Raw genomic sequence first — 144179 nt, 5'->3', positions numbered from 1 at the left:
AGTTTAAACCCTCCCGAAGAGTACTAGAAAACCTCCCTCCCAGGATATTGGTGCCCCTCTGGTTCAGATGCAACCCGTCATGCTTGAATAGGTCCCACCTTCCCCAGAATGCGCTCCAATTATCCAAATACCTGAAGCCCTCCCTCCTACACCATTCCTGCAGCCACGTGTTCAACTGCACTCTCTCCCTATTCCTAGCCTCGCTATCACGTGGCACCGGCAACAAACCAGAGATGACAACTCTGTCTATCCTGGCTTTTAACTTCCAGCCTAACTCCGTAAACTTGTTTATTACCTCCACACCCCTTTTCCTACCTATGTCGTTGGTACCAATGTGCACCACTACTTCTGGCTGCTCCCCCTCCCCTTAAGGATCCTGAAGACACGATCCGAGGCATCCCTGACCCTGGCACCCGGGAGGCAACATACCTTCCGGGAGTCTCGCTCGCGACCACAGAATCTCCTATCTATTCCCCTAACCATTGAATCTCCTACAACTATTGCTTTTCTATTCTCCCCCCTTCCCTTCTGAGCCCCAGAGCCAGACTCAGTGCCAGAGACCTGGCCGCTAGGGCCTTCCCCCGGTAGGTCATCCCCCCCAACAGCATCCAAAACGGTATACTTGTTTTGAAGGGGAACGGCCACGAGGGATCCCTGCACTGTCTGCCTGTTTGTTTTTTTCCCCCTGACTGTAACCCAGCTATTCTTGTCATGTACCTTGGGTGTGGTTACCTCCCTGTAACTCTTCTCAATCACCCCCTCTGCCTCCTGGATGATGCGATGATTTGAGGAGCTGAAGTTGGGTGCACTTCCCGCCAGTATAGTCAGCGGGGACACCGGTGGTATCCCTCACCACCCACATCCTACAGGAGGAGCATGCAACTGGCCTAGCCTCCATCCCCTCTTACCTGACAGAATATAGCTGCCCTGTGGACTAAATAGATCTCCGCCCTCCGACTCTGCTCCCAGTCAGCTACACTTTCTGTAAACTCCTGGCTCTCTTCTCACTCTTTGTGGAAATGTCGGAAACAAAATGAAAGGAGCACCTTACTCCCTCCTCACCTAACTCCCTCGGTCACCAAACTCTCACTATAGCACTCAAATGCCCCAAATTCAGCACTCCCTTGGTCACCAAACTCTCACTATAGCACTCAAATGCCCCAAATTCAGCACTCCCTTGGTCACCAAACTCTCACTATAGCACTCAAATGCCCCAAATTCAGCACTCCCTCGGTCACCAAACTCTCACTATAGCACTCAAATGCACCAAATTCAGCACTCCCTCGGTCACCAAACTCTTACTATAGCACTCAAAATGCACCAAATTCAGCACTCAGTGCAAACAAAGTCTGCACTGTAGGGGATCACTTTTATACTGTGAATCTAGCCTCTGAAAACTGGCCTAATCCAATTAACTAATTAACAAGCTCCAGCTGCAAGTGCCTACAAGTAGAAGCTTGTTTAAAGCTAATTGAAAATTCACCTTCTTCTAAACCAAACAGCAACTTTTAAGTTAATTAACTAAATAAAAGAAAGACTAAACTTTAGATAAAAATGAAGCCTTATACTCCCTCGGTCACCAAACTCTTACTATAGCACTCAAAATGCACCAAATTCAGCACTCAGTGCAAAAAAAAAAACCCAAAAAACCCACGCACTCACCTGGTAATGTTGATGAGCACACTGGGCTAAATCACTGGCTTTTAAAGCAGACCAAGGCAGGCCAGCAGCACGGTTCAATTCCCGTACCAGCCTCCCCGAACAGGCGCCGGAGTGTGGCGACTAGGGGCTTTTCACAGTAACTTCATTGAAGCCTACTCGTGACAATAAGCGATTTTCATTTCATTTCCTAACCCTGGTCGGCCAGCTCCTTCTGTTATCCAGGGAGTAGGTGCCTGACAAATGAAACCACAGGCTCAAGTCACCTCCGTCACGACGTGTGATAAACAGGCTCGTTACATTGTTAACAGGAGTGAAAACGGATTTGCACCTTGGGTCTTTTTATTTAACTATAAAAAATTGATATTGGTTTGGTGAGGAGAATGTGTGATTGCTGTGAAATCACTGCCCATACTTTGTGCATCTCTTTCATTAGATCTTTGTCTGCCTGTGTCATACACACACATAATAGAAAGATTATCGATGCCTCTGCACCGTCATTAAATGATTGTTTTAGGATACGCTTCGGGAAATGTTAAGAGAATGCCCTTTGTGTGTCAAGGGAATGTTCGGTCAACCTTTATCTCTCTCTCTCTATCCATCTTCCACTGTCATCCACTCTCTCTCCCTGTCATTTTTTTGGCTTTCCTCCCCTCCAAGCTCACTCCTTCCCAATCTCGCTCTCGATCCCAGACTGGGAATTTAATGACCCGAATGTTTTGGCTGCTGCAGGCACTGAAATTCCTGAACGGTCCTTCCAGGAATCCGAGCAGAATTAGAATTGGGTGGAAGTTCACGCTGCTGCTGATTGTGTTTGTACAGGAACTCCGGGAATACTCACTCACTATCTCTCTCTCTCTCTCTCCTCCCCTCCCACCCTCAAACCCCCCTGCAGTAAGTGTGGCACCCTCCCTCCCGAGAGCTGTCTCTTCAGTTTGATCTGTAGTGTGGGTTCCTTTATGGGTAAGTGACGTATCATCGCTGCATTACAACTGAAGCTGGCTGGGTGACTGTCACTCACTCAATGCATTCCGCATGTGAAAACAATGTGATATTATCTTTCTGTTTTGGTGAATGAAACGTTCGGGCGAGCTCCAGACTGCGTTGCCCGGAGCTCGGTTGTTGTGGTTGTTTATGTTCTGGTGTTCCTCCTCGATATCCGGCAGCAGCACGTTGCCCATCGTTTGTTTACAGTAACAAAAATAAGATCATCTCTTTTTTTTTTCCCCCTGAATCTTTTTCCCACAGCCCAGACAAGCTCTAGTGACTTGTGCTAAAAAAAGCAGCAACACAAGCTGAGATTTGAACTCGCTAAAACCCCACTCACTTGCAAATGTTACAACCTAGCACACTGCACATGTCTGGATAATGGTTGTATTGTAGTATTGTTGAGATTTACAGTGGAGAAAGAGGCCATTCAGCCCAGCGTGTGCGTGCTGGCCATCGAGAAGCCAGCTGGTCACGTTCCAACTCTTGGCCCGTAGCCTTGTGGATTATGGCGTTTCACGTGCATATCCAAGTATGTTTTAAATGTTAGGAGGGCAGCACGGTAGCACAGTGGTTAGCACCGTGGCTTCACAGCGCCAGGGTCCCAGGTTCAATTCCCAGCTTAGGTCACTGTCTGTGCGGAGTCTGCACGTTCTCCCTGTGTCTGCGTGGGTTTCCTCCGGGTGCTCCGGTTTCCTCCCACAAATCCCAAAAGACGTGCTTGTTAGGTGAATTGGACATTCTGAATTCTCCCTCTGTGTACCCGAACAGGTGCCGGAATGTGGCGACTAGGGGCTTTTCACAGTAACTTCATTGCAGTGTTAATGTAAGCCTACTTGTGACAATAAAGAGTATTCAAAAAAAGATAGCGTGTCGCAGTAGATTAGCATCCCTGCCTCTGCGGCAGAAGCTCTGGGTTTGATTCTCACCCCAGGACTTGTCGGTGAAGGAAGGTGCTTTCGAAACAAGATCAACAGTTTGAGTGTCAACCCGCAAATTCCTTCCCAACACAACAGTGGCTGGCGGTAACAGTGGGAGAGACTCCGAGTCAACCACGCTTATGTGTCGTGGGGGGGTCATTGAAACTTCTCTATTCCTGCAAGGGGGGGTCATTGAAACTTCTCTATTCCCGCAAGGTGGGGGGGGGGCTTCATTGAATCTTCTCTATTCCCGCTCATGCAATGTGCACAGGATGGGGTAGGAAAGGATGCAAGGGATCAGAGCTTTGATGAGAGGAAGGTCCATGGAAGTGAATAAACTATTTAACTGGGACAATGGATGGAGTTTTCCGTTCTGGCAACAAAGTTTGGTTGTTGTTGCGAAAGTCGGCTAGATTCCCACTGGGTGTGAACATGTGTGATCTTCCACTTTTCAGCACATTAATTATGGATCCCCGAGGAGTTTGGAAAATCTCATGGCGGGAGCGGGCAGGAGGTTACCCATCCTACCATGCGCCATATGTCAAGGGCACCCAGACACACATTTGCCCCTTGCAGGCCAGGAACTCCGCATTACATCTCTGGAGTCCTTGCGGGCGCAGTTCCTATTGGGGAAGCTGGCCGATGTCAGCGAGCATATCCCGGGACATCCGAGGGCACCTCCCGCATTGCCTTTTGCTCGTCTACAGATAAGAGCACCCACTGGCTATGGTCAGGCCATTGCCCACTGTTGCAGTGAGCCATGTTCGCCAGCCTTTTGACCTTCTGGAGGCCCTGCTGCCTCTTGTTGCTCAGGTCCTTGCTCCTTCTGCCCCTGTGCCTATCGGTGCTGACAGCCATGGCCAAGGCAGGGTTTCCTGCAGCCTGAATCATCAATGCCTCGTGGATGTGTGAATGAATTGAAGTTAAATATTTAATGAGCATGTCCGTTACAGATTTCCCTCCATCACAAAACCAAGTGCTCAGCCCTGCACCTGGCGTCCATCTAGACATGGCATCCCAACCCCACCCCTTCCAGGTAAAGTACATCCTGGAAGACTAGAGCTGGGTGTTCCACCCATTCATACAGAAATGCGTCAGGAGACATTGGGCGGGATTCTCCGTTGCCGACGGTGAAATCGTAATCGGCGATCGGGCGGAGAATCGGGTGGTTTGCGAGTCTCCTCCCCACCAAACCAGCATAACAGTGCCGGGCGCAGTCGCAATGCCGTCGGCGCCTGATCGGCCGGCCCACTCACGATGCTCCACCCCCGATGGCCTGAGTTCCCGACGACGCGGGACACGTGTGCTCACACAGATCGTGAACCCGGTGTGGCGGCTGCGGACTGTGTCCAGCGCCGTCACATTCGCCGGGGACTCGTGCTGCTGACCGGGGGGGCTCCTGGGGGGACTGGTGGGGGGGAGACCGGGGGGGGTGGGTTGTGGGGTCGTGGATAGTGGGTGAGGGGTTCGCGCCTATCACGATCCACCTCCTCATACCTTCCCTCCCCTACCATCCCTTTTCCCACCAGGACCATTGCTCTTCCCGTTATCCAAGCCACCGGTCTTTTCCCGTTCCGTGGCCCATCCAATGAGCCCTTCGCCTACCAGACTCTCGCCCTGAACCTGCCACCTTACCACATCGGACTCCCCCGTGCTACTGCGACTGTTCCTTCTGTCCTTGGAACCCCACCCTGCCCCCTCCCCAGAAGCCCACCGCTCCCTCCCCGGAAAAATCCTCCTCCCCCCCCCACTTCCCCCGTATGCCTGCCTCCCCTTTCCAGCCATGGCACAGGTTGTGATACAAGCCCCCGAAATCTCGCAGCGGCGCTCTCAAAGGTAGGCGATAGCTGCATCGATGCACCTCGAGATTAAGCGAGGCTGGCCTGTTGCGCGAAATGTGCACGCAGCCGGGAAACAGACCGTTGCAATAGTCCGCTGGAGGGGACACTTTGTTTGGAAGGGGAACGTGATCCGGTGAGTTGCCCTCTTTATGAGCATTCCTGAGATGCAAATGACTGAAAATATGGATCCCGACACGGATTAGCCATCCCAAGTCGGGAGAACAAGGTTCCAAACGACGTAGCCCACCGGCGGCAAACAGACCGTTGTCATCACGCCAAACGCTGAGCCCCTACCCGCCACGATTCCCGGCACTGGCGGGAGTGGAACGTTCCGTCCAATGGGCATAGCGACGGGACACGCAATTGGAAAATTCACAAGGATTGTTTTCTAAAAATGGCAGGTGTCGATCTGCAGACGCAAATCTCGTTTCCTGCCCCCCACCCCCACCTTAGCTCAACGGATTACCCTCTACACAAGGTCACCATGTCCAGAGCAGGCCGCTGCGCTATGTCAGTTATCTTTCTCAGATTGCCACAGGAGAACCACTTGTGCGTTGCACTGTGGAGCCCGAGGTCAGGGCGAGATAGCGAAACACAAGCAGCATTTATGTCTCAGCTTAATTTTGAGCGTACTCTGAGCTGATTAAGCGCAATGCGCAATCAAAACAGCGGGTGACTTCGACTGAATCCAGTTATCAGGAGGATGAAAATCTTCCAGGCCAGTTTGGAAATGTTTCCACACCAGCCTTTACCTCTCCTTGAGGCAAAATCCCATTTGAGGTGGGGGAATGATTATTGTGCCTTCAGCTTCAAGAAAAATCCAAACAAAGGCCTGTGGCCTGTGAAAGTTATTGCGGCCATGCGTTCAGCCTTGTTACCTCCTGGTGGGCTGACATCACTGGCAAGGCCAACATTTATTGCCCATTCTCCATTGCCTTTGAGAGGTTGGTGGTGAGCTGCCTTCTTTAATATAACCGAGAGGCTTGTTCGGCCATTTTCAGGGGGCTGTTAAGAGTCAACCACATTGCTGTGGGCCTGGACTCACATGTAGGCCAGACCGGGTAAGGACGGCAGATTTCCTTCCCTAAAGGGGTATTAGTGAACCAGATGGTTTTTTTTACAATACTCTGGTAGTTTCTTGGCCGCCATCGCTGAGATTAGCTTCTTCTTCTCGATGTCTTTAGTTCATTGAATTTTCCAACTCCTCAGTTGCGGTGGTGGGGTTTGAACTTGTGACCCTGGGCGGTGAGGTGGGCACCAAAGCTCTATGACACCATACCCATTGGCCAACATGTCACTGTGGCTCTTGGGGATAGGAGTTCCATCTGCCCAACAGAGCTCCCTGTCATGGGCAATAACTGATCATTTACTGGGGAAACCAAAATCGTTGTGGGCGTGTGGCCTTGGTCACAAGCTCCGTTCCCCAACCACTCATTCCATCCCTCTGTCTGAACCAGACTGTGCCCAACTGTGTTCAATTCGATGTGGGCCTAGCTTCCGACCACCTATCCTTCCCATCACCAAGAGCACTTGGTTGAAGCCTTCATTCATGCACGGCAGCACAGTGGTTAGCACCGTTGCTTCACAGCGCCAGGGTCCCAGGTTCGATTCCCGGCTTGGGTCCCTGTCTGTGCGGAGTCGGCACGTTCTCCCCGTGTCTGCGCGGGTTTCCTCCGGGTGCTCCGGTTTCCTCCCACAGTCCAAAGATGTGCAGGTTAGGTGGAATGGCCATGCTAAATTGCCCCCTTAGTGTTCAAAATGGCTAGGTGGGCTTACTGGATTACGGGGATAGGTTGGAGATGTGGGCTTAAGTCGGGTGCTCTTTCCAAGGGCCGGTGCAGACTTGATGGGCTGAATGGCCTCCTTCTGCACTGTGGATTCTGTGTTCTATGCTTCTGTTACCTCCATTCTCCATTATTCCTGTGCTCCCCCGGTCAACCTCTCGCTTCCCATAAATCTGAGCTCATCTAGAACCTGTTGTCCATGTCCTAACTCGTACTAACTCCCATTCATACACAGTGTTCCCTTAAAGCTCTTTGGCTATGTGTGGCCAAGCCAAATCATTTAAAAAGAGGCCGTGCACTTAATCATTTGCGCACTCCAAAAAAAATTAGTGGGAGCCTTGCCTCCCCATGGGCTTGCTCCCCCACATTGGCTTGTGGCCCATCAATGTCTTGATTTGTAAAATCCCATCATCCTCCTGTTCAAACCCCATCATGACCTCGACTCTTTTGATCTCTCCGAGAACTCTGCGTTCCCCTAACTCAACCCTCATGTGAAAACCCCACCACTTTTATCTCAACATTGGTGGCCACGTGATCTTCCGGTCCCGCCAAGGGCAAACACCGTAGATTGCGGCGGGATCGCCCAATCCCGTCAGTGGTCAATGGTGAGCCAACATGCCTCGGGGAGAGGTGGGGGAGGGGGATGCAGCATCTGGCCTATCTCTTTGAGGGAGCCTATGATCAAGAGCCCTCAAATCTCCCTCAGTGGCTCAAGTGTTAGTTTATGTCTGGCTACCATCCTACCAAGTGTTCTGCTCGGTTAAAGGTGCTATATAAATGCAAGCTGTGGCTGGCAAATGTTTTTCATTCATTGAAGTGTTAAAGATGGTGTGAGGGGGGGGCTGTTTTGCATCTGTCAGGATTGGGCAGTAAATGATAGCTCATTTGGCATCATTCGCACAAGGGAAGAATTCAACAAAATATCAGGTGAGGTAAATTGATCATTATTAAATGTTTGACATCAGGGAAACAATATTCTGTACAGAGTTCTGCGCCTGTGGAAACTTGTCCGCCTTTTCTGCTACGTTCCCTGTCCTTTGATGTTATATTCTGGAATGTTACTGAGGCTGGGATCGAGGAGGCTGGAACTGCTGAAGAGAGTTGTGCTTACCCTGTGACTGGAACTGCGCACGGCACCAGAATGGCAACATTTGACCCAGCGTGGGACCGAGGGGGTCTCATTATAATCAGAGAGGTAGATTTTCCAGTTCCCACCCCCCCCACCCCCACCCACGGGCATCATCGATTGATAGGCCCATTTACCTCGAGTGGGAATTCCCAGTCTCTGGGTGGGAGGGTCTGGAATTCCCCTGGCCAAAATCAATGGGAGTCGGGGCAAACATTCCCCCTCAGCTGGCGCCACGCCAAGCAAACAAGGAAGATAGACTGGGACTATACTCATTGGAATTTGGAAGAATGAGGGGGGATCTTATAGAAACATATCAAATTATAAAGGGAATAGATAAGGTAGAAGCAGGGAGGTTGTTTCTACTGGTGGGTGAATCTAGAACTAGGGGGCATAGCCTCAAAATAAGGGGGAACAGATTTAGGACTGACTTGAGGAGGAACCTCTTCACCCAAAGGGTTGTTGTGAGTCTGTAGAATTCCCTGCCCCCTAACATAATGATGTATGTGAAAGTCTTCCAGTGTGGGCCTGTCACACTTCAAAATGGCGGATGTACACCTAGCCTCGCTATAGGGCAAGAGTTGAGGATTGGCCTTAAAAGGGCACAGCAAATCAACCGCAGTTCTCTACTAGCAGCCAACCATAGTAACCGTAGATCAAGTGTACAATATCATGGAGACAAGTTCATTGTATGAAATAAGAACCAACGTCAGGGTAGGCTTGTTGCTTTTTAACCTGTGGACACTACATAAATAATAATAATCCTTATTGGTGTCACAAGTAGGCTTACATTAACACTGCAATGAAGTTACTGTGAAAAGCCCCTCGTCGCCACATTCCGGCGCCTGTTCGGGTACACTGAGGGAGAATTCAGAATGTCCAATTTGCCTAACAAGCACGTCTTTCAGGACTTGTGGGAGGAAACCGGAGCACCCGGGGGGAACGTGCAGACTCCGCACAGACAGTGACCCAAGCCCAGGGTAGGCAGATGAATAAGCCAGGCGTGGGTAAATCAAGGTGACATCTGGTATTATTATTATGCTTGAAAGATTGCTTGTTCACCCTGTGTCCTGTTATCCAAGATACTTTTTAACAGGATGTCATTCAGCGATCATTTGCGAACAACATGAAATCAGACGTGAGAAAATAGTCTGAAGTTTGGCAAAGTTTGGCAACCTCTGGCCCGTTACGAGGGGGTGATTTCAAACTGATGGGAGCGTGGGATTACAGAATGTCCCATGCTCGAGTCGAATTATTCCCCACAGATAGTTAACTAAACCTGACTTATGCCTGTTCTTGTGCATTTTATCAGATCTGACTTCAGAACAGCATTTCATTGTTCTCAGATTAATGCCAGGGTTTATGTAATCTTTGGCTGCTGGACTTATAAAACTGTGGACAGTGCCAATGAAACGTGAGAAAGAGGCAAAGAAATATAGCGTGGAGTGTATTTAACCCCTTGGTGCAACATTGCACTAATCATTTAATCATCTTTGTAACATTGCACACATCATTTGTCATCGATTTAATTCTTTCGGCCACGAGTTGGTTAGTCAGTAATATGACCTGCTGATGAGATGCTAGAACACTCTGTCCTCAATGCCACTCACCCACAGAGCAGGGGGGCAGTGGGGTTCTATCCAATATCTATCCTTCCACCAATATCTTCCAGTCTATAATCTCACGCTCCCGTCAGTTTGAAATCACCCCCTCGTAACGGGCCAGAGATTGCCAAACGTCAGACTTCTTTCGCACGCCCCATCTTCATGTTGTCCACAAACGATCGCTGAATGACATCCTGTTATGAAATATCTTGGATAACAGAACACAGGGTGAACAAGGAATCTTTCAAGCATAATACTAATACCAGATGTCACCCTGATTTACCCAGGCCTGGAGTATTCATCTGCCTGCCCTCAGCTGCGGGTTCAAAGGCCCTGGCGCCATATTTAAACACCAGTCCAGCACACCCTCATCGCTCTCTCCTGCCTGCCTGGCTTGACCAGGCCATGCGAGATGTCAGCAACCCAAGGACAGAAGGCGAGCGGTCTCGAGAAGAAGGCAGTGCCATGTTTAACCACCAGGGCCCTCGTGGCCTTCATTCAGACTGTCCGGGCCCCACCCGACATGTCCTCTATCCCAGGGCTGCTCAAAGAAGCACACCTTACTCACCCCTCCTGCCTGCGAGACCATTTCCGAGGAGGCCAACACAGTTGCCACCCGCCCACAAGACGTCATCCAGTGCTGGAAGAGGCTGAATGATCTCACCCGCTCTGCCAGGGTAAGTGCTCTCTCAACTCCCCCACCCGCTGCCTACATTAACTTCCTACATTGCAACCGCCTTTGTTGGCGGCTGTCCCGCGGCTCGAGGATGATGTTTACTTGGGGGCCTGGGTTTCTGCCATGGGTCTTCAGCAGGCTCAGTCTTAACCCACAAATATTTGGGCACATGGAACAAAATGTCAATTCTCCATCGCCATTGGCCTTACAGACGGATTAGGGGCAGGAGTTGGGCATTCGGCCCCTCGAGCCTGCATCTCCATTCACTAAGATCACGGCTAATCTGATTGTGGCCTCGAGATGAGACAAGACGAGGCAAGTGCACCCTGGTTTTGTGAAGGGTAGGTCATGCCTCACAAACCTTATTGAGTTCTTTGAGAAGGTGACTGAACAGGTAGATGAGGGTAGAGCAGTTGATGTGGTGTATATGGATTTCAGCAAAGCGTTTGATAAGGTTCCCCACGGTAGGCTATTGCAGAAAATACGGAGGCTGGGGATTGAGGGTGATTTAGAGATGTGGATCAGAAATTGGCTAGCTGAAAGAAGACAGCGGGTGGTGGTTGATGGGAAATGTTCAGAATGGAGTACAGTCACAAGTGGAGTACCACAAGGATCTGTTCTGGGGCCGTTGCTGTTTGTCATTTTTATCAATGACCTAGAGGAAGGGGCAGAAGGGTGGGTGAGTAAATTTGCAGACGATACTAAAGTCGGTGGTGTTGTCGATAGTGTGGAAGGCTGTAGCAGGTTACAGAGGGATATAGATAAGCTGCAGAGCTGGGCTGAGAGGTGGCAAATGGAGTTTAATGTAGAGAAGTGTGAGGTGATTCACTTTGGAAGGAATAACAGGAATGCGGAATATTTGGCTAATGGTAAAGTTCTTGAAAGTGTGGATGAGCAGAGGGATCTAGGTGTCCATGTACATAGATCCCTGAAAGTTGCCACCCAGGTTGATAGGGTTGTGAAGAAGGCCTATGGAGTGTTGGCCTTTATTGGTAGAGGGATTGAGTTCCGGAGTCGGGAGGTCATGTTGCAGCTGTACAGAACTCTGGTTCGGCCGCATTTGGAGTATTGCGTACAGTTCTGGTCACCGCATTATAGGAAGGACGTGGAGGCTTTGGAGCGGGTGCAGAGGAGATTTACCAGGATGTTGCCTGGTATGGAGGGAAAATCTTATGAGGAAAGGCTGATGGACTTGAGGTTGTTTTCGTTGGAGAGAAGAAGGTTAAGAGGAGACTTAATAGAGGCATACAAAATGATCAGGGGGTTAGATGGGGTGGACAGTGAGAGCCTTCTCCCGCGGATGGAAATGGCTGGCATGAGGGGACATAGCTTTAAACTGAGGGGTAATAGATATAGGACAGAGGTCAGAGGTAGGTTCTTTACGCAAATAGTAGTGAGGCCGTGGAATGCCCTACCTGCTACAGTAGTGAACTCGCCAACATTGAGGGCATTTAAAAGTTTATTGGATAAACATATGGATGATAATGGCATAGTGTAGGTTAGATGGCTTTTGTTTCGGTGCAACATCGTGGGCCGAAGGGCCTGTACTGCGCTGTATTCTATGTTCTATGTTCTATGGTAGAATCCTTCAGCTGACTTAGTTTAATGGAGGGGCCTTGGAGCGTCGTCATTGTCCACACGATCTTGACAGGTCGGTGACCAGATTTTGGTTCTGTGTCAGACCACTGATGCACGATCAATGACCACTAAAGCGAGGTTGTAGTCCAACTGAAGGCTTTAATAAGCTAGATGTTTCCCCCAGCAGCTCAGGTACAGAATGAAGGCTGCAGGGGCGGCTTGGGCTCTTATACCCCGCCTAGCAGGGCGGAGCTACCATACATCTTAACCAATAGAAAGCATACAGTTTCCACCAATGGTGCTCCAGCCTATCAAGTACCGTAATACCTCTACTACCACATTCACCCCCTGTTAAAAAAGAGTCCGGCAGGGGTGGTGGCCTGATACTACAAACATGGCAACGTGGTAGAATTAGTTATGGAGGTACCGTAATACCTCCGTACCGGGTTTTGTAACTATTTACAAGTCTGATAGCTATTTACAATTGATGATTTAAATTTACAGTTTACAATTTACAATGAAGCAATCAGTCGATCGGGGGCCCTGGTCGTCCTCTGTGATCGTCGGAGCTTCGGTGGTGACTCCGGTGGAGGCTCGGGCGTCTGTGACTCCGGGAGCGTGGTTTCGATCTCCATGGCAGCTTTGGCACCCCTAGACGGCGTTGGTGGGGAAAATGGATGACCGGGGAAGGGCGCGCCGGGGTGCGTCGGTGGGTGGGGGGCCTGGACGGGTCGGCGGAAGGACCGATCCTCCTGTAAGGTGCCGTGGTGGAGGGGAGGGTGGGACTGGTGGCTGGGGTGTGCGTGGGGCTCCGGTGGGCGCCAGGTCTCGTAGGGAGTCCGTAGCTTGTCGGCCATCGCGGTACGCCACGTAGGCATACTGGGGGTTAGCATGGAGCAGATGGACCCTCTCGACCAACGGGTCCGACTTGTGCGCCCACACGTGTTTTCGGAGCAGGATGGGTCCGGGAGCTGCCAGCCAGGTCGGGAGCGAGGTCCCAGAGGAGGACTTCCTGGGGAAGACAAGCAGACGTTTGTGAGGTGTCTGATTGGTGGTTGTACAAAGCAGTGACCGGATGGAGTGGCGGGCATCCGGGAGGACTTCCTGCCAGCGGGAGACCGGGAGATTCCTGGACCGTAGGGCCAGTAGGACGGTCTTCCAGACCGTTCCATTCTCCCTCTCTACCTGTCCGTTACCCCGGGGGTTGTAACTGGTTGTCCTGCTCGAGGCGATGCCCTTGCTGAGCAGGAATTGACGCAGTTTGTCGCTCATAAAGGAGGACCCCCTAACACTATGTATGTAAGCGGGGAACCCGAACAGTGCAAAGATGCTATGGAGGGCCTTGATGACGGTGGTTGCGGTCATGTCGATTTCGGCGGGAGAACAGCTGGTGAGTCAGTTTCAGCACGAGCAGTGCGGAAGTGGCTGCTGGGAGGTAAGTCTGTCCTTTAAAAGCACTTGTCTTTGCAGGGGCAGGCCAGTCGATTTCGGCGGGAGAACAGCTGGTGAGTCAGTTTCAGCGGGAGCAGTGCGGAAGTGGCTGCTGGGAGGTAAGTCTGTCCTTTAAAAGCACTTGTCTTTGCAGGGGCAGGCCAGTCGATTTCGGCGGGAGAACAGCTGGTGAGTCAGTTTCAGCGGGAGCAGTGCGGAAGTGGCTGCTGGGAGGTAAGTCTGTCCTTTAAAAGCACTTGTCTTTGCAGGGGCAGGCCAGTCGATTTCGGCGGGAGAACAGCTGGTGAGTCAGTTTCAGCGGGAGCAGTGCGGAAGTGGCTGCTGGGAGGTAAGTCTGTCCTTTAAAAGCACTTGTCTTTGCAGGGGCAGGCCAGTCGATTTCGGCGGGAGAACAGCTGGTGAGTCAGTTTCAGCGGGAGCAGTGCGGAAGTGGCTGCTGGGAGGTAAGTCTGTCCTTTAAAAGCACTTGTCTTTGCAGGGGCAGGCCAGTCGATTTCGGCGGGAGTGGAGCTGGCTGGTTAGTCAATTTCAGCAGGAGCTGAGAATTTTTTTTTTTTTTTTTAAATTCGTGTTTTAGACGGGAACAGGAAGTCGACCCGCGGACGTCTGGGAAGACCCTCACCAATAAATTCTGGTGGAGAGGAAACCCGAGACACTACACGTGTAGTGTCTCCCACCCGCCCTCCTCCTCTAACCTAATAATAAAACCCATTGGTCTGAGGTAAGTACCATATTTTATTATATTATATTATTATTTTTTATAAAAAAATTTAATTTAGTTGTTAGCCAGATCTTGGTAGAAAGTTAGAGGAATGGCAGGGAAGGGAGTGCAATGTTCCTCCTGCAGGATGTTTGAGGTGAGGGATGCAGTTAGTGTCCCTGCTGATTTTACCTGCAGGAAGTGCTGCCATCTCCAGCTCCTCCAAGACTGAGTTAGGGAACTGGAGCTGGAGTTGGAAGAACTTCGGATCATTCGGGAGGCAGAAGGGGTCATAGATAGCAGCTTCAGGGAATTAGTTGCACCAAAGATTGGAGATAGGTGGGTAACTGTAAGAGGGACTGGGAAAAAGCAGTCAGTGCAGGGATCCCCTGCGGTCGTTCCCCTGAGAAACAAGTATACCGCTTTGGATACTTGTGGGGGGGACGACTTACCAGGGGTAAGCCATGGGGTATGGGCCTCTGGCACGGAGTCTGTCCCTGTTGCTCAGAAGGGAAGGGGGAGAGGAGCAGAGCATTAGTAATTGGGAACTCTATAGTCAGGGGCACAGATAGGAGATTTTGTGGGAGCGTGAGAGACTCACGTTTGGTATGTTGCCTCCCAGGTGCAAGGGTACGTGATGTCTCAGATCGTGTTTTCCGGGTCCTTAGGGGGGAGGGGGAGCAGCCCCAATACGTGGTCCACATTGGCACTAACGACATAGGTAGGAAAGGGGACAAGGATGTCAGACAGGCTTTCAGGGAGCTAGGATGGAAGCTCAGAACTAGAACAAACAGAGTTGTTATCTCTGGGTTGTTGCCCGTGCCACGTGATAGTGAGATGAGGAATAGGGAGAGAGAGCATTTAAACACGTGGCTACAGGGATGGTGCAGGCGGGAGGGATTCAGATTTCTGGATAACTGGGGCTCTTTCTGGGGAAGGTGGGACCTCTACAGACAGGATGGTCTACATCTGAACCTGAGGGGCACAAATATCCTGGGGGGGAGATTTGTTAGTGCTCTTTGGGGGGGTTTAAACTAATGCAGCAGGGGCATGGGAACCTGGATTGTAGTTTTAGGGTAAGGGAGAATGAGAGTATAGAGGTCAGGAGCACAGATTTGACGTCGCAGGAGGGGGCCAGTGTTCAGGTAGGTGGTTTGAAGTGTGTCTACTTCAATGCCAGGAGTATACGAAACAAGGTAGGGGAACTGGCAGAATGGGTTGGTACCTGGGACTTCGATGTTGTGGCCATTTCGGAGACATGGATAGAGCAGGGACAGGAATGGATGTTGCAGGTTCCGGGGTTTAGGTGTTTTAGTAAGCTCAGAGAAGGAGGCAAAAGAGGGGGAGGTGTGGCGCTGCTAGTCAAGAGCAGTATTACGGTGGCAGAGAGGATGCTAGATGGGGACTCTTCTTCCGAGGTAGTATGGGCTGAAGTTAGAAACAGGAAAGGAGAGGTCACCCTGTTGGGAGTTTTTTATAGGCCTCCTAATAGTTCTAGGGATGTAGAGGAAAGGATGGCGAAGATGATTCTGGATAAGAGCGCAAGTAACAGGGTAGTTATTATGGGAGACTTTAACTTTCCAAATATTGACTGGAAAAGATATAGTTCGAGTACAATAGATGGGTCGTTTTTTGTACAGTGTGTGCAGGAGGGTTTCCTGAAACAATATGTTGACAGGCCAACAAGAGGTGAGGCCACGTTGGATTTGGTTTTGGGTAATGAACCAGGCCAGGTGTTGGATTTGGAGGTAGGAGAGCACTTTGGGGACAGTGACAACAATTCGGTGACGTTTACGTTAATGATGGAAAGGGATAAGTATACACCGCAGGGCAAGAGTTATAGCTGGGGGAAGGGCAATTATGATGCCATTAGACGTGACTTGGGGGGGATAAGGTGGAGAAGTAGGCTGCAAGTGTTGGGCACACTGGATAAGTGGGGCTTGTTCAAGGATCAGCTACTGCGTGTTCTTGATAAGTATGTACCGGTCAGGCAGGGAGGAAGGCGTTGAGCGAGGGAACCGTGGTTTACCAAGGAAGTGGAATCTATTGTTAAGAGGAAGAAGGAGGCCTATGTGAAGATGAGGTGTGAAGTTTCAGTTGGCGCGCTTGATAGTTACAAGGTAGCGAGGAAGGATCTAAAGAGAGAGCTAAGACGAGCAAGGAGGGGACATGAGAAGTATTTGGCAGGAAGGATCAAGGAAAACCCAAAAGCTTTCTATAGGTATGTCAGGAATAAGCGAATGACTAGGGAAAGAGTAGGACCAGTCAAGGACAGGGATGGGAAATTGTGTGTGGAGTCTGAAGAGATAGGCGAGATACTAAATGAATATTTTTTGTCAGTATTCACTCAGGAAAAAGATAATGTTGTGGAGGAGAATGCTGAGCCCCAGGCTAATAGAATAGATGGCATTGAGATACGTAGGGAAGAGGTGTTGGCAATTCTGGACAGGCTGAAAATAGATAAGTCCCCGGGACCTGATGGGATTTATCCTAGGATTCTCTGGGAGGCCAGGGAAGAAATTGCTGGACCTTTGGCTTTGATTTTTATGTCATCATTGGCTACAGGAATAGTGCCAGAGGACTGGAGGACAGCAAATGTGGTCCCTTTGTTCAAAAAGGGGAGCAGAGACAACCCCGGCAACTATAGAACGGTGAGCCTCACGTCTGTAGTGGGTAAAGTCTTGGAGGGGATTATAAGAGACAAGATTTATAATCATCTAGATAGGAATAATATGATCAGGGATAGTCAGCATGGCTTTGTGAAGGGTAGGTCATGCCTCACAAACCTTATTGAGTTCTTTGAGAAGGTGACTGAACAGGTAGATGAGGGTAGAGCAGTTGATGTGGTGTATATGGATTTCAGCAAAGCGTTTGATAAGGTTCCCCACGGTAGGCTATTGCAGAAAATACGGAGGCTGGGGATTGAGGGTGATTTAGAGATGTGGATCAGAAATTGGCTAGCTGAAAGAAGACAGAGGGTGGTGGTTGATGGGAAATGTTCAGAATGGAGTACAGTCACAAGTGGAGTACCACAAGGATCTGTTCTGGGGCCGTTGCTGTTTGTCATTTTTATCAATGACCTAGAGGAAGGGGCAGAAGGGTGGGTGAGTAAATTTGCAGACGACACTAAAGTCGGTGGTGTTGTCGATAGTGTGGAAGGATGTAGCAGGTTACAGAGGGATATAGATAAGCTGCAGAGCTGGGCTGAGAGGTGGCAAATGGAGTTTAATGTGAGGTGATTCACTTTGGAAGGAATAACAGGAATGCGGAATATTTGGCTAATGGTAAAGTTCTTGAAAGTGTGGATGAGCAGAGGGATCTAGGTGTCCATGTACATAGATCCCTGAAAGTTGCCACCCAGGTTGATAGGGTTGCAAAGAAGGCCTATGGAGTGTTGGCCTTTATTGGTAGAGGGATTGAGTTCCGGAGTCGGGAGGTCATGTTGCAGCTGTATAGAACTCTGGTACCGCCCCCCTGGGTGACACCCTCCCTGCCAATCCGAAAAAGTGCATGTTCACCGTTCCATCTGCGTTCTGTTCCTGAACCAACCCTGTACCCACGTTGCCATTGGCTTTTTAGCCAATTAGCCATATTTGGCTAATGGTAAAGTTCTTGGAAGTGTGGATGAGCAGAGGGATCTAGGTGTCCATGTACATAGATCCCTGAAAGTTGCCACCCAGGTTGATAGGGTTGTGAAGAAGGCCTATGGAGTGTTGGCCTTTATTGGTCGAGGGATTGAGTTCCGGAGTCGGGAGGTCATGTTGCAGCTGTACAGAACTCTGGTACGGCCGCATTTGGAGCATTGCGTACAGTTCTGGTCACCGCATTATAGGAAGGACGTGGAGGCTTTGGAGCGGGTGCAGAGGAGATTTACCAGGATGTTGCCTGGTATGGAGGGAAAATCTTATGAGGAAAGGCTGATGGACTTGAGGTTGTTTTCGTTGGAGAGAAGAAGGTTAAGAGGAGACTTAATAGAGGCATACTAAATGATCAGGGGTTGGATAGGGTGGACAGTGAGAGCCTTCTCCCGCGGATGGAAATGGCTGGCACGAGGGGACATAGCTTTAAACTGAGGGGTAATAGATATAGGACAGAGGTCAGAGGTAGGTTCTTTACGCAAATAGTAGTGAGGCCGTGGAATGCCCTACCTGCTACAGTAGTGAACTCGCCAACATTGAGGGCATTTAAAAGTTTATTGGATAAACATATGGATGATAATGGCATAGTGTAGGTTAGATGGCTTTTGTTTCGGTGCAACATCGTGGGCCGAAGGGCCTGTACTGCGCTGTATTGTTCTATGTTCTATGTTCTATGTCGGGGCAGGGTTTGGCGAATGGGAACCGGGAGTAATCGTCAATCACGTTCAGGAAGTATGTGTGCTGTCGGTGGAGGGGAGGGGGCCTTTGAAGTCCATGCTGAGGTGTTCAAAGGGACGGGAAACGTTTATCAGGTGCGCTTTCTCTGGCCTGTAGAAGTGCGGTTTGCACTCCGTGCAGATTTGGCAGTCCCTGGTGGCTGTCCTGACCTCCTCGATGGAGTAGGACAGGTTGCGGGTCTTGACAAAATGGAAAAAGCAAGTGACCCCTGGGTGGCAGAGGTCCTCGTGGAGGGCTCGGATGCGGTCCACTTGTGCGGTGGCACATGTGCCGCGGGACAGGGCGTCAGGAGGCTCATTTATCTTCCCGGGACGATACAAGATCTCGTAGTTGTAGATGGAGAGTTCAATCCTCCACCGCAAGATCTTGTTGCTTTTTATCTTGCCCCGCTGTGCATTATCGAACATGATGGCAACCGACCATTGATCCGTGAAGAGAGTGAATCTCCTGCCGGCCAGGTAATGCCTCCAATGTCGTACGGCTTCTACTATGGCCTGGGCCTCCTTTTCGACTGAGGAGTGGCGGATTTCGGAAGCATGGAGGGTGCGTGAGAAGAAGGCCACGGGTCTGCCCGCTTGGTTGAGGGAGGCCGCCTGAGCTACGTCAGACGCGTCGCTCTCGACCTGGAAGGGGGGGGACTCGTCGATGGCGTGCATCGTGGCCTTTGCAATGTCTGCTTTGATGCGGCTGAAGGCCTGGCGGGCCTCCATCGACAGGGGAAAAGCTGTGGATTGGATCAGGGGACGGGCCTTGTCCGCATAGTTGGGGACCCACTGTGGGTAGTAACTGAAAAACCCTAGGCAGCGCTTCAGGGCCTTGGAGCAGTGAGGGAAGGGGAACTCCATAAGGGGGCGCATGCGTTCAGGGTCGGGGCCTATAACTCCATTTCGCACTACGTAGCCGAGGATGGCTAGGCGGTTGGTGCTAAACACTCATTTATCCTTGTTGTATGTAAGGTTAAGGATTTTTGCGGTCTGGAGGAATTTTCGGAGGTTGGTGTCGTGGTCCTGCTGGTCGTGGCCGCAGATGGTGACATTATCGAGATACGGGAATGTGGCCCGTCAACCATTCGGTCCATCTCGCGCTGGACGACCGAGACCCTGTTGGTGACACCGAAGGGAACCCTTAAGAAGTGATAGAGCTGCCCATCTGCCTCGAAGGCAGTGTATTTGCGGTCACTAGTGCGGATGGGGAGCTGGTGGTAGGCGGACTTAACGTCCACCGTGGAGAAGACCTTGTAATGCGCGATCCTGTTTACCAGGTCGGATATGTGGGGGAGAGGGTACGCGTCCAACTGCGTAAACCTGTTGATGGTCTGACTAGTCGATGACCATCCTATGCTTCTCCCCGGTCTTTACCACCACTACGTGAGCTCTCCAGGAGCTGTTACTGGCTTCAGTGACTCCTTCCCTCAGTAGCCTTTGGACCTCTGACCTATAAAGGTCCGGTCCTGGGCACTGTAGCATCTGCTCCTGTTGGCGACGGGTTTGCAATCCGGGGTGAGGTTCGCAAACAGGGAAGGCGGGTCGACCCTGAGGGTCGCGAGGCTGCAGACAGTGAGCGGGGGTATAGGGCTGCCGAATTTGAAGGTTAGACTTTGGAGGTTACACTGGAAGTCTAAACCTAGGAGTGTGGCCGCGCAGAGGTGGGGAAGGACGTAGAGACGGAAATTTTTGAACTCCCTTCCCTGGACTGTGAGATTTGCGACACAAAACCCCTTTATCTCCACTGTGTGAGAACCGGAGGCCAGGGAGATTTTTTGATTAACGGGGTGGATGAGGAGAGAACAGCGCATTACCGTGTCGCGGTGTATGAAGCTCTCCGTGTTCCCAGAGTCAATTAGGCAGGACGTCTCGTGCCCGTTGATAAATACAGTCGTTGTAGCAGTTGAGAGTGTTCAAGGCCGGGACTGATCCAGAGTCACCGAGGCTAATCGCAGCAGTTGAGTGTTCTCTTCAGGCAGTGTGTGGTCAGCCGAGCTGGGGTCCTGGGGGTTCATCCAAGATGGCGGCTCCCATCGGTCGCACATGGCTGGGGGTGCACAAAATGGCGCCGCCCATCCCTCTAACGTGGCGTCCACGTGACAAGATGGCGGCGCCCGGGGTCCGCACGTGGCCCTGGAATAGGACGATGGCGGCGATTTGGGTACGCTAAATTTCTTTTTTAAGAAATTATTATTAGTACCAACATATGAACAAGGAGCAGCCATTTAATAAGGTCATGGCTGAACTGATTGGAACCCCAAATCTGGGCCCCGCCTCCCCCGCTACCCTAACGCGCCACACCCGTTTCCCAAGAATCTATCTCCCTCTGCCGTAAAAATATTCAATGACTCTACTCTCACCGTCTTTTCAGGAAGAGAGTTCCAAATTAAACATGCTGACCACAGCATCCGCCTCAGCCTCGACCAGAGTTCCACCTTCACTGATCTGTCCACAGGTTCTGCTCACTTGGGTGAGGTTTGAGAGGGTGCAGGCCCACTGAGGCCTCTGTCTCTGTAAGAGTGGAGAATAAGGTGACACGGGAGAGGGGAGGGTGGGCAGTTTGGGGGGCAGTGTCAGTACACCCCAGGCACAAGAGTGCCCAATTTTCTAGTCGTCAATTGTATCTCTTGGAAGGTCATGATTTGCGTAAATGGAGGCCCTGACCTCCATGCTCGATCCTTTGACTTCTTCCCACTGAGTCAAGTTTCACATTAGGTATAGAATTTCCAAATACCCTCCTCCTTTCATTCTCAGTAAAGATACTGAGAAAGAATTGCTCGTCCGACAGCAGGCACAATCATACAGAGTGAACGTTGGTGATGGGAGGGGAGAGCCAAGTCAAGTCAATGACGCTGGTCGCTCAGGAGAAATGAACAGACGCAGCACACCTTGCTTTTCTGTCTCATATTCCATCTCTCCACTCCCTACAACCTTGCCCCCCCCCCCCCCCCCCCCCCACACACACACACACACACACACTCCCCCAATACACACACACACACACACACAGTCTGTCATTGGAGGAACTGAAAGAGAGAAAAGTATATTCAAAAATAAATCATCACGTATCATGGGTAATACGATGGATGATGGGGAAGCACAGCAGGCTTGTTCCCGTTGTACGGGTAGAATCATAGAATCCCTACAGTGCAGAAGGAGGCCATTCAGCCCATCGAGTCTGCACCGGCCCTTGGAAAGAGCACCCGATTTAAGCCCATGCCTCCACCCTATCCCCGTAACCCAGTAACCCCACCTAACCTTTTTGGACACTGAGGGACAATGTAGCGTGGCCAATCCATCTAACCCGCACATCTTTGGACTGTGGGAGGAAACCGGAGCACCCGGAGGAAACCCACGCAGACACGGGGAGAACGTGCAAACTCCGCATAGACAGTGATCCAGCGGGGAATCGAACCCGGGTCCCTGGCGCTGTGAGGCAGCGGTGATAACCACTGTGCCGTCGTGCCGCCCTTAGGCAGCTGGGAGGTTTTTTCATTCAGGTTTCCTCATCTTGATGAGGATTGGATACAATTCTCACCAGATGTATTGTCAGTTCTCCTCACTGCCTCCTCACGATTGCCCGTTCATTGGTGTCTCTTTAACGAGCTCTTCTCCAGCTCCTTTTACCATTGCCGTCGCCTCCAGTCCGGGTTCTGTGTACATTGTTGTCAAAATAACTCGAGGATCCGCTCCTCCTTTCGTCTTACATGGACCAGCATTTGTTGCCCATCCCTAGTTACCTTCGACTGAGTGCTTTTTCAAGAGGGGCAGTTAAGAGCCAACCACATTGCTGTGGGTCTGGAGTCACATGTAGGCCAGACCGGGTAAGGACGGCAGATTTCCTTCCCCAAAGGAGCCAGGTGTTTTTTTTTTTTACGGACAATGGTCATCGTTAAACTTTTAATTCCAGAGTTTAATTGAATTTGAATTTCATTGCGGGATTTGAACCGGGGTCCCCAGAACATGATGTTGGGTCGTTGCATTAACAAATCAGTAACAATACCACAACACCACCTCTCCTGATGTCTATCAGGTTTCTACTCCCTAGGGCATTCTCCTTGTTTGTCTTTCTTTCCAAGATGTTCTAAGCATTTTCCTGTAGGCCCAGGTTTGGAAGGATTTTAGTCTTTTGGTCGCCTATCGTCCAGCCTTCCCAGTGTCTGAGAAGTGTTGACCAAACATTTAATGTGGACAAACATAATACTACGGGCTTAGGAATGAGGAACGGGCAGAGGAAATGGGGGCTGAATGGAAAAATATTGACCAAGGCAATCGGGGAAAAGATTAAGCAGTCTCAGTGAATTGGCCTCTCAAGACATCAAGTTATTGCCTGCTGTCCCAAAGCTAATAAGCTGTAGATTGCAGAGAAGGAGGAATGGAGAGAAGGTCAATTGAGGTAATCTTGCCGTAAAATGTACCAACCCTCAGTATAGGAAACGGCTAATACCATTGACTAAAAAACTATTGGGTTGTCATAGAAACCCATCTGGTTCATTGATGCCCTTTAGGGAAGGAAATCTGCCGTCCTTATCCGGTCTGGCCTACATGTGACTTCAGACCCACAGTAGTTGACTCTCAACTGCCCTCAGAAATGGCCGAGCAATTTGTATTCGAGGCAGCAGACGACTCACCACCACCATCTCAAGGACAAGTAGGGATTGACAAAAAAAATGCTCGGCCTTACCAGCCCAAATCCCGTGAATTAATTAAATAAAAGAAGAATTTAATTAATCTGGAAAAGTGCAGAGAAGAAAAAAAACCACAATGAAAAAGTTCTTGAAGGGTAATCACTGTTGTTATACTACAATGTAAATATATAGGAATGACAAGGAGTGGGGGACAATGCATAGAAAGTGATGGAGATAGGTTGGGATTCTGAATCGGAGTGGAGGGAGGAAGAATTTGGTCGGGATTGTAGAGTTTAGCTATTTTCAGGTGTGAATTGGACAGATGGGCACACATTTCGATACAGCTATCATTGCCACACGATAGGAAGGATGTGATTGCACTAGAGAGAGTGCAGAAGGGAGATTCACCAGGATGTTGCCTGGGGCTGGAGCTTTCCAGCCATGAAGAGGAGCTGGTTAGGCTGGGGTTGTTTTCCTTGGAGCAGAGAAGGCTGAGAGGGAACTTCATCAAGGTGCACAAAGTTATGAGGGAGATAGATAATCATAGAATTTACAGTGCAGAAGGAGGCCATTCGGCCCATCGACTCTGCACTGGCTCTTGGAAAGAGCACCCTACCCAAGCCCACACCTCCACCCTGTCCCCATAACCCAGTAACTCCACCCAACACTAAGGGTAATTTTGCACACTAAGGGCAATTGATCATGGCCAATCCACCTAACCTGCACATCTTTGCACTGTGGGAGGAAACCGGAGCACCCGGAGGAAACCCACGCACACACGGGGAGAACGTGCAGACTCCGCACAGACAGTGACCCAAGGCGGGAATCGAACCTGGGACCCTGGAGCTGTGAAGCAATTGTGCTAACCACTATGCTACCGTGCTGCCCTAAGGTGGATAGGAAGGAACTTTTCCCCCTTAGGAGAGGGGTCAGTAACTGGGGGGGGGGGGGGGGGGGGGGGGGGTACAGATTCAAGGTCAGAGGGAGGAAGCTAAGAGGGAAGTCGAGGAGAAATCTTTTTACCCAGAGGGTGGTGGAAGTCTGGAACTCGCTGCCTGTAAGAGTGGCTCAGTTAGAAACTCTCATAACATTTAAGAAGTATTTAGATATTCGGGGCGGCATGTGGCGCAGTGGTTAGCACTGGGACTGCGGCGCTGAGGACCGGGGTTCGAATCCCGGCCCTGTGTCACTGTCCGTGTGAAGTTTGCACATTCTCTCTGTGTCTGCGTGGGTCTCACCCCCACAAACCCAAAGATGTGAAGGGTAGGTGGATTGGCCACGCTAAATTGCCCCTTAATTGGGAAAAAAATAAATAATTGGGTACTCTAAATTTTTATTTGTTTTTTAATGAAAAAAAAGAAAAAAACAAAGAAATGTTTAGATATTCACTTGCGCTGCCATAACCTCCATGGATATGGGCCATGTGCTGGAAAATGGGATTCGTGTCGTCAGGTCTTTGTTGACCAGCATGGACACAATGGGCCGAATGGCCTGCTGTGCTGTAAATGTCTGAATTGAGGACGCAATACCTGTGCTTCCAGCCTTAATCCAAGCTTTTCAGTCTCTTGGCAACACAATTTTGGCGATTGATGAGGTTCAGATTTCTTTCCATTGTCGGCATTCTTTCCTATCCTGAAGACTTTCATTCACATAGCACCTTTAGACTATAAGACAATGAGACATGGGAGCAGAATTAGGCCATTCGGCCCATCAAGTTGAACATAGAACATACAGTGCTGAAGGAGGCCATTCAACCCTTCAAGTCTACACCGACCCACTTAAGCCCTCACTTCCACGTTATCCCCATAACCCAATAACCCCTCCTAACCTTTTTGGTCACTAAGGGCAATTTATCATGGCCAATCCACCTAATCTGCACGTCTTTGGACTGTGGGAGGAAACCGACGCACCCGGAGGAAACCCACGCAGACACGGGGAGAACGTGCAGACTCTGCACAGACAGTGACCCAGCGGGGAATCGAACCTGGGACCCTGGCGCTGTGAAGCCACAGTGCTATCCACTTGTGCTACCGTGCTGCCCCAAGGTCAGGGGGAGTTGAGGGGGAATTTGAGGAAAAACCTTTTCACCCAGAGGGTGGTGGGAGTCTGGGACTCGCTGCCGGAAAGGGTGGTAGAGGTGGGAACCCTCACAACATTTCAGAAGCATTTCGATGAGCATTTGAAATGCCGTAGCATACAAGGCTACAGAGTAAGTGCTGGAAAAGGGGATGAGATTAGATGGGTGCTTGTAGGCTGGTGCAGACAGTATGGGCCTAAAGGCCGGATTCTCCGATTCTACGGCTATGTCCGCAGGATCCGTCTGGTCCTAGGACCAGAAAGTCGGTGCCGCCCCCGCACCGATCCTCCGCCCAGTGAGGGGCTAGCAGCCGCGCAGCACCCGGCTTTACCTGCAGATACGGCCGCAGGATGGCCGGGTCCATGGCTGCGCTGGTGCACGCCGGTGGCCTGTGGCAGCCGCGCCGTACATCCTGGTTCCGGCCATAGGCGGACCCGGCCTGCCAAAAACTGCCTCCCTATAACCACCCTCGCCACCCCCGGACCACCCCCCACCATTCCCCCCAGCCCCCGCCGAAGGCCCTCCTGCCAACGGAACGGCTCCCCCTCAACTGCGGCGGCGCTGGACATGGTCCGCAGCCGCCACACGAGGTCCCCGAACGTTGTGAGGACACATGCTTCACGACATCGGGGTCTCAGCCCATCGGGGGCGGAGTATCGGGGGAGGGCCGTCCCGATGGCGTCGGCCTACTCCCCGACTGTGCCGTTTATGAGGGGACGGAGTTTCGCAAAAACGGCACCGCCCCAATTCCGGCGTAAAAACTGATTCTCCGGCCGATCGGCGGATACGATTTCGGCGTCGGCAATCGGAGACTTCAGCCCAAGATCTCTACTCCCGACAAAAGTAGGAAGGTTTTGTTGAAATCGGGGAAGATGTTGATAATCTACTTGCAGTGAAGTACACAATTTGTGAATCTGCTGATCTGTGTGGAAATTGTTGCTATGGGTCATTGACTGAGTGTCTCCATCTCACATTAAGAGAACCGAGATCATTAGGAGTCAGCATGTTTTTATAAGCAATAGGCCACAGCTCAGTAACCAGCCAGGTTTCTCCGAGGGGGTAACTGGAATCATAGAATAGAATTTCATAGAGTTTACAGTGCAGAAGGAGGCTGACATAATATACACCAGTATATCATGGTGCAGGCACACACACACACACTGATGGACATGCAGTGGGACCAATCAGCATACACAACACCGCAGCCAATCACCAATGAGAGCACACGCACTATAAAGACAGGGGACAGGAGAGTTCCCGCTCATTCTAGTAGCAGCCAGCTCGGAGCACAGAGCTCACAGCCTGCAACACAGACATTCACCATGTGCTGAGTGCATCACCTGGTTAGGACTAGGCAAGGGTCAACAGTTAAAGCTGGTATTGCATTTACCCACAGTTCAAGTATGTTAATATAGTTAACCTTATAATAAAATAGAGTTGCACCAATTCAAGTGTTGGTGACCTGTTTGTGATCCAGAACACCCAACACATCAGAGGCCATTTGGCCCATCGAGTCTGCATCGGCCCTTGGAAAGAGCACCCCACCCAAGTCCACACCTCCACACTATCCACACAACCCCAGCTAACCTTTTTTGGACACTAGGGGCAATTTAGCTTGGTCAATCCACCTAACCTGCACATCTTTGGACTGTGGGAGGAAACCGGAGGGCCCGGAGGAAACCCACGCAGACACGGGGAGAACGTGCAGACTCCGCACAGACAGTGACTCAAGCCAAGAATCGAACCTGGGACCCTGGCGCTGTGAAGCAACTGTGCTGCCGTACTGTCCTACCTGTTTAGTCTACATGACTGTCAGCATACAAATTTTGCAGGGGGCGGGGGGGGGGCTTGTGATGCAGTGGGTTAGCATCCCAGCCTCTGAGCCAGTAGATCCGGGTTCAGGTCCCACCCCATGACTTGACGGGCGAGGAATGTTCCTTCGCAACGCTGTCAAACACGTTGCTCGGAATTCTACGCGATGTGTCCGCCCTGCCCCACTACCGCTGCTCGCGAGGACGGAGAATTTGCCACGCCGTTCGCTGGCGGGGGGTTCTCTACTCCATGGGAATTCCCATTGAAGCCACCCCAGACCGCCGGGAAACCCGTTTGGGGGGGCTGGAGGGAGTAGAGAATCCCATCACCAGCGAACGGCTGGAGAATCCGCCCGTTTCCCATTTTGTATGTCAACCTGCAGAACCCTTCCCAACACGACAACGGCTGACAGAACGAGCTAGAGGCTGCCGCCGTGCACACACGCAGACTCGGAACGGGCGTGCGGGGGCCCGTACCCGCAAAGCTGCGAGTAGCTCCTTGGGTCCCTGCCAGCCCCCTGCAGGTTGGTGAAGTGGTCTTTATTTTGTTTCGGGAAGTCTGGAGTGAAACGCCGCCGTTCTTAAGCCTGTGTGGGGACATAGCCCCATTTTTGAAGAATCCAGCCCAAGGAATTGCCAGGAGCATAGTCGCTCCAGATCGTGGGTGACAATCACCCTCTGAGAAAGTGCTTGCGAATGTGAGGTGATATTTTTTGAGGGGGGGGGGCCTTGTGCTTTCTGCCTGATTATGAAGGTGTAATTATGGGCTATCAGGGAGGCAAAGACCAAAACATCGGCCTCTCTCCCACTTGCACTCCCGGATCCTCCGATATGCCAAATATTGTCACCTCCGGACTCAGCGTTACCTCTACCCCCAAAATCCTTCACATCGCGTCCGCAAATCCCGCCCAAAACCTCCTCCACTTCGAATCTCCTGCAGCGGGACACACACTTTCTTCAGTAGCTCCCCATATATATCCACAATCTTGCATTCCCATATTTCCTCCTCGGACCGGAGTTTCTCCTGCAGCATCGGAGGCGGCAGCATCGGGAATGTTAGCACCTCCTTCCTCATGAAGTCCGTAACCTGCAGATACCTGAACCCATTCCCCTCCGACATCTGGTACGCGCACCCCCCCCCCCCCCCTCAGCTCCTCCAAGTTTGCAAACCCCCCCCTCCAACAAACAAATCCCTAAAATATTCTATCCCCACCTGCCGCCACCCTCGGAAAAATGGATAAAAATCTAAGCTCTTGTAATCTCCGCCCATTCCAGGTATTAGTCTGGCAAGCGTTCCCTGAACTGTTTCCGACACATTTACATCTTTCCTTAAATAAGGAGGCCAATGCTGTCTGCAATACTCAGGATGTGGTCTCACAAGTAACCTTGCTTCATGTGATGCACTGGGGTTAGCTCCCTGCCTCTGAGCCGGAAGCTCCAGCTTTGAGTCCCACCCCAGGACATGACGGCCGAGGAAGGTGCGTTCACAACATGGACAAACAGGGCGAGTGCGCCAACCTGTAAATCCTTCCAAACGCGCCAATGGCTGGCGGTAAGAGTGGGAGAGACTCCTGGTCAACCACGCTCGATGTGGAGCGGCCCCCCTTCAAGCTATAAGCCCCCGGTGACCTGTTCTGGAAATGTCTAGCTCTGGAAACAGACGAAAGTCTGTCTTAGTGCGACCACTAGGTATGGAAGAGAATTGGAATCATAGAATTTACAGTGCAGAAGGAGGCCATTCGGCTCCAGTCTGCACCGGCCCTTGGAAAATGCCTGAGCCCGCACCTCCACCCTACCCCTGTAACCCAGTAACCCCCACCTAAACGTTTTGGCCACTGAGGGCAATTTAGCACGGCCAATCCACCTAACCTGCACATCTTTGGACTGGGGGAGGAAACCGGAGGAATCCCACGCACACACTGGGAGAACGTGCAAACTCCACACAGTGACCCAAGCCAGGAACCGAACCTGGGACCTGGAGCTGTGAAGCAACTGTGCTAACCACTGTGCGGCAGTCCCATTGGAGTGGGATAATGTCCCTACGTTTCCCATTGCAAACACCTGTAAAGGGGAGGGGGGGGGGGGGGGAGCATGGGTGAGGGTTAAAGGGATCTCCACACGTTCCTCATGATCCTTGTCTTTGGAATGTGGGATGTTACGGATAAATGGGCTGACGATATGCCGTGTCCTTCTGTTTCAGTGATGCTGGTGGGTCTGCTACGGTACGCACAGGTCTTGGAGAGACACCAGAACTGCTTACTGAACACGGCAGCACTGGTCACATGTTGGATCTGCGCGGCTGGCCTCGTCGTCGTGGGAAACTTTCAGGTAAAAGATAAACAAAGATTCCAAGTTTAGAAATGACACTGCTGACCCCCTTTGATACCATTCGGCCCCCCATTATGCTAAACAGGCGCCCAAAAAAATGCATGACAACAATGACTACACTTGCCGTAGAAAACAACAAGCACTCGCATTTGTGTGGCGCCTTTTGCATCCTCGTCGTGTCCCAAGGTGCTTCGTAACTGATTAACTATTTTTCAAAGGGGTGTCACTGTTACAATGCTACTGATGTGGGGCAGCCAGGTTGTGCTCAGCAGGAGCAATGAGGGAAATGATTAGTTGGTCTGTTTTTAAATGTAGGTTGAGGGGTGAATGTTGGCCAGGCACGAGGGGAGGACTCGCCCAGTTACCTTTTGAAATTCTGCCATGGCAGGTTTATGCCCTTTGAGATGGGGCCCTCATTCTGATGTTTCATCTGAAAAATAGCATCTGGAATTCTCCTTTTAGGAGACTATGGGCGCGATTCTCCGAAATGGAGACTAAGTGTTCGCGTCATCGTGAACGTCGCATTTCACGACGGCGTGAAATGGGCGCGGGGGACTACCGATTCTGTCCCCCACAGGGGGCCAGCACAGCGCTGGAGCGGTTCACAAATGGGCGCCGCGATCATGGCGTGGGGGTTCAGGGGCTGGCTGTGCAACAAAGTAGGCCCGGGGGAGGGGAGAGGCCGGCCCGCCAATCGGTGGGCCCCGATCGCGGGCCAGACCCCATCGGAGGACCCCCCCCGGGGACAGAGCCCACCCCCACAGACCGGCCCCCGACCCTTTGCGCAGAGGCCCCGCCGGCAGCGACCAGGGGTGAACGGCGCTGGTGGGGCTCTGCTTTTTCCGCTTGGCCCATCCGAGCCGGAGAATCGGCGGCCCCGCCGCGGACAGTGGTCCGCGACCGGCGCTGTGCCAAACCCGCCGGCGCAAATGGCGCTGATTCTCCGCACCTCGGGCGTTCGCCGATCGGGCGGAGAATCCCTTTTGACGCCGAAATCGGGGGCGGGGGCGGGGCCTGTTTTCGGTGGTTCCGTCCCCTCCAAAACAGCAGCATCGGCGAGTATGCCGCATGCCGTTGGGAGGGCCACAGGACGATGTTCCGCCCCCGATCGGGTGGGTTCCCAACGGCGAGGGCCACATGTGTTCTCAATTTTCGTCAACCTTGCTTGGCGGCTGTGGACTGTGCCTTGTGCCGCCACAGTCAGGGGTGGGGGGAATCATTCCGCTGGCCACAGGGGCTGGGGGGACTGGGGAGGGGGGTGGGGGTGGTCTGGGGGGGTGATGAGGGGGGGTTACAATGGGGCACTATCTGGCACGTGGCCGGCGCAATATTGTACAGCACGGCCGCTGCAGGTCTCCACCGTAGGCATGCGCGGCTATGGACCTGCCAATTTCCCGGCCATTTCTGTCGGGAACGTCGGGGGGTTTACGTGGCGTGGCTGCTAGCCCCCCCCCCACAGGGCGGAGCATTGGAGCGGGGGTGGTGGCGACTTTTTCATTGTAAAACTTGACACTTGCTCCGGACATAGCCTCAAAAGCGGAGAATCCAACCCTTTGAAAAATCGGCGGCGGCCCCCGCACTGATGCTCCGCCCAGTGGCGGGCTAGCCCACAATGCAATTCAGATCACCCCACTGGATTTTCTGGGTCACTCTCCCCCCCCACCCCCACCCCCCGCAGTACGAGGGTGACCCAAAATCACCACCCCTCCGTGACCCCCCACTCGAGACCTCCATGGGAGAGACCCCCACCAGAGATCCCCATTTACAGAGACCCCAATTACAGAGACCTTCACCAGCGATCCCCCATGAGAGAGACCCCTGCGTGGAAGCTAGAGAATAATTCAGACAGAGGAAGTGAAAAAAAGTCACTGATTTAACACTCACCTGGGCAATACACCTGCTGGCTCAGATACAGGAAGCAGCACCTGTCAATTCCTGGAAAGAGAAACCAGTCATCTGGGTTCAAATCCCCTCAGATCTTTGATCTGCAAGCCTTTCATTCATATTTCTGTGAAATTGATTTCACTAGGCTGTGGTTGACACCTTCCACACACACCCAGCTGTCTGTATTGTTTCATTCATCTCCCTTCATGTTTGAGTGTCTTTGAAGGATCTTGCAGTGCAACTAACCAGATAACTCCTTTAAGTGCTCTAACTTCCTCTTTTTCTCTGTAGAAAGCACTTAACTGTCTTTGATGTGGTCCAGGAGCTATCAGTCATAGCTAGACGCTTATGAACGCTGTGATTTGTTTCACAGCTGGGCCAAGCTAGGGACGTAAAAGTCCAGGAAGGGGTCACTCTTATGGAGGGCTTCCAGGCAGGAGTCTCTAATTGGAGTGTCTCTGGTGGTGGTGATTTGGGGAGGTCTTTGGTGTGGGGTCTCTGTAATTGGGGGTCTCTGGTGGGGAGGGGATGGTCAGGGGGGTCTGATAGAGGTGGGGTGGGCAGAATTTGCATTGTGGGAGGCGGAGGATGGCCCTCTGATGGACTTTGCGGGCAGCTCCCTTGAAGAGTTACCCCTCTTGGCCCACCATGAGGTCCAAGGCGCCTGGGCCACGTTTGTAAATACCGGCACCAATACTCACCCACGGGATTCCCGGCCCAGAGGACTGGAGAATCACGCGGGCCTGGAGAAAATGGTGCCTGGCTTAATGACCCATTTGCATCCGATCGCTAGCGTGGGGTGCGAACCTCGATCCTGCGGGGGACAGGAGCCTTGGAACAGGATTAGCGCCGACCGGCGCAGGACTCTCCACCCCATTGCGAAATGCCCTTCCAGCCTTGCGAAACGGACAATCCAGCCCAGCATATAGACAGTTCAGCACTCCCGCAGTATGCTTGCAGGAGAGTCAACCTGGGCTACTTGTACTCCAGTCTCGAACACACCAACCCTCTGACTTTGGCAAGCCCACAGTGGAGAGATCAACAATTGAAGTTTAATGCGGACAGGAACAAAAAAAGAAACTGCAACAAAGAAAGGGAAAGGTAAACGAGACACGCGTTCTATAAATGGTGTGGTAGAGCTCAGATGGAAAAGTACCAACAGCCTGAACAGATTGAGCATTAAACGTGGCTAGTCAGTGTGGAATAGCAGCCAACAAAGTCAGCTGGCGATGGAACTACACAAAATAGTGGGACCCAGGACGCAAAATATAATGCTCAAACTGCACAGCTCTCTGCACCTTCAACAGTACACCCGGTTCCGGTCACGGAGATGCAAGGGAGGTATTCAACCACCGGAGGCAGTGCAGAGGAGCACCATAAGGCTGATCCCTCCCCCTCCTGCTCCCCCAGTGTCAGAGTATTGGCGTCAGGAAGGTAGATCACTGGCGGGGTGGGTGGGGGGATAATCACAGAGTGTGTTTGTGCTAGTGCGATAGGCTTTTTCTCGGACTGAGCACTGCTGTGGCTCTTGCGGCCCATCAGCCATGGGGCCGGTTGCAGTGGGCCCGGGGCAGGCTCCAACCCCGTTGCTGCCTTAAATGGTCATTGGGGTCCCACTTGCGTCCAAAGAGCCCGGTTTCCATATTAAAAGTGATGAATCCTGACTCAGGCAGGAGCTTCGGGCACCTGGCACTAGGCCCCTTTAAAAGTGGCACCAGTGGTAACGGGGTGAGAGGTCGTTACCGTCTACTTAGGTGAAGGGAATCAACCCCCAAAATCAAAGACTGATCGATGTGCAGCCTTCTAGTCAGGGTAGTTCATTTATAAACCTTTGGACATTCAAAGACTCCCTACAATGCAGAAGGAGGCCATTCGGCCCATCGTGTCGGCACCGACCCTCGGAAAGAGCACCCCTCCCAGACCCGTGACCCCGCCCCATCCCCGCAACCCCACCCAACCTGCACATCTTTGAACACCAAGGGGCAATTTTAGCATGGCCATTTAAATGGAAACATTTAAACAAAATAACTGCACCCTACAGCGGGGAATATAGTCGGAACCATCTGGAGGAATGCACTAAGATGGGCCAAATGGGTCTGGATGCAGAGGGTTATGGAGCCAATGGAGTTGAGATACAGATCAGCCACGATCTGACTGAATGGCGGGACGGGCTAGAGGGGCTGAATGGTCTTCCTCCCCCCCCCCCCCCACCTCTCTCTCTCTCCACCCCCCCCACCCCCCCCCCATTCCTGTATCTCTGTGAATGGCCTCCCTCATCTGTGATTCTGTAAAATGAGTTAAACCTGTCTGGCGAGCAGTTGGAGAATCAACATCAGCATGCGCGCAGTGTTTATGTCACCTCTCTGGGCCAGATGGACGAGGTCCAGCTGTAATTCACAGCTTCACTTGCAGTGGATCAACAACCGGTCTCTGAACACCTTATTTAAACAACCTTTACTGACTGGCCAGCACTAAATCAGCTTGGTGCTGCCGGCGACGGGGCGGGGGGATGGGGAGGCGAGGTTGGGGGATGGTATCCAGCACTACCACTGACAGTCATGTTAAAGGGCCTGTCTTCCCTCCTTGGACCTGATTTTGGTTCCTCATTCGCCAGCCTGATGCAGCTACTCTGCACGTCTGGCCTGAGCGGCCCACTCAGCCATCACCGCTTATCGTCCATGCAGCATCAGGAATTTCGACAGGAAGCTCCATTTGAACTTCCCGCCCCCCCCCCCCCCCCCCCCGGAAACAACAGACATTCAAAGAAAGCTTCTACGGACGAATGTGTGTGCCTCTGCGTCGGTTCCATGTTGGCAGCCAGTTTGCCCGTAGCAGGAGAGAGTATGCAATTGGGAAAGAGAGGTCCATTCTGCCCCACGGTGGTTAGCACTGCTGCCTCACCGCTCCGGGTCCGATTCCGGCCTCGGGTGACTGTCTGTGCGGAGTCTGCATCTTCTCCCCGTGTCTGCGTGGGTTTCCTCCGGGTGCTCCAAAGATGTGCAGGTTAGGTGGATTGGCCACGCTAAATTGCCGCTTAGTTAGGTGGGATTACGGGGATAGGGTGGAGGTATGGGCCCAAGTAGGAAGCTTTTCCAAGGGCCGGTGTAGACTCAATGGGCTGAATGGCCTCCTTCTGCACTGTAAATTCTATGATTCTTCATGGTCTGTACACCAAATTTATCTGTCACATACCTAACCTAATGGGTTTAACACCACGCTGCCGATCATCGATCCTGCCTGGGTTAATTCCCGTATTAACGGGAATGGCAGTCTGTGCCTGGACACCTCAGTCCTTGGTGGGGGGGGGGGGGGGGGGGTGGAACGACAGCACAGATTGAGGCCATACATACATAGATACATGGAAGATAGGAGGAGGCCTTTTGGCCCTTCGAGCCTGCTCCGCCATTCATCACGATCATGGCAGATCATCCAACTCAATAGCCTAATCCTGCTTTCTCCCATAGCCTTTAATCCCATTCGCCCCAAGTGCTATATCTAGCCACCTCTTGAATACATTCAAAGTTTTAGCATCAACTACTTCCACATGAATTCCACAGGCTCTTTGTGTGAAGAAATGTCTCCTTATCTCTGTCTGAAATGGTTTACCCTGAATCCTCAGACTGTGACCCCTGGTTCTGGACACATTTATCATTGGTAACATCTCCCCTGCATCTACCCTGCCTAGTCCTGTTAGAATTTTATACGTCTCTATGAGATCCCCCCTCATTCTTCTGAACTCCAGCGAGAACAATCCCAACCTAGTCAATCTCTCCTCATGTGACAGTCCCGCCATCCCTGTGGGATTGCTGCTACTATAGTAAGAGATTTGACCCGGTCCTACACACTCATGTCTCTGTTTCATCCAGCCCGTATTTACAGCACTGCCTAGAATCCTTCTCGAAATTGGCTTTGGATGGCCTCGCAATCATTTCTTCGAACTTTCACTGTTGTCAGCTTCAGGCTAGTTTTGGGAAATGAGTTCTGTAGAAATGTCTGGAGACAATGCCCCCCCACAGATGCTGAAATATGGGCTGTTTCTAATCTAACTGCACATTTAAAGACACTGTCCCCCTCCCCATCCCTTTGGCTTCCAATTTCAAAGCGTTGTTAAACTACAGAAACTTGGCTCATATGTCACCATTGATGCTCTGCCCTCAAGTCAGGTAATTAACTTTCAATGAAAAGTTAGTCAAAATGGTGTCAGCGTTAATTTTGCATTTAATGAAGCGAAGGTAATATTAATTGAAAGAAAACTGTGGGTCAGAAAGGTATTTCGCTGTGAATTAGGATCCAGAGGAATTGAGTCAGCGCCCTTTGGGAGAGCGAGTCGGGACTTGTTGTTTTCCGGTGTGAGTTCTCAGCTTGTTGGAAACATCCCGATGGGCTCCCTGACGTTTGAACGCGCCTCGCTACTTTCCACCAACGCCTTGGGTGGGATTTTCAAGTTCCGTTCCCTCCTTGTGGGTAGGACTGGAAATGTTTCCCCACCCTCTCCCCCCAGTATCACTGGCTGGGATAACATTTATAGGCCCATCCCTAATTGCCCCCTGCCCCATTACTGGGCCATTTAAGAGTCAACCACATTACTTTGGCAAAAACCGAAAATTCTGGACAATCTCAGTAGGTCTGACAGAATCTGTGGAGCGAGAAGGAAGCTAATGTTTCGAGCGTGGATGACTCTTTGTCAGAATTGTGGCTCTGGGGTCACATGTGGGCCAGGTAAGCACGGCAGATTTCCTTCTCTAAGGGGCTTTTGCGAACCAGATGTGTTTTTATGACAACTGACTTCATGGTCATCGTTAGACTTCTAATTCCAGATGCGGGATTCTCCGTTCCCGTTTTCTGGTGCGTCGCGCCCCCGCCGGCAGCGGGATTCTCTGTCCATTGCGGGCACCCGACGCTGTTGGGAAATCCGCGGGTGTGAGTGGGCTGCCGGCGTAATGGAGAATCTCGCCGGCGGAGAATCCAGTCCCAGGTTTTTATTGAATTTAAGTTCCACCATCTGCTGGATTCGAACCCGGGTCTCCAGAGCATTATCCCTGGATCTTTGGAATTTCTAATCCAGTGACAATACCACTACGCCACTGATGCACCATCAATGGCGACAAACGAGAGTCGGAAGAGTAAACTGTGGCTTTAATCAGCTAAAAAACACCTGCTGGCAGCCTGTCCCAGAATGAGGGCAGGGCTGGAGGTTAGCTACCTTCATACTTGTGCCCGAGGGGCAGAGCCAGCAGGGACAAACCCAGACATGTAACAAACAGTAAGAACAGTATGTACAATATAATACAGTGGTTCACCACATTCACCCCCTGTTAAAAAAGAGTCCGGCCGGGGTGATGTGGACGAGTTGAATTAGAGATCGAGTCTGTCTGACCTTCCGCCGTGATCGGCTCAGTCCCGGCTGTGGTGAGGACACTGGTGTCGGATGAAGTGTTGAGGCCTGCGTATCCAGGAGCGTGTCGTCTTCCGGATAAGTAGCAACTGAGGAAGTCGGTGTGGAGTCTTGAGTAGCAACGGAGGGAGATAGTGTCGAGTCGGGGGTAGTGGTGATGGTCGCTGGGGAACCTGTGGGTGCCAAGTCCCGAAGGGAGACTGTGTCCTCCCGCCCGTCATGGTGTGCCACATAGGCATATTGGGGGTTAGCATGGAAGAGAAGGACCCCTTCGACCAGGGGATCCGACTTGTGACTCCTCGCATGCTTCCGGAGGAGGACGGGTCCTGGAACCATCAGCCAGGACGGGAGCAAGACCCCTGAGGTGGACTTCCTGGGGAAGACAAACATCCTCTCATGTGGGGTCACATTGGTGGTGGTACACAGGAGCGACCGGACGGAGTGGAGCGCATCGGGAAGGATCTCCTGCCAGCAGGAGACAGGGAGACTTCTAGACCGTAGGGCAAGAAGGACGGTCTTCCAGACCGTTGCGTTCTCCCTCTCCACCTGTCCATTTCCCTGGGGGTTGTAGCTGGTCATCCTGCTTGAGGCGATGCCCTTGCTAAGCAGGAACTGACGCAGCTCATCACTCATGAAGGAGGAACCCCGATCGCTATGGATGTAAGTCGGGAGACCGAACAAGGTGAAGAGGCCGTGCAGGGCCTTGGTGACTGCGGCAGAGGTCATGTCAGGGCACGGGAAGGCGAAAGGGAAATGTGAGTACTCGTCAACAATGTTGAGAAAGTACACATTACGGTCAATGGAGGGAGGGGCCCTTTGAAGTCGATGCTGAGGCGCTCAAAGGGGCGAGAGGCCTTTACCAGGTGTGCTCTAGCCGGCCGATAAAGTGCGGTTTGCACACCGCGCAGACCTGGCAGTCCCTGGTCACAGTCCTGATCTCATCGATGGAGTAAGGCAGGTTGCGGGCCTTGATAAAATGGAAAAAATGGGTGACCCCCGGGTGACAGAGGTCATTGTGGAGGACCCAAAGTCAATCTACTTGTGCGCTAGTACATGTACCATGGGATAGGGCATCTTGGGGGCTCATTGAGCTTCCCAGGTCGATACAAGATATCATAATTACAGGTGGAGAGTTCGATCCTCCACCTTAAGATCTTGTCATTCTTGATCTTGCCCCGCTGCATATTGTTAAACATTAAGGCAACCGACTGTTGGTCAGTGAGGAGAGTGAATCGCCTGCCGGCCAGGTAATGCATCCAATGCCGCGCAGCTTCCACAATGGCTTGTGTGATGAACGGTTACTGTAACACTGTACCCTTGTCATCATGTAAGGTGATGTCCCCTTTAAGGCCGGGCTTGGAACCCTGGGGAACTCCGCCTCCGGCTCCGCCCCATCTGGGAGCCGTATATAAGGGGCCGCATTGTGTGCAGTGCAGCAGTTAGCACACGTCTCGGCACTAGTCTAGTTCTTAGTTTATTAAATTGTGGTACCCTCAATAACGACGCTTAGAGTGCAAACAGTAAAGAAGGCTTTAATAAACTAAGAACTAGACTAGTGCCGAGACGTGTGCTAACTGCGGCAGACTTTAGAGAAGGGGCCCTTCTTTCCGCACCCGTTGCAGATCGCGCTCCTTGCTGGGCAGCGTTGTCTGGGGTGCTTACCCTGGCCACAGAAGTAACATTTCGGGCCTCCGGAGTTGGCGGGTCGATGCGCGGCACAGGCTTGTGGTGCCCCTGGGTCGGGTGATGGCGGCGCCCACTAGGTCCACGAGGGTGCCGCGTGGTCGGAGGTGTAGGCATCCATGTTATGAAAAGCCACTTCCAACGAGTCCGAGAGTTGTACTGAGTCTTGGAGGTCGAGTGTACCCCCTTCTAGTAGGCGCTGGCGGATGTAATTAGATTTTATACCTGCGACATAGGTGTCCCGGATCAGCAATTCGGTGTGCTTGACAGCCGATACCACCTTACAACTGCAGTTCAGGCCAAGTACCCGCAAGGAGCGCAGAAATTCAGCTTGCGATTCTCCGGGGCACTGTCGCCTCATGGCAAGGAGATGCCTAGCATACACCTCGTTGACTTCCTTAACATACTGCCCCTTCAACAGCGTTATCGCATCCTCGAACGAGGTAGCGTCTCTGATAAGAAGGAAAACTTGCGGGCTCACCCGGGAGTTAAGGACTTGCAGCTTGTGGGTCTCAGCGACGGCGGCGGCGGAGGAATCAATGTAAGATTTGAAGCAGCTTAGCCAGTGTTCAAACGTGGCAGTGGTGTCGGCTACTTGGGGGTCCAGCTCCAGGCGATCAGGCTTGAGTGATGGATCCATCTTAAAATTTTAGCTGATTAAATTGATGTACCATCAATGACGACAGACGAGAGTCGGAAGAGTAAACTCTGGCTTTAATCGGCTAAAAGACACCTGCTGGCAGCCGGTCCCAGAATGAGGGCAGGGCTGGAGGTTAGCTACATTTATACTTGCGCCCGAGGGGCGGAGCCAGCAGGGACAAACCCAGACATGTAACAAACAGTAAGTACCATAAGTAAGAACAGTATGTACAATATAATACAGTGGTTCACCACAGCCACCGCCTAGTCTTCACATGAAATAAAGCTCCAGGGCAAGATCTTCAGATGGGTTTATATTTTAACCCACCACTATAGACTGGCACGTTTTCTAATATGACTTTTCAAAAATGGATCATTTGGCTCAATAGGTCCATGCCAGTGTTACTGCTTCACATAAGCATCCCTCACTCCATCACATATAGAATCATACAGTCAAACAGTACAGAAGAGCCCCTTCAGCCCGTCGAGTCTGCATTGATAAAACTACATTAATTCTACATTTCCTAGCACTTGGCCCATCGCCTTGATGTTTGGACACCCAAATACTTTTTAAAGGTTGTGTGGTTTCCCGCCTCTACCACTCTCCCAGGCAGGGCCTTCCAGACCCCCACCACCCTCTGGGTGAAAAATACTTTCCTCAAATCCCCTCGAGACCTCCTGCCCCTCACCTTGAAATCACGCCTCCTCATTATTGACCCTTCAACTAAGGGAACATTCCTATCCACCCTGACCATCCCCCTCATAATCTTATACACCTCAATCAGGTCACCTCTCAGTCTTCTGTTCTTCAAAAGAAACAACCCCAGCCTATCCAGCCTCCCTTCATAGCTGAAGCTCCCCATCCCAGGCAACATCCTGGTGAATCTCCTCTGCACCTTCTCCAATGCAATCACCCTTCCTATGGAGAGGCGACCTGAACTGCATGCTGAACTGAAAATACATCTTTCACACAAACATGTGGTGTGGGTCTGGAATGCACTGTCTGGCAGTGTGGTGGAGGCAGGTGCAATCGAGGCATTCTAGAGGGCATTAGATGATTATTTGAACAGTAGCAATATGCAGGGGTACGGGGGAAAGGCAGATGAATGGCACTAAGTCGCGATGCTCGTTTGGAGAGCTGGTGCAGACCCGATGGGCCGAATGGCCTCCTCTGCATCATAACTCTGTGATTCCGTGAAATTTCTCCTGAATTCCTGATTGGAATTATTGGTGGCCATCTTGTGCTTTACGATCCCAGGTTTAGATTGGAATGAGGTATTCCACATCTCTCGGTCTTTGAGCGAATCGTGAGGGTGAAATAAGGAGCGGTGCTTGGGAGGGGCTTGTGTCAGATTGGGTGCACACCTTTCCTTTTTCTGAGCTCCTGTTTTAACATCAGGATGTCCCGATTAAAACAGGGAAGTCGAGAGGTGAAGACTGCAGTGCCCACCGCTGATTTCTGTCTTAGATTAAGAAAATCTGGAATGCGTAAAACCAATTCTTCATCAGGTCAAGTACAACGGCTCCGGTTCCCCAACCCCACGGTTCTCAGCCGTGCGCCGTCGCTGGCGGCTGGATTCGATTTTCCCGCCGCTTCCCAATGGGATTTCCCACAGAAACCACCTTGCGCGCCGGGAAACCCGTGGGCGGGGGGGGGGGGTTTCTGCCGGTGCGAAATCACACCAACGAGAGAATTCTGACCATCAATGTGTGCGGCCCGAGACCCTTCACAGATCTGCAAACATGCGCCAATGGAGATGTGGAGTGTGGACCTCATCATCCTACCCGGCAATGACCTAGTGAGCCGGTCAGTGTGGGCCATTGGCTTGGGCCCCACTCTGTCCCTGTGAGTGCACGCCTCACATATCTCAATCCAGAGAGTTTAGGCCCAAGAGGGTAAAGGTCAAAACTGAGTGAATTCCCTTTTCAAAGGGATATTCAGAGTTTAGCCGGCTGAAACCAGATTTGCACAGAGGTAAACATCCCTTGGCCTACTCACCCCGGGACCATCCTCAACGCCTCATTTTCTTACCTTCTTTCCGCACCCCTCCCCATCAGTAACACACGTTAGTATGTTCTTACAGATGGCACTGCGAGTCCAGACTGCTTTTTGTAATCTGGAGCAGCAGGGGGTAAAATGCCATCCCCCAATGATGGGTCTACCACTCAGCTCCTTTAATGAACAAGACTGGCCAGCACTGAAGCCTCCTAACACCACCCAGTTCAGGTATATAACTAACAAAAACATAAAATGAGACTTCAGCGGTGGGGAGGACAAGATGAAGAGAAGATTGGTTTGGAGAATGGGGAACCCTTTTAAAAACCTGGGGCGGAATCCTCCGTTTTGCCGGCAGCGCACTCAGGCCCGCGGATTTCCCGACGGCGTTGGGGGGATTCCATTGGCCAGCTGCCAGGACGGAGAATCCCGCTGCCGGCAGGAGTGCGCCAGACCAGAAAACGGAGAATCCTGACCCTGGTCTTGATTTTACTCTAACCCCTATGGTTGGTATAATGAAGCTGCTCAATTTTAATGTTAAGGTGATTTTTAGGCTGTGGGCCTAAATGACTCGGCCTCAGTGTAATGTCTCACCTGAAAGACGGCACCTCCATCAGTACAGCACTCTCTCAGTATGACACCAAATTGAGTACAAATAGTTGATAGCGGAGTTACTAGCCTGTTAAACTCTTGGCTGGGGTTCAGCCAGGAGCATGTATTCTCAAACTCGGAGGTATTTAGAAGAATGTACAGTGCTTTGAGAAGCTGTGGATCGCACTATACAAACGTGCAATCTTTTTCTCATAAGGCCGCACTCCCTTTAATAGACGCTTGACGCCTTTAACAAAAACGTAACATTTTTGCAACCGACAATTTATTTTCATTGCAGCAATTCTGCAAACATCCGTGCATTCTGTGGACAACCCTCGGCTCTTTTTAAGTCTCAGCGATTTGACCGTATAGAGAATCCTTTCAAGAACCCGAGCTGCAAGGCTGAATAGACATCAACTACAAAGGTGGCTGAAGGGCAGCAGTCAATGCTGAAAGGGTAGATTGTGATTACATCTGCTGGAGGGTGTTGGCACGCTCCACCTGGAGCATCGCCAAGTTGTCAGCCCTTGGAGAGTGGGCCAACACTCTCCACAGGCTGTTTGCAAGTATCTCCTGTCTCATTGCAATGCTGCAACCGCCTAAGCTTCGATTATGACTCTTTGATTTGGCCCAGCACATTGGATGGTCCAGCCTGTGGTAAAGTTGGCTCCACAATGTCCCGCTTCATTCTGCCCATCAATAGGACATCAGCAAAGCAACAGGTGTCACCACTGGGCCAGCCGACAAAGGGAGGTTTGCAGTGAATTCGACCCGATTCGCTGCCTGGTCCGATCCGTGCCAGGAAATGGTTCCAACATTTCGAGTGATCCCGCCTGAGTAAGACTTGCCGGACAATGCTGGAATTGTGCACTTCAGCATCGCCAGGCCACAAAAAAATAACTTTCCCCTCAGCCACATTCCACATTTGCAGTGATCTTGGTCTGACGATTTGGAATTGGCCCGATTAATGAGCAGCAGCTCCATTTCTTGGCTACACAGGTTACATCAACCCCACAAATACCCAGAGTATAGACCTACACTCCAACCCATACCTACCCAAGGTATAGATTTATGCTCCACCCTATATATTTATACTATATACCATGGGCGTGATTCTTCGTCCCACCGCACCCGTTTTTCGGTGCGACGCTCCCCCGCCGGCAGCGGGATTTTCCGCCTGGTAGCGGCCAATGGGGTTTCCCATTGTGGGCACCCCCCAGCCGTCGGGCGTGAGTGCGCTGCCGGTGAAACGGTGGATCCCTCCGACGGAGAATCCAGCTGCGTACCTATCCATATTCTGCATCTATACATTACCTCATACCTATCCATGTAGTTTACCACCACCTTCCCAAGGGCAGTTAGGGGTAAATGCTGGCTGAACCACCAACACCCACACACCTGAATGAATTCAAAAAGATATTTTGGACCTTACAAATAACCTCAAATCTATGCAGATTTTCGATCTACAACCTACATATATCTGTCCAGGATTTAGAGCCATTCTCTGTTCCACATCTATTTGGGCAGAAGTCTGATTTCTGCCACGTACTGTTTATTACTATTGGATAAGCATGGGGGCAGCACGGGGGCGCAATGGTTAGCACTACTGTCTCACAGCGCCAAGGACCCGGTTCGATCCCGGCCCCGGGTCACTGTCCGTGTGCAGTTTGCACACACTCCCCGTGTCTGCGTGGGTTTCACCCTCACAACCCAAAGATGTGCAGGGTAGGTGAATTGGTCACGCTAAATTGTCCCTTAATTGGAAAAAATGAATTGGGGACTCTAAATTGAAAACAAACTGTTGGATAAGCATTGCAATGAGGTATGGTCCACACAAGCTGACCCAGCTTGGAGTTTAACCGCAGGTTACGATGCTGACTGAGCCCATCATGAACACAGTGGGAAGTTTGGAATTTGGTCCACATGTCAACCTTTGCCGTTGGTGTCAAAATATTTATTGTGGGCAGAAATGGGAAATGTTGTTCTTTAGCCTTGGAAGCTAAGAATATACAAAGAGGATAATTAAAAGCACTTTAGCTGCTGAAACACCGGCTCCTGAGGAGGCAGTGGGTGGGATTTTCCATTCCCCTAACTGCGTTGTTCCTGCGCGGCGCACCGTTCGCTGGCGGCGGGATTCTCTCATCCCGCGGATTGTCAATGGGATTTCCATTGAAGCCATCCCACATCACCGGGGAAACCCGCGGGCGGGCGTGCGCTGCCGGCGGGAACAGAGAATCTTAACGGCCGGAGAATTCCGGCCAGTCTATCCATTGAATGTTCTGTAGACAATTGTTCACTGTGGGATAATGTATACTCTACCAAATCCATAGAATCCCTACAGTGCAGAAGGAGGCCATTCAGCCCTTCGGGTCTGCACCGACCCTCCGAAAGAGCACGCGACTTAGGCCCACCCGTCCACCCTCCCCTTGTTGTCCCGTGCATTGATCATGGCCAATCTACCTAACCTGCACCTCTTTAGACTGGGGGAGGAAACTGGAGCACCCGGAGGAAACGCATGCAGGCACGGAGAATAAGTGCAAACTCCACAAAGACAGTCATCCAAGGCCGGAATCAAATCTGTGAGTCCCGTGAGGCAGCAGTGCCAAAATGCATAGCCTCACACTTATCCATATAAAACTCCATCTGCCAAACCTTGGCCCAATCTCCTAGCCTATCTATATCTGTCTGTAAGATCTGTATCTCCTCTTCACTGCCTGCTTTACCACCTATTTTAGCATCAGCTACAAAATTTGCTATGTTACATTCACTCCCTGTTTGCAGATCAGATCATTTGTATAGAGTGTAAACAGTTGAGGTCCACGGACTGACCCCTGCGGCACCCCGCTAGTTACAGTTCACCAGCCAGAGAAGGGACCCATTTATCCCGACCCTCTGTTTTCTGTCGGTCAGCCAATCCTCAATCCAATCTAGTACTCTACCCCAATACCCTGCGATCTCACCTTCTGGATCAGTCTTTTATGCGGCTGTGGTAAACCACTGTTGCACCTATAATTGGGTGATGTATGGTAGGATCTGTACTCCAGGTACGACGGTAGTCCCTGCCTGCTGGCTCCACCCAGTAGGCGGAGTATAAATATGTGTGTCCTCCGTGTGGCAGCCATTTCACCAGCTGCTGTGGGAGGCCACACATCTTAGAGCAATAAAGCCTCAGTTGTAGCCAACTCTCGTCTTTGTGCAAGTGATCGTGCATCAGCGGCACCTTGTGAAACGCCTTCCGGAAGTCTAGATATACCACATCCACAGGTTCCCCATTATCCACCTTGCTGGTTACATTCTCAAAGAACTCGAAGCATGTTTGTCAAGCATGACTTACCCTTCATAAAGCCATGCTGACAATGGTGAATGGAGCTTTGTCTTTCCAAATATTCAGTCATCTCCTCCTTTATGATTGATTGCAGCAACTTCCCCACCACAGAGGTCAAGCTAACCGGTCTCTCGTTTCCTACTATAGGAATTAAACATTTTGCTTGTCTCCCATCAACCCCCCCACCGCCCCCGGCCGCCTCCGTGCTGTCGCAGGGCACCGCTATGGAACGTCATGGCAACCGTACTTGATGAAGAGATTCAGGAAAAGCAAGAGGACAGAGTTCTTTTTATTCTTTCACGGTATATGGGCGTGGTTGGCTGGGTCAGCATTTATTGCCCTTCAGAAGGTGGTGGTGAGCTGCCTTCTTGAACCGCTGCAGTTCCTGTGATGTCGGTACACCCACCGTGCTGTTAGGGAGGGAGTACCAGGATTTTGACCCAGTGACAGTGAAGGAACGGCCGATATATTTCCAAGTCAGAGTGGTGAGTGGCTCAGAAGGGAACTTCCAGGTGGCGGTGTTCCCCAAATCTCGGCCAACAGAGGAAGCCCCTGGGCAAAGGCCACGGGAGGCACGTTTCCCGTTGGCTTGAACTTGGGATTCTTTACGGTGTGAGCGTTTGGAAATGAAGCCAGAGCCAAATTGCTCAGAGTCAAATGGTAACGGTCAAAGGTTATGGGTGAAAATAAGACAAGGGGCAAGGAGAGATCAGGACATAGGAGATGGAAGAAAAGAAGGATTCTGAGGTAGACTCACATCCGAGGGATGAAAAAGATGTTTTTGTTGTTAAAGTTCTGGGTGATGTATTTCTATTATCGTCGAAAATTCCAACAAAGCATTCCATTGAATGGTTATGTGGTAAACACTGTGACAAGCGAGAACAGAATCTCTTTGTTTATTTAAGTCATGTTAAGTCATGTTACAATATTCACAATAAAAGGGGAATTCCACAGATGGCTTTTTCAAACTAGAGACTTCAAACCCTTTAGTTTTGGGTCAGTCATAGATGTAATTTCATAGAATTTACAGTGCAGAAGGAGGCCGTTCGGCCCATCGAGTCTGCACCGGCTCTTGGAAAGAGCACCCTACCCAAGGTCCACACCTCCACCCGATCCCCCATAACCCAGCAACCCCACCCAACACTAAGGGCAATTTTTGACACTAAGGGCAATTTATCATGGCCAATCCACCTAACCTGCACATCTTTGGACTGTGGGAGGAAACCGGAGCACCCGGAGGAAACCCACGCAGGCACGGGGAGGATGTGCAGACTCCACACAGACAGTAACCCAAGCCGGAATCGAACCTGGGACACTGGAGCTGTGAAGCAATTGTGCTATCCACAATGCTACAGTGCTGCCCCTTTTCATTTCTCTCTCTCCAAATCTAAGGGCGGAATCGCCCCAGATCCGAGGTGGTGAGTTTGGAGATGGTGGGGATTGGGATGAAAATAGTGGGAAGGGTCCATCGGGAGCTCCCTCAAGGAGGGGGCCGGCAGCAGGGAAGGCTTGACTCCAATTGTGCCCTTGTAGGGGTTTCCTCTCTGCTCCAGAGGGCCTGGCTGAATCTTTAATTCATATTTACGCCTCAATGCCCAGGGACCCGCGGGGTCTCCTAACTCACTCAGCAGCGGCCATCTCTCCCAGCGGGGCCGCCTGATGATTGGACTGGCACCATCAGCAGACCCCACCCCTTGCCCTTAATTGGACAGCGAGTGAGGAGGGGGCCAATTAGTAGTCCAGCTTTAGAGAAATAGCTCCTCCCCGGGTCTGGCACATGTGATCTGGACCCCCATTTGATCCCAATGGCAGTGTCCCACTTTCACGTTCCCACTCTTGTCAACATCTCCTATCCTCACGCTAAGATCTTCTGTAACCCTGCAGTTGTACCCAGTTGGCCTTACACCCTGCACGGGGCACCAGCCACAAACATCCGCGCTCTGCCACCACCACACAACCCCTCGACACCTTTCCACAAAGCAGTCCAGCCCAACCACCTGCAGAGTTTCTCTTCCATCATCCAGGACTTTGCGATGTTCCCTCGCGCAGTTCCATTTCCGCCTGCGTTGACACATCTCCAACAATGGCCCCTCCTTTCTCCCACGTACGGTCACCACGGCCCTCTGCCCCCGTGACCCCCCGACCCACAATTTCTCTCCTCACTCTTCTTTTCCCCCCCCCCCTACATGCTACCCCTTTGCAATGTCACCTGCAGAGAACAGGATTCACTTCCACATGGACAGCAGTCACACCCAACTCGAACTCTCCAACACCATTCCCAACCTAGTGGAAAGTCCGTATGCTGCTGCTCAACTGACATAGGAATGGAAATGGGCCATTCAGCCCGTCGAGACTGCTCCGCCATTCAATGCGATCATAGCTGATTGGACACTTCCCCATAACCCTTCACATTACAGTGCAGAAGGAGGCCAGCAATGAATGAAATGAAATGAAAACCACTTATTGTCACAAGTAGGCTTCAATGAAGTTACTGTGAAAAGCCCCTAGTCGCCACATTCCGGCGCCTGTTCGGGGAGGCCGGTACGGGAATTGAACCCGTGCTGCTGGCATTGTTCTGCATTACAAGCCAGCTGTTTAACCCGCTGTGCTAAACCAGCCCCTATATCCATCAATCTATCAATCAGCAATGTTATTGTAGATTGTTTTTTAAAAAAAATATTTTATTGAAAATTTTTGGCCAACCATCACAGTACATTGTGTATCCTTTACACTGTAATATCACAATATAAATAACAATGGCCAGTTTTATAAACAAGAAATAAATAATATATAAACAAAAACAAAACTAAATGGCAACTGCCTTGTCCCAGATAAATATTCTCCAAAAATATGTTTTAACAGTCCAATATACAATTATCTATAACAACAACCTATACATATTATACTTATATACTTATATATTAACATCCCTGAGAATCCCTCTGGTTCCTCCACCCCCCCCCCCCCCCCCCGGGTTGCTGCTGCTGTCTTCTTTTCCATTCCCTCTATCTTTCTGTGAGGTATTCGACGAACGGTTGCCACCGCCTGGTGAACCCTTGAGCCGATCCCCTTAGGACGAACTTAATCCGTTCCAGCTTTATCAACCCTACCATGTCATTTATCCAGGTCTCCACACCCGGGGGCTTGGCTTCCTTCCACATCAACAGTATCCTGCGCCGGGCTACTAGGGACGCAAAGGCCAAAACATCAGCCTCTTTCGCCTCCTGCACTCCCGGCTCTTCTGCAACCCCGAATATAGCCAACCCCCAGCTTGGTTCGACCTGGACCCCCACCACCTTCGAAAGCACCTTTGTCACCCCCACCCAAAACCCCTGTAGTGCCGGACATGACCAGAACATGTGGGTGTGATTCGCTGGGCTTCTCGAGCATCTCGCACACCTGTCCTCTACTCCAAAAAATTTACTGAGCCGTGCTCCAGTCATATGCGCCCTGTGTAACACCTTAAATTGTATCAGGCTTAGCCTGGCACACTAGGATGATGAGTTTACCCTACTTAGGGCATCAGCCCACAGCCCCTCCTCAATCTCCTCCCCCAGCTCTTCTTCCCATTTCCCTTTCAGCTCATCTACCATAATCTCCCCCTCGTCCCTCATTTCCCTATATATGTCTGATACCTTACCGTCCCCCACCCATGGCTTTGAGATTACTCTGTCCTGCACCTCCTGCGTCGGGAGCTGCGGGAATTCCCTCACCTGTTGCCTCGCAAAAGCCCTCAGTTGCATATACCAGAATGCATTCCCTTGGGGCAACCCATATTTTTCGGTCAGCGCTCCCAGACTTGCAAACGTCCCATCTACAAACAGATCTCTCAATTGTGTTACTCCTGCTCTTTGCCATGTTCCAAATCCCCCATCCATTCTCCCCGGAGCAAACCTATGATTATTTCTTATCGGGGACCACACCGAGGCTCCCCTCTTTCCCCTATGCCGTCTCCATTGCCCCCAAATTTTCAGAGTAGCCACCACCACCGGGCTTGTGGTGTATTTCTTCGGTGAGAACGGCAACGGCGCCGTCACCATGGCTTGTAGGCAAGTCCCCCTACAGGACGCCTTCTCCAATCTCTTCCACGCCGCTCCCTCCTCTTCTCCCATCCACCTACATACCATTGAGATGTTGGCGGCCCAGTAGTACTCACTCAGGCTTGGTAGCGCCAGCCCCCCCCTATCCCTACTACGCTGCAAAAATCCCTTCCTCACTCTCGGGGTCTTCCCGGCCCACACAAAACTCATGATACTCTTCTCAATCCTTTTGAAAAAAGCCTTCGTGATCACCACCGGGAGGCACTGAAACACAAAGAGGAATCTCGGGAGGACCACCATTTTAACCGCTTGTACCCTCCCTGCCAGTGACAGGGATACCATGTCCCATCTCTTGAAGTCCTCCTCCATCTGTTCCACCAACCGCGTTAGGTTTAACCTATGCAATGTACCCCAATTCTTGGCTATCTGGATCCCCAAATAGCGAAAGTCCCTTGTTACCTTCCTCAGCGGTAAGTCCTCTATTTCTCTGCTCTGCTCCCCTGGATGCACCACAAACAGCTCACTTTTCCCCATGTTCAGCTTATATCCTGAAAATTCTCCAAACTCCCCAAGTATCCGCATTATCTCTGGCATCCCCTCCGCCGGGTCCGCCACATACACCAATAAATCGTCCGCGTAAAGAGATACCCGGTGTTCCTCTCCTCCCCTGAGTACTCCCCTCCACTTCCTGGAACCCCTCAATGCTATTGCCAGGGGCTCAATCGCCAGTGCAAACAATAATGGGGACAGAGGACATCCCTGCCTCGTCCCTCTATGGAGCCGAAAATACGCAGACCCCCGTCCATTCGTGACCACGCTCGCCATCGGGGCCCTATACAGCAGCTGTACCCATCTAATATACTCATCTCCAAAGCCAAATCTCCTCAACACCTCCCACAAATAATCCCACTCCACTCTATCAAATGCTTTCTCGGCATCCATCGCCACCACTATCTCCGCTTCCCCCTCTGGTGGAGGCATCATCATTACCCCTAGCAGCCTCCGTATATTCGTATTCAGCTGTCTCCCCTTCACAAACCCAGTTTGGTCCTCATGGACTACCCCCAGGACACAATCCTCTATCCTCATTGCCATTACCTTGGCCAGAATCTTAGCGTCTACATTTAAGAGGGAAATAGGTCTATAGGACCCGCATTGCAACGGGTCTTTTTCCTTCTTTAGGAGAAGCGATATCGTTGCCTCCGACATAGTCGGGGGCAGCTGTCCCCTTTCCTTCGCCTCATTAAAGGTTCTCATCAGTATCGGGGCAAGCAAGTCCACATATTTCCTATAAAATCCGACTGGAAATCCATCCGGTCCCGGAGCCTTCCCCACCTGCATACTCCTAATTCCTTTCACTACTTCCTCTATCTCGATCTGTGCTCCCAGTCCCACCCTCTCCTGCTCCTCCACCTTAGGAAATTCCAGCCGGTCCAGGAAGCACATCATTCTCTCCTTCCCATCCGGGGGCCGAGCTTCGTATAATCTTTTAAAGAATGCCTTGAATACTCCATTCACTCTCTCCGCTCCCCGTTCTATCTCGCCTTCCTCATCCCTCACTCCCCCTATTTCCCTCGCTGCTCCCCTTTTCCTCAATTGATGGGCCAGCAACCTGCTCGTCTTCTCCCCGTACTCATACTGTACACCCTGTGCCTTCCTCCACTGTGCTTCTGAAGTACCCGTTGTCAGCAAGTCAAATTCTACGTGTAACCTTTGCCTTTCCCTGTACAGTCCCTCCTCCGGTGCCTCCGCATATTGCCTGTCCACCCTCAGAAGTTCTTGCAGCAACCGCTCCCGTTCCCTACTCTCCTGCTTTCCTTTATGTGCCCTTATTGATATCAGCTCCCCTCTAACCACTGCCTTCAGCGCCTCCCAGACCACTCCCACCTGGACCTCCCCGTTATCATTGAGTTCCAAGTATTTTTCAATGCACCCCCTCACCCTTAGACACACCCCTTCATCTGCCATTAGTCCCATGTCCATTCTCCAGGGTGGACGCCCTTCTGTTTCCTCCCCTATCTCCAAGTCTACCCAATGTGGAGCGTGATCCGAAATGGCTATAGCCGTATACTCCGTTCCCCTCACCTTCGGGATCAACGCCCTTCCCAAAACAAAAAAGTCTATTCGCGAATAAACTTTGTGGACAGAGGTGAAAAACGAAAACTCCTTACTCCTAGGTCTGCTAAATCTCCACGGGTCTACTCCTCTCATCTGCTCCATAAAATCTTTAAGCACCTTGGCTGCAGCCGGCCTCCTTCCAGTCCTGGATCTCGACCTGTCCAGCCCTGGCTCCAGCACCGTATTAAAATCTCCCCCCATTACCAACTTTCCCACCTCTAGGTCCGGGATGCGTCCTAGCATGCGCCTCATAAAATTGGCATCATCCCAGTTCGGGGCATATACGTTTACCAAGACCACCGCCTCCCCCTGTAATTTGCCACTCACCATCACGTATCTGCCCCCGCTATCCGCCACTATGGTCTTTGCCTCAAACATAACCCGCTTCCCCACTAGTATAGCCACCCCCCTGTTGTTCGCATCTAGCCCCGAATGAAACACCTGCCCCACCCATCCTTTGCGTAGTCTAACCTGGTCTATAAGTTTCAAGTGCGTCTCTTGTAACATAACCACGTCTGCCTTAAGTTTCTTAAGGTGTGCGAGTACTCGTGCCCTCTTTATCGGCCCGTTCAGCCCTCTCACATTCCACGTGATCAACTGGGTTGGGGGGCTTTTTACCCCCCCCCCCTTGTCGATTAGCCATCCCCTTTTTCCAGCTCCTCACCCGGTTCCCACGCAGCTGTGTCCCCCCCAGGCGGCGCCCCCCGGCCCACCCCACCCCATTCCGGCTCCCCCCTCTCCCCAGCAGCAGCAACCCAGTAACTCCCCCCTCCCACCCCCCCCCCCCCCCGCTAGATCCCCCACTAGCGTAGTTACACCCCCCATGTTGCTCCCAGAAGTCAGCAAACTCTGGCCGACCTCGGCTTCCCCCCGTGACCTCGGCTCGCACCGTGCGACGCCCCCTCCTTCCTGCTTCCCTATTCCCGCCATGATTATCATAGCGCGGGAACAAAGCCCGCGCTTCCCTTTTGGCCCCACCCCCCATGGCCAACGCCCCATCTCCTCCACCTCCCTTCCTCCCTCCACCACCACCTGTGGAAGAGAGAAAAGCTACCGCATCGCAGGATTAATAACATGAAACTCATCTTTTCCCCCCCTTTTTCCCCCCCCTCTTTTCGCCCCCCCATACTCGCCCCACCACTTTGTTTCAAACGTTCTTTTTTAGTAACCCGCTTATTCCAGTTTTTCTTCCACAATAAAAGTCCACGCCTCATCCGCCGTCTCAAAGTAGTGGTGCCTCCCTTGATATGTGACCCACAGTCTTGCCGGTTGCAGCATTCCAAATGTTATCTTCTTTTTGTGAAGCACCGCCTTGGCCCGATTAAAGCTCGCCCTCCTTCTCGCCACCTCCGCACTCCAGTCTTGGTATACGCGGATCACCGCGTTCTCCCACCTACTGCTCCGAGTTTTCTTTGCCCATCTAAGGACCATCTCTTTGTCCTTAAAACGGAGGAATCTCACCACTATGGCTCTAGGAATTTCTCCTGCTCTCGGTCCTCGCGCCATCACTCGGTATGCTCCCTCCACCTCCAGCGGACCCGCCGGGGCCTCCGCTCCCATTAACGAGTGCAGCATCGTGCTCACATATGCCCCGACGTCTGCTCCTTCTGCACCTTCAGGAAGACCAAGAATCCTTAAATTATTCCTCCTCGCGTTATTCTCCAGCACCTCCAATCTTTCCACACATCGTTTATGGTGTGCCTCGTGCATCTCCGTCTTCACCACCAGGCCCTGTATATCGTCCTCGTTCTCGGCAGCCTTTGCCTTCACGACCCGAAGCTCCCGCTCCTGGGTCTTTTGCTCCTCCTTTAGCCCTTCGATCGCCTGTAATATCGGGGCCAACAGCGCCTTCTTCAACTCCTTTTTAAGCTCTTCCACGCAGCGTTTCAAAAACTCGTGTTGGTCAGGGCCCCATATTAAACTGCCACCTTCCGACGCCATCTTGGTTTTTGCTTGCCTTCCTTGCCGCTGCTCTAAAGGATCCACCGCAATCCGGCCACTTTCCCCTCCTTTTTCCATCCGTATCCAGGGGGGATTCCCTTCTGGTTTACCGCACAGTGCTTTTAGCCGTTAAAATTGCCGTTGGGGCTCTTATTAAGAGCCCAAAAGTCCGTTCCACCGGGAGCTGCCGAAACGTGCGACTTAGCTGGTCATCGCCGCACCCAGAAGTCTCTTATTGTAGATTGTTAATCAGCAATCTATCAATCGCTGCTTTAAACATACTCAATGACTTCGGATTCCAGGGCCTCTAGGGTAGAGAATTGCAAAGATTCACAACCCTCTTTGTAAAGAAACTTTTCCTCATCTCGGTCCCAAGTGACTTCCCCCTCATTTTTAAGTTGCGCCCCTGGTTCTAGACTCCCCAACCAAAGGAAACATCTCACCTGTATCTACCCTTGTCTCTTCCATTAAGTATTTCATAGGTTTCAATGAGATCCCAGGTCATTCTTTGAAACTCTAGTGAATACAGGCCCAGTTTCTCCAATCTCTCTTCATAGGACAGTCCTGCCATCCCGGGAGCAAGTCTGGTGATCTTTCGTTACACTCCCTCTCTGGCAATAACCTCTCTGAGGTGTTGTCTGTAAAACCTCGGACACTTCGACTTGTTTTACCCAGGTGCCCTTATTTGTGACATGGACAAAGGACAAGTTTAAGATTCAACCAAATGTATTATTAAACACAGTAAAACAGTCACCCCCCTTAAATTATCCCAACTAATAATAGTCCCAAGATTCCGACTGCTACCCAGTCGAGGTGCGGGTCCGATTCTCTGAGTCTCGGTTGACTCAGGACCTTCATCTGCGACGGTGGGTCTCTCTCGCTGCTTCCTTCCGTCCTCTGTGCTGTCGTCGAATCTTCTCTGCTACCTCGGCGTCGAGTCTTCACGAGGGAAGGTCCTGGGTGGTCGATCTTCATACACCGCTTCGTGCCTTTCTAGAAGATTCTCTGGCCCTCAGTCAATGAGGTCCCGGAGCAGGGATCGCAACACCCAATGGAGTTGCTGCTTGCAACTCTGCAGGACACCAGGTACACATCCCCTGCGGGCCATCCTCAGGTACATTGTCCGCACAAAACCTTATCCCATATAAGGTGCCAGAAAGTCTGGCTTCATCTGGGCAATCCACAACAATCCATCCATTTGAATGGGGCCGATTATCTTCTGATGTCTTATTTACAGCACAGGCCCAAACCTGACCTGGCTGTCTGTCTCTGCCCAGTATATTAGGAGCAGCACGGTAGCATAGTGGTTAGCACAGTTGCTTCACAGCTCCAGGGTCCCAGGTTCGATTCCCGGCTGGGTCACTGTCTGTGCGGAGTCTGCACATTCTCCCCGTGTCTGCGTGGATTTCCTCCGGGTGCTCCGGTTTCCTCCCACAGTCCAAAGATGCGCAGGTTAGGTGGATTGACCATGCTAAATTGCTCTTATTGTCCAAAAAATGTTAAGTGGGGGTTACGGGGATAGGGTAGATACGTGTGCTTCAGTCGGGTGCTCTTTGTAAGGGCCAGTGCAGACTCGATGGGCCGAATGGCCTCCTTCAGCACTGTAAATTCTATGATTCTATATTCGATCTTGGCTGTTCGAATTCCCATCAGGCCCATCGGTGGTTCTGACTGTGGTTTAATTAAAAATGTTTAATTCTTTATTGTCACAAGTGGGCCTACATTAACACTGCAATGAGGTTACTGTGAAAAGCCCCCAGTCGCCACATTCCGGCCTACTGGGCCTAAAATTCAGGCCGTTGGCCATTTTACCACGGAGGTAAGGGGACCAAAACTGCACACAGTGCTCCAGTGCGGTCTAATCAGGCTTCTATACAATTGAAGCAAGACTTCAGTCTGCCTGTTCTCAAATCCTCTTGCGATGAAGGCATCAGCCTTCCCGAAAGCTTGCTGCACCTGCATGTTAGCCTCCAGTGGCTTATGGACAAGGTCATCCAGGTCCTTCTGTACATCGACACTTTCTAATTTCTTACCATCTAGGAAATACTTTGCACATCTGTTCCTGCGAGCAAAACCTACCTCACACTTTTCCACATGCTGTTCTATCCGCCATGACTCCCTCAGTCAATCCAAGTCCTCCTGTAGCCGCTTTGCATCTTCCTCACAGCACACATTTCCGCCTGGCTTTGTATCATCCGTATAGTTGAGAATATTTCATTTGGCCCCCACATCCATTGCCGTTTGTGTGACTTGTATGTTTGGCAGACATTGGGCTGGATTCTCCGTTTTTTGGAACTATGTCCTCACGCCGTCGTAAAATCTGTGGCCTTTAACGACAGAAAAACTGTCGTGAAAGGGCGACATATTCATAACCCTGCAGGGGGGCTAGCAGTGAACTGTCGGGAAGCTCACAGGTTTTGCTGCAGATACGGGCCCCCGCATATCCGGGTCAGAGGCCGTGCTGTGCTCCATGGCGGACTCAGACCGTGGAGCTGGACCTTCCAAATAGTGCCCCCGATCGGCCGCGCGCCCGGCCTGGACGGCCTGCCCAAAATTAGCCCGGTGCCGTATAAGGCCCCCCTGCCCGCCGACCAGCCCGCCCCCGGCCGGCAGGACCTCATTAGATCCACGCCGTCGTGACTTCGGCCGGTCGAGGGCGGAGAATGACGGGGCGGGGGGGCGGCCTCCCCAACGATGGCCGCAGGTAGGGGATACGCCGCTTCTCGGGGTCCGGAGAATCGGGGAACCAGCGCCAGTCCCGATTTCGGGCGCGGAAATGGATTCTCCTCCCCGGCACCAGCCGCGATTTCGGCGTTGGGGTGCGGAGAACCAGCCCATTGTGTGCTCTGCTGTATTTTAGGGGCCTCTGAGTACGCCATCTCTTGCAATCCTCATGTAGATTCTGGGTTCTGCTCGCATCTCTTTTTCTTGTATCTGTGCATGGGGCACGTTTCCCTGTGGACGGCAGAGCTGAAATAATCATCGACCTTGCTGATTGTGGTTGTAGCTGTTTGTGTCGCCCGACAGTGCAATATGTTGAGTTCACTGAATGCACTGCCCTCTGCTGGACCCTGCACGTTACTCCTCAACAGTGTTTTTTTATTCTGCCTCTGGCTTGTATCTGATTCCTCGTCTCCACTGATTTCTCTTACTCCCCTCTCCCTCGTCCACTGAGGCCCTGAGCTCCAAGGATCCTCCTTTAAACACTTTTTTTGAAAGAAATAATCTTTACTGTCACAAGTAGGCTTATAGAACAGGCGCCGGAATGTGGCGACTAGGGGCTTTTCACAGTAACTTCATTTGAAGCCTACTTGTGACAATAAGCGATTTTCATTTTCATTAACACAGTAATGAAGTTACTGTGAAAAGCCCCTAGTGGCCACACTCTGGCGCCTGTTCGGGTACACAGAGGGAGAATTCACAATGTCCAAATTGCTGAATAACACGTCTTTCGGGACTTGTGGGAGGAAATCCACGCAGACAACGTGCTGACTCCGCACAGACAGTGACCCAAGCCGGGAATCGAACCTGGGACCCTGGCGCTGTGAAGTCGTAGTGCTAACCACTGTGCTACCGTGCTGCCCCTCCTCCTCGAAAAAGTCCTTAAACCCAACCGAACGCCTCGTGTGTGGCCCAGAATCCAATTCAATTTGACAACTCCCCTGCAAAGCACCTCGGGACATGTTACTAAATTAAAGGCACGTGATTAATGCAAGTTATTGGTTGACACAGAGTCCTGTCCATTGTCCCTTTGGTGTAACACTCTGTGAGACTGACACACTAAACCCATGTAGTTCCACACAGGTTAGATCTTTCATACTTTGATTAACAAAATGGCAGAGATTAGCCTCAATCAGCTAATCTTTAGTTTAGGAGAAACAACAGCAAGAGTAGGCCATTCGGCCCATCAAGCCTGCTCCGCCATTCAATACGATCCTCGCTGACCGAGGGGTTTCAACTCCATTTTCTCCGCTTGATCCCCACATCTCTTAATCCCCCCGAAATCCCAAAGATTCGCAACCCTTTGAGGGAAGACATTTCTCCTCATCTCGATCCTAAATGACCATCCCCTTTATCCCGAGACTGACCCCCACCCCCCCCCCCCCCCCCCCCCCCCCCACCCCCCGGCTCTAGATTCCCCGACCAGCAGAAACAATCTCCGAATTTCGTAGGTTGCAATGAGATTGCCTCAAAACTTCAGAGAATATTGACCCAATTCACTCACCCCATCGGATCAGACAGCCCCCTCATCCCAGGGATCGGTTTGAACCTCCTTGTGATGTGCTGCCGGCGGGAACAGAGAATCCCGATGGTGGAGAATTCCGGCCAAGATTCCTGCGGAGGCAGTGTTGAAAGGGCAACACGTGAAACCGAGGGGAAAGGGCGAGGTGTCTGTCTAACAGCTGATTTGTCATTCCAGGTGGATAATGCCAGAGTGCTACACTATGTGGGTGCTGGAGTGGGGTTTCCCAGCAGTATGCTGTTTATCTGCTTCCAGTCAGTGCTCACCTACAGGATGGCAAAGAACTCACTGGATTACCGGATAGGTCACTGCCGGACGTGCCTCACCCTTGTGGCCTTCATGAACCTTGTTCTGAGTATCCTTTGTGCAGAGCACTCCTTTGAGACTGTCCTCCGAGGCAGCAGTGTAACTCCCGCCAACCGTGGCCACATTGCTTTACGCCAGAATCAGAATGTAGGTGGTATGTAATCAGATGCATGGACACTCCTGGGGAATGTTGTAGGACATTCCTGGGGAGGGCAGCACTGTAGCACAAGTGGCTAGCACTGTGGCTTCACAGCGCCAGGGTCCCAGGTTCGATTCCCCGCTGGGTCACTGTCTGTGCAGAGTCTGCAAGTTCTGCCCGTGTCTGCGTGGGTTTCCTCCCACAGTCCAAAGATCTGCAGGTTAGGTGGATTGGCCATGCTAAATTGCCCTTAGTGTCCAAAAAGGTTAGGAGGGGTTGTTGAGTTGCGGGGATGGGGTGGAAGTTGTGGTGATATACATCACTGTAAGTACACAAAGGGTTAATGTACATACACTACACCTAGCTAGACACTAGAGGGAACACCAGAGACATGACACACAGGCAGTCAACCAATAGGTCAGTAAGATAGGACACGACCAATGAAATGAACTTATTGTCACAAGTAGGCTTCAAATGACGTTACTGTGAAAAGCCCCTAGTCGCCACATTCCAGCGCCTGTTCGGGGAGGCTGCAGTCACGATACACACAGGGTGACACTACCACAGGAGGGCATTACACCAACCCATATAAAAGGACACATCACACATGCTCAGGCTCTTTCCAGTGTAGACTCTCAGTGAGTACAGACACAGGGTTGATTGAACATCACTCCCACCACGTGGATTGTAGCAGACTGGTTCGTCAGTCTGAGTAGCTACAGCAGGATTAACAGTAGAGACAAATCCAAGTAGGAGAATTGTTAATAGTTTAATAAATGTGTTAAAGCTATCTCCAAGTCTGAACCTTCCTTTGTCAGAGTGCACATCAAGGAAGCAGCTTATGGTACATCAAGAGCATAACACAACAGAAGTGAAGGCTTAATTGGGTCGGTGCAGACTCGATGGGCCGAATGGCCTCCTTCTGCACTGTATGTTCTATGTTGCATTGCAACCAGGTAGAGGGCCGTGTATTCAGTGAGCTGAACATATCGGATGTGCAACCTTCTCTTCTTAGACAGCTCCTTGGGAATTTCCACGTGTCAGTGGGGATGTTGTTCTTTGACAAGGAGGCTTTGAGAATGTCCTTGAAGTGTTTCCTCTGCCCTCCTGGGGCTAGCTGGCCGTGCCAAAGCTCCGAGTGGAGTGCTCGTTTCGCAGCTCCCCTGTCAGGCGTGTGGACGATGTCGTGGAGCTGACCGAGCGTGCTCAATGATTCGACGCTGGGATGTTGGTCTGAGTGAGAACACTGATGTTGGTCGCCTCTCCTGCCAACGGATTTGCAGGATCATACGGAGGCAGCGCTGGTGGTACTTCACCAGGGTTTTGAGGTACCTGCTGTACATAGTCCATGTCTCTCAGGCGTACTGCTCTGTAGGCCATGAGCTTGGTGTTGGGTCTGAGGCCTTGGTCTTCAAGAGCCTCCCTTCCTCAGGTGCCTGAAGGCTGTGCTGACACACTGAATGGGGTGTTGAACCTCATCATCGATGTCTGCCCTAGTTGACAGTAGGCTCCCACGGAATGGAAAATAGTCCCCTTGTCCAAGGCCTCGTTGTAGATTTTGATAACTGGAAGGGGGACAGTGCTGTATGCCAGGGACAGGTTGGTAGAGGACCTTTAGCTTTCGGATGTTTAGTGTAAGGCCCCCTCGTAATGACCCTTCAACTAAGGTGAAAAGCTGCTCTCTATCCATCCTGTCCATGTCCCCCTTAATTCCGTACACCTCGATCAGTTTTTAATAGAATTTACAGTGCAAGAGGAGGCCATTCGGCCCATTGAGTCTAAACCGGCCCTTGGAAAGAGCACCCTACTTAATCCCACACCTCCACCCTATCACCGTAACCCAGTAACCCCACCTAATCTTTTGGACACTAAGAGTGTGAGAGGAAACTGGAGCACCCGGAGGAAACCCACGCAGACACTGAGAGAAAGTGCCGGCTCTGCAGACAGTGACCCGAGGCCGCAATTGAACCCAGGTCCCTGGAGCTGTGAGGCAGCAGTGCTAACCACTGTGCCATCATGCCACCCCTTAGTCTTCTCTGCTCCAGTGGAAACAACCCAAGCCTATCCAACCTCTCTTCATAACTTAAGTGTTCCATCCCAGGCAACATCCTGGTGAATCTCCTCTGCACCCCTTCCAGTGCAATCACATCCTTCCTATAATGTGGCGACCAGAATTGCACACAGTACTCCAGCTGTGGTCTCACCAAAGTTCTGTACAACTCCAACATGACCTACCTGCTTTTGTAATCTACGCCTCGATTGATAAAGGCAAGTGTCCCATATGCTTTTTCACCACCCTATTAACCTGCCCTTCTACCTTCAGAGATCTATGGACAAACACGCCAAGGTCCCTTTGTTCCTCGGGACTTCCCAGTGTCATGACGTTCATTGGATACTTGTCAAATTTTACTTTCCAAAGTGTATCGCCTCTCATTTTTCACGGTTAAATTCCATCTGCCACTTATCCGCCCATTGACCACCCTGTTTATATCTTCCTGTAACCCAGGACATTCAACCTCTCTGTTAACAACCCAGCCAATCTTTGTGTCGTCTGCAAATTTACCTATCCTACCCCCCCCCCCCCCCCCCACCCCCACCAAACATAATCATCTACATTATTCATATAAATGACGATTAATAGGGGACCGAGCACTGATCCCTGTGCTACGCCACTGGTCACTGGCTTCCGGCCACTAAAGCAGCCGTCTGTCACCACTCTCGGCCTCCTACAACTAAGCCAATTTTGAATCCACCTCATCAAATTACCCTGTGTCCCATGTGGGACCTTGTCAAAGGCTTCGCTGAAATCCATATAAACTACATCAACTACATTACCCTCATTTACACACCTGGTCACATGCTCAAAAAACTTTGTCGGACATGACCTCCCTCTGACAAAGCCATGCTGACTATTCTTGATCAAACCTTGGCCTCTCCAAGTGGAGTTAGATTCTCTCCTTCAGAATTTTCCTCCCATAGTTTCCCTACTACTGACGTGAGGAAGGCTCGGCCTAACATTCCTCTTGCAGCCTAACTCCCAATATGTCATCCAAGAGTATTTTGAGTGCCTCCTGGTACCCATCTCAAACACGCCACCTGCCGAATATGGCAGATATTCTTCATCTTTGAGGTAGAGTGTTCTAATGCAAACTTTAAATTGCCTTTTCCATTCGAATTGACAGTCTCTGCTCTGACATCACAGTGTTGACAGTGTAAACAGATTAAAAGATCCGTTTTTCTCTCTCCCTCTCCACGTCAGTAGCGGTTCAAAGCCGAATCTGAACGCAAATAGTTAATTTGTGAAATTCTAATCTGATTTGTAATTGGAGACCAGAATTACCGCCTTAATAAGAATCCTGCCATATAACTTCAGGTCATTCAATTCAATACTGATTAATCTGCACCTTTCCACCATTTTATTTAAGATGATGCTCCCTGTGTTCCCCCAGCAGAGAAAACAGTTTCTTCTCTCGCTATCATATTGAATTCTCTTGATCATTTTAAAGGCCTTAGATTAACTTTTGAATCTAAAGGGGATATTTTGAATCTCAAGGGGATACAAGTCGATGGTCACTGGTCCTCATAATTTAACTCTTTAATCCCTGGTGTGGTTCTGACTAATTTGGGATCCATTTGCTCCAAGACAAATATATCCTCCCTGAGGAGCATTGTGTAAAGCTCAATGCAGTTGCTTAGCTGGTGTCTATCCAAAGCGGTGAGGCATAACCTCCTCACCACTGATTTCAGCTCCTCTTGAGTAAAGAGCCAAAATTGCTTTTTGTTCCCGTGCATTTGTTTTGTTGATTTGTGCGCATGGACACCTTTTATTTATTCTTTCGCGGGATGTATGATCGTTGGCTAGGCCCAGCATTTGTTACCCATCCCTAATTGCCTCTTGAGAAGGTGGTGGTGAGCTGCCTTCTTGAACCGCTGCAGTCCCTGTGATACACCCATAGTGCTGTTAGGGAGGGAGTTCTAGGATTTTAACCCTGCAACAGCTAATATAGTCCCAAGTCAGGGTGGTGAGTGGCTTGGAGGGGAACCTCCAGGTATTAGCTGCCCTTGTCTTTCTAGATGGTAGTGGTCATGGGTGTTGTCGAAGGAGCCTTGATGAGTTGCTGCAGTGCATCTTGTAGATGGTACACACGGCTGCCACTGTGTGTCAGTGGTGGAGGGAGTGAATGTTTGCGAATGGGGTTCCAATCAATGTCAAGGAGCGGTGGTTGGAGATGGTCATTGCCTAGCACTTGTGTGGTGCGAACATAACTTGCCACTTATCAGCCTAAACCTGGATATTGTCCAGGTCTTGCTGCATTTGGACATGGACTGCTTCAACATCTGAGGCTTTGTGAATGGTGCTGAATATGTGCAATCATCAGCGACATTCCCACACACATAGCTATTGAATGCCGACCTGCCCAAGAGTAATTAAATCCTCAGTTCATCTCTCCACTCCTCACCGTCTTGCGCTTTTCTCTTCAGTTGCTCGTGGGAGCATCTCGCTTTCAATTTCCATTCACGATGTGACTGGTGATAAGAATACGTGAGGCGATTTCCCATAGTCTTCGGCATGTCTTCTTAAAGAAAACGTACGGCGGGATTTTCCAGTTGTTCTCACTGGCAGGATCTTCCAGTCCTGCCGACGGCAACCCCCGCACCCCCCCCCCCCACCCAGCATGATCTAGAACTACATTCTAGTGTGTGATCCAAAACAGCATTTAGAGTACGATCCAAATCAGCATCTAGAGTGTGATCGAGGATAGCATCTTGAGTATAATCCAGCACAGAATCTAGAGTATGATCCATAACAGCATCTATAATGTGATCCGAAAAGGCATCTGGATTGTGATCCAGGATAGCATCTCGGGCGTGATCCAGGGCATAATAGAGAATGTGATCCAGAACAGAATCTAGAATATGATCCAGAACAGCACCTAGAGTATGATCCAGAACAGCATCAAGAGCATGATATAGAACAACTCCTGGAGTATGATCCATAACAGCATCTAGAGCATGATCCAGAACAGCATCTATAGTGTGATCCAAGGCAGCACCTAGTGTGATCCAAAATAGCATGTCGAGAGTGATCCAGGGCATAATAGAGAATGTGATCCAGAACAGCACCTGGAATATAATTCAGAACAACACCTGGCGTATGATCCAGAACAGCATCTACAGTGTGGTCCAGAACAGTATCTAGATATGACCCAGAACATAATCTAGGGTCTGATCCAAAATATCTAGAGTGTTATTCAGAGTAGTCTAGAGTATGATCTAGAACTGCATCACCAGTAAGATCTTGAGCAGAGTCTAGTGTGTGATCTACAACAGAGTCTAGATCAAGGACAACGTGTAGAGTGTGCTCTGAAACCATTTCTAGTTTGTAATATGCAACAATAACTAGAATAAACATGATCTGATATGCCAAGTAGAACAAATCTGAAATAACACCAATCGTATGGTCTGCAATTAAACCCAAAATGCACTCTAGAACATCACAATGATGGCAACATCCTTACCCAGTTTAACGTGCCTTGTAAATTCCTTAACTGTCTTTCTAGGTGGGGTCTTCTTTATTCAGGAGAGCTCACAGCTCCAGCACGCGGCAGCTATATGCGAATGGATATTCACCCTCGTCATCCTCATTTTCTATGGGACCTTCGCTGTAGAGTTTGGCTCTATCACTCAGAACACCTTCCTCGAAATGCTGGCGAAGAAAGACAAGAGGAGCCACTGTAAATCGGACAACAACATTGTCCCCAGCTCAGGCGTCAACCGTGCCCAAGAGGCTATCTCCATAATCTAGGCTTCAAGATCCCCACAAGAAGTGCGAACAATTATGGTACACGCATAGCTCTGCCTTAAAACATCGATACAAATATGACAGGGGCCGTGAGGTATTTGTGGAGCATTACTGCCTGATGCAATGTGAGGAATAATCACTAGATACCTCAGATCCTCAAGCAATCAAGGATACTGTAACACAGAAGCCATCACAAGAGGACCAAATGTTTCTTTTTCCAATGGTATTTTTGGAACCTTTGTACGGAACTTAATTTTTTTTATAAAAATTGATTTTTATAATAGAAAAATGAATTATATATTTTATGAGAGCAAATAATTCGACCATTCGGAGTCTTGCGAAAGGAGTTTCATGTCTTCAAGTTGCTTGTAACACTGACCCCTGTAAATGGGACAGGTAAATGTTCAAATGGGAATTATCATACTCACTTTTTAAACCGAAATTTCCATTTATCGGTCATTTTTTCTGGGCGTTTCTGTGTCTTTCTTCCAGGGCGGACAGGAGCAAAATTGTTTCTCAGACATTGCCATTTTCCATTTACTAGGATTGTCCAAGTACAGGGCAGGTTTGACCTCAGTGTGGCTCTGCGCACGACTGCCCACCTCTTCACTTGTCGCTGCATCTACATCCTTCACCCATTTTCCACCTCTGTGTAGATTGACTGATTTAAACTTGGCCTCCTTCCAGCCTTCTCCCCGTCTGGCCCACCCCTCCCTCAGTTTTGCAAACTCAGAAGCATCTGGCGTTGACACCGTCCCCACTTGCATTGAGAAGCGTCATTGCTGCCCGATCTCTGTAAGCTTTCTCCTCCCTTCGAGATCTCTGCACTCCTCCAGCCTGGGTGCTTGGCACATGCCCGCATAGTGGCTATAGCATTGTTGCCAGGTAAGATTCCCGGCTTGGTTCACTGTCTGTGCGGAGTCTGCATGTTCTCCCCGAGTCTGTGTGGGTTTCTTCTGGGTGCTCTGGTTTCCTCCCACAAGTCCCAAAAGACTTGTTAAGTGAATTGGATATTCTGAATTCTGTGTACCCGAACAGGCGCCGGAATGTGGCGACTAGGGGATTTTCACAGTAACTTCATTGCAGTGTCAATGTAAGCCTACTTGTGACACTAATAGAGATTATTGTTAATTGATTCCCTCCACGGTTGATGGCTATACCTTCAACCGTCTAGGCCCGAGGTTCTGGAGTCCCCTCACTAGACCTCCCTACCTTTGCGACGTGACTTTAAACCTACCTCTTTGATTAATCTTTTGATCACCTGTCCTAACATCTCATGAAACTTGGTGTCAAAGTTTGGCAGGGAACAAAGTTTTGGCTTTGGGACATTCTTACTCCTTGACAGGTGTTAAATAAATACAAACAGTAATATCAACGATCAGTGACAACTATTCCTGACCTGATGGGGTCAAGCTGCCCAGAAGATCAAACCCTCCTTTGCGCATGATGATCGATTAAATTCTTGAATTTGTATAACACGCATGTACACATTTTAAGCTGTATTACTACAAATGTTGCTTGTCGATCATTAGTTCTTCCCAGCCTCAAGCAGTCTCCATCTCCAGCCATCCTAGCGTCATTTAAAAATCCGAGATTGAAATATATATAAATTTACATTTAATGTTTGTATTCTGTTTGTATCTCGGGTGCCAGAGGTGAGGTGAGAGTGACCCGCCCTTGACATCAAGGCAGTATTTGGCCGGGTGCGGCATCAAGGAGCCCCAGCAGAATTGAAGCTAATGGAATTCAGGGGCAGAACTAGCACAGAGTCGGATGGTTGTGGTTGTTGGGAGGCCAGTCACCTCAGTTATAGGACATCACTGCAGGAGTCCCTTGGGTAGTGTCCTAGGCCCAACCTTCTTCAGCTGCTTGCCTCAGGCTTAGGCTGAATGTTACTTACCACTTGGCGTTGTAAGTAAGGTCTTGCTGGATGCAGCCACAGTCTGGTAAGTAACATTTGTGCCACGGAAAGGCCGGGCAATGACTCCTTTCCCAACGAGCAAGGATCTAACCTGTGGACATAGGGGGCTGGATTCTCCGATCTCCGACGCCGAAATCGCGTTCGGCGATGGGGCGGAGAATCCCCGATGACGACAGAATCGGGGGCGGCACCGCTTTCACGATGCTCCGCCCCCTGCTCCGGGCCATATCGGCAGCGAGCTCTACGCTGCCTGGCTGCCAGCCCACCCTCCCCCAGAACAGGGAATCTGTGGCCATTTTGCACCAGTTTACCTGGCGTAAAACGCCACCGTTTTCACGCCGGCGAGGGGAACTAGTCCCAAGCGGAGAATCCAGCCCATGGTCTAGGTGCAGGAGTAGGCCATTCGGCCCCTTGAGCCTGCTCCACCAGTCAATAAGATCGTGGCTGATCGGATTGGAACCTGAACCCTACATTCCTGCTTAACCCCCGATAACCTTTCACCCCCCCCCTTGTTAATCAAGAATCTCTCGAGCTATGGAAGACTATGTCCTGACACCGGCGTGGGAACGGTAGCATTTTACGACCAAAACAACGGCGCTAAATGGCCACTGATCCTCCGCCTGGTTGGGGGCTAGCAGGAACGTAGCTTAGAGCCCCCGGCTCTCGCTGCAGATAGGGCCAGAGAATTGCCCGGTCCGTGGCCATGCATGGCGGCGGCCTTCGGCGGCCGTGCTGTGCAACATGGCGCCGCCGCGCCCGTGGACCCGGCCTGCCAAATAGTGCTCCACTTTGGCCAGGCTCGCCACCCCCGGCCCACCCCCCCCCAAAAGTGCCCCCAGTCCCCTGCCAAAGCCCCCCCTGCCCACAGATTGGCTCCCAACCCCCCCCCCCCCAACCCCCATGATTGTGGTGGCGCTGGACTGAGTCCGCCGCCACGCTGAGTTCCCGAAAAAAAAGAATGAGTGACCCGCTGCATCGGGAATTTGGCCGGTCAGGGGCGGAGCATTGGGGGGGAGGGCCTCTGGTATCATCCTGAGGCCATCCATACGGCGTGCAATGTACTTCTCGAGTATGTCGTTTTGGAGGGGACGGAACATCGCAAAAGCAGCGCCGCCCCCGGGTTTCGGCGCCAAAGTGGATTCTCCGTCCGATCGCGACCGCGACTCCCCCGGTGCCGATGGGAAGGGCGTGGTGACTGGAGCGGTGTCTAGACCCGGGACCGCCATTGCCGCGCCTGCAAGGCAGCCCACCTTGCTGCCTTGCAGGCTGCGTGCAGGAGGGTCTCGAGCTCGGCATCCGTGAAACATGGGATCGCGCATCCTGCTGCATCTTGTTGGCTTGGTTGGTGTGTGTGGGGACTGAGGTGTGTCTATGCGGCTGCAGCTCGTCAGCCTCCTGAGAGTCCATGATGTATCCGGCCAATCCGGCACCGTTTCTCATTGGAATCGATTGTGGGCCATGTGGTGCTGGTGCAGCCCCTTGGCAGTCGCTGAATCGGTCCCAGTTAGGCGCCCATTTTGCGCACCACAAATCCTGCCCCGGCGGCAACACTAAGTCTCAGGGACGGAGAATCCCGTCCATATTCTTTTCACAGGATGTGAGCGGCTCCTGGCCAAGCCAGCATTCGTTGCCCACCCCTAACATCTTGTCCAGAAGATGGGGCATCTGGTAGTGCAGCTCTCCCTCTGTACTGCCTCCGAGTATCAACCTGAACTAGTTAGCGTGCCTCACTGAGTCAGCCTTGAACCTGTGATCTTCTGATCATAAAGGCAAGAGAGCCAAGCCGAGGCTGGAATCTATCAAGTCACTGCACGTGACGAGAGAACAGTTTACCTCAGACCACCTCAGTTAATAGTTGGCTGTCAGAGGGAACAGAATCCTTTCACGTTAGCTAATCACTAACATCCATGTGATTGAGTTTGTTGCCCCACTGTGTTCCCGCAGCACCCGATCGATCGAAGTAGTTGGATAAAAGGCATTGTTCTAGTTAGTATCTGATTGTGTGTGTGTGAGGGGGAGTGGGGAATATAATCCTATCAGAGTGTGAACGGGCAAAGTGAAGGCCGTCGTTGAGTTTGGCAAAGTGACCGAGGTTTTCTCGATCCGTTTTGGTGCCATTTTGTTGTATTGCCACCATATTTGCGAAACGCCACTTGTATCTGACATCACCAAACTGGGAGCAGACCTACAGGATTGAGGAGTGGTGGGGGGGGGGGGGGGGGGGGGGGGGGTGGGGGGGGGGGGGGGGGTGGCAGTGCGACCCGCTCGTACTTTTAAAATATGGTCAAGTGTTACAAACCCAATGCCTTATTTTCCAGTGCCCCCCCCCCCCCCCCCCACCCCCCCCCCCCCCCCCCCCCCCCCCCGTCCCCCTCATTGTATGAGCAGGTACGTGCGTTGCTGGGTGGGCTCCACGCCTGGACTAAGTTAGGATGATGGTACAGATGCCAGGATTGGTGGCAGACTGCCCCCAGGTGGAAAGGTCGGGGAGGAAGGTGGAAGAGGGGGAAAAAAAACAGCTGGAATATTCACTATACAGTCCACCGCCCTCCCCCACCATCCTTCATTCCCCTAGAAATTACCTGAGTTGGTGGCACCCCTACCCCTGAATTACAAGGTTGTGGATTCGAGCTTCATTGAGCACCTCATCTAGACTGGCGCTCCTGTGCAGTGCCGAGGGATTACCGCACTGCCAAATTGCTGTCTTACGGGTGAAATGTTAAATCAGTACCCACTTGCCTTCTTCGATGGATATCAAAGATCCCATGGCATTCATTCATGGAGGAGCTGAGACGATCTCCCCAGCGCCCTGACCAGTGCTTATCTTGCTTCAACAACACTCAAGAAGCTCAACACCATCCAGGACAAAGCAGCCCCGCTTGATTGCTCCCCCTTCCACAAACATTCAAGCCCTCCACCATCGTCACACAGTGGCAGCCCTGCAGGAACTCGCCAAGGTTCCTTATCCAGCACCTTCCAAACCCACGACCACTACCATTTAGAAGGACAAGAGCAGCAGATACCTGGGTACCCCACCACCTGGAGGTTCCCCTCCAAGTCACTCACCATCCTGGCTTGGAAGTAGATCGCTGTTCCTTCACTGTCGCTGGGGCAAAATCCTGGGACTCTCTCCCTAACAGCACTGTGGGTGTACCTACACCTCAAGGACTGCAGCGGCTCAAGAAGGCAGCTCACCACCACCTTCTGAAGGGCAACGAGGGATGGGCAATAAATGCTGGCCTAACCAGCGACGCCAACATCCCGTAAATGAACAAAATAAAAAGTTAGCCATGGGGAGGGAAGGGGACCGGGAGCAGCAGTCGTCCATTTTTTGTCTGCAAGGTTGCGACTCCTTGCAATGTCTGAGGTTTCGGAGATGTGCGGTCACAAAGTGAACACCTCCTCGCCCGAGCCGCGACTGCCTGGAATCAAGCTTCTGGCCAATGGAATGAGGAGCCCTTGGTAATGTCACCTTACCTACCAACCCCACCCTCCCACCTCACTCCCAATCCCATGCCCCCACCATTCAGGATTTCACATTCAAACCCAAAGCTTCTTTGTGAAATGGAGTCCTTATTCTGTAAACGCTCATCACATCACATTCTCTGCACCCAGTCAAACCATATCCCTCCCCCCACCAAAAAGTGACGTCTTCCAAAAAGTGGTCAGCACTTTCTTGATGCCAATGGCTCCATCGCTGATGATGCTATTTAACTTAAGCGGTTGCCAACGCTGGCTGGACATACTCCGAGTGATGTCATCACATGACCTCCCACCGTCAACATGCCCTGCCCATAGACTTCTGCCATTGGTCACCTAATATGTCAATCATCACGGAGCCACACCTCCCCTTGGCTTCTCAATGTTCCCAGTTTTGGCTGTTGAAAATCTGGTCAGACTTACCACAGAGTTTTCTCACTCTGTTAAGAGGGAAAGAGCCTACAGACAGCAAGGGAGAACCAAGGGTGATGCTGAGAGGTTGTTTCCCATTGTGGGAGAGTCTAGGACCAGAGGACATCATCTCAGAGTAAGAGGGCGGCCAATTTAAGTCAGAGGTGAGGAGGAATTTTGTCTCTCAGAGGGGAGTAAATCTGTGGAATTCTTTACCGCAGAGAGCTGCAGAGGCTGGGTCGTTAAGTATGTTCAAGGCTGAGATAGACGGGTTTATAATCAGTGAGGGAATCAAGGGTTATGGCGATAAAGTGGGAAAGTGGAGTTGCCATTATTAAATGGCAGAACCCTTAAGAATATTAACATACAGTGGGATCTGGGCGTGCAGGTCCACAGTTCCCTAAAAGTGGCAACACAGGACACAGGTGGCCAAGGTGATGCTTGCCTTCATCAGCCGGGGCATTGAGTACAGGAGTTGGGAGATCATGCTGTATAAAACCTTGGTTAGGCCGCATTTGGAGTATTGCGTGCAGTTCTGTTCACCACATTATCAGGAGGACCAGGAAGCTTTGGAGAGAGTGCGAAGAAGGTTCACCAGAATGTTGCCTGGTCTCGAGGGTGTTGGCTATGACGAGAGGTTGAATAAACTAGGATTGGGGACTTCCGGTGACGGCGGGCGGGAGGCGGCCGCACAATGGAGGGCTCCTCGTTCGGGAACGGCATTTTCGGGCCTTTAAGCCCGGTCCCAGGGTCCACGGAGGCAGCAGAAGCAGGGAGAAGGCACGGAGGAGGCACAGTGAAGGCACAGAAAAAAAAAGAAAAATGTCGAGGGTGAGCAAAAACACAGCCGTAAAAAAAACAGCTGAAGGTCCGTCGGGGAGTGGAAAGGTCACCGCGGGGTCACCAAGGAAAATGGAGGCTGGAGCACCAGGGGAGGCCGCATTGCTTACGGCTGAAGAAATAACTAAGGTGATGGCTGCGGAATTCGAAAAGCAGTTGGCGCAGATTGAGAAATGCATGGAGACGGTGAGGAAGGAGATGAGGGAGGTTTGAGTGCGCTGGTGGAGGAGGCGGTTTCCCCGGTGATGACGGCGGGTGGCGAGCGCAGTGGCGGAGGTGCGAGAGCAAGGGGAAGGCGCTGAAGGAAGTGGAGGAGACGTTATTGCAGCACGGTGATCAACTTGCCTCGATGGGGAAGGAGATGCGGAGGGTGATGGATACTAACAAGGATCTGCAAGGAAAAATGGAAGACCTGGAAAACAGATGCAGGCGACAGAATTTGAGGATTGTGGGGCTGCCCGAATGAGTTGAAGGACCGAGGCCGACTGAGTATTTTGCCGCGATGCTGGCAAAACTATTGGGGGAGGGGGAGGATCCCTCCCGATATGAACTGGATTGGGCTCATCGGTCGTGGAGGCCTGTACCAAAGGCGAGTGAGCCGCCAAGGGCAGTGACTCTGTGCTTCCGTAGGTACAGTGTGAAGGAGAAGATCCTGAGCTGGGCCAAGCAGAAGCGGGTGGTGCAGTGGGCTGGAGCTGGTATACGTGTAAACCAGGACTTTACGGTGGAGCTGGCGAGGAGGCAGGCTGCCTTCAACCGGGTGAAGAGGGCACTGTACATTAGCAAGGTGCAGTGCGGCATTGTATATCCAGCGAAGCTGAGGGTGACTTACAAGCTCAGGGACTTTTATTTCGGAACGGCGGAAGCAGCGGAGGAGTTTGCGAAGGCAGAAGGACTGTGGCAGAACTGACAAATTGAGAAATGGCCATGTGCCGATGTAACCTCATGACTGTATTTTCTTCTTTTTTGTATCACTGCGCGCGGGTGTAGAGGCTAAAGCAGCCAATGTGGTATATATTTGGACAAGGGAAGGGACGGGACTTTCACTCGAAATGAGGGCTCTTTGGGGTGTAGGTGGATATGTGGGGTTTGTGTGCTAAACGGGGATCTTTGGGCTTTCCTAGGGCCAGGCAAGGGGGAAAGGGACCCGGGCGGGGGCCTCCACGCTGGCCGGTTTAAGCTGGCCAGTGAATGGGAGTGAGGTGGGGGGAGGGTCTGCGGCCATCGGAGCCTGACAGAACAGGGTCCGAGTGGTCTAGCCGGGGTGGAAAGTTGGGGTGGAGGAACCGAGGGTGGAGGGAGGAGTTTTACAAGAGGCAGTGGACGGGAGGAGCTGGAGACTTGGGGGGGGGGGGGGGGGGGGGAGGGGGGCTGTGTAGATTAAGGGTGACTACGGGTAATCCCTGATTCCTTTTTGTCATTTGTTTATGTAAACATGCGGGTTGAGGTTTGGGGGTTGGTGGAAGGATGGGATCGTTGTTATTATGGGGACTGACATATCTGTTGCTGATTATTGTTTATTGTTGATGGATGTAAATGTGGGAGAAAATGTGAAAAAGGAGGTGAATTAAAAAACAATTTTTAAAAAAAAAGAATAAACTAGGATTGTTTTCACTGGAAAGATGGAGGCTGAGGGGAGACCTTATAGAGGCCTACAAAATTATGAGAGGCATAGACAGGGTGGACAGTCAGAGGCTTTTTCCAAGGGTGGAAGTGTCAATTACAAGGGGGCACAGGTTCAAGGTGAGAGGGGGAATGTTTACGGGGGATGTGCAGAGGATGTGGTGGAAACAGGCACATAAGCAACATTTAAGAGGTATCTGGATGGCTACATGGATAGGGAGGAAATAGAGGGATACGGACCGAGTAAGGGCCTAATGTTTAGTTTTTAGTTAGGGCATCATGATCAGCGCAGGCTTGGAGGGCCGAAGGGCCTGTTCCTGTGCTGTACTTTTCTTTGTTCTTTATTATCGTGTCAGATGGGTCATGATTTCATTGAATGGGGGGAACGGACTGAATGGGCCAAATGGTCTACTTCTGCTCGTACGTCCTCTGGTCTTATGGCTGAGCAGATTTGAAGGACTCAGTGGCCTAATTCTGTTGCTGGGTTCAAATCTGGCACACGTCCTACGAATGACCTGATCGAGGTCTACAAGATTATGAGGGGCATGGTTAGAGCGGGTGGGGAGGCTCTCTTTCCCAGGTTGGAGGGGTCAGTCACCAGGGGGCATAGATTTAAGTGAAAAGTGAAGTGAAAAAGTGAAAATCGCTTATTGTCACAAGTAGGCTTCAAATGAAGTTACTGTGAAAAGCCCCTAGTCACCACATTCCGGCACCTGTTCGGGGAGGCTGGTACGGGAATTGAACCGTGCTGCTGGCCTGCCTTGGTCTGCTTTCAAAGCCAGTGATTTAGCCCTGTGCTAAACCAGCCCCTTAAGGTCCATGGGGCAAGGTTTAGTGGAGATGTGTGAGGAAGGTTTTTTACGCAGAGGGTGGTGAGTGCCTGGAACGTGTTTCCAATGGAGGTTGTGGAAGCAGATACATTAACAGCATTGAAAAGGCATCTTGACAGACACATGGATAGGATGGGTATAGAGGGATACGGCACAAGGAAGTGCTGAGGGTTTTGCCAAAGGTTGGTATCATGACAGGTACAGGCTTGGAGGGCCAAATGGCCTGTTCCAGTGCTGGATTGTTCTTTGTTCCTTGTTCTTTGACTGAAGACCACTTCCACTCCCCTTGATACCTACATTTGAATGCTCTTTCAGTCTGACCTTCTCCAACAGTGACAGGAGATTCTGTGGTGGTTGACTGATGATTCGCACCAGGTGTCTTGAGAGACTGAGATGGTTCAGACCATATGTCAAACCCCCTGAGAATCCGATATGTCTCAATAAGGTCGCCTCTCATTCTTCTAAACTCCAATGAGTACAGGCCCAACCTACTTAACTTCTCCTCATAAGAAAATCCCTCCATATCCGGGACCAACCTAAAGAACCTTCATTCGGCTTTCTCTCAGGTCAGTATATCTTTCCTTCCCATTCTGCAGTGTGAGATCTTCGCTGATCAGTACCTCAAATCCATTAACCCGCCATTCGTCCCCCTCCCAAGCTGCTCTTACGTCACTGCAGTCTATCAATCTCAGTCCTGATGGAACATCCATATTGGGGAAAGATCTCCAGCCTTTCACAAAGATTGTGTGACACACACATTCCAGATTTCATTCCTATATCAGCCACACTCTAATTTGAGTTTCATTGGGGTGTGGGCATCACTGGCAATTTGTCGCCCATCCCTAATCACCCTTGAACTAGGCAGCTTTGCTAGGATAATTTTCAGGGAGCAGCTGAGAGCCAACCACATTGCTGTGGGTCTGGAGTCACAAGTAGGCCAGACCGGGTAAGGACGGCAGATTTCCTTCCCGAAAGGACATCAATGAACCAGATGGGTTTTTACAACAATCGATGATAGTTGTCATGGTCGCCATAACTGAGACTAGCTCTATATTCCAGATTTATTACTTGAGTTTGATTTTACCATCTGCTGTCGTGGGGTCTGAACCCATGGCCCCATGGCATTAGCCCAGGTCTCTGGACTACCACCACACCACTGCCATCCTCTAATTTTTACACCGTGCTCTCGTGGCCTGGATTACTATAGCATAGGCTAGATCGTTGTCTACCCTATTGAATCTCTTCATTATTTTATGGGACTTGATTAGACCGACTAAGTGGTATTTTATGAGTCAACCACCCAGACCGGGTAAGGACGGCAGATTTCCTTCCCGAAAGGACATTAGTGAACCAGATGGGTTTTTACAACAATGGATAACAGACTTTCAATTCCAGATTTTTATTGAATTCCGCTGTGGCAGGATTTGAACCTGGGGCGGGATTCTGTGATCCTGAGGCTAAGTGTTGACGCCGTTGGGAACGCCGTCGCGTTTCTCGACGGCGTCAACACGGCCTCAGGATCAGCAATCCTGGCCCCTACAGGGGGCCAGCAGGGCACTGGAGCGGTTCACGCCGCTCCAGCTGCTGATCCCGGCGCCAAGTGGGCGCCGTGGAATCCGCGCACGTGCAGTGGCACGGGCGCCGACGTGTGCATGCGCAGTGGCTTCCTTCAACGCGCCGACCCCGACGCAACATGGCGCAGGGCTACAGGGGCCGGCGCGGAAGAAAGGAGGCCCCCAGCCGGAGAGGCCGGCCCGCCGATTATGGGCCCCGATCGCGGGCCAGGCCACATCGGAGGCCCCCTACCCCCCCCCCCCCGGGGTCAGACCCCCCCCCCCCCCCTACAGGCCGCCCCCCGACCCTTCCACGCAGAGCAGGTGTGGACGGCGGCAGCGGGACTTGCCGTTTTTACGCCTGCCGCTCGGCACATCTCTGGCCGAGAATCGGCGTGCTGGCCGCGTAGTGCGGTCCCCGACCGGCCAATGGCGCCGATACTCCGCTCTGCGGAGAATCGCGTGCCGGCGTCGGGGCGGCGTGGTGTGATTCGCGCCAGTCGCGGGGATTCTCCGGCCCGGCCCCGGGCTGAGAGAATCCCGCCCCGGGTTCCCAGAGCATTACCCTGGGTCTCCGGATTACTAGTCCAGCGACAAAACCACGTCACTGCCTCCCCTGCGCGTTGAGTATTTAACATTGATACCAGTTCATACACCGACAGCCCTCCGCTTGTTGCCATTCCCTCCTCTGAAGCCCCGATGTAACCTCTTGCCCAGAAACCGTGACATTGCCCCTTTGAGGGGCATGCGCCTTTAAGATCTGCAGCAGCCCACGCCTCCAAATCGGAAACCACCCCCCACCTTGATTCAACCTATGAAAAGCCTTCCTCTGTGATGCTCAACCCAAAATTGATGGGGACCTGGCTGAAGCGGCAAGCGGACAGCCCAAACCCCCCCCCCCCCCCCCAACTGAGGACCCACAACCAGTGGTTGGAGATGGGGCTGCAATTGGATTCTCCAACCCTGTGGCCCTCCTGGGAGCAGTAACTTTTATCCTAAATGACCTTGTCGCCCAAGGTGGAAAACCTGCTGCCAGGTGGCGCTGTGAGCACAATCTCTGAATATTCTACTGGATTCCTTTCATCTGGATGATCGACCTTTTTCTAAAACAATTCATGCCAAGGATGTGGGCGTCAACAGCAATTCCAGGGTTTATTTTGCAGCCGCCCGTGGGAATGTGCTGATGGGCCTCACTCTAGCCACGTGGCAAAGGGAGTTGCAGAGTTTTCAGTCAGTGGCAGTGACAGAATGGTGATCCCTCCCCCGGGTCAGGATGGTGCTTGGCTTAGTTGGGGTCCTGCGGGTGATTTGATTTCATAGAATCGTAGAATTTACAGTGCAGAAGGAGGCCATTCAGCCCATCGGGTCTGCACCGGCCTTTGGAAAGAGCATTCTACTTAAGCCCACGCCTCCATCCTATCCCCGTAATCCAATAACCCCACCTAACCTTTTGGAAAGCCCGGTTTCCCAAGGCAGCCGGAGGTGTAGACAGAGTCAATGGATAGGAGGTGGGTTTGAGTGATGGACTGGGCTGTGTTCACACTCTCTGTAGTTTCTTACAGTCTTGGGCCGAGCAGTTGCCATACCAGGCTGTGATGCAGCCAGATAGGATGCTTTCTATGGTGCATCTGTAAAAATTGCTAAGAGTCAATGTGGACATGCCGAATTTCCTTAGCTTCCTGAGGGAGTATAGGCGCTGTTGTGCTTTCTTGGTCGTAGCGTCGACGAGGGTGGACCAGGACAGATTTTTGGAGATGTGCACACCTAGGAATTTGAAGTTGGGCTGTAGAACAGTTACACCGTTCCAGGGGCACCTTTTATGAACATGGGGAGAAGGCGGGTCTTCTGGAACATCAACTCAAGAAGCGAACTGCCTCTCGAGAGATCCCTTCATTTCAGAACAGGGAAGGTAACTTGTTTTTGGCTCCTCTCCAGGTTACTGTTGCTTTCAGCTCATATCACCATGAGCTGTATGAGTCAGAGTCTTCTCTGAACACCTCAGGTATGAAGAGTTTTCTAGATGGTCTACGCCCAAAGGGGAAGGCAGGAGATAGAATTTGACTCCCCCTTAAGGCCAGAAAACATATTGAAATTCATTGGGTGGGTGCAATCTGTCAAAGCCCCCGATCCTGATGGCGGGAATGGAGAATCCCGCCGCTGGCGAGAGCGGGCCGCCCAGGAAAACGCAGCTGGCGGACTGGAGAATCCCATCCACGGGTATCTTCAGAATACTTTCCCTTCGGCAGGGGCACTACACCGGGCTGCCTTGTTTTTCCACTGCCCTGGGCATTAGCTATTGAGCCCCTCTCGATAGCATTGAGATCGTCCGATGGGTGGAAGGGTATTTGCCGGGACGGAGTGGAGCACCGAGTATCGCTCTACGCAGATGATCTACTTCTGTACAATACAGACCCGACTCCCTCCGTGGACAACATAATGACCATACTCACATCATTTGGTATCTCCTTGGGTTACAAATTAAATGTGAGTAAAAGTGAGTGTTTTCCAGTGAATCGATCTGCCTGAGCGACTCAACTTAGTTCGCTGCCGTTTCGTCTCTTGTCCACTAATATCTGATACCTGGGGTCCATGTAGCCCAGAACTGGGCATTGTTTCATAAACTGAACTACTCAACCCTTGTCAGTAATGTTAAAGCAGACTTGCGGAGGTGGAGTAACCTTCCTCTATCTCTTGCAGGGAGGATCCAAACTATTAAGGTGAACGTGTTTCCAGGATTTCTCCTTTTATTTCTCTGTATCCATATTTTTTTAGCCCAAATCATTTTTTATTATGGTTAACAAATTGATTTCAGCTTTTATCTGGGTGGAAAGTGTCTCAGAGACCGCAGTGTTCTGCTTCAGACAGACAGAGGTTTGGCAGACTTGTTCCCTGCCCAAATCTCCTGATTTATTATTGGACTACCAACATACAAAAAAAATCCTGCAATCTCTGAGTGACCCTGGCTCGAAATGGGGCAAAATGGAGGCTCGGTCCAGTAATAATAATCTTTATTAGTATCACAAGTAGGCTTACATTAACACTGCAATGAAGTTACTGTGAAAATCCCTTAGTCGCCGCATTCCGGCACCTGTTCGGGTACACGGAGGGAGAATTCAGAATGTCCAATTCACCTAAAGTACGTCTTTCGGGATTTGTGGGAGGAAACCGGAGCACCCGGAGGAAACCCACGCAGACACGGGGAGAACGTGCAGACTCCACACAGACAGTGACCCAAGCCGGGAATCGAACCCGGGACCCTGGTGCTGTGGAGCAACAATGTTAACCACTGTGCTACCATGTACCACCTCCTCTCTTCGCACCATAATTACTGCGGTTCTTTCCTCGAGTCCTGTGGCGATCTCTTCCCTCAGGATTTGGAAACAGTTTCGGCAGCCTTTCCAACCTTCCCTCCCTGTCTTTGTTGGCCCAGATTTGCGATAATCGCCTCTTTTTGCCTTCAGGCTTGGACCCATCGTTTGGGGGGGCAAGCGGTCTTGTGTGTTTCGGGGACTTGTTTTTAGGAGGGAGATTTGAGGAGCTCATGGACAAATTTTGTTTGCCCAGCTCCAACCTCTGTCTCTCTGAAGCAGAGCACTGCGAACTCTGGGACACTTTCCGCCCAGATAAAAGCTGAAATCATTTGTTAACCAAAATAGAAAATGATTTGGGCTAAAAAAATATGGATACAATGAAATAAAAAGAGAAATCTTGGAAGCACGTTCACCTTAATAGTTTGTCACTGACATGACAAGACAGGGGATCCATTTCAAATTTGTATGGCCTTATTCTTTCTTGGATTCTACCTCTTTGGATTCTACCTCTTTGAAAGGAGAAATGGGTGAAGGAGCTGGGCCCTGTACCTACTGATGAGGTTTGGAGAGAAACCCTGGGTGAATTCCACTTCCGCCATTCTGAGATTGATTCAGTTTAAAGTATTGCACAGAACACATTGGACTAGGACAAAGATGGATGGGTTCTTTCGAGATGTGAAGGACAAGTGTGGTCACTGTTTGTGGTAGTCACCACTAGTTGTATTACATGTATTACGGCATGCCCGTATAGTAGAGGTACATGGGTAAATCCCTGCCTGCTGGCTCCGCCCAGTAGGCGGCATATAAAAGTGTGTGCTCGCCGGGGCTGCAGCCATTCTGGTTCCAGCTACAGGAGGCACATCTTTGCTCAATAAAGCCTCGATTATTCCACTACTCTCGTCTTTGTGGTAATTGATAGTGCATCACTGTTCACTTACACCAGCTAACCACACCCGCGTGTTTTGGTCTTGTCCTAAGCTTGCTCAATTTGAGATCTCCGGCACCATCTAAAGCATTCCCCTGGTTGGATGATTTGATGTCATTTGCACACCTGGAGAACATTAAATATATCATCAGGGGCTCGGTGGAGAAGTCCTACCTGAGGCGGTAGCCAATTATCTGAAGGAACTGGATACGGTCGACTGTTAAAGCGGCTAATGTATAATGGGGGTCCTTGATTGTTAAAGTTATGAAGATAAATGTGTATATATAAACAAAGAAGAACAGGCCCTTTGGCCCTCCAAGCCTGCTCCGACCATGCTGCCTGTCTAACCTAAACCCTTGACACTTCCGGGGTACGTATCCCTCTATTCCCATCCTATTTATGAACTTGTCAAGACACCCCTTAAACGTCACCATCGTCCCTGCTTCCACCAACTCCTCCGGCAGCAAGTTCCAGGCACCCAGTATCCTCTGTGTAAAAAAACCTCCCTCGCACATCTCCTCTAAACTTTGCCCCTCGCACCTTAAACCTATCTCCCCTAGCAATTGACTCTTCCACCCTGGGGAAAAAGCTTCTGACTAGCCACTCTGTCCATGCCCCTCATAACATTGTAGACCTCTATCAGGATGCCCCTCAACCTCCATCGTTCCAGTGAGAACTAACCAAGTTTATCCAACCTCTCCTCATAGCTAATGCCCTCCATACCAGGCAACATCCTGGTAAACCTCTTCTATACCCTCTCCAAAGACTCCACATCCTTCTGGTAGTGTGGCGACCAGAATTAAACATTATATTCCATACATATTCTAACAGTGCATCACTTTTCTGATTTTTTACCTATATATTCTGTATGTTTGGCTGTTGGTATTGTCGTTACTATTGGTTTCTGAAATCCAATAAATATGTTTGCAAAGAAAATGATTGTAAGTTGCTCATGAATGTCTCTGTGAAGCAACTTTATCTCTCATGTACTATTGTCAGGTCATTGCTATGAGTCCAGCAGCCTGCGGCTGTTGTTGAATGTAAGAGACGGTATCTATTGGTTTAATCGGATTTATTTGAGGATCCATCTTGGGTCAGGCTGCACATTCGGGCTAATGTGCCTCTTCTAAGGTACACTTTCTGGGGTAATGGGCAACGGTGGCTGGTAGAATATTAAATTAATTTGTTTTAAAACTCTGGAATTCAAAGCTTAAAGTATGATGTTGTAAAAAAAATATCCCCATTTGGTTCGCTAATTCCCTTCAGGGAAGGAAATCTGCTGTCCTTACCCTGGTCTGGCCTACATGTAACTCCAGTCCCCAAAGTAATGTGGTCGACTCCTAACTGCCGCTCTGAAATGGCCGGGTAAGTTGCTCTGTTCAAAGGGCAATTAGGGATGGGTGACATCTGCTGGCCTTGCCACTGATGGTAACATCCCGTGAAAGAATGACTTTGGTTTAAATTACGCTGGTTGGATTAGTGTCCACATTTCTGCAATAATTCATTTGCAAAACCACAAACGAAATATCTCACTAAAACCACCACAATCAGGTGGGCAAATGGGAGGGGATTGTTTCTTTCTATTGAGATATATCCCTTGAAGGTCGATGGCCTGCTGCAGTTTTATTAGTACAGCTTAAAATGCATTTATTGACAGAGCAACAATTTTAATAAGTGTCCAAATCTTCAGCTGTGTGTAACCTAATTTAAAATCACCGCAAATCACTTTAGGCAGACCACTGTGAACCATGCACGAGTTCCAATCACAGTGTTGTTACGGTGCAGAAGGAGGCCATTTAGCCCACAGTGTCTGTACTAGCTCTCTAAACAGGCATTGTGACTTATTGCCATCCCCAGCATTTCCCACGAACCCCTGCACATTGTTTCTATTCAAATTATTATCTAAAGCCCTCGTGAACACCTCGACTCCAGACACCAAATCACACGCGTGAAAATGCTTCTTTTGCAAATCACTTCAAATCTGCGCCCTCTCGTTCTCGATCCCTTTCCAAGCGGGAACAGTTTCTTCCCGTCTACTCTGTCCAGCCCGCTCATGATTTTGAACATCTCCATCAAATCTACTGATGCAATCAGTCAGCTCCCCAGTACCTTTTGAACATTTTTGCTATGGGAAAGCTGTTTTGAGCCGACTGATGTCTGTGCACCTACCTACATGAACAAGACATTGGTATGACTGCACCTGGAGTTTTGCGCACAGTTTTGGTCCCATTATTTGAGGGAAGATGTAGTGTCATTGGAGGCAGTTCAGAGGAGGTTCACTAGATTGATTCCAGAGATGAGGGGCAAGATTCTCCACTCCCGCGCCGGTTGGGAGAATCGCCTGGGCCGCCAAACTTTCCCGGGACGCCGGTCCGACACCCTCCCGCGATTCTCCCAAGCGGCGGGAACGGCCCTGTCGACTTCCGCGGGCCGGAGAATCGCCGGAGACACCCAAAATGGCGATTCTCCGGCAGCCCCGCTATTCTCAGGCCCGGATGGGCCGAGCGGCCAGGCCAAAACGGCGGGTTCCCCCCGGCGCCGTCCATACGTGGTCGCTGCCGTCGGGAACAGCGCGGGAACGGCCTGCGGGGGGGGGGGGGGGGGGGGGGAGGATCCTGCACCGGGGGGTACCTCAAATGTGGGGTGGCCCTCGATCGGTGCCCACCAATCATCGGGCCGTCCTCTCTGAAGGAGGACCTCCTTCCTTCCGCGGCCCCGCAAGATTCGTCCGCCATCTTCTTGCGGGGCGGGCTCGGAGGCGGGCATGCGCGGGTTGGCGCGGGTGACGCCAGTTATGCGGCGCCGGCCACGTCATGTATGCAGCACCGCCTTTACGCGGCAACAAAGCCTGGCACGTGTAGATGACGCGGCCCCGCTCCTAGCCCATTATCGGGCCCTGAATCGGTCGGGATAGGGGCCGTTTCGCTGTGAACCTCGCCGGCGTTCACGACGGCGTTGGCACTTCGGCGCGGGAGCGGAGAAACCCGCCCGAGGGGTTTGTCATATGAGGAGAGATTGAGCATTTTAGGCCTATACCCTCTAAAGTTTAGAAGAATGAGGGGAGATCTAATTGATGTATGCAAGATGCCAAAAGGTATGGATAAAGTAGACGTGGAGTGGATGCTTCCTCTAGTGGGGCAGTCTAAAACAAGAGGTCATAATCTTAGAATTGAAGGGTTGAAGGGTTATGGAGAACGGGCAGGACGGTGGAGTTGAGGCCAGGATGGGATCAGCCATGATCACATTGAGGGTGTTAGGCTCGGGAGGCTACATTGCCGACTCCTGCTCCTCGGGCATGTGTTCCAGGGAGGAGACGCTCTGGCTGATTTTGCAATCCAGCTCTTGGTCTGTAACATGATGAGGAACATATCAGCCATGATCGAATGGCGGAGCTGACTCGATGGGCCGAATGGCCTAATTCTGCTCCTATATCTTATGAACTTATGAACACAAGTTAAAGAATCCATAGAATCCCTACAGTGCAGAAGAAGGCCTTTCGGCCCATCGAACCTGCGCCGACCCTCCGAATGAGCACCCTACCTTCATCGCCAACGCAATTGCCCAAAACTCTCAATGCTGACCTGTGGGGGTTCTGAGCTGTTCTGTGGCTGGGGCCTGATTCAGGCAAATTGGTTTTCGAACAAACATAAGAAAAAAGCACGGACGAAAATGGGTGTTGCACGTAACTCGTCTTTTTAAAATCCCCTGGTCCGTCATCGCTGGCCCGGAATATGCTTCCATCACCAGATTCTGGAACGTAACAACAATGCATCAGTGTGGGCGCGGGGGTGGGGGGGAGGGGGGGGGGTGTGTCCTGAATAAAGAAACTTAGCAAAAAGCCTGAGGGAGACTCTGGCTGGGGAGGGTCTAGAACATTGGTCACAGTCTCAGGATATGGGATAGGCCATTCAAGACTGAGATGAGGAGACACTTCTTCACTCAGAAGATGGTGAACCTGTGGAATTCCCTACACGGAAGGCTGTGGAGGCCAAGTCACTGAGAATATTTAAAAAGGAAATAGATTTCTAAACTCTAAAATTGTCAAGAGCTATGGGGAGAGTGCGCTGGAGTATGGCGTTGAGATAGAAGACCATGTTGAACAGCCCAGCAAGTTCGAAATGCCCCTATTTTCTACATATCGACGAGATCGGAAACTCATTGTTGGGTGAAATGTTTTTGAAGGGACTGGCTTGATCTCAGAGTGTTGCCGGGGAGGGGGGGGGGGGGGAGCGCAGTCAACAGCAGTAAGGAACAGAGTGAAGCTGGGCCTTGGTGAGGCGTTAAACTAAACCTCCACCTGTCCCTGTGAGGGACAAACCAACGGCTCCAGTCTGAAACAGAGCTGGGGAGCTTCCTTGGCCAATAATAATCCCTTCACCTTGAGCAGTTTGATGTTTATGGGAGTTTGCTTTGCCCAAATTGGCTGCTGTGATCCTTAGATCCTAACAGATGCTACACTTCAAAAAGTACTTCATTGGATGTAGAGCAGGTTGAGGTTGGGGTGGGGGGTGGGGAGGGAAGGGAGGCGGGGATAGGGCAAGAGTAGGGGGGGGGGGGAACATACCACTCTATCTCGGTAACCTCCTCCAGTCACACAACCCATCCAAGATATTGGCACTCTCGAATTCTGGTCTCTTGAACATCCCTCGTTTTAATCACTCCGGCATTGGCGGCTGTTCTTTCAGTTACCCCATGCCGCAAGATCTGGAACTCTCTCCCTACACCTCTCTTTCCATCGACATCGCTTTTCTCCTGTACGAGTCATTCCTGTTTATTTCCTTTGTTCCCATTTCATTTCTTTTCTTTTTTATTATTTTGGTCCGTGGATCCATAATCGGGATGGGCCTTTAAGCAGAGGACTCAAAGTTGAAACCGCCTGCTTGCCAGGACACTGTGTTCCCAGGTTTTGCTTTTGGAGAGGAGAAGCCAGACTCCTCGGCACCGAGTGGATCTTAGGATCCGGTTGTGTGGGGAGTTGGTTCGATTGGTTAACAGGCAACTGGTGGGTTGACCAGGGACATTGTTCTACCCGACAATGGTCAGTGGTTCGTTCCTGCGTGTTGCTTTCTGAGACAACTTGCCAGAAGTGTTTAGACCTTGGAAGAGAAAGGAACTCTGTCTCTGTCTCTCTCTCTCTCTCTCTCCCACTCGCTCTCTCTCTCTCTCGCTCTCACTCTCTCTCCAGTTTGCTGAAGTGAAAGAGCTGCTCTGTTGTTCTGAAAGCAATGAGTGCTCGGCACATCCTTTGCTGTGAACCTGAAATGATGCTGAGTCTGCAGAGGAGGTAGACAACCTTGCCAGAGAAGACAATCTCAAACCTAGAAGGAATAAGTACCAAAGCGAAAGGCTGAACTTCCGAAAGACTTTGACTGGAAGTCATCCCAATGCATCAAAGATCTTTATCCTTTTATTAATATTGTCTTTCCATTTCCACTACTCTTTCCCCTCTGTTGTTTGTCTGTGTGTGTGTGTGTAAAGAGTGGGGCAAGTTAGAAAGGGGGGGTTTGGAAAGGGGTAGCAGATAGTCAGTTACTGTCTGTTTAATTATAATACTGTATATAATAAACGGTTACTTGTATTGTAAAGTTACAAACCTGGTGTCTGTAGTTTATTGAGGCTCAACCAAGAACCTTGGGTATTTTAAATCAAACCTAATTTAATCTGTGTTGTGACTCCGGGTCAAGTGGGGCTGGAATTGACCGCACACTAACACAGGGTGCCGTGATACTCCTTTAAGACAGTCTGTAAAACATACTGTAGCCGTGTAAAATGGCTGATTCCAGATTAGAATGGTCAAACCCCGATTTAAAACAGCGAACGAAAGAGGCTGATGGGAAAATCAGCCAACAGGACTCAAACGGACAGCTGCAGGTAAAACAGTGTATTCGGCTCTGGGGAAGTCGACCCAGACCGATACCTGCAGCCATCAACATCACAACAACCCAGCCATCTGCATTTTAATCAGCCATCCCCGGGAACAATTGCTACACATTAGCAACATAAAGCCGACCCAGACCTTTCGGCGCCAGCAGGAGCTGACACAAAGAAAGGTGGACGACCACCCCCCGATCAAGGAATCACTCCAGTATTGGAGCATATCGAACCAAGTGATTGGGACCAAGTCCAATCACCTGGAACCAGGTACAAGGTCGGCCCCGAGAGGCGGGAAGCCCCCGGGGACTATAAGAATAGGGGCCAAGTTCAACCCGACCCTTCTCTTCCTGCTCGCGACCTTCGAGACCCTTCTACAAGAAACCGTAAGTTTTACTCCAGCGACCGCTACCAGATAGGCGCTCCTGACTATCGACTTATACCAGCTTTTGAATCCCGCAGGCTCAGAACCAATTCGAAAAGTTGGGGGGTGCTATAGAAAGCCAATTTCTGCCAATTTCTAGCCTCCGCCCTGCAAGCCTCACGCAATGACCCCCCCCCCCCGTGGAAGTGAGAAGAGGAAGCCAGTCGTATGGGGATATTTTGTGGTCAATATCGCGGCGCTCACGGGCGAGCAATGAGGCAATTGGCGAACACGAGTTGTACTGAAGTTAAAACAGAAAATGCTGGATTAGCCCAGAGCGGGTCTGGCAGCGAATGTGGAAAGAGAAACAGAGTTAACGTTTCGAGTTTGGACCTGCTGAGCTTTTTCCTGAACCTTCTATTTTTATCCCGGATTTCCAGCATCTGCTTCGAGTCCATTGACCCTTGCCCATCGACCCTGATCCTGGACACGGGAAAGGGCCGGGGTGTCGGGAGGGGGAGGGGAGGTAGGGTGAGAGCGAGAGATATCGAGCAGAGAAAATGTTACAACTTGATACTCGAATGATGTAAAATGTGCAATGTGTGTGTGTGTGGGGAGGGGGGGGGGGGGTGGAGAGAGGGTTGGAGGACTTGATGTATTTGCAACATTGGCTGTGATTCGTTTAAATAAAATGCCTGGCAAATGGGCAACACGGTGGCACAGTGGTTAGCACTGCTGCCTCACGGCGCCGAGCACCCGGGTTCGATCCCGGCCCAGGGTCACTGTCTGCGTGGAGTTTGCACATTCTCCCCGTGTCTGCGTGGGTCTCGCCTCCCACAGATACTAGCACACGAGGCTAAATCGCTGGCTTTTAAAGCAGACCAAGGCAGGCCAGCAGCACGGTTCAATTCCCGTGCCAGCCTCCCCGAACAGGCGCCGGAATGTGGCGACTAGGGGCTTTTCACAGTAACTTCATTTGAAGCCTACTTGTGACAATAAGCGATTTTCATTTCATTTCAGATCCAAAAGGGTGTGCAGTGTTAGGTGGCTAGGCCATGCAAAAATTGCCCCTTAATTGGAGTGGGGGGTGGTGAGGGAGGGGGGGAAAGAATTGGGTGCTCTAAATTTTTTTTTAAATGCCTGGCAAATCATTTAAACCCATCCCTTTAATAAATGTTTTGGAGTTAGAAGCAAGTGTCTGGTTAATGTTAATGTTCCGCGATTCTAAAGCCTCGGGTCTGTATTAGATTGGAAAAGTCTGCTGCAATATTGCATTGAGAGAGAGAGAGAAAGGAATGATCGTTACAACAGATACACTTCCTCCTGACTCGGGGCTGGCTGTGCTGTGGGTGTGTGCTCATTTTTACAGAGTGATTCACTGATCCCTGAGCAGCTACAGAGGACAGGCACCCAGCTCAGGCAGGCTGTGTCTGGAGGGGGCTGTCAGCTATCTTTTGGGAGGGGCGGGGGTGCTCCTTCCTCCTCCGATGCTTCTCTCTGAGGCTGTGCTCGAGTTGTACCCCAACTGCTGTTGGAGCTGACGTTGCTGGCACTCACGATGGGCTGCTGGCTGCTCCTGCCTCTGCTCACCAGCGTTGTGTCCATCGCAGGAACCTGGACAGTGTAAGCAGCAATTCTTTGTCCTTTTTCTTTGAACCTGACCCAGCTCCCCTTCCCACTGGAGCGGCGACTCTGACAGCTCGCTCCCTGCTCTCCCCCTTTTGCGGAACTCCACTCTGAAACTGGCTTCTTCTCTTAACTTTTCACAAGTGTTCATTTCACTCAAACCTTTGACACAGAGAGAAGGGGGGGGGGTGAAATCTCTGTAGATTCACCAACTTTCATTTATCCCTCCTTCTCAATGACAATGCAGACTTTAATATTCCAATCTGAAGAGATTAAGATGTGCTGTTGAATTCTGAGATTGAGAGTTATGTGTTCGTCTGCATGTTGCCTCTCCTTCCCAATTAAAAGCCCCCCCCCCCCCCCCCCTCCCCAATCCTGGTCTGATTTAAAAGAGTTGCTGACCTTTTGATCCTGAAAGTCATTCCTTCTTGATTTCCCCTTCATCCCACCTCCCAAAGTGGGGCCTCCAGCCTCTCGTGGATAAGTAGAGTGTTCCCTTCAGTCCCCAAGCCACCGGCCACCGTTCCAACAAAGTCTCTCGTGCTGGCACGCCGGCGTGCGGTCGACAATCCGACTTTTCACACCCTCCGCCGGGAGATGAATGGGAACGCCTGATTCTCTTCAGAAACTCATTCTCGCCGATTCAAGCACGCCCAGGGTTAGAATTGGTTACGACGTGCTCCTGTGGGCTACGTCGAAGGCCTTGGTTGTAGCCAATGTTTCAGGATGGGGGGGGGGGGGGGCTTTCCTGGCGCAAATCATTTCAGAGTGTTGTGAAAAGACCCACGGGAAGGCAGGAGAGGGAGAGGGGGGGGGGCAAGCCATACCCCATCCGATTCGAAGAATTTGGTGGGAGGAACGCACGGGTTGTGAAACAAATCCCTTTTTGTCCTGGGAGAACAACAAAAAAAAACCCTCAGCTATCTGCGCTGATTGTATTGCGACCATGTTACAGACTGAAGCCAGCACTGAAGGCCCATGGCCCCAGCAGATAGCAAACTTTGAAACAAGTGACTTTATTGTCTCCTGTCGCGAGCTGGAGTTGGGGGAAGTGTTCCCGTTGTTTTGGTTTGAGAGCTGAAGTCTGTATTTACAGTCAATCAGCTGTTTGTGCTCAGCGCGGTTTGGTTGAGCTGGGCGATGTGTGGTGAGTGCAGCCAACATGGCTTACAGAGGGGGGCGGACGGGAGGGGGGAGGGGGACATCCTGCGGCCCGGGGGGGTGGGGTGGGGGGGGGGGCCTCACGCAGCTCGTCTGGTTTCTGAGGTGGGACCCACGAGACGTTTCGTTGACCGCTGACTTCAGTCCGTGTCGATTTCTTTCCGATCGGTATAGCTCAAGTGATTCGCACATGAGGCGGCCGGGGGGGGGGGGGGGGGGGGGGGGTGAAGTGAGGTGCGTGCTGATCACTCACAACATTGATCGTGAGGGGGGGCGTGGGGGGGGGGCGCATGGTGGCGCAGTGGTTAGCACTGCTGCCTCACGCCGCCGAGGACCCGGGTTCGATCCCGACCCCGGGTCGCTGTCCGTGTGGAGTTTGCACATTCTCCCCGTGTCTGCGTGGGTCTCGCCCCCACAACCCAAAGATGTGCAGGGGTAGGTGGATTGGCCACGCTAAATTGCCCCTCAATTGGGAAAAAATAATTGGGAATTCTAAATTTAAAAAAGAACATGGACTGTGAGAGTCTGTGTCCAAAGTGTAAATATTTATATTGTTTTTACCATTTGAAGTTGATGACAGTTCTATTAATATATAAATGATGAAGCATTTTCTATAACTCGTTATGAAATATTCGGTGTGTATTAAATGTATTTAATCTTATTCATGGGTTTGTGGTTAGTGAACAATTCTGATTTCACTCTTACGGCCCAGTGTGATGAAGGAGGGTCGCTCATACCGCCCATTTTCTCGCCGTTGCCCACCACTGTCTTACAGTGTGCGATATAACCGAGATACAATTTAGCCTCTTCCATCTATTGAAGACCGTACGGTGACAACTGATGCCACAGGTAAACTGGAGCACACAGCCCGGCTGTGGGTCCACTACACCCCACGTAATGGGCACATGCCAGCTCGCAGGGGACACAACGCCGGGCGCTCAGCGAAGAAATCGGAACCTGAGGTCAGTCCCCATTTGGAGTATTGTGAGCAGTTTCGGGCCCCGTATCTAAGGAAGGATGTGCTGGCCTTGGAAAGGGGCCAGAGGAGGTGCACAAGAATGATCCCTGGAATGAAGGGCTTGTCGTATGAGGAGCGGTTGAGGACTCTGGGTCTGTACTCGATGGAGTTTAGAAGGATGAGGGGGGATCTCATTGAAACTTACAGAATAGTGAGAGGCCTGGATAGAGTGGACGTGGAGAGGATGTTTCCACTGGTCGGAGAGACTAAACCCGAGGGCACAGCCTCAGACGAAAGGGACGATCCTTTAAAACAGAGGTGAGGAGGAATTTCTTCAGCCAGAGGGTGGTGAATCTGTGGAACTCTTTGCCGCAGAAGGCTGTGGAGGCCAAATCACTGAGTGTCTTTAAGACAGAGATAGATAGATTCTTGATTAATAAGGGGGTCAGGGGTTATGGGGAGAAGGCAGGAGAATGGGGATGAGAAAAATATCAGCCATGATTGAATGGCGGAGCAGACCCGATGGGCCGAGTGGCCTAATTCTGCTCCTGTGTCTTATGGTCTTTAGGAAATATCTTAAAAATCCCAAAACGCAGCATTTTTACCAAATAAGTTGGGAAGAGGGGTTTTTGCCAGATAGAGTTTTCAAAAAGACAGTGTTGCTTTAAGATTGAGTTGGCCAGGATGTAAATGAGCTCCTCGAGGGGTGTGCCATCGGACATTGGGCTCCTGGAGAAGGGAAGGTCGTGAGAGTGTTGTGAGGTGACTCACTGGGCGGGAGAGCCGCAGGAAGACTTGGAAAGCTGGTTATGCAACACCATCCAGTCTTGATTTTGATGGCGAGTAAAACCGGTACAAACCGGTGTTGCAGCCAATGCCGCCCACTGCCTGAGGGGTATGGTCGGTCCCCCCGTGACGTCACTCCTGGGGTGCATACCCCTTGAGTTAGGTCCCCAACCGGGACTGCAGTAAGCTGTTTATTGGATGGTTTAAGAGAAAACATCCTTGAGGGAGAAAGCAATAATCCCGGGATAGAATCTGGGGAATTCCTGGGTGTGATCCTGCGAATCACCCATCCCAGCCACCCCTCCTCCCACCTCTGCCGGGAAAAGTGCACAACGTGCTGACTAGTTGAGCAGAGACCTCCACCTTGTTCATTGCGCAGTGTCCTTTCGGGGGCTCAATCAGTGTGCCCGTCACCTCTTCCCATAGCCTGATCATTTGCAGAGACAGTGTTCAAAATCTTTTTGACACCAGGAAAATATAATTTGGAGTCAGTGAATCTTCCGATCCTGCGACCTCTTGCGATCTGGAAGGTCAGGGGCAGCATACGAGTGGGATGGTGGCACGGTGGTCAACACTGCTGCCTCACGGTGCCAGGGACCCGGGTTCAATTCCGGCCTTGTGTGACTGTGTTTGCACGTTCTCCCCGTGTCTGCGTGGGTTTCCTCCGGGTGCTCCCTCGGTCCAAAGATGTGCAGGTTAGGTGGATTGGCCAGGCTAAATCACCCTTTAGTGTCCAAAGATGTGCAGGTTAGGTGGGCTGGGGGGGTTAGGGTGGGGGAGTGGGCCTGTGTGCGGTGCTCTTTCAGGGGCTGGTGCACACTCGATGGGTCAAGTGGCCTTCTTCTGGACTGTGGAAAGTCTATGAAAAAGCACCATCGCCAGTAGCACGTTCGCCTCCAAGCCACTCATCATCCTGACTTGGAAATATATTGGCTGTTCTTTCACTGTCCCTGGGTCACAATCCTGGAACTCCCTCCCTAACAGCACGGTGGGTGTACCCACAGCGGCTCAAGAAGGCAGCTCACCATCACCTTCTCAAGGGCAATAGGGATGGGCAACAAATGCTGACTTTTCCCATTGACGAACACCTCCCATAAAACAAGCAAGTTCAAGAGATCGTCTCAGACCTTGTGAGCAAAGTCCCTTTCAAAGTAATCCCTCTTTCGGAATGTGCTGAAACAGGGATTAATTCATTTGCTCACATGAACTGGATGTGGGTCCGCAGATTCTTCCAATCTCTTCACCCCAGTTCCTCTGATTCAGGCTATGAAGACCTGCGAGTAGCTCTGTCAATAAGCTTTGGGTTGGGCCCTAGGCCTGTGCCAAGCCAACTGACCATCGCCATGGTGACAAGGGCGCGTGTTACGGTTGACGTCAATCCCCCTGGGTGAGCCAGAGTAAGAAAGAAAATTAGTCTGTCCTCCTGATCGGAGGGAGATGGAGGCAAAACACTAGTCCGGGATGGTACCTCAGGTCTCCTGGTCACAGTCCAATGGCAAACAGTGGCAGAGACCTGAGAAGCAGGCTGTGCATTAAGACCATAAGACATAGGAGCAGAATTAGGCCACTCGGCCCATCGAGTCTGCTCCGCCATTCAATCAGGCTGATATTTCTCTCATCCCCATTCTCCTGCCTTCTCCCCATAATCTCTGATCCCCTTATTAATCAAGAACCAATCTATCTCTGTCTTAAAGACACTCAGTGATTTGGCCTCCTCAGCTTTCTACTGCAAAGAGTTCCACATCTTCGCCACCCTCTGGCTGAAGAAATTCCTCCTCATCCCTGTTTTAAAGGATCGTCCCTTTAGTCTGAGGCTGTGTCCTCTGGTTCTAGTTTTTCCTACAAGTGGAAACATCCTCTCCATGTCCACTCTATCCAGGCCTCGCAATATCCTGTAAGTTTCAATAAGATCCCCCCTCATCCTTCTAAACTCCAACGAGTACAAACCCAGAGTCCTCACACGACAAGTTCTTCATTCCAGGGATCATTCTTGTGAACCTCCTCTGGACCCTTTCCAAGGCCAGCACATCCTTCCTTAGATATGGGGCCCAAAACTGCTCACAATACTCCAAATGGGGCCTGACCAGAGCCTTACACAGCCTCAGAAGTCCATCCCTGCTCTTGTATTCTAGCTCTTGACATGAATGCTAACATTGCATTTGCCTTCTTAACTGCCGACTGAACCTGCACGTTAACCTTAAAAGAATCGTGACCAAGGACTCCCAAGTCCCTTTGTGCTTCTGATTTCCTAAGCATTTCCCCATTTAGAAAATAGTCTATGCCTAAATTCCTCTTTCCAAAGTACATAACCTCACACTTTTCCACATTGTATTCCATTTTCCTCTTCATTGCCCGTTGGTTGTCATGGCAGGCAGTGTCACGAGGTCAATAGGACAGGGAACATTTACCCCGCAAGAGGATGGAAAACAAAATTGACACGGCTGGACAAACTTTAGCATTCGGAGCCACGGGTTATCGAACAGAACGATAATTCTAACGCGGTTCCAAACCTTGTGAGACTCACTGGACACAATTTTGAGGTGATTGGCAAAGGCGTCATGAGGAGAGATGAGAATTTTGTTTCACGCGGTGAGTTGTTAGGATGGGGTAAAGCAAACTGAAAAACGTAAGACGCAAACTTCTGAAAAATGAAGCTTTTTAATTTACTCGTTTACAGCGGGTAAATGGAGCTGTAGTCTAGTAAATGGAGCGTAATGCGGGAAAGTGGGGAACTGTCCAATTTGAACAAAGAGCAAAGAACAATACAGCACAGGAACAGGCCCTTCGGCCCTCCAAGCCTGTACCGGTCATACCAACCTTTGCCAAAACCCTCAGTGCTTCCTTGTGCCGTATCCCTCTATACCCATCCTATCCATGTATTTGTCAAGATACCTTTTGAACGGCAATTTTTGACAGGAAGAATAGAGAAGAAGCATGTTATCGAAATGAGATTGCAAAGCTCTGAGGTGCAGAGGGAGTGTCCTACTGCATGAATCACAAAAGGCTGGTATGTAGGTACAGCAACAAATTTGGAAAGCTAAAGAATCTTATTTTTTATTGTGAGGGGAATTGATTTTCTTAAATTTAAAGTACCCAATTCTCCCCCCCCCCCCCCCCCCCCCCAATTAAGGGGCAATTTAGCATGGCCAACCCAACTACCCTGCACACCTTTGGGTTGTGGGGGTAAAACCAGAATGTGCAGACTCCACATGGACAGTGACCCGGGATCGAACCCGGATCCTCGGCACCGTGAGGTAGCAGTGCTAACCACTGCCCTACCCTGCCGTCATAGCGAGGGGAATTGATTACAAAGGTTAGGCGGTTATGGCTCAGTTGTACAGGGCATTGGTGAGACCAATCTGGAGTGCTGTGTGAGGCATTGATCACCTTATTTAAGGAAGGATGTAGATGTGTTGGAAGCAGTTCAGAGAAGGTTTACCAGACTAATACCTGGAATGGCAGGGTTGGCTTGTGAGGAAAGGTTGGAAAGTTGTGTCCACTGGCGTTTCGAAGAGTAAGAGGTTAATTGATCGAAACCTTTACGATCCTGAGGGAGTATTGACAGGGTGGATGTGGAGAGGATGTTTCCTCTTGTGGGAGAATCTAGAACTAGGGGTCACTGTTGAAAAATAAGGGGTCGCTCAGTTAAGACAGAGATGAGAATTTTTGGCTTTGACAAAGGGTCATCTGGACTCGAAACGTTAGCTCCTTTCTCTCCCTACAGATGCTGCCAGACCTGCTGAGATTTTCCAGCATTTTCTCTGAGGAGAATCTTCTTTCCCTCAGAGAGCCGTGACTCTCTGGAACTCCATTCCTCAAAAAGGCAGAGGTAGCAGAATCTTTGATTATTTTTAGGGCAGAGCTGGAGAGATTCTGGAGAGGAAGGTTATCGGGTGTGGGGTTGAGGTTACAACCAGATCGGCCATGATCTTATTGAATGGGGGGGGGGGGGGCCAGGCTCGAGGGGCCGAGTGGCCTCCTCCTGCTTCTAATCCGCATGGACATATGTTCGTGTGTCGGCACAGATGTGATCTGGAGTGCCCTGCCTGAAAGGGTGGTGGAAGCAGTTTCAATATTGACTTTCAGAAAGGAAATTGAGCGAACCTTAAAGGGGAATGATTAACAGGGCTGTGGAGAAAGAGCAGGAGGAGAATGGGACTCATTGGATAGTTCCTTCTGGCAGAATGGGACGAATGGCCGTCACCTCTGTATGTGAAATGGTGTTGCTGCCATGGTGGCCTCAAAACATAATAAATGACTGGCAACTATCCCTCCCTCTCCGTCAAAGGGTTGTGGAATGTTGGTGGACCTGTCAAGGCTGGGGGTAACGTGTCCCAGCTGATTCTGCACAGTGTCTATAAACAGCCCCGACAGAACCTGAATCTCGACATTCCGGCAGATGCGGAATTAATATATTTCCTCAATTTCACTATCGGAAACCAATTTGCTTCAAGAAGTGATGCTGGGACTTCGCTCGAGGAAGCATTCGCGACCTCGCTCGAGGAAGCATTCGCGACCTCGTCCCAGTCACGTGTGGTCCCCGGGTAACACACTCACCCGGTTTCACTCTTCACGTTCCCTGCTTTCAGTTAAAGTACAGAAACATTTCTATCCGTAAGTAGGGTTGCCAACTGTGATTATATGTACACCTGGAGGTTTCACCACATGACTCGCCTCCACGCCCCAGCCATTAGTCGGCCAACGCATCCACCCTCGTGACGCACGGCCTTCCTACGCCCAATTGGAAATCAAAGTGACTCATTAACCAGTTGGATGATAGGTGACCTTGATCAGCCCAAACAGTCTTTTATTTCGCCCCCCCCCCCCCCCCCCCCCCCCCACCATTTTCAATATTTATATTGGTAGAGAGAATGTAGCACGGCAGCACAATGGTTAGCACTATGGCTTCACAGCGCCAAGGTCCCAGGTTCGATTCCTGGCTTGGGTCACTGTCCCTGCGGAGTCTGCACGTTCTCCCCGTGTCTGCGTGGGTTTCCTCTGGGCGCTCCGGTTTCCTCCCACAAGTCCCGAAAGACTTGCTTGTTAGGTGAATTGGACATTCTGAATTCTCCCTCTGCGTACCCGAACAGGCGCCGGAATGTGGCGACGAGGGGATTTTCACAGTAACTTCATTGCAGTGTTAATGTAAGCCTACTTGTGACAATAAAGATTATTATTATTATGGTCCGATAAAATGACAGAAGGGCCAACCTTTTTTAATGTTCTGATCACCTTTCTCCAGCACTGCACACAGCGGGGTCCTGGAGTTACATCGTCAATTCCTGGAGACTCCAGGCCAATCCTGGAGGGTTGGCAACCCTAAAAGTCAGCGTTACTAGTCTCCAGGCTGGAAGTAAATACTTTTACATTCTCGCATTTAAAACTGTGGCCTTGCACTCCTTCCCCTGTTCCTGTTGCTCATTCCTCCTTGCGTTACCACCTGAGGCCTTATCATAGAGGAATCGTAGAATGGCCACAGTGCAAAAGAAGGCCATTCGGCCTATCGAGTCTGCACTGACCCTCCGAAAAAGCACCCTACCTAGGCCCACTTCCCCCGCCCTGGTCCCCTTAACCCCGCACATTGATCATGGCCAATCCACCTAACCTGCACATCTTTGGACTGTGGGGGGAAACCGGAGCACCCGGAGGAAACTCACGCACACACGGGGAGAACATGCAAACGCCACACAAGGCTGGAATTGAACCCGGCTCCCTGGTGCTGTGAGGCAGCAATACTAACCACTGTGCCACTTTGCACTCTGCAATTCCTTCCCCTAATCTCTGGAATTCATTCCTCCGTTGTCCCACTCCACCTTTCTAAGAGACACTTTCGAACCTACTCATTGGCTATCGTCATCTCTCTCCCCCCACCCCACCCCATTCTCTAACATTCCCTCACTGACACGTCAGCTTAAATGATCAGCCCTCACTTCTGGCGTGGGACTTGAATCCACAACCTTCATGAGTCAAGAGCAAGGGTCTTGCCCAGTGAGCCACGGCAGGGACGAGCGTGATTAAGTCAGAGAATCCATTGTTGGTTCAATCCCTTTGGCCTATCAGTCAGAGACATTATTGCTTGGATCTGGAAAGTGGCCCAATGGTGGCCGTGTAGGCATAAACGCAGTGAGTAACGCGGTGCAAACATTGATAGCGGTGTGAGCTTTGATGCAGCTTTAAAAAGAAAACCGGGTGGGCCGGTGACATAGTGGTTAGCACGGCTTCCTCACAGCGTCAGGTGACAGATTCCTATTTGTTCTCAGTCTTCATCCAAGTGAGGCCTGCAAAGGCCCGGGGTGAGAAAGGTGCAGACAGTGGACGGGATTCCGGGCGGAGCATTGATGCGGGGGCACCACCGACATTTTGGTCATAAGTCTAGATACATGCTCCGGACATAGCCTCAAAATCGGAGCCTCCAGCCCTGTGTGTCTCGATTAACACTGTAAAACCTGAGCTGTGGTCGCCAACACTTCCCCCCCAACCCTCTCCCCAGGATTGTCCTGGAGCCTCATAAGTTCATAAGATAGATATGTTCATACGTTCGTAAGATATAGGAGCAGAATTAGGCCATTCGTGCAGACTCCTCACAGACCCAAGCCGGGAATCGAACCTGGGACCCTGGAGCTGTGAAGCAACAGTGCTAACCACTGTGCTACCGTGCCGCCCTTAAATTTACTCACTGTCCCAGCATCCACTGGACTCCGGGGTAGTGAAGTCCGCAGATTCACAACCCTTTGGGAGAAGTAAGTAGTTTCTCCTCAATTCCGTTCAGAATTTGCTATGTCGTTTCCGAAGACTATGGCCTCTCGATCTAGAATGTCCCACAAGTGGAAACATCCGCTCTACATCTACTTTATCCATACCTTTTATCATCTTGTATACCTCAATTAGATCTGTCCTCATTCTTCTAAACTCTAGAGAGTATAGGCCCACACTGCTCAATCAATCTATCTGACAGAGGGCTGCATTCTTGCCATTTATATTAGTCACCTTATGACATGTATTTATTGCCGTTTAAGAGTTTTAATTAATTGTTAACAGCAGAAGACATCAGAGGGCAGATTTTTGTCTCAACTCCTCCCATCCACAAGTATTTCTTCTGCCACATCCCATGGGTAAAATGTGTCAAAACTGATTCAGACTTGCCTTTTCTGGCCATTATTGAGCCTGTGCCAGTGAGATGGGCCGAAGGGCCTCTTTGTGCACTGTAAAACTCTACGACTCTTTGGATAAGGAGGAGAACAGGGTTATGTGATTGACAAGGGCGAGACCATCATGCTACCATAGTGGGTGGGTTCATGAAAATATGGCCTGGAATAAACAGAGCAATGTTGCCGGGAAACAGCACACGGAATTCCGATTTGTCATGGAATCATAAAATCACTACACTGCAGAAGCAGGCCATTTGGCCCATCACGTCTGCACTGACCCTTCGAATGAGCACTCTGCCCATTTACAAGTGCTAACCCCGCCCTACCCCCGTAATACCATAACCTAACCTGCGCATCCCTGGGCATTAAGGGGCAATTTATAGCATGGATAATCCACCTAACCCGCACATCTTTGGACTGTGGGAGGAAACCGGAGCACCCGGAGGAAACCCACGCAGACACGGGGAGGACGTGCAGACTTCACACAGACAGTAACCCGAGGTTGAAATCGAACCCGCATCCTTGGCGCAGTGAGGAAGCGGCGCCATCTGATTAATAGAAAATAAATCCAGTAAGTATACAATCAGGGGAGAGGAAGAGAAAACACAGCAGAAGAGAGAGAGAAAAAACAAGAGAGGCGATGAACGAGTAACGAGTCTGAAGCAGAAGAGACGGGAGAACGCAGCAGAGATAAAGGACAGAAATGGAGGGAGGAAGAGAAAGAAAGAGAGAAATAAAGTTGGGAAATTAGTGAGACCGAGAGAGATGGAACAGGAAATAAAAATAGTGGGAGGGGGAGAATAAATTAAAAGACTGACACTCCCTCCAGCCAGGAGATAATTGGAGGGTTCCAAAATGTGGATTTCCACTCGCTCGAGCTCCCAGTTTCTGTTTTGTTTGACAATACATTGCTGCACTATTTTAAATATTGATAGAGGAGATTCAGCGATGCCGTTGAATGTCAAGGGGAGAAGGTTCGATTCTCTTTTTTCCAATCCATTCATTGTTGTGGGGCATTTAAGAGTCACATGTAGGCCAGACCGGGTAAAGAATATTAGTGAACCAGGTAGTCATTAGACTTTTAATTCCAGATTTTTATTCAATTCAATTTTCACCATCTGCCATGACGGGATTCGAACCCGGGTCCCCAGGGCATTATCCTGGGTCTCTGGATTACTAGTCCAGTGACAATACCACCATGCCACTTCCTACCACATCTCTTGTTTCAGATGGTCATTGCCTGGTACTTGGTGGCACAGACGTTATTTGTCATTTGTCAATATGTGATAACCTTAATGGGCACCATGGGGAAAAATGTGTGTTTCAGGCGGGAGAGGTGACACACCTCAGTTACCGTGTTGATAAAGACGGCCTGTACCCTGCAGAGGACAAAGTAAAGGCCATAAAAGGGGCACTGATTCCCAACCTGGCCGCCTTACGGACATCCCTGCATGCATTGTTGAAGAAGAACCATAAGTGTTTGTGGCAGGCGCCACAGGACGGAGCATTCACAAAAGCGGAGCAACAGCTACTGTCGTCCAATATCTGGGCAAAGTACCATCCCACAAGGCCGCTGGCACTAAGATGCGATGCCTCTCCATGCGGAGTAGGGGCAGTCCTCTTCCATCCATGGGATGACGGCATTGAGTGACTGATTGTCTATGCGTCAGGAACCCTGGCAGAAGCGGAATGATGCTATGCAGAAGTCGAAAAAGAAGATCTGGCCATGATATTCGGAGTGAAGAAATTCCATCCGTACCTCTTTGGCCGACACTTTACGATAATCACAGACCATAAACTTCTGCTCGGCCTTTTTAAGGAGGACAAAATGATCCTTCCATTGCCTCGGCTCCAATCCAATGCTGGATACTACTGTTGGCGGCTTATGAGTACTCTGAACACTGCCCAGGGACTTACTTAGCCAGTGCTGACACCCTAAGTCATTGGGGCCTTCAGGCCTGGAGATACCGTCTATATTCGTACTTTCAGAGACAGATCCCCTTGGATCCCAGGAGTTGTAGTGGAAAAGATTGGCCCCGTGTCATGCAAGGTCAAGAGAGGAGCATAAAAGCACATGGACCATCTCATGAGCAGAGAACCCTCTACTGGAAACTACTCGGGGTGGGGCGACCACCTCAATGTCCTTTGAACCCACCTCCAGTTAGGGGACTCAACCCATGTTAAACCCAAGAATCATCCCCCAAGAGGACAAAGACTTTGGATGAAGAAACGGAGACTGAGGTGACTGACCCGCAGCTGGAAGTCAACGTCGAGGAACAGGCCCAATCAATGGCCCTTCGACGCTCAGCTAGGAAGTGATGATTTCCCCATCTGCTTCACACTCCCAGGTCCGGCTCCAGTGGCGGTGGACCCATGCGCAAAGAGGCAAAGAAGGCCTCATCGCCGCGGGAGTAAGGGGGAGGATCTGGACTTGTGGAAGTGGGGGGGGAAGTGATGCGATAACCCTCATGAGGACCAGGGGGAATCACCTATCGATCTCCCCATCGGGCTCATGGAGTATGAGTTCCCATGGTAACGGGCGGCGGCTCACCCAGTTGGGACACGTTACCAAGCCCTTTGAATGCCGCCGGGAGATCCGTACCGGGAATTCCGTTAGTCCTGGCAGGGACAACTGTGTTGTATGCTATGGGAGTTCAGAATAAATCTGTTCAAACCTTCCTCTACATGGTTCCTGGATTCCCACACAGCCCCAAACCCGAACATTATCCCGGACCTGCTGCTAGAGGGCACAGACCGAGGAATTATGGATGGCACTGGACCTTCAAATTGCACTAATACCACCCTAGAGGCTGCGAAAGGAGACTAGGCCGCTAAGGGTAGATTCTAAAGTCAAGTTAAAACGGGCTATAAATAAATGTCGAGGGAAAGCAACATAAGAATAATCGGTTGTTCGAAAAGTGAACCAGATGAGAATTTGATTAGGAATAAAAGAGCCTTTCACATTACAATGTATCAAAGTGATTGTGGAAGTGGCTTCACTCACTGTATGTTTTAAGAAGTCAGTTCATGGCCATTGCATCAGTAGCGAGAACAAGATATATTTGCAGCACAGTAATGGCTGAATGATCCTCCAGCTAGTTAAACATTGCAGAGGGCAGCAGTTTGAACACATAGCCCCAGGCGGGGAGAGGGAACGAGACATTTTATATCACATGATAATAAAGCCTGGGAAAGGTCACTCGGGACTCAGTTCACTTATCTGGAACGACCCACAAACTCTCCTGTTCCATCTGATTGTCTTCCAAGTCAGGCCGACAGCATCTCTACTCCCGCCAAACAACGGTCTGTGTTTATATATTGTGTTGTTTATGTTTGAAATGCTCCAAGGTGCTTCTCCGAGGCCGCGTCAGGCACGCACGGTAGCATTGTGGTTGGCACAGTTGCTTCACAGCTCCAGGGTCCCAGGTTCGATTCCCTGCTTGGGTCACTGTCTGTGCGGAGTCTGCACGTTCCCCCCGTGTGTGCGTGGGTTTCCTCCGGGTGCTCCGGTTTCCTCCCACAGTCCAAAGATGTGCAGGTTAGGTGGATTGGCCGGGATAAATTGCCCTTAGTGTCCAAAATTGCCCGTAATGTTGGGTGGGGTTACTGGGTTGTGGGGATAGGGTGGAGGTGTAGGCTTAGGTAGGGTGCTCTTTCCAAGAGCCGGTGCAGACTCGATGGGCCGAATGGCCTCCTTCTGCACTGTAAATTCTATGATTCTATGATTCTAAAACATTGAACATCACTTAGGGGACTGTTTTCACTTTCGATTCGAGTGTGTTTTAAAACAAAACGGTAACTGGAAGATTTTAGCAGATGCTGTCATCTGGAACTTTCTGTTGTAGTTCTGTGGCAAGGCAAAAAACTTTTAAACCCTCACCTTTTCGAAGCGTGGTCATTTTTTGGGGGGAATGTAGGCAGTTTGGCAGCCGTACCCCACACAGCACAATCCGACATACAGCTGAGTAAGCAGGACCGGACATTTTATTTTTAGGTGCGCGATTTATATTGGACAGGGCCTAGGATCTTTTAGCACCAACTAATCAGGGCCTCGGCTTGACAACCCACCCCATCCGAAAGACAGCACTTTGGGCAGTGCTGCACTCCCTCAGTGCTCTGCCGGAGGGTCAGGTTCAAGCGATGGGCAACCTAGGCCAGAGAACATCTCAGTAGGCCGCAAGGTGTTTAATCAGACTTGTTCGCTAGCCGTGAGCCCGTGAATAAGGTTAAATATATGCGCTGAATATTTCATAACGAGTTAATGGTTAATGATTTGTATATTAATAGACCTATCATCAACTTCAAATGGTAAAAACAAAATAAATATTGACACTTTGGAGCGCACGGTTCTCACAGTCAATGTTGTGAGCAATCAACACACTCCTCACTTCACTTGTCCTCGCTTTACGTGCGAATCACTTCAGTCATACCGGTAGGAAAAAATCTACGCGGACTGAAATCAGCGGGATGTGGTGACCCTTCTGGCGGGGCCGCACACAGAACCCTGGTAGGCCACACAAGGCCCCCGGGGTCGCAGGTTCCCTGCCACCGGGGGGCCTCCCTGTTTTCGTGCCTAACCTCCAGCAGCGCCGCCTGAACCCGCCTTCATCAGACTGAGGCAAGTACGTTGTCATCTCAGTCACAACTGGTACAGCTGCCAGCTTTCTGTTTGTCTGCGCAATGTTTGCTGTTTATTGCAATGCATGTTCGAGGCACATAGCCCAGTGAAAGAGGGTTTTTTCTTTACATTGTTGCCTTGGCTCATGTGGTTAGAACACTGCCTTTAACATCCTCACCTTGAAAAATAATAATCTGTACTTTTTATCAGACGCGATACCGTATTATGCGCAATCTGAAGGGGAATTTCTCCCGTACCTGTCAAAACAAAATTGTCCACTTAAAATGTAAGAACATAAGAAATAGGAGCAGGAGTAGGCCATTCGGCCCCTCAAAGTTGTCATCCCAGTTAATAAGACCATCACTGATTTGCTCATGGCCTCAACTCTACTCTCTTTCCCCGCACAACACTCCCTCCCCATGCCCCACCCCACCGCCCATCATTCTTGTAGATCTCACCAAGGGTCCTTAAGCAGCACCTTCCAAACTCAGGACCCAAGAAGCACAAGGGTGCCAGATACCTGGGAACACCACCACCTGGAGGTTCGCCTCTAAGTCACTCACCATCCTGACTTGGAAATATATCGGCCGTTCCTTCACTAGCACTGGGTCAAAATCCTGGAACTCCCTCTCTAACAGCACTGTGGGTGTACATACGGCACGTGGACTGCCGCGGTTCCAGGAGGTGGCTCACCACCACCCATATATGGGCAGTAAATGCTGGTCGAGCCCGTAAAAATGAACTTAAAAAGGACAGACGTTTTTCTAACCCTGCCTGAAGTATGTTCAATGACCCAGTCTTCACTGCTCACTGGGGTAGAGCTTTCTAATGATTAACAATCTCCTGAGAGAAGAAATTCCACCTCATCTCCATCGTAAATGGGAAGCCCCTAATTCTGAAACGGTGCCTCTTAATGCTCGACTTCCCCAGAAGGGAATTGCCCTGCATCCTCTCAGCATCTACCCTGCCACCCACAATCTTAGATATTTCAACAAGGTAACTTCGCATTCATCTAAACTCCAAAGCGTATAGGCCCAAACTGCTCAACCTTTCCTCATAAGACAACCCCCTTCAACCCAGAAATCATCCCAGTGAACCTTTTCTGAATTTCCCTCAATGCAAGTATATTCCCCCTCCAGTGAGGAGACTAAAACTGTACACAGTACTTCAGGTATAGCAAAATTTTACTCTCTGCCCCTCTTGCGATAAAGGCCAACATCCCATTTGTCTTCCTAATGACTTACCGTACCTGCGTGCTGACGTTTGTGAGATTTGTGTACACCAGATCCCTCTGTACTGCCGCTTTCTGCAGACTCTCACTATTTAAGTGATACTCCGCCGTTTTTACTTGTCTTACAAACTGGACAACATCCACTCGCGAGCCCTTACCAGGTCTGAAATAATCTGTCCCCACTATGAACTCATCCTCAAGGCTACCTTTGCCAATTTGATTTGTCCAATCTACATGGAGATTGAAGTAGCCCATGATTATCGCGGTACCGTTCTTAAAAGTCCCCATTGTTTTGGGGTTTATACTCTGTCCTACAGCGTAGCGACTATTAGGGGAGTAGATAAACTACTTTACCCCAGTGACCTCTTTTCCTTGCTCTTTCTTTTCTCCATCAAAATTGATTCTACAACTTGATCTTCCGAGCCAAGGTGGTTTCTCACGATTGCACTAATCTCATCCCTTATTAACGGAGCAATCCCACCTCCATTTCCTTTCTTCCTATCCTTTTGAAATATCAAATAGTCTCGGAATGCTCAGTTCCCAGCCTTGGCCATCTTGCAATGTCGTTTCTCTAAAGACTATCATGTCACACCCTGGGCTGATTTAGCTCAGTGGGCTAGACAGCTGGTTTGTAATGAAGAACAAGGCCAGCAGCGCGGGTTCAATTCCCGAACCAGCCTCCCCGAACAGGTGCCAGAATGTGGCGACTAGGGGCTTTTCACAGTAACTTCATTTGAAGCCTACTTGTGACAATAAGCGATTTTCATTTTCATTTTTATTGTAACGCAACCCTGAACTATCGTTTTGTCTTTTGGCTGTTGACCTACTCAATCTGCCCTCCCCATATTCTCTGTAGCCCTGGTTATTCGATTCACTGGGACACTAGCGAAGTCTGTCCCAATGGTACACCTCCCACTTCTTCCCACTGCTAGTGCCAGTCTCCTATGAATCAAAACAAAATTTCTCCCACACCAATCGTTGAGTCTAACATTCAACTCCCTGATTTTATTTTTTCCATGCCAATTTGCTTCTGGCTGAGCTAGTAAACCCAAGCTTTGTGCTTCGACCTTTCAATTTAGTCCCTAGCTGCTCATACTCCCTCTTTCTTAATCCTACCTATGTAGCTGGTATCCATGTGGACCATGACAACTGGATCTTTACCCTCCCACTCCAGGTTCCTCTCCAGTTCCGACGAGATGTCCTTAACCCTGGCACCCGCTGTGCAACACACCCTTCAGGACTCACATTCGTGGGCGCAGAGAACAGTATCCTTCCCCATCAATGTACTTTCTTCTCCTACAACTACATTCCTTTCAAATCCCCAATCTCAATGTCTTCCTCCACCATGGCGTTTGCTCAATCTCCCTACAGTCCACACAAGTTGCAAAAACCTCGAACCCGTTGGACAATTGCAAAGACTGAGGCACCTCCAGTTCTACCACTCGGGCCCCCAAACCTTCCTGTCCCTGCCCACCCCCACTTAATGATAATAATCTTTATTGTCACAAGTAGGTTTACATTATCACTGCAATGAAGTTACTGTGAAAATCCCCTAGTCGCCACACTCCGCCACCAGTTCGGGTACACAGAGGGAGAGTTCAGAATGTCCAATTCACCTAACAAGCACGTCTTTCGGGGCTTGTGGGAGGAAACCGGAGCACCCGGAGGAAACCCACGCAGACACGGGGAGAACGTGCAGACTCCGCACAGACAGTGACTCAAGCCGGGAAATGAACCTGGGACCCTGGCGCTCCGAATCAACAGTGCTACCCACTGTGCTACCGTGCCGCTTTCAAAGTACTTAACCTGAGGGCCTGGGTAGGGTACTCTTGCGGAGGGTCAGTGCAGACTTGATGGGCCGAATGGCCTCCTTCGACACTGTCGGGATTTTATGTATTCCGTTACATGACGGAAGGTTAGTGGGGTTAGTGATGGAAGGGATATGCTGCCAGAACCTGCATTGATCCAGAATGTTCCCAAGCACCCACAGACGATTAAGTATCTTTGAAGTATAATAATAATAATCACTTATTGTCACAAGTCGGCTTCAAATGAAGTTACTGTGAAAAGCCCCTAGTCGCCACATTCCGGCGCCTGTTCGGGGAGGCTGGTACGGGAATTGAACCCACGCTGCTGCCTTGTTCTACATTACAAGCCAGCTATTTAGCCCAGTGTGCTAAACCAGTATAGTCATCATTGTGATATAGGAAAAGCAATGGCAGATTTGTATGGGGCAAAACCACAATGCAAAATAATTTACTTCAATGATGTTGATTTTTTAAAAATTCTTTCCTGGGATGTTGGCGTCACTGGCAAGGCGACCATTTGTTGCCCTTCCATAATTACCCCTTGAGCTGAGAGGCTCGCTCAGCCAGTTCAAGGGCAGTCAAGAGTCAACCAGTGGGTCTGGAGTCGCATGTAGGCCAGATCGGGGAGAGATGGCCGATTTCGGAAGAGTGCCCCACCGAGGCCCACTCCCCCATCCCATCCCCGTGGCCCCTCCTAAACTTTTGGACACTAAGAGGCAATTTTATCATGGCCAATCCACCTAACCTGCACATCTTTGGACTGTGGGAGGAAACCGGAGCACCCGGAGGAAAGCCACGCAGACACGGGGAGAACGTGCAAATTCCACACAGTCACCCGAGGTTGGAATCAAACCCGGGTCCCTGGCGCTGTGAGGCAGCAATGCCAACCACTGTGCCACCGTGCCACCCATGTGCCAGAAGTAACATCGTCCTTGGTGCAGTCCATCGCCTCCAGAGATGAACAGACATCTACGGCTTGAAGCAGCACTTTGAATGCAAACTTTAATTCCATAAATATTGGGGAGGGTTGACGATACTCAGAGTCAGCCAATTACACGCAGTAACTAAGATAACTCTCCTGCCTTTGCGAGTGATGCAAAAGAGGGAGTTTCTATTGGGCGGGGGAAAGGGGTTCTCCTTCATCACAGGACTGGTGGCAGCCACAGCAAAATGCAGTCCAGAGGGACCCAATATCCCTGCGCAAACCCAACCCCCGGTGCTTCGTTGTGCTTGCACACGGAGTGCAATGTTGATGGAGGCATGGGGGGAAAATGGGCTGTAAGTTGCAGAGGAGACATTAGGAGGCGAAAAGAGGTGGGTTGGGAAGGGAGCGTTAATGGAAGAGAAAGAGGCAGAGAGTGTTTACGAAGAGAATTACAGAGATTAATCTGAAGCTGCCCGCAACAGAGTAAAGGAAGAGGGTGGAGGCAGGAACGAGAGGAATAATGAGTTTTAACAGTGGCAGCTCGAGGGTAGGAGGTGTTTATGGAGGCAGGGAGGGGAGCGTGTGTCATCGGCTCAGTGTGGTTGATGCTGTGGCTCCTGATAATGTGTTAAACTAAAATCTGGTGAAGCACATCAGCTGCCTCCCTGGACTGTGAATTGGTCGGATCCACCTGGACTGCCTCGGTGCCTGGCACTGTTTCACCGTGCTGCTGTTGATAGACAGACCACTTTGTGAGCTATTAAATCGGAATATAGAAAGAGGAGGAGGCCATTCAGCCCCTCGAGTCTCTGTTCAGTGTCCAATAAGCTAGTGGCAAAGTTAGTGAGCGGAGGGGCTAATATCTGGTGACAGGAATCTGAGTTATGGGGAGATTGGTAAGGCTCAAACTTTCGGGCCCAGACAGGAGGCTTCTGAGGAAAAACCTTAGAGATGGTTCCGACAAGAGTGAAAAGCTAACTTCAAAAATACTTTACATTAAATGAGACCAGCTGAACAAGGGGCCAGATGCAAACTGGTAGAAGATACAGGACGTAAGTACATAAAAGCTGACACTCAACTGGAGTGTTGAGGGAGTGCTGCATGGTCAACGAAACAGGCCAGGATACTCACTGGCGGCGGGATTCTCGTCCTACCGGCAGCGCATCCCTGCCTGCGGGATTCCCGGCGGAGTGGGGTGGCTTCATGGCGGGAGCAGACAATCCTGCCGCCAGCGAAGGATGGGCCGACGCCCGTCACTGAGAATCACGCGCCTGGGAGGCCTGGGGATTCCCGCTCTCTGTTTTCAGACGAGCCATTAAACCAAGGCTCTCTGTCTGCTCTCAGGTGAGCAATTTAACGGACGTTACTCGAAGAAGGGCAGCAGTTGTCCTAGAGTCCAGCCCAATACTTACCCCTGGGGAGACACGGTGCCGTGGCGTTAATGTCACCGGACGAACAGTCCAGGGGCCCAGGCTAAGGCTCTGTGGTCACAGCTTCAAATGGCAGCCGGTGAAACTTGAATTCAATTCATAAAACCTGGACTATAAAGCCAGCCTTAGTAATAATGACCACGAAACCACTGTCGATTGCTGTAAAAACCCATCTGGTTCACTAACGTCCTTTCGAAAAGCAGCAAAAGCAATTTGGGTGGCACGGCGGCACAGTGGTTAGCACTGCTGCTGTTCTCCCCGTGTGTGCGCGGGTTTCCTCCGGGTGCTCCGGTTTCCTCCCACACCCAAAGATGTGCAGGTTAGGTGGATTGGCCATGGTAAATTGTCCCTTAGTGTCCAAAAGGTTAGGTGGGGTGAAGGTGATAGAGCGGGGGAATGGGTCTAGGTAGGGTGCTCTTTAGGAAGGTCGGTGCAGATTTGATGGGCCAAATGTCCTCCTTCTGCATTGTAGGGATTCTGTGATTCTATGGTTCTAAATCCGCCATCTTCACCCAGTCTGGCCTACGTGTGACTCCTGAACCCAGCTATGTGGTTGACTCTTGGCTGCCCTCGAAATGGTCGAGCAAACCACTCAGTTCAAGGGGCAATTAGGAATGGGCAACACATTCTGGGCCTGATTCTATGACTCTGCATTGAGTTCCGCCTGCTGTGGCTGTAGAGGCTGATTGGTGAGTGAAGTCCCTTCCGCAGCTCGCCCAGGACACCGATCCCGGTCAGCTTGAGGTCTCGCTCGCCGACGTCCAGGAATCTGAGACGTGGGCGCCCTGTTGCTCTCCCGCTGATAGCAGGCCCGCCGTAGAGCTCATCCTTGGGGATGTGGCCATCACCCGTTTGGCTCAGATGACCCAGCCAACCGGAATCTCCGCTGACTCAAGAGGGCGAACAGGCTGATGCACCCCGCATGCTGGTGTGCTTCCATACTCGGCACGCTCTCTTGCCAAGAGAAGCCCCAATGTCTGTTTGAGGCAGCGACGGTGGAAGCTGTGCCGCTTCTCTTGGCTTGCGTTTGTCGCCTGTGCCTCATTACGGTAATGGAAGGTGCTGGGAACATGAGCCTGGCACACACGGAGCTTCGAAGCGAGTTGTCAACTTTGACATGGCAATCGAGGCCTTGGCAAACCTGGTGCTAATATTGGCGTCAAGGGACAGATTAATTTGCTGCTGGCTGTTGACCCGGGAACCAAGCGGCTTCGCGTAACCCAGGAGAAAAATGACACTCATTAAATCATCTTTTTAAAAACCTCCTATGAGAAAAGTAAACATTGGAGGTGGGTGGAGGGGGAGGGGCGGGGAGCTGTCAGAGGCAGGAGGCCATAACTCCAGGAACACGTCTGATCAGAGTTGCTAAGAAACATAGAATCCCTACAGTGCAGTAGGGGGCCATTCAACCCATCTAGCCTGTACTGTCCCTCTGAAAGAGCACCCTACCTAGGACCACTCCCCCACCCTATCTCTGGAACCCCATAACTTCACCTAGCCTTCTTTGGACACCAGGGGGGCAATTTAGCGTGGCCAATCTGCCTGACCTGTACATCTTTGAAATCTGGAGGGCCTGGAGGAAACCCACGCAGAGTAAATCATCCTTGACACTGATATACAGCTACATAGCAAACTTAGAAACATGCACCTGAGTGACAATCCCCTCCAGCCTTGCTCACCCAGAGTATTTCTTTTCAATGTTAGAGTACTCAATAATTTTTTTCCAATTAAGGGGCAATTTAACGTGGCCAATCCACCTACCCTGCACGTCTTTGGGTCATGGGTGAGACCCACGCAGATTCGGGGAAAATGTGCAAACCCCACACGGACGGTGACCCGGGGTTGGGATTGACCCTGGGTCTTTGGCGCCGTGAGACAGCAGTGCTAACCACTGCTCCACCGTGCCACGCCTACTCTCTCTGAGTAACATTACCATTTTAGTACTGTAGAATATAATGGGAATAAGTGCGAAGTTATCTTTGTTAGAAAAAAACAGACAGACAAAATATTTCTAAAATGGTTGGAAATGTTGGTGTCCGAGGGGACCGATAGGGCCCATTTCCATGATCACTAAAAATAACATGCAGGGACAGCAATCAATAAGGGCTGCTGAAGAAAGAGAAATTTTTGTTGAAATTTTTTATCTTGCACTCATCAGGATATGTACACGCATTACACCTGTTTCAGCGAAACAACAGAAGTGACGGCCATTTGCTGTTTCATTCTTTAGGGCAATACCTTGACCAATCAGAGTCAAATTGCCTGGTTTCAATTTCAAACGATGCTTGGCAGTTAGCTATCAGTCACCATCAACTGGTGCATTCTCCATGGCAATGCCTCTGCCAATCAGAGTCCACTTGCCAACCAATCAACACTGTCTTCTCATGCAGTATGAATTTGCTGTCTCCCTTGGATTTGCATTCTTGTGAAATGTCCTGGTGAGTGGAAGATGAAAAACTTTGACAAAAATGTCTCTTTCTTCAACAATACTCAAGTTCCACACCACCAAACAACTATCAAGAAGGAATATTGGCCTTCATCACAAGGGGATTAGAATACAGGAGTAGAGATGTCTTGCTGCGGTTGCATAGAGCCTCGGTGAGACTACACCTGGAGTATTGTGTACAGTTTTAGTCTGCGTATTGAAGGAAAGATGTACTCGCTGTAAGAGCGAGTGCCAGATTGATTCCTGGGATGGTGGGATTGTTTTAGGAGAGGAGAGATTGAAGAAACTGGGCCTGTATTCTGTAGTCATGGAAACGTACAAAACTCTTTCAGAGTGTGATGGTGGACGTAGACTGGACGTTTCCTCCGACTGTACAGTCTAGAACTAGGGGACATAATCTCAGAATAACTCAGAGAGTGCTGAATCTTTGGCATTTCCTACCCCATGATGCTGTGGAAGCTCAATCATTGAGCACGTTCAAGACAGGGATCGATAGATTCCTGGAGACTATCGACATCAAGAGATGTGGCGATAGTATGATGGGAAAATGATGTTGAGTTGGATGAACAGCCATGATCTCAATGAATGGCGGAGCATGCCTGAGGGGCTGAATGGCCTCCGCCTGTTCCTCTGTCCCTAATTATGCTGTGGATTTATTATCGTTGAACAGGGTTGAAACTGGCCCAAATTAATTTGGCGCACGTGATTGAGCCTTTTAAGGTGCACTTAAGGCCAGGCGGCAGGGACTAGTTTGGGTGGACAGGCTGTGGTGGTGATGGTGGGGGGCACAGTGATACTCCAGGCAGACTGAGAGAGGCTTTCCCTTCTTACCGGGGTGTAGTAGCCACTGGCCACCCTTTGGAGAGTTTCACCACCACATAGTGGTGACCTGGCTCTCTCTCTCTCTCTCTCACTAAGCTGTCATAGCAACCCACTACCGATTTCGATCTGGAAGGCCTCTGATTGATTCTCCAGCTTCGAGAGCCCACATGCTGACAACTAATTGGCCAGTTAAGGATAAGTCACAATGGGTGGCAGCTTCCCAAATAGTTTTTAGAAAAAAATTGACTCGTATTTATTGCCCATCCCTAAGTGCCCTTGAACTGAGTGCATTGAAGAGTCAATCGCATTGCTGTGGGTCTGGAGTCCCATGTAGGGCAGACTGGGTAAGAACATGATGTTTTTTTAACGACAATCGACAATCATTAAACTTTTTATTCCAGGTTCTTATTTGAATTCAAATTTCACCATCTGCCGTGGTGGGATTGGAACCTGGGTCCCCAGAGTCACTGGATTATCAGTCCAGTGACAATAACTCCACACCCCCCCGCCTCCCCTTTTGACCCACCCACACTTGAGGCTGGCAGCGAGATTGGGAATCCCAGAGGGAAAATCTGAGGGGGTGGAGGGGGAGTGGATAGAGAAACGGAAACTTTACTCTGTAACTGTAACCAAAAGATTCCAGCGTCCAGATTTGCTAGCCCACCAAATCACCAAAGGCAGCAAACTCGCGGTGAAGGGAATTTGTTCAAACGTCAACTGGGAACCAGAGTGAACGAAGAAAACATGTCTCAGCTCAGCTGGGAATAATGTTCAGGTTGTTTTTCAATGGGTGGAGGGAATGGGGGGTGGGGTGAGGGTGGGGATTGGGGGGGATACTAATGGTGCAGAGATTGTCAAACGTGGTTCTATGTTAAATTATCTGAAGCGTTTGGGCAGATTACTTGCTGTCGAGTGGGTGCTTATTGATTTCTCTTTCTGCCAACAGGTATGGCCTTGCCCTGGCGAATGGTCACGTCTGCCCGTTATACAATTGGTACGTTGCCATCTTTTAAAGTTTAAATGAAGGCAGAGTGAGTGGAGCTTAAAATAACCGCAGCCACCCACCACGACTGCCGAGAGGGGCATGACTCCCAGTCACATCTGTCTGATGCCCCTTTTTGCCCTGTGGGTGAAGCCTGTTCTTGGGATAAAGCTGGCATCGGATATTGACGCACCATAGAGTCCTGAGCCCCTGTCACTGCAGTTACTGCACAACACAAAAGACACAACAGCCTAAATTTTCAGGCCTCACTGGCGGCAATTGTCACGGGTGGGATGGAAACTCTGACGGACTCGCTAAAGGTCCGTTGACTTTGGGCAGGAATTTTACAGCAGGACCTGAAAATCCCGCTGAATGAGTTGGATTTTGCTGTGTCAGTGTACTCCCGGGCGGGTGGGAGAGGGGCGGGGCGGGGCAGGGGGGTTGGGATATACAGGGAAGGAAATTGTTCTTCAGTTGGATGGAGCCTTGTCCGGACCTTATCTGGAGCACGGCCTTCAGTGGCGAGTTCCACTCCTCCGGGAGGCCAAAACCTTCTGTCCTCGCTCGGGGCTGGGATTGTCTGGTACTGCTGAGAGGGAACGGAGTTTTGGTTGGGATGCCGGTCAAACACAGGTTCACGATTCAACCCAAATTAATTCACAAGCACGATAAAACTGTTATCCCACAAATTATCCCCAATTTATCTGCCCAAGGTTCTAATACTACCCGTGCCGATGAACTGGATCAAGCTGAGGGTCCAATCCCCTGAGACTCAGGCAAATCAGTGCCCTCGTCTGCGAAGGTGGGTCCCACACGCCTCTTCCATCCATTCTCTGATCCGTCGTCGAGCCGTCTCCACTGCCTCTGCATCGAGTCTTCGCTGGGGAGCGTCCCTGGGTGTCTTCCTCTTATCCCCCTCTTCGCAACCTTCCAGGTGTTTCTCTGGCCCACAGCCAATGAGGTCGCTGGGCGGGGTCGCGACACCCAATGGAGTTGCTGATTGCAACTCTGCAGAACACCAGGAACCCAAGCCCAGGAACCCATCCCCAGGTGCCCTTCTTTAGGTGCATTGTCTGCTCGTGACTTTATCCCATCTAAGGTAATGGCGGGAAATCTAGGTGCCAGAAAGTCTGGTTTCATCTGGGCAATTCACAACAATCGATCCATTTGAATGGGGCCAATTATCATCTGATCTCCCGTTTACAGGACAAACCCAGACTGGCCCCGGTGTCTGTCTCTGACCAGTATATTGGAACTTGGCTGTTTGACTTCCCATCAGGCTCGTCTGTGGTTCTGACTGTGGTTTTAGTTTAAAATGTCCAATTCTGTATTGGGCCTAAGATTCAGACCATTGGCCATTTTACCACAGTTTTGAGGAGGGATGCAGCATGGATTTAAATTATTAGGTTGGGTCACCTAAATTTGGTTTGTAATTCCCTTGAGTATAGAGATTGAAGGGTGATCCGATCAAGGTGTTTGAATTGATTGAGGTAGAGGTGAAGACATTGAAGTCACGTTCGGCGATCGGCCGGAGAATCCCCGTTTGCACCGAAATCGGGGAGGCGCCGCTTTTGCGATGCCCCTCCAAAACGGCATACTCCCAGAATACGCCACACGCCGTATGGATGTCCTCAGGACGTCACCTGAGGCCCTTCCCCGATGCTCCGCCTCCGATGGCCCGAGTTCCCGACGGCGTGGAACACTTGTCCTTTTTATTTTGTGAACCCGGCGTGGCGGCTGCGACTGAGCGGCCAAACTCTCCGCCCTGGCTAGCAGCGGTAGTGAGGCGGACCCTCAGCACAGAATCCCAGCCGAGGTGTGGAGGCCAGCCATGGTCTAACCAATTGGAGGAACAGGCCCGAGGAGCTGGAGTGCCTAATCCTGCTCCTAATGTTTCTGGGCAGTAAGATGAGATTGAAGGGGAGTGGATTGGGCGAGTGATTCGCTTTAGTTCCTGATGCCAGGACTGAACATACATCACTCCGGGGTAGCGCTGAGCTGTTTTAAACCTGAATTTACTAAATTTGCGCACTTCTTCTTGAGAAAAGGGAGCAATTGATCTGAAACTTCCTCAACTGTCAATGGCTTGTCTTTCTCCCCCGCAGGGTGTACAATCGCTCCTGTTCTGCTGGTGCCTCAGTGAGATGCTGTGCTATTCGAAACATGCCCTTTGTAAGGTAAGCGGTGGCTCCTGTAAGGCTTTAGCCCCGTGGCGTTTGGTGTAGACACCAAGACAACGCTCTCACAATGGCTGCACCACAGCCGGGGAGGTTGCGGGATGATTTGATAGGGGCGTTTAAAATTAGGAAGGAATGCGACAGGACTGAGTAGATTCAGACTTCGTCCAGAGATCCAAGCATCTAGAGTGAGGCAATAAAGATCAAATATATACCGGGCTTAGGATTGAGAGCAGGAATACATTGATGATTGTTACTCTTTAGAACGCATCGTCAGAGTTACTGAGTGATTGAAGAGTCTGTCATGTGTTGTGAGAGTACCTTTAAAAAATGGGTGTTTATAAATGGGTGTGTATATAAATATCTGTAGTGAGAGTACCTTTAAGAAATGGGTGTTTACTACTGCAGTGATGTCAGAGAGTGGGTGGAGCTGGGCTGTCTGTCAGCTTTTTACTTTCATTTTAGGCTGTTAGCTGCAGGGTGTGTTTTAGTTTAGTTTTCAGTGTTGGAGCTGAAGCCAGACACAGCAGGCGTACTGCCGTTCTCTCTGCCATGAAAAGACTATCTTTTGATCATTTGGTGAATTCAGAATTAGAAATGTTCTCCGTAGTGAATGTAAACCTAATGTGCTTCTGTTAAAAGATGTTTCTTTTGTCTTCTGGATGTTGTTTGGGAAGTTATTAAGGATTACTTAGTGTTGTATTCTTTGGGGGTTGTATTTGAATTGATGGTTGCTAAGATGTTCACTGCATGTTTTAAAAAGGTTAACTTGAGTACATAGAATAAACATTGTTTTGCTTTTAAAAATACTTTTTCGATTTCTGCTGTACCACACCGGTAGAGTGGGCCGTGTGCTCCCCATACCACAATCTAGTAAAAGTTGTGGGTCAGGTGAACTCCATGATACACTTTGGGGTTCTCTAAACCCTGGCCCATAACAAGTCCATGTTCTGGAAATTGGTTCTCTCAAGCACCCATTTATCAGGCGCTAATCAGACTACTAAGGCCCCCAACATGTCGGGCAGGAGTCTGTGCCCACATTTCCGGCCTTAGGTGGGTAAGGACAAGCAACAACATTCTTTCCTGGTACTTGAAGCAAGCTTTAGGCACTTGCACGTGTGTATGCAATGCCTGTTTAGGATTGGTTTATCCTGAGACAGCCGTGATCATGGGGGCCTCAGACCTAAGCATTTGGCCATAGGCAATGTACTCTGCTACCCGATATCCTTGATGCGCACCCAAAACGTCAATTCTGGGCCCCTCTTCACAGTTGGAATTGTTTGATAATGGTCGGAGCAGAGAATTAAAAAGGGATCTGGGAACACTGTGGGGGTTGTGGGGGGGGATTTGGGTTAGTTCTACTGCTCGTGTGGTGGACAAACACCAACACAGACTGGATGGGCTGAATGGTCTGTTTCCGGGTCGTGATTCCGATGTGGTTCAATGTAGACACATTTGGTCACAATTGGGAGTTCTGGCAACAGGCAGCAGGTCAGTTAGCATCTAAGGGAGAGGGAGGTTACCCACTATTAAAACACGAATATCTACAGCCCCAGATCAACCCCAAACCTGCACTGGAGGGGAGCGTGTTCACAGCGAGCAAGGCTTTCAAATTTAACCCCCTCTCCCCGCCATTCATGGAGGAATTAAAATTCCGCCCCTCGACCCCTGCGTGACCTCTACAAGTTGAATCACTGCTTGGCTACACGACCCACCCCTCAGTCACAAACCTCCATTGAATGAGCTGATTTCAGCCAGATTCAGGCAAGGTTATGGGTCGGGGGAGTGGGGGAGACACAGGCTGGCCTGTTTCTGGATTCTGAACCCGCCCACAAGGGGCAGCAGTCGCTCATTTCGGACTTTCACTGGGTTGCCCCTTTAACCCGGCCTGGAGATAGGCTCTGCAGCACCCCACTTGGAGTACCGTGAGGAGATCTAAATGAGCCTGATTGGCTCCCCCTGCGTGCAGGAGAGTAGGCCTTTTGACACCGGGCCCCGATCCCATCTCTACAAGAATGTCCGGGAAGCAGGAAGGAGCTGAGGAACCAGCACACAGACCGGCGAGGCTGTATTAGCTACTGCCCACCTCCGAACCCGGCCTTGCTGAGGGTTGAAAACCCAGCCTGAGGCGAGGGCCAATCAGCTTCGCTCACTGAGGGGCGGCTGTACACATTAGCCCTTCACACGCCCCGACCGTCACTGTATCATACCTTGGCAGTGTACTGTATTGTACTAGTGGAGATTCACAGGCGATGGAAGCATATTGGTGCAGGGTCTACCTAACAAAGCACTGGAGGAATGTTCCATTGGAACAGCGCATGAGTTTTTACACTGGTGAGTTCATCAACCCTACAGATCACTGGCAATGCAGTTGAGCAGTTAGACTTCCCACCTTAGGACTCACAGATCAGCCTCGAAGAGGATGATGCCTCCCAGTCCGAGTTAGACCCGTTCTGGATTACGTTGCTGATGCACGATCAATTAAACTCAAAGACGAGGTTGTAACATAACTGAAGGCTTTAATCGACTAGACCTGTTTCCCAGCAGCTTCGGTACAGAAAGTGAGGGCTGCTGGGATGGCACCAGTTCTTATACCCCGCCCATCAAGGCGGAGCTACGTACCAACAGCCAATGGTAAACGCCTAGGTTAAACCAATGGTCTTCAGCCTCTTGGGTACTGTAATACCTGATAATACCACAGTTGCCGAATCTAATATTAGTGCCGATATTACAAGAACTTGTAATCCAATAGGCCCAGGCTAATGCCCTGGGGGACACGGGGTTCAATTTTATTAATAATTCTGAAAGTAAAAGCGAGCTTTAGTAATGGTGGGCATAAAATTGTCATTGAAACACCATCTGGTTCACTATTGCCCTTTAGGGAAGGAAATCTGCCGTCCTTACCCGGTCTGGCCTACACGTGACTCCAGACCCACAGCAATGTGGTTGATTCTTAATTTGTCCTGACAAATGATGGAGGGAGCCACTCGGCTCGAGGGAAATTAGAGTTGGGCAATAAATGCTGGGCCTTGCCAGCAACGCCCATGTCCTGTCAAAGGAATAAAGAGAGAAAAAGTAGTGAAGGTTCATATAAACAAGGTGGGGCTCTTGGCAGCAGAGTTACGCTGACATAGTTTGTTCATGTGTCATGAACACAAGTCTGGGTGTGAGTGGCTGTGGTCTTATGGGAACCTTTTTATTTTGAAATAGTGTGGGGCAATGATTAAAATGGCGGTAGTTTACCTGTTAGGGAACTGGAGCTGGAGCTGGATGAACTTTGGATCATTCGGGAGGCAGAGATGGTCATAGATAGAAGCTTCAGCGATGTAGTTACTCCGAAGAATAAAGATAGATGGGTGATGGTGAGAGGGGCTGGGAGGAAGCAGTCAGTACAGGGATCCCCTGTGGCCGTTCCCCTAAGTAACAAGTATACCGCTTTGGATACTGTTGGGGGGGGGGGTGACTTACCAGGGGTAAGCCATGGGGTACAGGTCTCTGGCACAGAGTCTGTCCCTGTTGCTCAGAAGGGAAGGGGAGAGAGGAGTAGAGCATTAGTCATTCGAGACTCCATAGTTAGGGGGATAGATAGAAGATTCTGTGGGAACGAGAGAGACTCGCGGTTGGTGTGTTGCCTCCCAGGTGCCAGGGTGCGTGATGTCTCAGATCGTGTTTTCGGGATCCTTAAGGGGAAGGGGGAGCAGCCCCAAGTCGTGGTCCACATAGGTACCAACGACATAGGTAGGAAAAAGGATAGGGATGTAAGGCAGGAATTCAGGGAGCTAGGGCGGAAAGTTAGATCTCGGACAAACAGAGTTATTATCTCTGGGTTGTTACCCGTGCCACATGATAGCGAGACGAGGAATAGGGAGAGAGAGGAGTTCAACACGTGGCTACAGGGATGAAGCAGGAGGGAGGGTTTCAGATTTCTGGATAATTGGGGCTCATTCTGGGGTCGGTGGGACCTCTACAAACGGGATGGTCTACACCTGGACCAGAGGGGTACCAATATCCTGGGGGGGAAATTTGCTAATGCTCTTCGGGAGGGTTTAAAGTTGCAGGAGTGTACCGGCAGGCAGGAAGGTGGTTTAAAGTGTGTCTTCTTCAATGCCAGGAGCATCCGGAATAAGGTGGGTGAACTTGCGGCATGGGTTGGTATCTGGGACTTCGATGTTGTGGCCATTTCAGAGACATGGATAGAGCAGGGACAGGAATGGTTGTTGCAGGTGCCGGGGTTTAGATATTTCAGTAAGCTCAGGGAAGGTGGTAAAAGAGGTGGCATTGTTAGTCAAGGACAGTATTATGGTGGCAGAAAGGGCGTTTGATGAGGACTCGTCTACTGAGGTAGTATGGGCTGAGGTTAGAAACAGGAAAGGAGAGGTCACCCTGTTAGGGGTTTTCTATAGGCCTCTTAAAAGTTGCAGAGATGTAGAGGAAAGGATTGCAAAGATGATTCTGGATAGGAGCGAAAGCAACAGGGTAGTTGTTATGGGGGACTTTAACTTTCCAAATATTGACTGGAAACGCTATAATTTGAGTACTTTAGATGGGTCCGTTTTTGTCCAATGTGTGCAGGAGGGTTTCCTGACACAGTATGTAGTTTGGCCAACGAGAGGCGATGCCATATTGGATTTGGTACTGGGTAATGAACCAGGACAGGTGTTAGATTTGGAGGTAGGTGAGCACTTTGGTGATAGTGACCACAATTCGATTGCGTTTACTTTAATGATGGAAAGGGATAGGTATATACCGCAGGGCAAGAGTTATATCTGGGGGAAAGGCAATTATGATGCGATGAGGCATGACTTAGGATGCATCGGATGGAGAGGAAAACTGCAGGGGATGGGCACAATGGAAATGTGGAGCTTGTTCAAGGAACAGCTACTGCCTGTCCTTGATAAGTATGTACCTGTCAGGCAGGGAGGAAGTGGTCGAGCAAGGGAACCGTGGTTTACTAAAGCAGTCAAAACACTTGTCAAGAAGAAGAAGGAGGCTTATGTAAAGATGAGACATGAAGGTTCAGTTAGGGCGCTCAAGAGTTACAAGTTAGCTTGGAAGGACCTAAAGAGAGAGCTAAGAAGAGCCAGGAGGGGACATGAGAAGTCTTTGGCAGGTAGGATCAAGGATAACCCTAAAGCTTTCGATAGATATGTCAGGAATAAATGAATGACTAGGGTAAGAGTAGGGCCAGTCAAGGACAGTAGTGGGAAGTTGTGCTTGGAGTCCGAGGAGATAGGAGAGGTGCTAAATGAATATTTTTTGTCAGTATTCCCACAGGAAAAAGACAATGTTGTCGAGGAGAATACTGAGATTCAGGCTACTAGACTAGAAGGGCTTGAGGTTCATAAGGAGGAGGTGTTAGCAGTTCTGGAAAGTGTGAAAATAGATAAGTCCCCTGGGCCGGATGGGATTTATCCTAGGATTCTCTGGGAAGCTAGGGAGGAGATTGCTGAGCCTTTGGCTTTGATCTTTAAGTCATCTTTGTCTACAGGAATAGTGCCAGAAGACTGGAGGATAGCAAATGTTGTCCCCTTGTTCAAGAAGGGGAGTAGAGACAACCCAGGTAACTATAGGCCAGTGCGCCTTACTTCTGTTGTGGGCAAAATCTTGGAAAGGTTTATAAGAGATAGTATGTATAATCATCTGGAAAGGAATAATTTGATTAGAGATAGTCAACACGGTTTTGTGAAGGGTAGGTTGTGTCTCACAAACCTTATTGAGTTCTTTGAGAAGGTGACCAAACAGGTGGATGAGGGTAAAGCAGTTGATGTGCTGTATATGGATTTCAGTAAAGCGTTTGATAAGATTCCCCACGGTAGGCTACTACAGAAAATACGGAGGCATGGGATTCAAGGTGATTTAGCAGTCTGGATCAGAAATTGGCTAGCTGGAAGAAGACAAAGGGTGGTGTTTGATGGGAAATGTTCAGACTGGAGTCCAGTTACTAGTTGTGTACCACAAGGATCTGTTTTGGGGCCACTGTTGTTTGTCATTTTTATAAATGACCTGGAGGAGGGCGTAGAATGATGGGTGAGTAAATTTGCAGATGACACTAAAGTCGGTGGAGTTGTGGACAGTGCGGAAGGATGTTACAAGTTACAGAGGGACATAGATAAGCTGCAGCGCTGGGCTGAGAGGTGGCAAATGGAGTTTAATGCAGAAAAGTGTGTGGTGATTCTTGGTAGTGTGGATGAGCAGAGAGATCTCGGTGTCCATGTACATAGATCCCTGAAAGTTGCCACCCAGGGTGAGAGGGTTGTTAAGAAGGCTTACGGTGTGTTAGCTTTTATTGGTAGAGGGATTGAGTTTCGGAGCCATGAGGTCATGTTGCAGCTGTACAAAACTCTGGTGCGGCTGCATTTGGAGTATTGCGTGCAATTCTGGTCACCGCTTTCTAGGAAGGATGTGGAAGCATTGGAAAGGGTGCAGAGGAGATTTACCAGAATGTTGCCTGGTATGGAGGGAAGATCTTATGAGGAAAGGCTGAGGGACTTGAGGCTGTTTTCGTTAGAGAGAAGAAGGTTAAGAGGTGACTTAATTGAGGCATACAAGATGATCAGAGGATTAGATAGGGTGGACAGTGAGAGCCTTTTTCCTCGGATGGTGATGTCTAGCACGAGGGGACAGAGCTTTAAATTGTGGGGAGATAGATATAAGACAGATGTCAGAGGTAGGTTCTTTACTCAGAGAGTAGTAGGGGCGTGGAATGCCCTGCCTGCAACAGTAGTGGACTCGCCAACACTAAGGGCATTTAAATGGTCATTGGATAGACATATGGACGATAAGGGAATAGTGTAGATGGGCTTTAGAGTGGTTTCACAGATCGGCACAACATCGAGGGCCAAAGGGCCTGTACTGCGCTGTAATGTTCTATGTTCTATGTGGCGGAACCTGCTGAGCGACCTGTCTCAAGGTGTGGTGAGCTGCAGGGCACAAGGGCAATTCAGCTCATGAAGTATTGCTGCAGTGCTAGGGTTTCTGCGATATACGTAAGCAGGATAAAAAGTGGAATGGGAATTGTCAGATCTCCTGGTTTATTTTCCACCATCCTAAATGGTACAACGAGTGGAGTTGTTGGTGAACGGTCGCAGTTAGGATCAAAGGGGGGGAAATGTTCCGAGCCCCTGGGGCAGCAGGTTTTGGAGGCCGGTAGGTGGGGTCGAAGGAATAGTGGGGAGCTGTGACTCCCTGATAAAGTCCCAGTGCCAGGGATGTTTCCCAGGCGCAGGCAGGAGTCATGGACCGGCCGCCTGCTGAACAGCCAATTTCATTAACCACAGCTTGAATTAGGGGTCACCTTTTGGTCTCACAGTCGGGGCAGTGAGAGGCTCCAAGATGTGGTAATCAGAGGTGATCCCTGCAGTGCAAACGGAGGCCATTTGGCCCATCAAGTCTGCACCGACCCTCAGGAAGAGCACTCTACGCAAGCCCACTCCCCCCTCCCTCCCTATCCCCTTAACCTTACCTACACATCTTTGGACACTAAGGGGCAATTTATCACGGCCAATCTACCCAACCTGCACATCTTTGGACTGCGGGAGAAAACCGGAGCACCCGGAGGAAACCCACGCAGACACGGGGAGAACGTGCAGACTCCGCACAGACAGTCACCCGAGGCCGGAATTGAACCCGGGACCCTGGCGCTGTGAGGCAGCAGTGCGAACCAATGTGTTGCCGTGCCACTTACACCTGTTTGGAAAATGACAGGGGGTTAAACCCAAGAGCCTCCGTCCTATCAGCCTCATGTCGGTGGAGGGTTCATAATGAGTGTGTCAACCTGCAAAATCCTTCCAAACAACCCAATGGCCGGCGGTAAAAGTGGGCCGACCTGGTCAGCCATGCTTGATGTGGAGTGGGGCCCCTCAAACTATAGGCCCCTGGCTGCAGACAAATGACCTGTTCCGGGAATTACTCACTATAGAAATGGACAAAAGTCTGTCTTAGTGCGACCACGAAGGGGTAGGAAGAGAATTGGAATCTATAAAAGACTTTGGCTTCCATTTTGTTTGAACCTCTAATCTGTCCTCGTGGCCTTCCTTTGTCCCTCATTCCCTATTTTAGATCTCTGGACTCTCTATATTCAGCCTGCATTAGTAACTTTACAGTTGTGGTAAGCCTCCTTCTTCTATCTCAATTTAATCCCTTGATCTTTAGTCATCCAAGGAGCTCTAGCTTGGAATGGTTGCCTGTTCCCCTCTCATGTGAATGTGCCCACTCTGTATTTCAGCCATCTTGCCTCTGAAGGTGTTGAATGACTGTTTGGCCTACCAATATTCGATTCCCGTCAAGCAGGGCCGGAGCCCTTTTCGACTCGGAGATCAAGCCTTCTCTGGTTTGACGTCTCCAGAACCCTGGTTTGCCTCGAGACATGAATGGCTGTCTAAATACGGGACCTGTTTCATAAAATCCCTACAGTGCAGAAGGAGGCCATTTGGCCCATCAAGTCTGCACTGACCCTCTGAGAGAGCACCCTACCTAGACCCACTCCCCCCATCGCCCTATCTCCATAACCCCACCTAACCCGCCTGCTGGACATCAGTGCGAATGTAAATTATATTGGCTCTCATCCACTAAGGGCGCTGTTTCTGCTTTTTGTGTTCCCTCAGGACAGCAGGCTGACGACATGTGACTGCACACAGCTGATTCATTGGCAGCACAGAAGCAGTTGCATGTCAGTACTCTGTGCATGGACGTGATGTCCTGGGGGTGATGCCAGACCAGATTTAACTTCACACAGACAAATCCCAAGTTACACTGTAACCGGCTGTTTGCTGTATCCATGGACACCTCGATGTTCTCGGCCACTTTTGTTTCATTTCTTTGTTGTTCCTGCGTGAGGGATAATGCTGGAGTTTTAAACAATTTAACAAAATGATGCAGCGGCTCCTTTCACAGGGCGTGCTGTGGGTGCGATTATTGGGATAATAATTCTCCATGTCTGATATTACAAATTAGTGTCCAATTATTGTCCCAGCCCTTCACCATCTGACTCAGGATTCATGCACGTCAACCCTTCAATCATTGCTTCCATCTCATTGCTCTCTGATATGCTCTGGAACCAGGTACCTATATCCAACTGCAATTTTCAACACCCTCCTTCAAATCATAACTATTGGTCCGAGATTTTAATGATCGACCTGGCTCTTCCATAACTGTGTTCTCCTATGACTGAGTTTTCCTGTAATTGCACTATCCTGTAACTGGGTTCCTTTGTAACTGTTCTCCTGCCACTGTGTTCTTCTGTAATTGTGTTCTTCTGTAATTGTGTTCTCCTGTAATTGTGTTCTTCTGTAACTGTATTCTCCTGCAACTGTGTTATCCTCTAACTGTGTTCTCCTGTAATTGTGTTCGCCTGTAACTGCGTTCTCCTGTAACTGTGCTCTCCTGTAATTGTGTTTTCCTGTAATCGTGTTCTTTTGTAACTATGTTCTCCTGTAACTGTGCTCTCCTGTAATTATGTTCTCCTGTAATTGTGCTCTCCCGTAACTGTGTTCTCCTGTAACTGTGTACTCCTATTATTGTGTTCCCCTGTAATCGTGTCCTTTTGTAACTATGTTCTCCTGTAACTGTGCTCTCCTGCAATTGTGTTCTCCTGTAATTGTGCTCTCCCGTAACTGTGTTCTCCTCCAACTGTGTTCTCCTGTAATTGTGTACTTCTGTAACTATGTTCTCCTGTAACTGTGTACTCCGATAATTGTGTTCTTCTGTAATTGTGTTCTTCTGTATTTACGTTCTCCCGCACCTGTGTTCTCCCGCAACTGTGTTCTCCCGCAACTGTTCTCCCGTATCTGTGTTCTCCCGTAACTGTGTTCTCCTGTAACTGTGTTCTTCTGTAATTGTGTTCTCTTGTAACTGTATTTTCCTGTACTGTGTTCTCTTCTAATTGTATTCTCCCGTAACTGAGTTCTCCTGTAACTGTGTTCTCCCGTAACTGTGTTCTTCTGCAATTGTGTTCTCTTGTATCTGTGTTTTCCTGTACTGTGTTTTCCTCTAATTGTATTCTCCTGTAATTGTGTTCTCCTCTAACTGTGCTCCTCTAATTCTGGTAACTTGTACATCACTGACTTCTTGCACCTTCTGTCAAACGCAGGCACAGGACACAAAACACCTGGGCCGGGATCTATCGCACAATCTGCCGCGCGTTTTTGCGGCGGAGGAGATGGCCCCCCAGCGGGATTTCCTGGCACCGCTATTGTCAACGGGATTTCCGTTGACTGCACCCCTCGTCATCGGGAAACCCGTGCGGCGTCGGTGGGAGCGGATTACCCCACCTTTGCTGTATAACATATCAGTTTGCCATGAACATTATTGGTTGCCCAAGGGATGGGCTTGTGGCGCAGTGGGTTAGCATCTCTGCCTCTGGAACAGGTGCTCCGGGTTCCAGTCCCACCCGGGACTTGGCGACAAAGGAAGGTGCGTTCATAACGCAGCCAAAACAGTTTGAGTGTGTCAACCTGCAAAATCCTTCCAGCATACACCAAGTGTGGGAGAGATTCCTGTCAACCCTGTGATGGGAAGAACTTGGAGCCTCTGCCATCTCTATTTGAGACACACATATAAAAGTGTACGTTGCCGCAGCAACTTGGATCAGTTGGCTGGTTGGACTGCTGGCATGGAGCAGATTGATGCCAACAGCTCGGGGTTCGATTGGTGAGGGTTAATGTCCTCCCCCCACCCTGCTGGTAGTCACAGTGCTGTGGGTCAGAACTGCCTCGGGACAGACAATGTCCGAACGGTCACCTCAGAACAACTCGTATAAACTTCCCCACCATGGGCGGGAACAGAAACTTTGAAGAGCCGGTCAAGAGTCCATTGACTTTGAGTAGCACTGGGAAATCCCGGCTCTACGTCTTACAAGCGCTCGTGGTTAATATAGTAAATTCACTTGAATACTCTGAGCTGTCCTGTGCTTAATAACAAATTATACAGGAAGCGATCGAGAGCATCAGGTTGCAGAGGTCAGACATTCCTTGGACTAATAAGGGAAACTTTCAGTTGGAGGCATGGATATTTACAGCACTGAATCATAGAACATAGAACATAGAACATTACAGCACAGTACAGGCCCTTCGGCCCTCGATGTTGCGCCGACCTGTGAAATCTCTCTAAAGCCCATCGACACTATTCCCTTATCGTCCATATGTCTATCCAATGACCATTTGAATGCCCTTTGTGTTGGCGAGCCCACTACTGTTGCAGGCAGGGCATTCCACGCCTCTGAGTAAAGAACCTACCTCTGACATCTGTCCTATATCTATCTCCCCTCAATTTAAAGCTATGTCCCCTCGTGCTAGACATCACCATCCGAGGAAGAAGGAATCAGGAAACGCGTGGGCGTGCTGCCGGTGAGGCAGAGGATCCCGCCGTTATCGTTCCTTAATTAAAGAGGACCAAAACTGCTCACCGTGCTCCAGATGTGGTCTCTCCGGTACCTTGTACAACTGCAGCAAGGCTTCCCGACACTTATACTCCAATCCCCTCGAAATAAGGGCCAACATTCCATTAGTTTCCTGATTACCTGCTGTCCCTGTGCGCCAGCTTTCTGTGTTTCGTGCACAAGTCCCCCCTCCGCCAAGTCCCTTTGTGTCGCAGCTCTCTGCAGTTTTGTTCTCCATTAAAATAATCTTCTGTACTTCTGTCCTCCCTTCCAAAATGAACAACCTTACCTCAGCAACTCTCAAATAATTCATGACCCGTAAATCCCCAAAGAGAAATGGTCAGTCTAAAATTTGACCAGCCCCCCCCCAATTCCGCTCTCCCCCAACTCTCTTAGCTCCTCCATGTTATCTTCTATCAAGTGTCAAGTCTGTGTCGGCCGTTACAGCAACTTCCCATTTAGGCCCCAATTTCTCATTTTCACCTTTCCTGCTTTTTAAAAAGAAAAATTTCATTTCCTTCCAAACTTTCACTCGTGCAGCAGTTACTTTTTTTTAAAAAAAGAATCAGTTTTAAGGCAGGTGCCAGCTGTGGCTGATCGATTGTTTTCCTGCCTCCGGGAGGGTTGAAGGTTGACACCTCCGGTTGCCAACCCTCCAGTATTGGCCTCCAGGACTGGTCTGGCGTCTCCAGGAATTGAAGGTCAATCTCCACGGCACAGCTGGAGAGTCCTGGGGCAACGTCATCGGGACATTGAAATGGGATCGTTAACTTTGGTTATTTTCTTTGAACATTTCTCTTTATCGGATGTGGAAATATTGGAAATGGGGCCCTCCGAGCCTGCTCCTCAATTTAGCAAGGCGGATCTAACATTCACTGAGTCCACTTTCCTGCCTTCTCGCCGTAACCCTTAATTCCCCAACTGACTAAAAACCAATCGATCCCGGCCTTGAAGATGTTCGAGGACTCGGCCTCCACAGCTTCCTGAGGTAAAGAATTCCAAAGGGAAGAAATTCTTCCTCAAATCCATCTCAAATGAGCACCCCCTTATTCTGCGACTCTGCCCTCTGGCCCCATCCCCTCCCATGAGTGGAAACATCGTCCCAACATTTACCCCGTCTAACCCCCTAAAAATATATGTTTTATTCAAATCCCCTCTCATTCTTCTGAACTCCAAGGAGTACAGACCCAACCTGTTTTATCTTCTCTCGTATGGCAGTCCTTCCATCCCCCTCTGTACTGCCTCCAAGGATAATATATCAAGGGGATCAAAACTGTACACGGTATTCTAAATGTGGCCTGATGGCGAAGAACAGAAAGGGGGGATTGGGGTTGGGGGTGGGGGTTCTCCACAGTGTTCTGACCAACAGCCAGGGCTCACCAAAACAAATGATCAGGTCATTATCACATTGCTGTTTGTGGGAGCTTGCTGTGCACATATTCGCCACTGTCCTTCCTACATCACAATAGTGACTGCGCTTCCAGAATATTTCACTTCGCGACACCATGAAGATTGTCAAGTTCCTTCTTAAAATAGTGGAATTTTTAAAAATGATGTACCGAGCTGGTCCCTTCTTGTGTGTGGCCCACCCATTAGCAGATGACAGCTGACAGAGGTAACTAGATTTATAGTGGGATTGAGAAGGTGGGTGGAAGTCCAAGAGGACGTGTACATACCACATGGAGATGTACGGTGCAGAGATCCACCTGGGGAGATGTTTCCTGCGTTGCTTCAATCTTGGAGCTAACCTGCATGTTAGAGGGACAATCCTTGTTGGAGCTCTGGACCTAGCACTGAGATTTCCTATTGAAGGTTCAGGGTGGGTCACTGTCAGCGGTGTCCTTGGGATTGATTGGTAATTCCTGAAGACCTCCAGAACATCCCAAAGCAGGAGGAACGTCATAGAGTGATTGTGTAATACAGTACCTGAGGTCCGCGACATCCAATGACTCTTACAGAGTAATCGACAGGTTTATTTTGTGTACTGTTCGCCAGAAAACAAATCACACGCAAATCGAGACCCTCACTGGTTGCGCAATAGCCTCTTATTTGAATATTGTCGAAAAGAGAGACGTGTTGCTAAAATTTTTCATCTTGCACTCATCAGGACAAACACAAGAATAGCAAATTTCAAACACTCACAATTTATATTGCATGCAAAAAGGGTCTGACCGGTTAACATGTCGGCTCTGATTGGTGTTGCCATGGAGAAAGCAATAGGGCACTATTTGCTCCCCACGCTCCCGGGTAATTCAAAAAAGGCGCAAGGCTGTCGCTGGCGCCATTTCTTTGTCCGTTCTGCCAATGTGCTGAGGAAAGTCTCTTCAGAGTCAGGAGGTTGAATAATTTCCCATGCTGTCCCAGGATTTTAAGCTACGACCCATTTAGTCCTGAATTGGCGGGAAATTTCTAAATATGCCTGTGCTCAAAGGCCTGAGGAGGCACTAATTAGTACAGTTTCAGAGACATGTTAGCAATACAAAGCAAAGCAAATACATCAAACCATGATGCCACCCTCCCCCAATCTTCCCCATTCTCAATTCCTGCCTCCTCTGTGGTGCCTATATGCCCATAACAGGAGCTGACTGATTTGTGCAGGGCAGGTTGTACTGATCAAAGCAGACTTTCAGCAAAATGTAATGTAGGCGCATGAAATATATGTACCGCCATCATTATAAATGTGGAGAACACCCAACAGAACATACTTGGCTCTAATTGGGAGTAAACATTTCGAGCTGTTTCACTCTAGAGTGGAGCAATAGGACACAGGTTGGACTGAATTAGGGGAATATGTTGAGGTGGTTAAAAAAAAGAAGCCCATGCTTGCGAAACCTGAAACAAAGTGCCTACTTTTAGATGGGATTTCACAATTGGGCAGCAACTGGTGAACAATCCTGAGTGTGCTCACACCCAATTCGGGACTATCCGTCGAGTTTATAACATGGCTCATTTATACTTGCTAGAAATGATAAACCTTCATCCAGGGACTCATTCTCTTCAAAAGAAGGCAAAATGTTCCAGCCTTGCGCCTTTTTTGAATTACCCGGGAGCGTGGGGAGCAAATAGTGCCCTATTGCTTTCTCCATGGCAACACCAATCAGAGCCGACATGTTAACCGGTCAGCACCCTTTTTGCATGCCATATAAATGTGAGTGTTTGAAATTTGCTATTCTTGTGTTTCTCCTGATGAGTGCAAGATGAAAAACTTCAGCAGCACATCTCTCTTTTCGACAATATTCAAATAAGAGGCTAATGTGCAACCAGTGAGGGTCTCGATTTGCGTGTGATTTGTTTTCTGGCGAACAGTACACTAATTTTCTGGCGAACAGTAGGGCAGCACAGTAGCATAGTGGTTAGCACAATTGCTTCACAGCTCCAGGGTCCCAGGTTCGATTCCGGCTTGGGTCACTGTCTGTGCGGAGTCTGCACATCCTCCCTGTGTGTACGTGGGTTTCCTCCGGGTGCTCCGGTTTCCTCCCACAGTCCAAAGATGTGCAGGTTAGGTGGATTGGCCATGATAAATTGCCCTTAGTGTCCAAAATTGCCCTGAGTGTTGGGTGGGGTTGTGGGGAGAGGGTGGAGGTGTTGACCTTGGGTCGGGTGCTCTTTCCAAGAGCCGTTGCAGACTCGATGGGCCGAATGGCCTCCTTCTGCACTGTAAATTCTATGAAATCTATGAAATTAAACCTGGCGATTACTCTGTAAGAGTCAGTGGATGTCGCGGACCTCAGGTACTGTATTCTGCCTGAACGGTCCGTGTCTCATCCACAGCCGCACTGATCCTCTGTGTGTGTGTGATTCTCGCGCCTGTACTGAATAACAGAAAATGACTCCCTACTCATTCTTGTCTATTTATTTCAGTACCAGTGGAATGAACCTCCCTGAAAACTCCCTCTATAGCGCGGTGCTTAATGCAGTGTCGGTTTTATGTAAGTATCATACAGCGGTAATGCTACGTCAATAAAATTCATCCACCCAAATGTACCGAACGGAATTTTTCTGTGGTGCTTGTGATCTGAATTTGCCTCGATGGAGCAACGGGAATGTGCTGTTGGAGACACTGAATGATCACAGTGGACTATACAAGTTGAGTAACTGTGTGTTAAGAATCCCGCTGATGTTAGCTGTGAGGCTATCCCGACGCAAAGAGTAATTATGAACTGGTTTTCCATCGTTAATTTTTCAATTTTTTTTAATGTGAGAAAAGATACACAAACCAGTGCAGTCTTGTTGTAATTGTTCAAATAAAAGAATGTTTGTTAACTTATAAAAACACACAACAGGAAAAACCACAATACGGAACAAAGGTGCACTCAACTACAATAATGGCTACACGTACATATTATCATAAATTCATAGAATCCCTGCAACATAGGAGGAGGCCATTGGCCCACCGGGTCCGCACCGACCCTCCGAAAGAGAACCCCACCCAGACCCAATCCTCGATCTTATCCCCATAACCCCACCTAGGGGCAATTTAGCATGGCCAATCCACCTAACCCGTACATCTTTGGGCTGTGGGAGGAAACCGGAGCACCCGGAGGAAACCCATGCAGACACGGGGAGAACGTGCAAACTCCGCACAGACAGTGACCCAAGGCCGGACTCGAACCCAGATCCCTGGCGCTGTGAGGTAGCAGTGCCAATGACTATGTCACTGTGCCGATGAAAACAATCCAACCCTTCCCCGCGATGTGGTGCCAATCGACATTAAACTGGTTTTCTCACTCAGTGAGTCCACAGGATCTCCTCTTGCGGAGAACAAAGCTATCATTCTGATGCCATGGGGAGTGCCATTTTGTAGTTCGATTCGTACACAATTTGGGACAGTGTAAATGGAGCTTTACTCTGCACCTAACCAAGTCATTCCCGGAAAAAACGGGAGGAGCAAGATTTAGTTCAACCTTTCAAGCCTGTTCCACCATTTGCTAAGATCAACTTCACCTCTTCCTGTACGATCTCCACATACTTTGGATTCCTTTAGTATTCAAAAACTGATCAAACGCTGTCTTCAAGGTACTTAATGCTGAGCACCCACTGTGATGGGTACGGTGGTTCGCACTGCTGCCTCACAGCTCCAAAGACCCAGGTTCGATTCCGGCTTGGGTCACTGTCTGTGCGGAGTCTGCATATCCTCCCCGTGTGTGCGTGGGTTTCCTCCGGGTGCTCCTGTTTCCTCCCACAGTCCAAAGATGTGAAGGTTTGGTGGATTGGCCACGATAAATTGCCCCTTTAGGGTCCAAAAAGATGAGCATGTTAGGTGGATTGGCCATGCTAAATTGTCTCTTAGTGTCCAAAGGTTAGGTGGGGTTCCGGGGTAATGGGCTGGGCGGGGACCTAGGTAGGGAGCTCTTTCGGAGGGCCGGTGCAGACTCGATGGGCCGAATGGCCTCCTTCCGCACAGTGGGGATTCTGTGAACCCTCTGGGCTAGAGAAATACAAAGATGAACAACCCTTTAAGTGAAGAAATTTCTCCTGACCTCAGTCCTAAATGATTGTCCCCTCAATCCGACACTGTGACCACGTGTTCTGGAGTCCCGCGCCAGGTGAAACATTGTGCACCCCCGGTATCTAGCCAGTCAATACGCTCATGTTTCAATTGGATCAGCCCTCATTCTTTTAACCTCTGAGGAATATAGGCCAAGTCTACAGACTGTCCACATAGGATAGGGCGCTCATCCCAGGAATCAGTCTCATTGCAGTCTCTCAAAGACAAATATATCCTTCCAATGTTCAGGAGGCCAAAACTAAACATAGCACTCCAGGTGTGGTCTCATTAAGTCCCTTTCTAATTGCGGTTGGACTTCTTCACAGAATCACAGAACTGTTACGGTGCAGAAGGGGGCCATTTGACCCGTGTCTCCAAATGAGCATCGTGACTCAGTGCCATTCCCTTGCCTTTTCCCCGGACCCCTTGCATATTGTTTCCATTCAAATAATTATCCAACGCCCTCTTGAATGCCTCGATTGAACCTGCCTCCTCCACACTCGCAGGCCCATGCGTTCCCGACCCCAAACCACTCGCTGTGTGAAAACGTTTTTTTTCCTCACATCACATTTGCTCCTTTTGCAAAACACTTTCAATCTGTTCTCTCTCCTTCTTGATCCTTTTACGAGACGAAACAGATTCTCCCTCTCCGATCCCCCCCATGATTTTGAACATCTCTATCACATCTTCTCCTCTCTAAGGACAACAGTCCCAAGCTCTCCAATCTATCCTGATAACTGAATTTTCTCATCCCTGGAACCGTTCTTCTATACCTCTTCCACACACTCCAATACCTTCATGTCCTTCCTATAATGTGGCGCCCAGGGCGGTGCACAATATTCCAGCTGAGGTCTAACTAACGTCTTGTAGAAGTGCAGTATAGCCTCTTGGCTCTCGTACTCTATTCCCCATTAATAAAGCTCAGAATACTATTAACTGCTCTCTCAATAGACAAATACATCCAGGTCCCGCTACTTCTGCACCCCTTTAAGAATTTACCTCTTATTTTATATTATCTCTCCATGTTCTTCTTATCAAAGTGCTTTCTTCCCTCTTAGCCACCATTTCTTCTACAGCAAAGGTCAACTACACATTTGCTTTCCTAATTGCTGACCATAACCGCAACTTAACTTTCTGTGATTCAAAAATTAGACTACACGTTCCCAATAGCCCAAGGCGGGATTTGATCCCTTACTTTCTGGATCAGTAACTTGATCCGGCAAGGGCGTAACCACCTAGCCTGTTGACGATGCTGGCGACGAGGATACAGAGCTTTAGCACAATGGACCCCATTTGAAAGGTGGCGGGCCTGGCGACAGAAGGAAGGGGAAGCTGGTTGGCAGGAGAGACACGGGGCACTGGGGCTGTTACCCCTGGGGAGATTGAGAGAAGGTTTCGTGGAGATTTGAATAATTTTCATGGAAAGTAAAAGGAAGAATCTTATTTTTTCTGGCTGGAAATTCTGTGTCGCCAAATCTGGAATGGCCACCCACAGAGTGAGATGAGATGTTGGGAACAGAGGAACATAGAAACCGGAGTAGGCCATTTGGCCCCTCGAGCCTACCCCACCAATCAATTCGATCAAAATTTGGGGGAAATTTCTTTATGTGGAGTGTTGTTTCAGGTAGACAATCTATCGAGGTTACAGCAGGCAAGGAGGCCATTCAGCCCAACTAGTTCATGCTGACATCTACACTCCAACAAGTAAAAAACTCCAATATTATGAGGATGTTTTGTCACATTCGAGGCAGAAAATATTGAGGGCGGGATTCCCCACCAGCCGTGTTTTCCTGGGCGGCATGCCCTCGCCAGCATCGGGATTCTCCGCTCTCGCCACCTGCCAATGGGATTCCCCATTGTGGTCACCCCAAGCTGCCGGGAAGCCCTCAGGGGTGGGTGAGCTGCCGGCGTAATGGAGAATCCCGCTGTGAATCTTTTAAGGGGGAAACAGGTGGAGATATAGGGTGATTGGATTTCCCAGTATGGACATGATGGGCCAAATGTCCTCCTTCTTTGCTGTAAACCTCAAATGGCTCCAGCTGTTGTCACATGGGGAAGGAATCTGTGCAGGAGAGAGCAGCTGATAAATGGTGTGAACTGAAGGAGAGGGACCCATTTATTAATCTGCCCTCCCCTGGTCTCATTCTTCCAGTTGCTTTGGTCTGTATTTTTCGACACGCTCAGATAGTGGATCGGAGAGTAGACGAGGCTCTGCTGAGTAAGGCCGCTATGATTATAGGCTTCTTTGGCTCCACGGGAGGCTTCATCGCTGGAAACTGCAACGTAAGTTCTTGCGTCTGTGACAGGACAATCGCCTCATAGTGGGAGGGATTAAGAAAGCTCCGTTCAAAATGGGCGCCTTGCCTAGGAACAAGAGCACGGGTCCACTTCAAACAAAATAAGTTTCTGTTGTTTTAATTGTTCATCAGTAGACGCAAAAGATCGTTACCAGCACTTGGCGCCCTTCAGTGGAGTGAATCCTGCTCATGGGGATTACAATTGGGAGAAAAGTGGATTGGTTTCCCATGGTGCCGTGTTGTCCAATACATAGCCATGGTGGGTAACTACATCATTGGGTTTGGGATCTCAATACACACTTACATGGCGTACGCATGTGATTTTTGTGAATTTGTTGGTGAAATCCTGAGAGAGTGTCTTCTAAGCTGTCATGTCGTCATAATAGCACAGAAGGAGGCCATTCAGCCCATTAAGCCCATGCTAGCTCTCTGAAGAGCAGTCCAGCCAGTCTCACTTTCCTGCTGTTATCCCCCTCAAGTGTCCATCCAAATTACTTTTGAAACCATTGACTATCCTCCACTTCCACAAGTCTCATAGACAGTGAGTTCCAGCTCATCCCCAAGGGGAGGTGGTGTCATAATGGTAATGTCACTGGGCGAGCAATCCAGGGGCCTATGCTCTGAGGACATGGGTTCAAATCCCATCGTGGGAATTTGGAATTGCCCTTCAGGGAAGGAAATCTGCCGCCCTTACCCGGTCTGGCCTACATGTGACTCCAGACCCACAGCAATGCGGTTGACACTTAACTACCCTCTTAACTTAACTACCCTCCAAGCCCCTCGGGTGTATCAAACGTCTACAAAAAGGAATGAAACTGGCCGGATGGGCGAGGCATTGGAAATGATAGCGGCAAACCCAGTCCTGCCGACCCTGCAAAGTCCGCCTCACTAACATTGGGAAGTTTGAGACAGAATTGGGAGAGCTGTCTCCCAGATTAGTTAAACAACAGCCTGACATCCAGAATCATACCTTACAGATAATGCTCTAGACACCACTATCACCATTCCTGGGTATATCCTGTCCCACTGACAGGAAGGACCCACCAGAGACGGTGGCACAGTGCTATTGAGGCAGGAGGGAGTCCTCAACCTTGACTCCGGACCCCATGAGGTGTCATGGCATCAGGTCAAACATGGGTGAGAAACCGCCTACTGGTTGCCACATACTACCGCCCCCCCCCACCCCCCCCTTCCTGTCAGCGGATGAATCAACACTCCTCCATGTTGAACACCGCTTGGAGGAAGCACCGAGAATGGCACAGAATGTATCCTGGGTGGGGGACTTCAATGTCCATTACCAAGGATGGTTCGGATGCCGCTACTGACGGAGATTACCGAATCCTAAAGGACTTCCCTGCTAGACTGGGTCAGCGGCAGGCGGTGAGGGAACCAACAAGAGGGAAAAACATACTGGACTGTCCACAACAATCTATAACTGTCTCAGATACATCTGTCTATGACAGTGTAGGGAGCAGGGACCACCACACAGAACATGTGGAGACAAAGTCCCGTCTTCATATCAATCATGGTTCATCAATGACCTTCTTTCCATCACAAGGTTTGAAGTGAGGATGTTCGCTGATGACTGTACAATGTTCAGCACTATTCGCAACTCCTCAGATACTGCGCCATATGCATCAAGACCTGTAAAAACAGGCAAACATAGAACTGTACAGCACAGTACAGGCCCTACTAGTCTGAAACTAAGATCAAATCAACCTGCTCCCAATCATTCTAGTGCACTCTACATGCCTATCCAATAACCGCTTGAAAGTTCCTAATGTGTCCGACTCCACTACCATAGCTGGGAGTGTGTTCCACGCCCCAACCACTCTCTGAGTAAAGAACCTACCTCTGACATCCCTCCTATATCTTCCACCATGATCCTTATAGTTATGCCCCCTTGTAACAACAAACTTGGGTTGATAAGTAAAATTCTTGCCACACTGGTGCCAGGTAATGACCATCACCAATGGGAGAGGATCCAATCATCTCCCCTTGATATTCAATGGCACCACCATCATGAATCCTCCACTATCAACATCCTGGGGGTTACCATTGATCAGAAACTGAACTGGACCCAGCCCCATTAATACTGGGGCTACCAGGGCAGGTCAGAGACTGGGAATTCTGTGGCGAGTAACTCGCCTCCTGACTCTCTAAAGTCTGTCCACCATCGACAAGGCACAAGTCAGAATCTGACGGGATAACCTCCACTTGCCTGGATGTGAGCAGCTCCTGATGCAGGCCTCGATGTCATAGTGTGGCCAGATAGGTTGATTATCAGCCTGCAGATCCTTGCAGTCTGCCTATGGGAAGCGGTAAGACCAGGGCCGCCTCCTGGTCAGCCGTGCCTGATGTGGAGTGACACCCACTCGCGCTGTAGCCTCTGGTGACGGGCTAGCGGCCAGTTCCAGGAGAAAATTAGCCATGGAAACAGACTTAAGCTCGAGCTGTGCCTGTCTCGTGTGCCACTGGGATTTGGGAAGAGAGGGGGAGGGGGGGTGCGTGCGTGTGTGCGCTTGTGTGTAGGTGTACATGTGCATGCGTGTGTTTACATGTGTTTTCATGTTTGTGTGTGTGAGGCATCATCTTCTAAAATTAGCACAGTGACTAAAATGGTGACGCCAAGGCCTCACCTGAAGCCTGTCAGCCATTTCTATTGGATAACACTGCACAACATTCCGGCTTCTGTCCTTCTCCCAGAGAGTGACCTGAGGCATTGGGAATATTTCTCCAAAATACCTGAACCGCACTGTGCGGCCTCAGTCATCCCCGCTTTCTGGACTACCAATTAAATGGGCGGGAAACGGGACATATGGGAACGCTGCCGGGTGGGAAGTATCAAGGATGTACACCTTGAATGATGGAAATTGGCCAGCAGAAGGGGCGGGAAATGGGAGGGATCAACTGGACCAATGTTGGGAAAGTGGGGAATGGAGGGAGGAATGGGAGGGACGGAAGGCAGGGGACATGGTCAGACGAACACAAATTGACAAGCTCTTTTCTTTCATTAGCTCAACACAGTTAAACAGTAAGTCACGTCTTTTAGGATCTGTTGTGATTGTGACTCGGACTTTATGAATTGGCAATAATATCTTTGGGCTTTAACGTAATTGTAAAGTGTTGAATTGACATAACATGTTTTGGTGCATTTTAACGTGGGTTTTCTTTTTCCTCCTCCAGCCGTCCGTTCTGATGGTGCTTCACTACTTTGGAGCCTCACTGTGCTTTGTCAGTGGTTCTATTTATTGTGTATTGCAGACAGCTTTAACATTCAGGCTCCACATAACAGGAAAGGAGTGCTTTCTGATGCCTGTGCGTACATTGCTGACCATTCTACAAGTGATCATTTCAATCAGCTGTATCCTTCATTTGCTGTGACTGTCCGGGTTCAGCGGTGATCTTAAAGATTTCCTCCGGCCTCTGCGTCAACTGAACAAGAGCAACAGGTTTCAGAGAGCCATTTCTGTGGAATCCAATAGCCTTGCAGCAAAAAGGAGGAAATTTGGCCCTTTTCACTCATACCAGCCCTTTGAAAGAGCTGTCCAATTCGACGCACTCCTCCTCTTCTTTGCCCATAGCCCAGCAAATTGGTGGGGAATTGCAGCAAAACGGTGGCACGGCGGTTAGCGCTGCTACCTCACAGCGCCAAGGACTCAGGTTCGATTCCAGCCTCGGGTGACTGTCTGTGTGGCGCTCGCACGTTCTCCCCGTGTCTGCGTGGGTGTCCTCCGGATGCTCCGGTTCCCTCCCACAGTCCAAAGGTGTGCAGGCTAGGTGGTTCGGCCATGATTGATGCACGGGGTTACGGCCAGTGCAGACTCGATGGGGCGAATGGCGCCCTTTTGCGCAGTATGGATTCCAATGACATTTTCTGCTGACAGGGAAGTTCTCCCGGCTCCTGTGTCGGCTCTCTGCCCTTCAATTGGCCTCAGTTCACACAGGCTGGGAAGGGGGGAGTGTGCTGAACTGTGATGCTTCCTATAGTGGGATAGCTTACTGACTGTCACAGCCGAGGCTCAGTCCGGCTGCTGGGAAGGCTAATCTCCAATTGGCCAAAGTTTCCAACAACCAAATTTAACCAGTCCCGTAAATAGACAGAAGGGCTTTGCGCCAGCCCCGGGGATTGCTGAAAACCTTCCAAGTGGAGATCGGGAAGCTTATCCCAGGAGCAGGGGGACAAAGCTCGAGATTCACCGAGTGTCTCTTTGGGAATGCACGGTAGCACAGTGGTTACCACTGTTGCTTCACGGCTCCAGGGTCCCAGGTTCGATTCCCGGCTTGGGTCACTGTCTGTGCGGAGTCTGCACATTCTCCCCGTGTCTGCGTAGGTTTCCTCCGGGTGCTCCGGTTTCATCCCACAGTCCAAAGGTGTGCAGGTTTAGCATGGATTGGCCATGATAAATTGCCCTTAGTGTCCAAAACAAAGGTAGGTGGGGTTACTGGTTTACGGGGATGAGTTGGAAGTGTGGGCTTAAATTGGGTTCTCTTTCCAAGGGCCAGTGCAGACGCGAGGGGCCGAATGGCCGCCTTCTGCACTGTAAATTCTATGAGTCTAAGAATGCCAACGTGTAAATGCCAGGATCCTGGGATGTGCAAGATCGAGGTTGGCACATTTCAAAGAGTGGCGAGGGAATGGAGGGGAGGAAAGAGGAGGGCAGGGCAGAGGAGAGAAGGGATAGGAGGAGAGGGGCAATGAGGAAGTGGGAAGGTGAGGCGAGCGAGAGAAGGAGTGAATGGAGAGGGAGAAGGGAAGAAGGAGGGGAGAGATGGGAGATGGAAACAAGGATTGGAGGTGAAAGGAGAGGCAGTGCATTCCGATCATAGAAACTCGTGTGGTAAGAAATAAAATTCTCCTTATCTCCCCTCTGGGTCAAGGCTCAGGTGAACCAAAGACATTTTCACACATGGACTCATGAGTTAAGGAAGAAGATACAAGGATAAGGCCAATCAACTTGTATATCAGACCATAAGATATCAGAGCAGAATTAGGCCACTCGGCCCATCGAGTCCGCTCCGCCATTCAATCATGGCTGATATTTTCTCATCCCCATTCTCCTGCCTTCTCCCCATAACCCCTGATCCCCTTATTAACCAAGAATCTATCTATCTCTGTCTTAAAGACGCTCAGTGATTTGGCCTCCACAGCCTTCTGCGGCAAAGAACTCCACAGATTCACCACCCTCTGGCTGACGAAATTCCTCCTCATCTCTGTTTTAAAGGATCGTCCCTTTAGTCTGAGATTGTGTCCTCTGGTTCTGGTTTTTCCGACAAGTGGAAACATTCTCTCCACGTCCACTCTATCCAGGTCTCGCAGTATGCTGTAAGTTTCAATAAAATCCCCCTCGACCTTCTAAACTCCAATGAATACAGCCCAGAGTCCTCAACCGCTCTTCATACGACAAGGGGGTGATGTGTAAGAGGGTCCAGCCTGCTGGCTACCTCGGGGTATACACCCCAGTGAATATTGACGCCATTCAGTGACAGGACAGGTCCTCCATGTGGCGATCTATTCACCGGAAGTAAAGGGCGTGGATGTATTTGTGTCAGAGGGAGGGAGGAAGGTATTGATGCACGTTCTCCAGCAATGAATCTTCCTTGTGACTTTGTCCTTAACCGTCTTCCAGATCTGCCTTTTTTTCTCCATCCAGACCTCAAGAAGCAACACATAGGAGCCATCTGCGAATGGATCTTGACCACAAACTTCTACATCTTTATCATGACGTTTACCTTTGAATTTTACTACATAACCACTTCCGTCCTCCACTCGTTGATCGGCGCAACTGATGGTGAGAAGGTTGCAATTCTGTCTGAACCACGAGGTACAAATATGGCCACATTTGACAAGTGACGGGCGGCAGGATTACGGGCTTTTTGGAATCACGCCATTCTCGGCACGGATTTGATTATGTAGTGTCAATCTCTTCATCGCTATCAAAATGTTTGTCCTTCTTTGGAAACCACAGGTGGGCATGTCTCTCAGTGAACAGCAAGATCCCATGAGAAACATCACGGTCGCTGTACTCCTCGCAGTGAGTCAACACACGGTTCCCAGTTGCAGAGGGGAGTCAATGTGAAGCAGAGACCTCATCACGTCAAGTTTTCACTCTCTTTATGTGGGGCCCCAGGCTTCCCTTCCACCCTCCACCCACCGACCCCGCTCCCGACACAATCTGGGAGGGGGGGGGGGGGTTCCTGCTCCTCCTCCCTCATCTCCCTCCAGCGTCTCCACAAGGGTCAAGGCCTAGGTGTCAGGGCTAGTGCGCCACTAATCCTTGGCCTGCAGGAGCTGAGGGCAACCAGAAAAATAAGGGAGGCCCGAAAGAAAGGTTGTAACCGCTACCTGGTCCTTCCGGCCTCCCCGCCGATCTTTGCCCTTCGTTCATGCTCGGCAGTAACCGGAAGGCCAGGAAGCGTCTGCCTTCAGGCCTGCAGCTGGGGTTACCGAGCCCACCCCAATCCCGGGTGTGAGGCCCCGCCAGTGGGTGGGCCTGTGTTGAGACGTGGTCGTGGTGCAAACATGACCCAGCAAACACAGGCATAATCGGGGCAGGCCGAGCAGAGGACCCCGCCAAAGTATTCGACAGTGGGGGAGAGATCAGGGCCCCATCTGCCTGCCCTTCCTTTACAACAGTGCCCTCAGTGGGAGGATAGTCACCAGGTGCCATCTGCCTTTGGATCCACAATCAGAGTCAGTTCCATGTCTTTCCCACCTGGGATCAACAGACCTTCCCTGGAGTTTCAGGGATGGATTTGTCCCGAACGATGAGGATTTTTCCAATGCGGGCCACGTTTATGGAAGTAAAGGAGGTAAACCCTTTCTCCATTGTTGACGTGGGCTCTGATTAAGTTGCAATTGAACTGATTAAAGGGACATTGCTGCCTCTTCGAAGGGGAGGGAGACGAGCTGAACTGGAGCGACCCCCACCCAGGCACATGACCTCTTCACTGCCGCACCACTTGGCAGACCCAGTTCACCCCCAACTCACAGACCCTCAACAGACACCACGGGCGGCATGCTCCGATCTCCCCCCCCAGCCACGTGTATCTCGGCAGCGCCTCTCATTGGAGGCAGGATTCTCTCTTCCCGCTGCTTGTCAATGGGATTTCCCATTGAAGCCACTCCCGTGGCGGCAGGAATCCCACAGAAAGGGGGGGGGCATTGCCGGCGGTAACAGAGAACCCCAACGGCCGGTGAATGACAGCCCACATCCACTGCAGTGCAGTCAAGCTGGTGTGAACGTTTGGAATCTGAGGTCTCTATGGAATTGATATCTTTTTATTATCGAATCATATGGCACAGGAGGAGGCCACTCAGCCTGTGTGTCTATGCTGGCTCTTTGAAAGAGCTGCCCAATTAGCCCCACTCCCCTGCTCTTTCCCGTATCCCTGTAATTTATTCCTTCCAAGTATTGGTCTCATTTCCTTTTTTAAAGGTCACTATTGAATCTGTTTCCACCACCCTATTGGGCAACGGAACTCACTGCGCGACCAAAATAAATCTCTGATTCTTTTGTCAGTGACCTTAGATCATTGGTTGTGCCTTTGAGTAGCTCCCGCTGAAGTTAGTCCAGACCCCACCTCAATGGAAGACATCACAGATCTCAGGTACCCCCTTGTGAATAGTCTTGTGCCAATATGCGGTTGTGCCTTCCTCTCGGACCTGGGAGATTAAACCGGAGACCATTGTCGCGTCAGGACTACTTTCCTGATAGTTTGTGTTTTATTCCGTAGGCGCGGAGAGTGGACAAAGTACTGTATTTAATCCTGTATTATATTTAGCGTTCAAAACTGTTAGAAATAAAGTCAGCATCAAACAAACCCAGTCCTTTTTCACACTTGACTCTATTGTGGAATTACTGAGCACAGCACTGACCCAACATGTCGCCTACATTCATAATAATATTGGTGGCTTTCGATTCTCTTTCCAACCCATCATTTCTGTCCTTGCAACTAGTGCAAAATAAAAATGGGAACAGAGAGCTTGACAGCTTATAATTGGAATGTCATCAACGAAACATTTATGCTTGTGTCCTCATGAGCGAGACGTTCCTGGGGTTCGATCCCCACGCCAGAGACTTCAGCACATATCCTAGGCTGGCACTCCAGTGCAGGAGTGAGGGAGTGCCGCACTGTCGATCTGCCCTCTCTCAGGTGAGGTATCGAATCGAGGCTCCATCTGCCTTCTCCGGTGCATCCCCGAGGCCATGTTTGAGGAAGAGCAGGGCAGTCATCCCCAGGGCGCCAATATTTTATTACTCAACGAACATTATGAATACGCGTTATTAATGTTTCTGAGGGCTTGATATGTGCAAAGTTTGTGGATGATATGAAACTTGGGAAGTATTGTGAACTGTGAGGAGGATAGTGTAAGGGGCAGAGTCAAACAGGGATAGACAAACTGATGGGGTGGGTGGTCATACTGGCACTGGAGCGGGTCCAGTGGAGATTCACACGGATAATCCCAGGAATGGTAGGCCTAACATATGATGAACGTCTGAGGATCCTGGGATTATATTCATTGGAGTTTAGGAGGTTGAGGGGAGATCTAATAGAAACTTACAAGATAATGAATGGCTTAGATAGGGTGGACGTAGGGAAGTTGTTTCCATTAGCAGGGGAGACTAGGACCCGGGAGCACAGCCTTAGAATAAAAGGGAGTCACTTTAGAACAGAGATGAGGAGAAGTTTCTTCAGCCAGAGAGTGGTGGGTCTGTGGAATTCATTGCCACAGAGGGCGGTGGAGGCCGGGACGTTGAGTGTCTTTAAGACAGAAGTTGATAAATTCTTGATTTCTCAAGGAATTAAGGGCTATGGAGAGAGAGCGGGTAAATGGAGTTGAAATCAGCCATGATTGAATGGTGGAATGGACTCGATGGGCCGAATGGCCTTACTTCCACTCCTATGTCTTATGGTCTTATGGACAGGTGGCAGATGAAGTTCAATCTGTATAAATGTAAAATGATTCATTTTGGTAGGAACGAGACAACATAAAATAAAGAGTACAATTCTTAAATGGGATGTAGGAGCAGATGGTGTATATGTGCATATACAGGATAGGTTGAGGGAACATTTAATTAAACACACAGTATCCTAGGTTTTATTAAGAGGGGCATAGATTACAATTATAATAATAATCTTTATTATTGTCACAAGTAGGCTGACATTAACACTGCAATGAAGTTACTGTGAAAAGCCCCTAGTCGCCACACTCCGGCGCCTGTTCGGGTACACAGAGGGAGAATTCAGAATGTCCAAATTACCTAAGACTCGAACTGGATTCTTTGTTTCAGGGACTATGGGCGGGATTCTCCCGCAATTGGCGGGGTGGCCCGTACCGCCCCAAGACCGGCGCGAACCACTCCAGCGTCGGGCTGCCCGGAAATTGCGGAATCCTCCACACTTCCGGGGGCTAGGCCGGCGCTTGAGGGGTTGGCGCCGCACCAACTGGCGGCAAAGGGGCCGCCGCGAGTTGGCGCATGTTTCCTGCGCTTGCGCAGGGGGTTTCTTCTCCGCGCCGGCCATGGCGGAGCCTTACAGAGGCCCACGCGGAGGGAAGAGTGCCCCCACGGCACAGGCCCGCCCGCAGATCGGTAGGCCCCGATCGCGGGCCAGGCCCCCCCCCCCCAGGGCTGGATCCCCCCGCCCCCGAGGACTCCGCAAGCCGCCCTCCAAGCCAGGTCCAGCCGGGATGGACCATGGCTATTTCATGCCGGCAGGACTGGCCGAAAATGGGTGGCCCATCGGGGCCCAGAGAATTGCCGGGGGGGGCCGCTGCCAACGGCCCCCGACTGGCGCGGAGCAATCCCTGCCCCCGCCCAAAAACCGGCGCCAGAGTATTCGGCAGCCGCCGTCGGAGCGGCGGGGTGGGATTCACACCGCCCCACCCCGGCGATTCTCCGACCTGGCAGGGGGCGAAGAACCCCGCCCTATGTCCCCACGCCGTCAAATGGCCCCCTAGTCCCAGCCCTGCAGGGGGCTAGCAGGGACCCATCGTGAATCTAGCAGGTTTTGCTGCAGATGCGAGCCCCTTCCGGGTCAGAGGCCGCGAATGAGCCCGGTGGTGGCCTCCAGCGGATGCGCCGTGCTCCATGGCTGAGCTGGACCTCCTAAATAGTGCCCCCGATCGGCCACACGCCCGACCCAGACCGCCCGCTCGAAAATACCGTATGTGGCGCCCCCTGTCCTCCAATCGGCCCGCTCCCAACCGCGAGTATTCCGAACGGCTGGGACCATATTAGAAATACGCCGCCGGGACTTCGGCCGGTCGGGGGGGGGGCAGAGCGGGCCTCTGGCAATGGAAGCATTGGAGAGGGAGCAGAAAAGATTTGATGGGAGAATGGTTCCAGGGATGAGGAACTTTAGATTGGAGAAGTTGGGACTCTTTTCATTGGAGAGGCGAAGGCTGAGTGGGGATTTGATAGAGGTGTTCAAAATCATGAGGGTGCGGACAGAGTAAACGGGGAGAACGTGCTCCCACTTGTGAAAGGATCGAGAACGAGGGAGCACAGATTTCAAATAACTGGCAAGAGGAGAATAAGTGGCTAGCCAACCCGAGGACTCCCAGGTGTCCTTTCTAATCCCACCTTCCTGCACAGCCCTGCAGCTGACAGCACTTAAGGTGCAGATCCGGGTACTTTTTAAAAGAGTTTAGGGTCTCTGCCTCCACCACCAACTCGGGCAGCGAATTCCAGACTCCCACCTCCCTCTGCGTAAAGTACAATTGTCCCCATGTCCCCTCTACACCTTCTGCCTCTTATCTTGAGTCTATGTCCCCTGGTTCTAGAATTCTCCACCAAGGGAAACTATTTTATCCTGTCCACCCAATCTCTTCCCTCATAATTTTGTCCACCTCAATTAAATCACCGTTCAGCCTTTGTTCCGATGAAATTGACCCTACCTGCCCAATCTCTCCTCGTGGCTACACTTTTCCAGCCCTGGCAACATTCTTGTAAACCTCCTCTGCCCTCTCTCCAGAGCAGTAACGTCCTTCCTGTAATGTGATGACCAATGTGGTTGACTCTTGACTTCAGGTGGCGGCTATGGAGTGAGTGGTCGCACACGGCAGCTCCTGCTCGAAGGTGCTGGTTTGGACACTTTATTCCCATTAGTGGGGTAGCTCCGGCCGGAAAGTGGTGCAGAAGGTGTAGAGGGAGAGGTTTCCCTCAAGATTGGCATGTCTCCTGGCTACCGAACCTGGCAAAAAACAGTTAAAGACCTGGCGAGGGAATTAGGGAGGACCTGTAAGCGCAGCAACATTTGCGAGAATGGCGGAGGGGGAAGGGTCATCGCCAGTGGGGAGGAAGGCCCAGATGGAGCAGTCGATGGCCTTCATCAAAGACAAATTTTGCCAGCAGAAGAAGGAAATGCCCGGTGACTGGTCGAAGTCCATTGAGGGAGCGGTAGCACCTCTGTGAGGATTGATGGACCATGTGATTGCGCGATTGCACAAATATGTTGAGAAAGAAAAGATTCTATGATGGGCCAGAAAGGAGCGAGACTTAGAATGTGAGGGGAATCGCATCCGAATGTTTCAAGATATTGGTGAGGAGCTGGCAAAGAGGGGTGCAGGGTTCACAAGGGCCAAGGCGGTGTTGTACCAAAGGGAGATTCGGTTTGGGGTGCTGTACCCGGCAAAATTGTGGGTCACATTTGAAGGCCGGGAGTATTATTTTGAAATGTCAGAAGAGGCCAATGATTTTATAACAAACCATAAACCGGGGGAGAACTGAGAGATGGGGAGCTGCATCTGCACAGGGTGGAGGTTATGGCTATTGGATGTTGTGGGGGGGGGGGGGATTGTTTCTTGTTTTTTTTAATACTTTGGGGAGTTATACGTTTGTGTGGAGGAGGAGAGGAGGCAGGCATTGGAGGAGCAGCTGGGGCTGAGGGAGGCGATTGACAAGGTTAGGGGGATGAAGTCGGGGAAGGCTCCAGGGCCGGACGACATTCCGGCGGAATCTGCGGCAGAGTTGGCACCGCATTTGTTGGGGATGGTTAGTGAGGCGTTGGAGGAGAGGGAGCTGCCAGAGACACTGACACAAGCATCGATCCCACTAATCCTGAAGGAGAGGAATCCATTGCAGTGTGGGGAGTACAGGCACATTTTGTTGTTGAACACAGATGTGACGTGCTA

The 144179-nt window shown here is 50.4% G+C and overlaps 2 protein-coding genes across 3 annotated transcripts in view; both read left to right on the top strand.

The window, feature by feature from the left end:
* LOC140403644 (transmembrane protein 150A) overlaps positions 1 to 65255 on the top strand; it is a 124375-nt gene extending 59120 nt beyond the window's left edge. For both annotated transcript variants that reach the window (XM_072491792.1, XM_072491793.1), the window contains exons 5-8: positions 2555 to 2622; positions 29404 to 29531; positions 57564 to 57741; positions 63393 to 65255. In XM_072491792.1, the coding sequence (XP_072347893.1) occupies positions 2555 to 2622; positions 29404 to 29531; positions 57564 to 57741; positions 63393 to 63637 (619 nt within the window). In that variant the 3' untranslated portion in view covers positions 63638 to 65255. The remainder of the gene's footprint in view (positions 1 to 2554; positions 2623 to 29403; positions 29532 to 57563; positions 57742 to 63392) is intronic.
* Positions 65256 to 86123: 20868 nt separating this feature from the next.
* On the top strand, positions 86124 to 139864 carry LOC140403645 (transmembrane protein 150A). Its single transcript, XM_072491795.1, has 7 exons — positions 86124 to 86386; positions 110669 to 110716; positions 112810 to 112881; positions 128117 to 128184; positions 131896 to 132026; positions 135227 to 135404; positions 137671 to 139864. The coding sequence occupies exons 1-7, from the start codon at positions 86322 to 86324 to the stop codon at positions 137892 to 137894; spliced, it is 786 nt and encodes a 261-aa protein (XP_072347896.1). The 5' UTR covers positions 86124 to 86321; the 3' UTR covers positions 137895 to 139864.
* Positions 139865 to 144179: the final 4315 nt, after the last annotated feature.

This window comes from Scyliorhinus torazame, chromosome 28 (genome assembly GCF_047496885.1).
Source record: "Scyliorhinus torazame isolate Kashiwa2021f chromosome 28, sScyTor2.1, whole genome shotgun sequence".
Taxonomy (NCBI): Eukaryota; Metazoa; Chordata; class Chondrichthyes; order Carcharhiniformes; family Scyliorhinidae; genus Scyliorhinus; species Scyliorhinus torazame.
The sequence above is the reverse complement of the archived record's forward strand: the minus strand, read 5'-3'. Positions and strand labels throughout refer to the sequence as shown.

What these genes read in the sequence shown, in the direction of transcription:
- LOC140403645 (XM_072491795.1), top strand. Translation starts at nt 86,322, where the DNA reads ATGGGCTGCTGGCTGCTCCTGCCTCTGCTCACCAGCGTTGTGTCCATC. An exon ending in GTCTGCCCGTTATACAATTG is followed by an intron (nt 110,717 to 112,809) that starts GTACGTTGCCAT and finishes TCTCCCCCGCAG; the next exon opens with GGTGTACAATCGCTCCTGTT. An exon ending in TCATCGCTGGAAACTGCAAC is followed by an intron (nt 132,027 to 135,226) that starts GTAAGTTCTTGC and finishes TTCCTCCTCCAG; the next exon opens with CCGTCCGTTCTGATGGTGCT.